The sequence below is a fragment of the Poecilia reticulata genome, chromosome 6 (assembly GCF_904066995.2).
Source record: "Poecilia reticulata chromosome 6, P_reticulata-male-v2, whole genome shotgun sequence".
NCBI classification, from domain to species: domain Eukaryota; kingdom Metazoa; phylum Chordata; class Actinopteri; order Cyprinodontiformes; family Poeciliidae; genus Poecilia; species Poecilia reticulata.
The window spans coordinates 8,996,133-9,120,021 of record NC_088835.1 but is presented as its reverse complement, the minus strand read 5'-3'; the positions used below and the strand labels follow the sequence as shown (position 1 = coordinate 9,120,021).

Genomic DNA, 123,889 nt, shown 5'->3' with positions numbered 1-123,889 from the left:
CTACGTCCTTCCTGGCCTGTCCCCTCATAAGTGAAATTAAAGCTGCAGTATGTAACGAACGGTGGGGAAAACATCACCTAACAGTAAACATGGCTGGCTAAAATTAATTAATAGAATACATACACCAATATAGTAAAATTAGCTGTATTTAACCAGGAAAGTCCCATTGAGTCCCGGCCAAGAGGCAGCAGAGGTTATACAACAATTACTAACAGCCACCGGAGTCAACTCAGAACCAGAGCCATGCGGAGCTGTCAGTGGACAGCTCCGCACCTCTCTTCACCCGAGTGTCCAAGGCACATGGCCACAAATTCAACAAAACAATGACTAAGTCGATCATCAAACTGCGGCCTAGGGTGTCCACATATGGACACCCTTATGCCTGAACATGGTGTTCGTTACGAACAATTCATAACGAACACAGAAGTCCAACAACAGAACACTGCTCGAGTTCAGATCGAGGGGGCAGTTCCTCCCTACCACGCCCCTCTAGATATCACTGTCATTGCCCACGTGAGCGTTGAAGCCCCCCAGTAGAACAAGGGAGTCCCCAGGAGGGGCACTCTCCAGTACCCCCTCTAAGGACTCCAAGAAAGGTGCGTAATCCAAACTGCTGTTTGGCGCATAAGCACAAACAACAGTCAGAACCCGTCTCCCCACCCATAAGTGGAGGGAGGCTACCCTCTCATTCACCAAGTAAACCCCAACGTACAGGCACCGAGACGGGGGGCAACAAGTATGCCCACTCTGGCTCAGCACCTCTCACCGTGGGCAACTAGAGAGTGGAAGTACAGCCAGCCCCTCTCAAGGAGACTGGTTCCAGAACCAGAGCCATGCATTGCGGTGAGAGGTATAATAATTATTATTATTATTATACTAACCATTCATTATTAAGCTCACTAAATCCTGAACCTGAGACTACAGAGGCCTTCATGGGACAAGAAAGCCTCCCAGGTGCTACTCTAAGGTACCGAGTGTTGTAAAGTTTCAACCTCCAGGTGACAAATTCTCACATACAGCCACTTCACACACCATCCAAATGGATGAGTATGATTCAAATAGAAGTACTTATTTCCTTGATGTGACCTGTATATTTTAATACCAGATACACTCTTGATTTAATAAAGTCAGACACACAACTTGGATCTCCCTTTTACATAAGAAGCAAAGAAGTCTTCCAGACATCGGTGCTCTCCAAGATGTTTTTTTTTTTTTGTTTCTTTCTTTTTTGGAAATGGTAAGGTTATACACTTGGAGTCCCATAAAAAATAACTACATATCAGAATTTAGCATAGTCATAACCGGCTTGAGGAATAAGGATTGCTATGGAACACTCATTAGACTAAATTTACTGTCTTTCTGTGTAACTACTCCCATCATTTGGCTCATTGTTGATGGCAATGACGTAGGAAGAGGTTTATCTCATCTTGACAACTGAACCCACTTCTCCACAAGGTTGATGTGTTTCTGAAGACTTCCAGGAAACTGTCTCTGGCAATAAAGCAAAGGTCAATTATAATATATATTACTAGAAAAAGAGGAAATTCCAGTGTTGTGTGTGCAGAGCTGTTCCCCTGCTGGTGAATTATACTGCACTTAAATGCAGCGTCACAGTATAAAACAAAAAGGAGCGCCATAAAACAACACTCCTCATTTTTGATGTACAAATTTTAATTGTGGACAGTGACTAATTTTTTTCCCCTGTTCATTTATGCCCAGTCAAAGCAGAGGACCACATATGTAGCAACAGGTATTATTGAGTGATGACAGCTTTCAGGTATAATTAAGGTATGCTGTTGATGTGGTTGAGACAAACTGACACAACTACTAATAGACATTAGTGTTCAATGCATGTCCGATTTAGACTTCATAATTTGGTTTTTGTTTCATAAATTGATTCCTGTTCCCCTCAGAAAATCTAAGAATAAGTTTAAGAACTTCAGGACAGTTAAAGACTTGATGAAATCACATTGAATTTTATGTTTGGGATCAGGTTATCAGTGCTAACCATCTGAACCAAGGTCTGTACATCAGGGATTAGAAATTAATAACTGTGAAAAAAATGTCCTCAAGCGGACAGGTTTCTGCTAAGTGCAAAGTGGAGTAGTTCTAGAGGCTGATGGAGGCGGCCAAGCTCCCAAATTCAACTAATGTTTGAGTAATAGTCAAAGACTTCATCCTAAGTCCTGTATGTTTTTCTTTTTTAACTATTTGGTGGTTTTAACAAGTTAATTCAGTTACAAAAAAATATTTTTAACAGTTTTGCTTGTACCCATTTTTAGAGCACAATAAATGGTTCCTTTTGAAAACTGAAATGATAGGAATCCCAGATTTTGTGTCATTGTGAAGTGATACAAAATTTAATATGAAAAGAGGCAGCATTTTATAGAATAATTTTTTTTTAGCTTTTTATTTTACATCATGTTAATGTTATTCCCTCGTCAAAAGCATACCTGGAGTGTTTCTTTGATTCTTTCATGCATGCTTGAGAAAGCCTTTAATCTCCTATGGCAACCATTCAGCTGTACAAAACACCTGGGTGGACCAAGCCCAGCCTTCAAGATGAAGCTCCTCCTCGGAGTTGCATTTCCCAAGCTACCAAACTTCTGCCTCACTGAGAATGCCTCCCCAGCGACTCATCCGCTCAGCTCCTTCAGACTAGCCAGCAGCAATTAGCAAACACTTATTGGAACAGCACATCAGCTGAGCTCATTATATGAGCTACTTCTCATTGAAAAGCTGGTAAAAACGCCGTTAACGGACTGATAGAGGAGTCATGTCGTGAAGACGTCCTGAAGACAGAGTTTCAGAAAGAGCAGGAGTTTTTAAAAACACAGAGGCCCAATTTCAACGCACTAAATTAAAAAGTAAAATTCCTTTTAAGTCATATATATATATATATATATATATATATATATATATATATATATATATATATATATATATATATATATAGCATTTTTATAACAACTGAAGGTAACATAGTTACTTGATTGTGCTATAAAATGGCACTATGTGCCTAAAAAACACAATATTGCCCCTTTAAAGACAACAAGCTGTTACTTATTTCCTTTTCAGAAATACTACAGAGTATTCAATTTTATCTTGTTGGGTAATTACATACTGTCAGCTGTACTAAAGGTAGCCTGTACTAATTGCCCATTAACTTGCTCACACAATCATGAGATTCTGCAACATAGCATAACAAGTGGGGACATCAGCACTAATGAACATTTGGCTTGCACTGCCGTCCTGGCATCTGAAGCAGCAACCTCATCCTATCATTAAAGGTTATGGTGAGTTTCCACATGCTGGCTTGTCTGCAGGTCCTCCACAAATGAGCAGCATACATAAGAGCACCAGGAGCTTTAAAGAGTCTAATCTTTACTGGAACAGAGCACACGCCAACTTTAAATCTTGGCATATTAACTTGTTGCGCAGCATTGTCTTTAAATGTCCATGTCATCAGACTGGTCATCAAACATATAACGTTGTAAGTATTTAACCACGGTATAAAGTTTAAGAGCTGTACCAGACAGAGAGAAGTCAGGAAGTACTAAATTCCAGTCTTCCACTATTTCTGGCAATCAAAATGTTTCTTCTTTTTTCTTTTTTTTTGCTTCATAAAGAAAGTCAAACTCTAAACCATATTGAAAGCAGGCCCTCAATAGCTGTTGAAGGCTGCCACTATATGGACAGAGGATCATTAAATTAGCTGTGAAGAATAGAGGAATACTTTACTGCTTTAGTTGCCCACAACAAAATTATTTCTGCCTGCTTGCTCACAAAATGCAGCATGTTACCTAGACAAAATCAACAATTAAATCAATGGTTTAAACAGGCAGTATTATGTGTTTTCCAACCCCCTAGTGCTATTTTGTAGCACAATCAAGTAACTTTGTTACCTTCAGTTGTTATAAAAGTCCTGTACATATCAAATGCGAATTAAAAGAAATCACAATATCGCTCTGATATTAACCCTTTAAGAATATTTTTACCAGCGTTTCACTGATAAGTAGCTTGAATAGTGAGCTCAGCGGATGTGCAGTTCCACTAAGTGTTTCCACTAAGTGCAGTTCCACTAATTGCTGCTGGCTAGTCTGAAGGAGCTGAATGGAGGAGTCATGGAGGAGGTGCAGCTCCAAGGAGGAGCTTTGTCTCAATGGCTGCACTTGGTCCCCCCCCACCCCCCCAGGTGTTTCACACGGCTGAATGGTTGCCACGGGAGATTAAACGATTTCTCAAATACGCATGAAAGAATCCAGGCAACACTCCACATATGTTTTTTGATGAGGGAATAACTTTATGACATCATGTAAAGCTCAAAGAAGCGTGACAATGTTTTCAATCAAAGCATGTTAATGTTTTGGTAAAGTCCAGTAAAGTCCTGATCTGAGAATTTGTGGCAAGAATAAAAAAAAAACAAATAAAAAAAACTGTTTCCAGACATTCTCCATCTAATCTGATGTTTCGGTTATTAGATGCGGTAGAGACGTACCTTAGAAGATCTTCAAGTGTAACGCAAAAAACCCCAGTTTTACACAGAGTTCACACAATCGGGCTAAATTCAGACACATGCCACACTTTTGAGATTTTGAATTAATTAGCAGACTGAGCAGGTCTACAGAAATGTGTAGACCATTCGTTAAAATTAATGTACAAGTGAAGAAGGCAGGGTTAAGACTCCAGGACAAGAAGGGGAACCTCACGGACAAACCGAAGTTCTGCAGGACGGCAGACGGACTGGTGAAACGTTATTTTCTCTGGAGAATATTTCTTTCATTTTGAGAAACGTTGAGAGATAAATCACTGGTCTTGCGTCGCTCTAGCAGTGACGCATTCTAATACAATTTATGAGTGGTTGTCTCTCATGGAGGGGAGTGAGCTTTCTAACAATTCTGCCCATGAACAACACTGCCACGAATAAATAAAGCGGGATCAAACCGTCCTCCGGAGCAACATCTGCCAGCAGAACAGGCACCGTTTGGTGATGATTTGTGGAGATCCCAGTAAATCATGAGGGAGCAGCATGATTTTCAAATGAAAATTAATCAATTTTAGACCTGTGGGCAGAAAACTTTCCAGATTTTAACCTCACTAAGTGCCTGTGGTTAGTTCTCAAGAAGCTAACATGTAGCATCTCAGAGTGTATTGCTGAAGTTAAGGGAAACGCTCAGAGCAGTGGAGTCCTCTGACTTGATAAAAACGAGGTTTTAAACAAAAGTAATATTTGTTGTTTGTGTATGTATCTTCTTACCCTGGTTGCACATTGGAAGTTCATAAAAGTTCAATAATACCTGGAATTATATGTTTATCAGAGAATCATTTTTTCCAGTTTCTGCAACTTCAGAACCTTCTGATTGATCACAGAAATATTAATATTTTATCAAATAATGTCAGCAAGCTAATGTTTTTTAATGATTATCATTATTTTGTTTATAACAAATCTATTGATATTTTGCTGTCCAGGACATACATCAAAACAACACTGTTCCTCTTGGGTCTTGGCTTTAGAATACATGAATCAAATAGGTTTTATATAATACAGCAGCTTAAGGCAGGTGCTTTGTGGAAATATGGTGGCTCTAGTTAAAGTAAAAGTTGAATTTTTATCACTCTAAAACTCCAAATTAGAAACTCTGATAATTTGATAAAACAAATAAATTTTACATCGCAGTTATATAGTAACTGCTTGATGTTTTCCAAAGGGCTTCAAGGAAATTTACTTACCAGAAGTGAGGGCAAAATGGCTCTTTGCTTCAAAATGGTTGCTAACCACTGGAATAAGGAAAGTGTTATATTTATTTACTGATTCATGATTCCTGGTATACCACACAAGTCAGACACCATGATATGAGACAAATCCACCATGCTCTCTGCAGCCTATACAACCAAAATATTATAATCTTCCCTTAAAAAACAATGCAGCACTATTGTGAAGCACCTGAGACACAAAGTAAGATACAGTAACACTGTATGATTTAACAACAATTAAAATTGGTGGGGAAAAAAACAGAAACAAACTTTCTTTACTCAAAAACACATGAAAGTTGACATATTTCTTGACTGAGTTTCATTTTGCAGTTGTAACATCTTGTCCATGTCAGCGTTACACAACTTCTGAATGAACTTCAGAGAGCAGCATTGTTTAAAGAGAGATCCCCGACTTCAATGTGGGAACCAAAACACAGCTTGGACTAGACTAAACAGTTTGAATCACTAGTAAAACACCACATGTCCTGCTGCAACACAACTTAAACTAATTTTATGTGTGTTTTATTATTTTATGAAAGAATAGCTTTTGTAGATATTTCTATAGGTAATGACACTGCAGATACCGAGTGGAATGGATAAATCTCAGCGTTCAAAAAAAAAAAAGAAAGGCAAAACTGAGAGTATCATAGTGGCTGCTTTGATATTTAAAGTAACTTGTGTTAAATTTAAGAGAAATGTGAAAACCAAAACCACCATCAGAGATAATATCTGCAATATTTACAAGTAATTCCAAAAATTCTCAATAAAATCCAAAATAATTTAGAATAGAACAGAATAGAAGAGACTTTATTGATCCCAAAGGGGAAATTGCTTATTTGTTGAAAGCTACTCCATCTTATGTAATAAATACAAAGTTTGTAAAATACATATAACTAAGAATGATCAGTTCAAAATGACTAGATATAAACAATCTAGACAATAACAAGCAATCACATGCAATATATTAATCAATAAGTAACCTATAAATGAGCACAGAAAAAAATTTAATCAATTAGCACAGACTTGGGCATTTTCCCGTTTTCTCACACAAAGTCATATTAATGTTGGGGCTTGTAATAATTTAACTGAACTGTTATTTTTACACAGTTGAAATAACATTAGATACATAACCTCAACTATTTTCATGAACAGCAGTCGGGTGCTAGTTTGTATTTATAGTGAATTTTCTCTAATGAACACAAGATTAAAATTATGTGCAGCACAAACCAGATATTAATGACTTTCACTGCATAAAACAAAACATTACCCTTTATTTCTCCTGATCTGTCATTGAAGTGCAAAATGACAGATCAACTATCTTCCCTACTCTGAGTTGTTAACTCTTAACCAGCTCTACTCTTCTCTGGCTACAAGTGGCAAAGACAAGCATCAAAAAATCTGCTCATGTTTGGCTAAATACATTTAAAAATAAACTCTAAGAGTTCCTGAGCCTCATAGTTAGCTGTTGAGCTTTTGACAAAGATAAGTAGGCCCTATTATATCTTAACAGTGAGAAATGCTGGTATTCCTAAGGAGCAGCTTGCTATAATGTGGATTACCCCATGGACGAATAGGTTTTACCAATAAATCTTTCAGCCTTGAAAGTAGAAGCAAACGCGCCCCCTCGCGGTTAGGGTTTGCCATTACTGTATTACAATCCAGGGTGGTGCTGGAGTCTAAGCACATAAACAATCTACACATTTCTGTCTGACACAAATGTTAAGTGCAATCCACTATATATTATAATAAAATTAATTATAAAAACGATGGACATTCTACATCCGTGTGAAATTCATGACAGTTTGATTTTCTTGGACAAAATTGATTGAAAAGGTTTGGACTACCTTTTTTTTGTCTTGCGCACGAAGGTTGGTGGCTTCGTCCTGGCTAGAACATTTCCAGGTAAAAGAAGACCAAGTGCAGGCAAGGCAGCAGCTTTTTGGCTGTGGAGGCTCAGGTGAGTCCGGAACTTTGCTCTGACACCTGTCCTCTTTCAGCAAAACCATTCATTTCTTACTGTACATCACTGTCCGAGTAGCGACAACAAACCCATCAAGGAAAAGCCCAGAGGATTTTAAAATTGACGGCCTCGTTTCGCACGCGCCCATTGGCACGATGACAACGTCAAAATATAAATACACAAAGAGAAACTAGGTTTTAGCTAGCTAAAATCTGAATATCTCAAGTTTCCTGCATCTGTTTTTATGGTTCTGTCAAGATACACAAACTAGTTCTTTTTTAAATTATTGTTACAGACGTAAACTTAGACTGCCTAAACTGTAAAATAAAATAAACAACTGTGTTCAGTAGTCGCTGGGTGGTGCTAGAAAACATGTGCTAAATGACCAAAACTGCTTTTAATGCGAACAATAAGTCAGTAAATAGCGAGTGGTCTTAACCTGGTATCTTGTATGAAAAGCGGTTTTAATTATCGCTACAAGGTGTTTAATTAGCCTGGTGGTGTTACACTTTTCTTTTTGAACAACAGATGGCGCCTATTGAACTTTCTGTATTTATTTTCTTAGCCGTGAAATGACGCTAACTCAACGCCGGATGGTGTTAACTCAGCTCTCTAAAACTGGGAAGGAGCAAGATAGTATAATTTTATTCTCACCGGCCTGGCTTTGGAGTTCTTGCAACCCGTTCTTATCTCATATTCCGGACAAGAACTGTTCAACAAACACTGTGTGGTTAGAAATTGAAAGTGAGCATAGCTACCTGACTGACTAATACTGCAGTAGGAGATACCAATGAGAACTTCCCTGAAGTTTGAAATGTCCTGGTCAGAGAAAAACATGTTCTTGCCACCTCAAGCAAAAATAAATGTGTAAGCATGAAGCCAAGGTTTTTTTTATTTTTATGTAAATATAAAAACCTGGTGTCGTGACAAAAGTGATGTATCCCATCCTTACACAGTTGGACACTGATTTCTTCACCCTTCTTTCATTCCACCATTTAAAACAGCAGTTTAACAAAATACATTGCAAGGTAGAAAACAATGTGATAGCAGCCTTTGTGTAAAATTTCATTCCAACTCAACAAAACTGTTTGTACATTTGTTTGGAGACTGACACTGTTAGATGTCTAATTCACAGTCAAGACTATATCCAGTGTAATGTTCTGCACCCATTCAAAGAAGTCATTTTTCACATTCAACCCCCAAGCATCCAAGATAAAAAAAAAAAAAAAAAGACAGACTCAGTTAGAGGTCACTCACTTCATGCTTGGTTGATAATTTATCAACCAGGTTCAACGTTCACGGCCACGCTTTGTTATCTTTTATGTAGGAAAGCTCAGTCAATTATAGCTCAGTTGGGTACACATTTCTGCACTGATGAATCTTTCTGCAGAGAGCCACAGCATTCCTCTGAGCGATGGCAACCAAATCCCACTTCTGGGATTGGGAACCTACGGAGACCCTCGAAAGGTAAGCAGAAAAAGAAAAGCCTTCTGCTTCTTTGAAACTGTGTTTATTAGAAAAAGCACGCATGTTTGGATAATCTGTAATTGTAACTTGAAACACGTTTGCATTTCATAGACACCGAAAGGCACGACAGTTGAGTGTGTGAAGCTGGCCATAGACGTCGGCTACAGGCACTTTGATGGGGCGCTGGTGTATTACAATGAGCATGAGGTGGGCCAAGCCATCAACGAGAAGATCGCTGATGGCACTGTTAGAAGGGAGGACATATTTTACTGCGGCAAGGTAACGCCTAGATTTGTCTGCTGTTGTCAACTCTAAGTAGCTTTTGTAAATGATTTCTGAAGAATATTTGTCACCATGTACTATGCTACTTAATTTTATGATTCATGTCTATTCTAAGTTTCTGTTATTGTGCTATAACAAGCATTGTGCCGCCATCTCCAGCTCTGGAATACCTTCCATCCTCCTGAGCTGGTGAGACCTGCTTTGGAAAGGACACTGCAAACACTAAAAATGGACTACGTGGATCTCTACATCGTGGAGCTTCCCTTGGCCTTCAAGGTGCCAAAAGATTACACATTATGCTCTCTTATCTTAGCAGGATGATAACGTGTGTGCAAGGCTACATCCTTGTTGAGATGTACAGTGGTCAGATTGTGTCAGCATAGAGTGGATAAGGTTTAGAATCAACTATTTATGCAAAAAAAAAAAGATAAACCGTGCTTTGCATTTCAGCCTGGCAAGGAATTTTATCCTAGAGACGAGAATGGGAAATATATCTACCACCACACTGATCTCTGTGCAACATGGGAAGTGAGTTATCTTTGTTTTACTGTGTTATCTCATGACACTTCAATCAAAAATCAAATGTGTGTCTTAATAACTGTAAACACTGGTGTAATGAGGTCTAACAAATGTATTTAGGTCAGTGAGACACATTTGACACAACTAGAACTCGGAACTAACAATCACGCATGTTAAAGATTTATCGATTAACTTCAGAGGTTAATCCAAATCACTTGTACCGGTAGGTGAAATTTGTCGTAAATATTGTGAGAACTCTACATTTTCTTTCAAGTGTCACCAATATTCAACTTTAGTTAGACTTGGCATGGGCTGGTTTTAACTGAAAACATTAGTTTCACAGTACTGTTGGTATTTACACAACAGTTTAGATAGAAACAGCATATCACATGATCAGATTCTTACCTTTAAGGTTTATTTGCTACATTGACGCTATAAAGAGAAACAAAAATGCAGCACAGTCGTCCTGTAACGTAGAAAGTTGATTACAAGTAAAAGTTTCAACTTATTGTATGAGTATAATACCCCTCACAAAAAGACTTTAGCTTCTTAATTAGACAGGTTATTTTGTCATGTAGACATAGTGCATTTAGCTTACAATTAGGGTTTTTTCTGTTAAATTACCATCAATAGGACAAAACTGGGATTCCTTTAGTCACTTCTTGTTATTGAGGGGAAACTGAAGGAGCCTTTCTTCAGCCAGCTGACAGACAGTGTGCGCTGCACTTTTCTCCACGATCTCATCTGAAGGATTTTAAAAATAAGACCTTAAAAGGTTTACCTGGCTCATGTGTAGTCAGTAACTCCCAGGTTTTGGGAGATCAACTAATCCTTTGACAGTGATTGGTATTAGTGTGTGGAAAATTGAGAGTTTCATTTTCTCGGCAGGCTTTGGAGGCTTGCAAAGACGCCGGGCTGGTGAAGTCTCTGGGAGTTTCCAACTTCAACCGCAGACAGCTGGAGCTGCTGCTGAAAAAACCTGGCCTCAAACACAAACCTGTCTCCAACCAGGTCAGCGAGTCTCCTCCACGCTGACGTCTCACACAGTTTAGAGGCCAAGTTTGGTAACCTCCACCAACCCGTTAGCACATTTTCCAGGGGCGTCACTGAATGTTGAAAAAGTGATAAAATTGCACAAATATTATAGCTAAAATAGATTAACTAGAAATAGTAATCCAGCTGTAAAAACTGAGAGTTTGACCAAAAAAAAAGAGCTAATTTGCTTGGTTTGGATTCAGATGTGTTTCTTTTCTCCTACCTCTCAGATTGAATGCCATCCATATTTCACCCAACCGAAGCTCCTGGAGTACTGCCGTCAAAATGACATTGTTGTCGTTGGCTACTGTCCTCTTGGTTCCTCCAGAGATGCTTCTTGGTATGTTGTGTGCACATTTTAAAGCTTAAATTTGTAACTTATTTTGACAAAGATAACTGAGCCACTGGCTTTCTTCGTTGCCGTGTCTCATCAAGGGTAAATCTGACGTGTCCTCCTCTGCTGGAGGACGAGCTGCTGGTGTCTATTGGGAAAAAGTACAACAAGAGCAGCGCTCAGGTGGCGCTGCGCTTCAATGTTCAGAGAGGAGTGGTGGTGATTCCAAAGAGCTTCAGCCCTGAGCGTATCAAGCATAACTTTCAGGTGAAGAAGAAATATTTGCCTTTGAATTATAAAGAGTGTGTCATGTGTGTCATAGAGGAGATGTTCAAATGTAATATTTTCCTGGTCCAAGAGCAACATTTCTTATGCCACTGTTGGATACATGGCGTTTAAGTTGCATAAGACGCTGCATTATTGTAGCTTATGAAATCAAATCATTATCCTTAAGCTTAATTTGCAAGAAAGGTTAGCAATAGAGTACAAGATAAAGAGACATGCAAAATAGTGAGTGATAAATCACTCTCTTTAAGAAGAGAATATGCAAATTTCCACTGGGATTCCGGTCCGTGGTTTATACTGTGCCGTGTTGTTGATGTTGACTATTTTTTACTAAGAAATATTAAAGACATTTTTAGTGCAAGTAAAGTTATCATAGCAGTCAATAGACTTGTAACTCAGTCCTTTACTCAGTTGTCTACCCATATTAACTCACTTTTACCCCTAATAACACCAGACAACTGTTCCTGAAACTAGCGCCTCAAAGCTCGAGTCCAAGACAAGCGCCGAGTTTTTAGATCGAGTCTAAGTCAAGTCTGAAGTGTTATGTAAGATATACGTGCAACTCAAATTCAAGTCACTTAGTTCTTGAAAGTTCTTAGACATATATAATATGTTTTTTTTGTTATTATTATTATTATTATTATTATTATTATTATTATTATTATTATTATTATTATTATTATTATTATTTACAGATATTTGATTTTTCCCTCACGGAGGAAGAGATGAAGGCCATTGAAGCATTGAATAAGAACATCCGCTTCGTTGAGCTGCTCATGTATGTATGCTTTGTTAAAGAAAACAGTCAGCATTGTTATTGTTTTTATAACCATAAACATACAGACCTTAACTCTTCTGCAGGTGGAGCGATCATCCAGAGTACCCCTTCCATGAAGAATACTGAGCTTTTTCAGTCTTCCTTTGCTGTGTATTTTTGTCAAATGGAAAAATTCTTACTAATAAAACGCTAAACGCCTTGACTCTTGGCTCTATCCAGTTATTATTATTATTTTGAATTCACCAGAAAGTTCTGTTGTATTTTCATCCTGACCAGTAGAGGGCTCTGTCTCTCAGTGGATAACAGTGACAGATTTCTTTTGCTCTTCTTTTCAGTCATTTTTTACAAGCTTGTAAAAAACAAGGTTGCTATTTTCAAGCTTGTTGAAAGTAACCCATGGATTTAAGTGACACTATCTCCATGGGTGCGCAGTCCAACTGCACTCAGTGCTGATAAGGAGTTCCTGAAAGGAGAACAAAGAGTGTATTGATGATTTTGATCATGTCAAAATGCAATGCTTGCCACTGCTTTCTCAGCTGTCGACTTTATGTAGTTTTTTTTTATGACTTTATTTTTGTTTTTGTGATGTAAAGCACTTTTTGCTTGATTGACAGAAAGGCTTGGCTCCTGCAGCTTTAGTTGGCATGATCTGTAGAAACATTATCAAACGCAAGTGTTACAACAGCAAAGGCCTCATCATGCAATGCTCTGTTATCTGTTTTTTTTATGTCAGATTGTATCAATGATGCATGACCTCAGTTCAGTTGAACTCTGTTTTCCCTAGAGTGCATTTTGCTGCACAGTCAGCAAACTACACAAATAAATAAAAAGAGAAGGAAAAGAATACAACAGCATCATAAACAACCATCTTTATGCTTAGATTAATGGGGCGGGGTCAAAGAAGTCCTCACATAATGGAATTTGTCGCTCTGTCAGCAGTGACGACACATAAGAGAAAAGGTTGGAATGGACTCAATAAAACATTTTCAGAAAAAAGGACTAACATTAATAGACTGAAGCAATAAATGACTGTCACCTTCCTCACGTAAAACATAATGGCCTAAATAATTTCTTTTGCCAAAAGTGCTTTTTTTGTATTCCTTTTTTTTTTTTTTTTTTTTTTTTTGCAAAAATCATCACCTCTATTTTTGCCAAAAGATGAGATAAGCAACAAAAAACAAAAATCACTTTTGGCAAAAAGGATTTGGGCCATAATTTAAAGAAAGTGACAGTATGCTCGTGTGTGGATTTTATTTTTCTACCAATGACTCTACATGGGGGCTAAAGCTCAATTTAACAAGAACTACTACCAGATATTTATACTGCAGCACCAACTCGACTGTTCATTAGTTACCAGGCTGCGTTGGGAAAGTGACTGGATGACAGAATCATCTTCAAAACTAACAGAGTGTTGCTCGGTGCAACAGCTCTGGTAATCATTTATAAAGAACAAATATAAGAGGGGCGAGGACCCAAATCTGGGATTAAAACGTTTAATCTTCAGGTCACTGAATTGAAACGACCTCAAGGTTTTAACTTCATTTATTATTCACAGAAAGAAGACTTTTAAAGGCGCTCAGAAGAACAGCTAACATACTGATTTATATTTACACTCCTTTTAAATCTTAGCTATATGTGCAGTGTTATTCTCTGTAGAATTGCTTGTCATGTTGTATTGAGTATTCACTGTTTTAAAAACAGCTTTTGTTTTGAAAGGAGCCGCTTGTAGTCCGTTAGCTCCTGCTATCTCTATGGGTGCACAGTCCAAGCCTGCTCAGTGCTGATAAAGAGTCCCTGCACTTTATCCAGAGAGATGTCAGCGCGCCCTAAAAACAGTAAGACCGACGCACAACGTAGGGATTTTACCATCACAAGTTCAGCTAACTTTTTTTTTTCTGCTTTGCTGACGTTAAAGTAATATGCTTAGTTTGTGGAGAACAGGTGGCTATTTGTAAAAATGTAAGAAATTACACCGTCAGTGAGTTTCATCAGGCTCTTATCGACACAGAGACTAATGCAGGTCTTCCTGCGGGTCGTGTATTCAGTCAGACTATGGAGGAAAATATTTGTAGTAAACTGATTTAAAATGGGGGAGAACTTTATTGTTACCAGAAGGTGGCGATATTGGTTATGTTGTTTGAGTATATTTGTTTTAATTGTTTTTTTTGGGGGGGGTGGGGGATTGCAGTTTTTGAGATCCTGCTCCTATTTGGCATTAGAAATTTGTCTTTTGTTCAAGATGTTGGTGTACTGTTACTGCATCTGAGTGATGAGGATTACATTTTATTTAAGAAACTCACTAATCTTCTCCACAGAAAACGGTTGACTGTTGCTGTTTTGCTGCTGCTCCCTCTTGTTCCCAGGTAAATGATAGTTATTAGGAGGATTTTATTGCTACATAGACTCGAAAGGTGTTACTACATGCTCTAAAGGTGTGGATAAATGTCAAACTAAATATTTAGGCAATAATTTGGCAGAGACAAAAAATTTTGTTTACTGTCAAAATGCTCAGCCCCACTGTGCTGACTTGTATGTCCACTTACCAGTTTTAGGGGCATTGTGTTTCATGATACCAGCATGTATACGCATGTTATAAAGTGAGCTGTAAACAATTCTGATCACTTTATTTTTTTAGCAACATTTTGAAACTATAAGCTCCAATAATAAGGCCCAGACTAAGTTAGAGTAATTAAATTTCTAATATTAAAGTAAAATGAAAAATTTTAAAAATCTGAGCTTTGTTTTATTTTATTTTGAGTAAATGTGAGTTGAGTAATGAACTTATCTTAGTTGGTGTAGTAATAGCTTCACAGGACTGTGACTGACTTTAATATAAATATGTATGACATGTTCATTTCAGTTTTCTTTTATCTCGGTTTGGTGAATAGACATCTACACTTTCCCTATGCTAAGTAATTTAGTTTTTCAGTTGTTTTACTCAAGTCCTTCTGGCATGTATATTCTGGTTGAGCAGGACCCAACATCAGGCAGGACTTAACCAGACCTGTGATTAATCAGTGATGCACCAGAAACGAGAATCTAAGAGACGCAAGGATACCTAAAACAGCAAAACTTAAAAGTGAACTGAAGCAATAAAATACTTAACAATTGTTCCATGGATAATGTGAAGTTTTAAATTAGGTTCATAGTGAAATATCTCTGTTATCCACACAGGATTGAAATAAACACGTGTCTACCCCATACTTTTAAAATTTTATTTTATCAATTTGAAACCACACACTCCATCTTTCAGCTTTTAACAAACTTGTGACATAAATGCAGCATAAGATGTTAGTTTGGTTTCCCTGAACACGTGTGGCTTTTGATTGTAATTGTCACAATGATTCCAAAAGTTTAATGTTAGGTTGCTTTATTGTCCACTCTAAAACGGTTTCTTTATGGGTGAAGCGGAAAGATTTTGTTTCATTGTTCCAGTCCCGTTGTGGAAATACTCCACTACCACCAGAAACAGATTCTTAGGATGATGCTTCCAGATGGTACAGCCTTCGTCAGCTTCTGTTTCAAAACAATTATTTGAAGAACCTGTAAAGACCTTTGCCTTGTCTATGCTTTGTAAATTTTAGCCAAATTTTAGCCAATGACCTAAAACTTGCTTTATCGTGGATTAATCTAAGTCTTAGTGTAATGCAGCTCCCGGGGGGATTGCGGCAAATGACAGTCTGACAGTGGGGAAGTGGGTGGGGTTGTCCCATCAGACCGTCAGTTCCTGAAACTGCACACAGAAAAAAAACAATAAAAGTGCACGCAGGGTCATTGTGACCCAACCAGAACGCGCACAGAATAAAATCATAATGTATACTGTATTTGTTTTAATTTAACTGCCTTCTCCTAGTTAGCACTGAGAGAAGGCAGAGGGGCTCAATTTTCCACAGATTATCTGTCTCAGCATAATACATAATTTATAAACTCGCATAGTGCAGCTTTAACACCCATGGTAAGTGTACGCTTTACAACCACCTGCATAGATCTTCATTCTTCTGTCAGTCGATCAAAGAAAAATAAATCCCCACAAGAGACAAAGAAAGGGGAAGTAGCAGTCATCGGTCTCAAAGAACTGTTGTTTTCCATCTTAATCTCAGAGTTAAAAGAATAATTGTGTATTTAAAAGTAACTGATTCACGCTTTGCTGAAACTTGTCGACTGTGGAAAACTACTGGAAAGGTGCACAACTCCGGCCAAAAGTCAAGTGCACACTTGCAGGTGCTTCTAAATTGAAGGTGCAATTCTTAATGTTTACAATCTTGTTACATTTATTTGTTTTGTCTTTTACTATTGCTGATTACACTTGATATTGGTAACTAACCAAATCGTAAAGTTTGAAGTTTAAACTAAATCTGACGTCCACATGAAAAGAAACTTTGCACTTGTGTAAAGTTGAGGGACTCGGCTGAGTGTAAGCGACACAGACAATAGAGTCGGAGCTTTGGCCTGTGGCAGAACAGTTAGAGATCGGTGGAAAGATGCGAGAGGAAACAGGAGACGCAGTTTATACAGTGGCTGTCCTCTTTCCTCTGTCCTTTACAGTATCAAAAATCATGTTTGTCTGCCAACAGAAGTCATAGCAGTAAAGTTTTTTTTTAAAAGATGACACCTTTGCGAACTGGTTTTTCCTGCTCTGCACTCCGAGGGTGATCATCCACATTATTTGCATTTTCTAATCTCACCGTGTTTCCACGCTCCATGTTTGCTGTGGAGTCGAACGCGTCCGACGCTTTCAATCCCTGGAAATTTCCTACGGCCTCGATCGCTTCACGAGCAGACAGTCATGTTGGCACAGTTGTTGCTCAATACTCTGGGATGCAGCGGAACGGATTAATCGTGCCCTTGTAGCAAAACGAAGACGAAGGCCAAAGCAGAGCCATGTTTTATATAAACACAGATCAGCTCAGTGAGTTCTTGGAAAAAAGTTTTCCTGGCATGTGCGTGAATTGCGTATCGGCCGTGAAGGTTGAGCCGACTGCGCTTCGTGCTGAAACCTGCCGAGAGAGATTTTACAATTTGGTGAGCAGCGTGCCGATGTGTCGGGAGCTGGCAGACGCAGGCCGCTCCTCGGGCACGAGTGGATAAAGCGAAAACAAATAATAGGGAATGGAGAGAGAGAAAAAATTACAAATCTGAAACTATGTATAGTGCTGCTGAGGTGGAGGTAAACAACCCGATGCAGGCGTGACGGTTTGAAAATTAGAACCGTGTGTGAAGGGGAGGGGAAGGGGGAAAAAAAACACTTGACGAACGGAAACAAAGCAGGGATCTGATGAGGGAAATACAAGCAAACACAACTTTGGAGAAAGAAACTAAAAGTCAGAGCATCTTCAGCTCAACACATGATGTTCAACTGCAGCATTAAAGAAAGCAGGACGAGACGGAACGACGAGAAAAACGACAAATCAAAAAGTTACAGTTCATGAGGAAGGAATGTATGCTCCTGCTGAAATGTTGAACATGTTTATATTACCCACATAAACTGTGATAGTGCATAGTGTAGTTGATAGTGTTTCAACTTCTTGTTTTCAGCAGATAAAAATCTGAAAAGTGTGGCATGCATTTATTTTCACTCCCCTTTTTACTGTTTTGGTTAGTTCCTCAAAAAAAAAACTCGCTTTGTTGCATGTCTACCGGCTCCTGCGAGGCGACTTTGACCATTTGTTCAACAACTGGATTTATCTCTGAACTACGACCAGGAGATTCTAACAGATGTGCTTTAAACCATTCAAATGTAGCATGTTTAGGTCCGTCCTGCTGAAATGTGAGGCTCCACTTACTTTCAAGTGTTTTGGAGAAAAACATTTGGGGGGCCGGGGGAAGCTAAGTATTGGTCTCATCTGTTTGAAATTTCTCCACAACTTTCTCCCTGACCTGTCACTGAGAGCAAATTACAAGCAGGTCTATTGGGTTGCTGCAGAAAGTTGTCCTCGGTTTTTTAAAAAAATTTTTTAGGGGTGTCAAAGAAAATTGGGTCAAATTTAAATGCACAGTGTTTTACTCCTAAAATAAATGTGTTTTCAGCTCACCCCAAAGCGTTTTTAGAAATGAAAAGTATCTCCTTCCCTGCTCTGCTTCCCAATCCCCAATAAATAAATACTAACAAAAAAAAAAAAACCTGGATTGTGACCATAAAACAAACGCTTCAGTCGAACCAGTCCACTCTCTGGACTCCTGTGGTGGGAAAATGCTCTGAATGGGCAGCTGGGCCTGTGAGGAGCAAATCTGGCTGCGGAGAATAAAGACGGCTTTCCGGGGGCCGAATTAAGGATGTTTGGAAGCAGCAGCAGCTTCACGAAGATGGAGCGACATTTTAATTACCATCCGCGAGACGCAGACGTCTGAAATATTAGCATAACTCTTTGTCAAAATTACTCTGCCTTTTTGTACTTTAAAACAAACAAACAACAACAACAAAATTAGTTGTCAGGCGAGCTTCAGCTGCTAAATAATTTGCATCAGCGAAACACATTTGCATACATATGACACAATCAGACAACTCTTCTTATCCAGCGTGACTTTTTTTTTCTTCTTCTTCTTTCTTATCCCTTGCAGTTTATGCAGAACCCCTGGGAGAACGAGCCTGTCAAAAGGTTACGCAATCAGCCCACCACACTGAGGCAGCACAGACCTCCAGTGTGCCGTAGGGCATGAGTGCGTGTGTGTGTGTGCGTGCGTGCGTGTGTGTGTGTGTTTGAGTGTGAATGGATAAAAGGGGAGTTTCTTCAGCGAGAGGCAAAGCAGAGGGAAAATCTCAATGTAGGCTGCGCCAGAGTTTTGAGTTTCCTCTATCTCCGCCCATCAATGCATGTTATATAGTGAAACCTGAAACGGTGGCCGGCCCGCATACGACAGCCCTGCTCTCTCCTTGAAGGCTGCCAGTCTGTCAACATTATGAAAGGTGAGTGCCACATAACTATTTGCCAATCATGTTTTAGTTTAACAATCATCCGTCTCGTTGCTAGCTGGCTTTGACAAGCAATACATCTATACATCTATAGTTATCTTCAAACTTTTTTGTGTTGGTTTCCAAGCAGCAGAACTCCATACGAATGCTTGGAAGAAAGTGTTTGCCTAACATTCATCCAAAAGCTGAAGAACTGTCAGATAAAGCTTGGGGTTGCAGCTCAACCCGTTAAGCAGTTGTTATCCTGCTATTTTTTTATTATTATTATTTGTCATGTTGACCTGATTAATAATGAGTTGGTACATGTGATGCTTCTCAGTGTGTTTTATATGGATGTCTGTAGAATATTAGTCTTTAACAGGGACTCCGCTGGGAAATCTAGCAAAAGGCAGCCAGATGGAGGCTAATAGATGGAGGCTAATAGCACAATAAATAGCAAGTTTCATTGACATGTCACAAGTTGGACTTTGAAATTTAGGTCCCATCAAAAATACCAATAAATTCTTGAGTATATTGGTATTTTTTTTGTTCTGTGAGCTCAATTTCTTTGAACAAAAATCAACTGATTAGACCAGTGAACAGAGGTTCAATGTGTTGGCAAATGAACAAGAAGAATGTTGAAATCTTTTTTTTTCTTTTTTTTTTTGACAAACTAAAATAGCAAAAATGGTTATGATAAGGAATAAAATAAGATTACTTACAAAAAGATCATGGGGATCTGAGTTGAGATGAAATGGATATATTGGCTGTGAATGACATTTGTGCTACTCTTCCCAAAAAAAAACAAAAAAATATCTGAGATAGTCTGTTTTGCATTAATGTCTGTAATAAAAAGGGAATTAGGGCTGCATTCTTAAAAATCACTATATGAATAAGGTCTAAAATAAGCAGCTGAACAAGTAAAGTTTACATTAATAACTGATGAATATCAATTATTATCCAACAAAAATGAAAAGAGAAAAGAAATGAACTGGAGAGACGAGTGAAAGTGAAAGAAAGCAGGTGCTTACTCATTTCTTGGTGAGAAAATGCGATCAACTAGTCTTGCACTGCAATGCACGGTCTGAACATAACAGTAGATGCTAACTGTTATTATCCCCATCTGTGTTTAGAGTAAATATATATCTGATCCCCGATCTGCACGAAACACCCGATTCCGATCAAGTCTGTGATCAGTTTCCGAAATCCCTATTGGTAACACTGTAAATAAAATATCAGCATTATAGCTGAGCACTGGGAATGTGGCAGTTCATAGAAAAAAACAATTAGCTTGAGAGATATTGATGACGTTAAGACGGTTGAGATCATGCTACTCTCCTGTTCGTGACTCTGTTGAGTAACTAAACCAGTTATATTTCATCCAGCTGAGAGAGCCTCTGGGCACAGGCAATCATGGACGTGTCAGCTTCTGGCATGAGTAAGAGGAACCCCAATAATTGCCTTTACGCAAGAAATGTCTCAAGTCGCTTTAAAGCGACGTGCTTTCTGTTCTCACATAGATCTAAGCAGCCTAATAGTCTCTGACCGCTCAGTTTTATTCTTTCTCCTGTCAATTTGTGAACCGCTATCGGTTATCGGGTCACTCTTTATCGCTTTCCTTTAGATATTAGATGTTGATCGCTTTTAAACCCGAACACAAAACAAACTGAGATTAAAATTTCCTTTCGTTCAACCTTAGCTCTGAGCTTTGCGGGTTGTTTGCTTAATCCTTTAATCGCTAGAAGTTGCTCTGTGGGTTTTCCCACCCTCCGTTCAGTCGGCATGCCGCTACATGCAGAGTGACCTGCCTGCCCTGGAGCGGTCGGGCCGCAGAGTGTGAGCACAGACACCCGCTCATGTTCGGCCTGAGGGCGAGGGTCTAGAAACTGTAGTTTAGAGGAGATTTTTGTTGTGAAATTTTAAAGTTGTTGGCAGCAATCTGAACAACCAGGTTTGCGAAAACAACTGCACTGCAAAAACATAAAATCTTACCGATCTTGTTCTAGTTTCTAGTGGAAATGTCTTTTTACACTTGACATAAGACAAAATTAACATACAAGTGTCTTTTCAGCAAGATATAGGAGCTTGTTTTAAATGAATCATTTCTTGATATTGATGAAAAAGTACAACAAATGAAATAATCTGCTAGTCGAACCAGCACTTCATCAATATTAAGGAATTATTGGCTTAAAACAAGCTGCTGTATCTTGCTGAAAAGTTACTTGTAAGTTAGTTTTGTTTTATTTCAAGTACTAAGATATTTGCACTGGAAAATGGACCAAAAATACTTGGTAAGACTTCATGTTTTTGCAGTGCACATCCACACGGGACCGTTCCCCTGTGCATAAAGCCTCCACAGGAGTTTAACGATAAACACAAGAATATTTTCTATCGTTCATCAGCCTCCTCTTCTCAATAAAATAGTTCGTTGTACAGAGGATTTTTGAAGGTCGATTGTTGAGGTTCTGTGGCAGCTGCAGCACGACTGCAAATATGCAATTGTTGCTGTTATGTATGAGGCGTTTGGGGGTATAGGTCAGGTTAGAGCTTTGGCCAACGTTTCACTGTTTTTATAAAAGAGGCGTTTTTGCCTTCCACACAAATATATACGAGGGCAAAATTTACACTCTGGAAGCCATTAAAAAAAACCACAAAACCGTTTGGGGTTCCCTGAAAGACCGTTTCCACAAATGGTCAAAAACTTTTCTGGTTCAGGAAAAAATGCCGTCGTGTTTACAGGACAAAAAATGTTTTTAAGAATTGGAGGAACAGGAAGGAGCTAGGAAAAAATGCAAACAAGCAAACATTTGTAGTGGTTAGCTTGAATGCTATTTTATATATTTTAGCATGTATATCTGATAAGTCATACTTAACATGCTCCATTTTCAACATATGCTTAATAGACCAGAGATAATTGCAATGTGGTATAAACAATGTGGTTTTCAGAGTAAATTACTAGAGGTGTGACGATACATCCAGTCCTCCAGCTGAGACAATACAGTAAATTAGCTGCATGAGCTCCAAGTGAAATTTTAGCAAATATCTTTGGACAATCACTTAATGCCAAAAGACAAATATAAAACACACGTTTTTCAAAGTATATTAGATTTTGAACTTGAAATAGTCATTTAAACACTAGAGCCTGGTAGGAAGCTTTGAGGCAGATGCTATCGTCAGTAAAGGAAGCTGCTAACCGCTAGCCAGTCGCTGTAGGTCTGTCACTCTGTACCGTGTTGGTATGAGAAGCTTGACGCAGGTGACTTTGCTCTGCACAAACTGGATAAAGGGGTTCACCTGAAACCTGCAACAGTTACAACATCTGGCATGTTTGCTTCATACATTGTTTACATTTGATCTTATCGCTTCCTGCCTCCTCTTGCACAAAATTCTGTCACTCACATGCGACTAGGCATATAGGACCATCTGAAAAACATCATATCTCATTGAGGACTTGATATGAAAGTGGTGCAGATCTGATTTGAAAAACGTCACAGTTGTGCTGTTCAGATTGTCTAAATATCAGATGTAGATCAGCAGATATGGGGGGGAAAATGGCTGTAGGATCAACAGGTAGCACCGGAACTCCTTTCTTTTCTTGCTTATTAAGAAAGCGGTCTCAAACACAAACACAACCCGGTGCCACACTCACCCTCGTTTGTGCGGTTTTAATAATAACATAAACTTACTTCATCAGACGAAGTCACATGCTGACATCAACTTGACAACACTCTCTGAAACTGACTTCATTTAGACAAGATACATTATTTCAATGTTGTGGATGAAATGTTAGATTTCTGTATAAATCAGTAGCATGAAGAACGCTTTGGACAATTTTGAGATTGGTTTTAAAATGGCAGAAACTGGCGTTGCTTTTGGTCCTGCTCTGGCTGGCTACAAACTGGACTGTTCAGTGGAATAAGTTTGGGCATCCATAGATGTTCAAAACTTAATTATAAACATAGCTTTAGCTAAATTGACTACAGTCAAATACTCCAAGGTTACGTTATTATAAATAATGGGTACAGAAACTTGGGGAGTCCAAGCTAATGCCGGTCGTCTGTCGTCTCTCCTCACACATCTGCCAAATCTGAGCCAAAAAAAAAGCTTCAAGTTTTGTTTTTTGCTTTGAATGTTTCTTTCTGTTTTCTCACCTCCTCAAACTGTTCCACAATGGAAAAGAGTTGTCCCATAATTTCAGTAGGTCAGTCTGTCAATCTCTCTCCCTTAACTGCTCAGTCACCCGATGTTGTTTCGAATGGATCTGTTGTCACTCTTTGGTGGGATGAAATCTCACTGTAGACGGTTCTTCTCTAGTGATATTTTTCATACAGTGAACCTAATATGCAGTTGTGTAAAAAGGGATCTTAAAAGTGTCACCCTGCAGGCAACCTCCTTATAAATCACAAACATATCTTTCGATTTGGGAGAAATGGGAAGAAGAGTGAAGGGAAGCAGGGACCTGGCTGTGAGGCCAGTGAGGACTGCCATTTGCCAGCGCAATAAAAGGAGGGATACTCCGCTTTTGTCGCGCTAAGCCTCCATTCTCGCAAAGTGCCCTCCGAAGACAAGGAACTCTATTTTTACCACGGTCACAATTTGGCTCCCGTCGCCGCAGACCTTGGCCCTCAAAGCGGCTCCCATTTCCAAACCCCCCGTGCGCACACCCCGCACAGAGTCACGCTTGTGCTCGACCTCTGCGCTCCGACAGCAGGAGCACATTCCTAAAGGTAGCTTCGCACAAACCAGACGAATAAATGGAATTCCCATCCCATGTGTTGCTTTTTCATTAAAAAAAAAAAAGAAAAGAAAAGCTGCAGCTAGATTGGTCACACATGGCATAATTTGTGTTTATTGGCTTGGAAGTGTGAAAATATGACAGAGGTTAGATGTGTTTGATGGAATCTTGTTGCTGAGTTAGAGTGAGCGTGTTTCCTGCAGACTGATTAGCAGCTTGTTTGAGTTTGGTCAGTAGCTGTGACCACATGGTGGAAGGGAGGAAGGGGCAGCGGAGGGGCCGGTGAGACGTCTGTTAATGCAACCTGACAGGAGTGAGCACAGTCAGTGGGCCGCCTGTTTCCTCCTCTGTGGGACTTTTATTTCAGCAGCACTGGACCCAGAACTGGGTCCGGTTCAGGGATCCACCAGCTCCGAACTCATAACCTGAAGTCAGTGGTGACCTCATCCAAAAAAAAGGGCCCATTCGGACACCAACAAACACATTTGGTGCCATTTGCATGTCATCATTATAACTCTTAAGAACTAGCCATGGTACTGAAAATATGTTTCCCCCTTTGGGGATCTTGATTTTTCTGTTTTGTTTTCTTAACCGGCCTCTCGTCAACCAATCAAAATCCTAAAAATTCAAGGTCACAATAAAAGGAACTGCAATCCATTACAATACCCGTTAAAAAGTCTTAAAGTTCATGGGGGTATTAGCTCCTTAAACATTGCACATACTACTAGCTGTAAACTGCGGACTACTCATTCTTAAATATGGGGATCCAATATGTAGTTTTATACTTTTTTGTTTTCTTTTACCTCACCTTACCTTACATGCATAACAAATACAAAAATATGTTAATGTGTGAATCATATCCAACTTCTTTACCACAATCTGAACTGTCCAATTTTGATCATTTCATACAAATAAATCCAATTTGCGACTCTATGTGGCATTAAATGGTAATTAACTACTTTTACGGCGTTGATGTAAGTGCATGCTTTCTTTCTATTACCTTCCTTCATGTTGTGATTTTGTGACAATATTGTTGACTCCCATTGCTGAATAATTTTTAAAATCAAGCCATACACGCCGGCGTCCATTATGTCCGTAAATGACGGACGTAAATAATGATGTGTGCCGTTTTTCTTCTGCCTCTGCTGGTCTCTTTGGCAAACCGTTCACACAGTAGTTTGATTGTAGTCGTATTTAAGTAGTAGAATGAACAACCAGGCAAAAAATAAATTGGTTTTCAGCAAAAAAACGGAATTGAGCATCAAGACTTGCTATGTGAATGTAGCATTTTTTTTTTTTTTTCCGTGAGCAACCCCATTTTCTCATGCCGCCCTGCGCAACCTGTACAACCCATCAAAATGACGACTGCATATCATCAGAGCTCCTAAGGGTAAATTTAGAGGTTATTGTATTGCATTCTGGCTTTTGCTATAAACTACAGACTTTATCTCCAGGTCTTTGCAAAAGTTTGTGAACCCGATGAACCTTTCGTCATTTAGTCTCAACACAATCACAAACCTGAATACATTTTATTGTAGTTTTATTGGTTGGATCAACTCAAATTAATGCATGCTTCTTAAATGAAATTTAAAAACCAATACATTTAAAAGTTCTTACATTCACAGATATGCTGCATTTGTGTTCAAATTAACAATTTGTGTAAATATTTGAAAATGTCTGCATCTCTCCATAAAATAAGGGAAAACCTTTGTCCGACTCGTCCATTCAAGTCAGTCTCTGTGCTTCGTTTGATGCAGGTGAAAAACGAGATGCAGAAAACACGTCCAAGGTGGAGCCGTCCAACGGTCATGGCAGGCCGCTGGACATCGTCCCCAGCACGGAGGATAAGATGATGGACAGGGGCCAGTGGGGCAACAAGATCGAGTTTGTCCTGTCTGTCGCCGGGGAAATTATTGGCCTGGGCAATGTCTGGCGCTTCCCATACCTCTGCTATAGGAACGGAGGAGGTGAGCTCTAAGAATCGTCATCTTTATGGTTCTTGGTAACCGTCTGATGTCTGAAGGGACCAGGCCCTAATTAAGTTAAAACGGAACAAGGGTGCGGTAACTGGAATGTGAAAAGAAACCGGGACCTCGTTAAAACATGTTTCGATTTGTAGACCAGCTGAACCTGGTGGACTTCCTTTTTACTTGTCATTGTCATGCCCCACAATTGTGGCACTAACACTGTTCATCTGCTATACTCAGTTATTTGCACGTATTTAATATGGAGCAGAAGCCGCATTGAGTTAGTGGTAGGAATAATCGATAGCATTTGCAAGGTCACATCTGAGGATTTTGGACCTCACCGGCAAACAGACATTTTGGACAGAGTTTATGCAAAGATAGCTAGATGTCATTTATGAAAACAAATAAAAGAAACCAATGTTCTGAAGCCACGCTCTGCGTAGAAAAGTGGTTAAATAGTATTATTCTTCCTTTTTAAAGCAGAGCTTTTACAAAATCTGACATGTTACAACCACAAACTTTCATAGATTTTATTATGATTGTATGTGGTAGACCAATGCACAAAATGACTTCATATGCAAAATGCAAAATAGTGCATAATCTGAGATGGAAGGAAAATGATTCCCAGTTGTACAACATACCATTGAGTCCCTTTTTCTCTGGTACCACCACATAAAATCCACTGCAACTGACAGCCTTCAGAAATCACCTAAACAATAAATACAGAGTGTCATTTAAAAAACGCTGTTTACAAAAGTTAACCAGTCGGTCTGACCAAGCTTCTGCCGTTGTGCAGAGAGGAATGGGAACAGTGTGTCGATGTCGAAATCTGGTGGAGACATTGCCCAAAAAGGCTTGTGGTGCTGCAGAATCCAAAGTCATTTGTAGTTTGTGCTTCCAACAAAATGTGGAATGGCTTAAGGGGCATAGATATTTATGCAAGATGCTGTGTTTTTGCTTACACAGCTACAAGTGTTAGACAGTCTTAACGTGCTTATGAACTGTTGCCTAAATGTATACAGGGGCTTTTTTTATTCCATACCTCATCTTCCTGTTTGCTTGTGGCATCCCCGTATTCCTCCTGGAGACTTCTTTGGGACAGTACACCAGTGAGGGCGGCATCACTTGCTGGCGGAAAATTTGCCCATTATTTGAAGGTAATGTGTTTTTTTAATTATTATTATTCTGCCTTGAAACACTTTGAGATTTGTTTTTTTTTTTGCCCTCCATTGTTGTGCGCATGCCCGCAATTTATTTTTTTGTCGTCTTTAGCCCGGCCACAGTCGTACAACAATTCTGGTAACAAAATGAAATCTGGACATGTAGCTATTCTTAACTTAGTGTTTTGTGCCACAACAAAGGGAAAAACAACACAGGAAAACCTTTGAAGAATAACTCAAGACCACTCGTATTCTTTTTCTGCCGCTCAGTGTCGGCTGTGCTTTGTACAGACTCGTTGCCATAGCAACTGACTGACAACGTCATGAATGTATCAGGACTGAACACCAAAAAACACGCCAACATTTCCAACAAAAAGAAGAGAACATTCAATCTGTTAAAGCATCGTGTTTTCACGTTTATGTTTATTTTGTGATTATTATTATTATTATTAGCTAATTTAAACACCTGCTCTGCTGATGATCGGTGAGAAAGTTGGTGTGTGGGTTGCCTTTTATTTTATTTTATTTTTTTAAATGAACCGAAACACCGAAGTCCACAGCACATCTAAGGTTGTCAAAGTCAAGCTAGCTTAAATAACCCACTTCCCTCTTCCTCGCTACTTTTGTTTAAACTTTTTTCTGTTATCTAGTTGTCATAGTGTTGACAATCAGTTGCAAAGCAATAAGATTTCGCGCAATCATAGCTAAAACCTCTGGTCATTGTTGGTGAGCAGTTTTTCGGCCTGCAGCCGGGAGCTGGCGTCACCCTGCTACATGTCTATATATGTCGAAGGTAAATATCGTTTGGTAGGTCAGTGCAGAAATACACAGTAAGCTGCATTCTTATGGACCACATAAGATCCATAAGAAACTCGGGGGCGTCACCGTGGAAAAAAACAAGCAAACATGTCTGTGCAATGCTGTGGCTTGACAGTGGAATTCCAGACATGTAAGTGCAAAAAGTTTGTGGTTGTGAATTATTAGAATAACTGCACATGCCACACTGAAATCTGTTAAATAGATGTGGAAACAATAGGAGGCTATATATTAAGTGTTTTTGTTTGTGTTTTTTAAATGGGAGTGTCTACTAGGGAAACTTGAGGAATGACATCTGGGAAAGACACACGTGCAGAAGCAAAGGTTTAATCCAGAGCTCCGATGTCTGGGAGTCATTAGAAATGTGCAAAGATTACTTCCATGTGAATCTAAAGCTTCAGCTTAGATTGAGTGGAAGAATGCTCAACAAGCTGTTCTCACTTACTTTTGTTTTTTTTTAAGTGACTCCCTTCTCTTTTTTTACATATCAGGAGTGGGTTATGCCACCCAGGTGATTGTCGCTCTCCTGAACATCTACTACATTGTGGTGCTGGCCTGGGCCTTATTCTTTCTCTTCAACTCCTTCACCTGGGATCTGCCCTGGGCGTCTTGCAACAACACGTGGAACACAGGTGAGCCGATCGATGGGACAACAGCACTGTTTTTCATTACCGCAGGCCGTGTCAGTTGTTTCTCAATTTGGACAGTTTGTCTGTGGATTCATGCTGCATTTTATGCATACTCAGAAGGTGAGGTGGAGAAGTTGAGTTCCCAGTTGGAAATGCAACAACAACAACAACAAAATCCCCTGAAGTTCAACATCCATGCTGGCAGGGCAGTGTATTCGGACAGTACTAATGGACGACCTCTACTTCCAAACATGTTAAAATATAATGAGAACGAAAACGTATGCTGTCATCAGTTTCTATTACGACTTGAAAGTTGGATTGTTCAAGTTCCCAGGTGGAAATGCAACAAAGTCACAAATCAGAATAGGAAAGTGAAAGGTCTCCAAACAGCCATTAGTTTGGTATCCATCATGGATGCTGCGTGTGTAAAACACAAAGAATGTTAGCTTAGATTTCCTTAAACCAGAGGAAAACACAGGACGGTACAAAATAATTTTTATTTTTTTCCAAATGAGGTAAATAAAGAGAAGATAAATGCATTGTCCTTGTCTTGTAGATAGATAACAGTAGTTTGCCATACAGTTTGCAGTACTATTTTCTAATTCACGACTCTGATCTCTGACTATTGAGTGCACCAGACGTGCCACAACAATTAGTAACTCCGTTTTTACAATTTGCCTCAGATGTGAGATGCCTAAAATAAATCCTACTTTAAATACAATTTCAAACGCATCATGAGCCCCGGAGGATTAGCCGGTCCTACTTTTATTCGCCTTGTAACGAAAATGGGCTCAACATACTGTATGTGTGACATGATTGTTAGATTTGACTTTCAAGTTCTGAGGCACATTCAGAACGGTAAAAAGCCATTTCCAAGCCCTGGAGCCTGTCAGACTATAGTGGTTTTGAGATTACAGCTTTGTATACATTCTGCTTCTTTGTGTTTCTCTTTTCTTGTAACAATGAAAGAAAGACATTTGTGGACTAATAACTGGGTTATAGTGAACAAAGATAAAATAGATAGGAACATAATTGAGCAGCTGGCTGGGCTTCCACCTTTAAAGACTCAAAATAGAAAGTCTGAATTACTTTTGTTTTGTTTTTTACCTCATCTCAGAAACTTCAAACTACCTGAATATATATATCTGGCTGCTGCTCATGTTTAACATTTAAATACAGAAGAATATTTGTAATTCTATCTAGTATATGACTATCAGCAAAACTTCCTGTTGTTGTCTATTTGTGTAATGAATGAAACCTCGGTAGCACGTTAGCTTTGCCGCTAATAGCTTGCTAGCATGTACCCACACAGCCTCCAAATTCAAGCTTTTTTTGTTTTGTTTGAGGAACCATAATTGAATATCACAACTCTGATGTTTTTCAGTGGTTTCCCTCATCATTTCATTCATTAATACAGCTACTTGTTTTAAGACTGAGTGTTCCACTCCACTTCACTGTTCCCTCTCAGCGGCGGCATTGCTTCTCTCGTCCGAGTGTAACTTGGAAACCTCTGAGAAAGCTTGGATTTCTTCGCGGGAATGAATGTCCTTTTTGTCTGCTCTTCATTCAAGATTCCTGTATGGCATTTCAGAGGGAAAACGGCTCCGTCAATCACCATGAGAACACCACCTCTCCCGTCATTGAGTTTTGGGAGTAAGTTCTGTTTTTCCTCGTCCCTTTGTTTCGCCGGCTCCTCAAGGTAGCTCACCAGATATCCGTCACTTAACAAGAGATCCGAGTCTCTTTCAGACTTGGAATCGCTTCAGATTGTGTTGCTCATTTGTCAAGGGATGTCGGAGTGATCCTGGGATTGCTTGTGTCCTGCAGGCGCAGAGTCCTGAGAATTTCCTCTGGCATTGACCACATTGGCGCGCTGAACTGGGATCTGGTCGCCTGCTTGGCCGTCGCGTGGGTCATCTGCTACTTCTGCATCTGGAAGGGAGTCAAATCAACCGGGAAGGTGAAACCGCCTCTATAGGTTGAGGAATATGAGCGGAAATAATGCAAAGCAAACTGATAGTTTGCTGTGTTTCCTTGCAGGTGGTTTACTTCACGGCTACGTTCCCGTACATCATGCTGCTGGTCCTACTGATCAGAGGAGTCACTTTGCCTGGAGCCTTGGGGGGAATCCACTTCTACCTTTACCCCGATTTGGGACGACTGTCTGACCCCCAGGTAGGTTTAAGACTTGTGCAAGTCTGCAGTTCTCTTCCTGACACGGTGACTGGTTTCTTTCGACTTTTCCATGTTACACGAGGTAAGCAGTGAGTTTCAGGTGTGCCTCCAAAGACATGGCTTCGAATGTCCCAAATTGTTTAAACTTTAAAGGCACAGTAATCTATAGCGTATTTGAACTTTTGACTGAAGAAAGTCATAAAAACTGACTTTAAAAAATTCTCTCTCTCCTTATTTAGCAAATAGAAAAAAAATGGATGCGAAAAGTTTATTCTGATTTCAGGTCAGACAGTTTGAAATAAACTCATGTCTTCTTTTATATAGTTTCTGGTTTCGATTGTATGTTAGAATGGACAGACAGATTAAGTCTTTAGTTTTAAAATAAGTTATGAATTTATGTCAGTAGCTTTCGATTCATCCCACAAATGAACAAATGGTGTAAATTGACTGCAAAGTTCAAAACATCTCACCCAGTAACTTGTGACTTAAGACGCTGTCAACAGCAGGGAAATTAAAATTAGATGAAATTTCATTGGCCAAATCGTAATTGAGCCATGTAAATAATTTTTTTGTCCTGCTGGAGAATTTCTAATATGCAGATTGTTTTGTTCGCTTCTCTATGAGAGCTACAATCTAAAGACCTACCAGTCCAGCATGACAATCCCAGAAACAGCCCTCCCTCCTTTTCCTTTCCTCTCATGTCTCAATGAATGAATAGGAGTCCCGAGAGTTCTAGCCAAGTCAAGCTAGGCTAGTGGAGCCGCTATCTTGGAAGTATCTGTTGTCTGGAACTCCAGTCAGCCAGATTTTCTGTCCTGTATGCAACAGGAAGAAAAGCAAAACCAAATTAGTAAATTACACGAAACCATATAAAGCTCGGCTTAGAAACGGTTTAGTGTCACAATCTAGCTAAATCAGTTTAAAAGATTAATTGGTTTCTTTATGGCGAGCAATCTCTACCGCAGATTTGAAGAAGGAGCACTAGTGTTTTGTAAGTTTCTTGAAATTAAAACTTGTTGAGTTAATGAATCAAGTAGAGTAACAATTCAGCTAAAATTCACAGGAAAAGTCACCAGCAAGTGGTGATTAAAATAATCAATATTTAAAATGGATAATTCGACTAAGACCCAACTACTAAGGATTTAAGTAGGCTAACACACAAACTAGCAAACCTAAAGCTACTAAAGCGTAAATGAAGGAGTCAATTCAATATTTTCCTGAAACTGTGCCACCCTAATTCAAAAGCAGGACTAGAGCTTAATTATTTAAAGTTTTTAAATGTCTTTTATGTGTCTTGGCTTTTGTGCAGAGAAATCCTTTTTGAGCTTTACATATTTTGGTTGACATGGGATGCATAATACGGTTGTTATGACTAGACCAACGATTCGGTGTGGTTATTACGACGGGACTTTAGAGGAGAGCAGATCTTGTAGTTCAAGTATCATGTGTTTGTGTGCGCTACATTTTCATTTCAGAATGTGAGTGCTCAAAGTATTTTGGTCTTTTTGACTCAAAAGGAGTAGCTAGCCGTTTTTAGCACGTTCAATCCAGCGCTCGGTTATGCAGGAAAGTGAAAGCAGAGACAAAATTGACACTTGTGGCCCCTTAGGTCATCGGGCGTGGGAGAGTGGCTGCGTGGCCGCGTGGCAAACCGCAATAGGAACAAAATGTTTAGTCTTCTATCACCTAAAGGAGAGGAGCAAGTTTCAACTGGTGACTGCCAAACTGCACAGCTTTGTTCTCTGAGATGATGAATGGGGTCTCGAGCATGTCTTCACAGATCATCCACCTAAAGGCTTTCAAAGGGCTGGCTGTCTTCTAGTCACGCTTTGAAATTCTGGCTCGATGACTGTACAGCCTTAAAGCATATATCTTAACCATGCACATGTATATTAGTCCCTCTGGACTTTAATAAGTAAATGTTTTCTTTGTGCCAAGGTCTGGATGGATGCTGGAACGCAGATCTTTTTCTCATATGCCATCTGCCTGGGCTGCCTTACAGCCTTAGGAAGCTACAACAAATACAACAACAACTGCTACAGGTAAGGCTAAAAAAAAGTCTGTTTTTCTTTCTACATTATCTTTAATATCACTTGTTTTGCATCATTACGTCGTTATAGCAGTTGGCATTTTGTTATTACAAAACCTCAGTCAAGTCTGTGCTCTAGATCGGTGTCGTGTTTTAAACATTGTGCCTCGTTTCTGCTGTCTCCAGGGACTGCGTGTGTCTCTGTTTCCTGAACAGCGGCACAAGTTTTCTCGCCGGCTTTGCCATCTTCTCCATTTTGGGTTTCATGTCCTTTGAGCAAAACGTGCCAATCTCAGAAGTGGCCGACTCTGGTGTGTGTTTATTCCAACAGAGTCGCTGGAAGCTTAAAGACATTTAAACATTTATTTGTTTTCAACATCCAACAAAGAGGTCATTTTTTTGTGCGTATCCAGGTCCCGGTTTGGCCTTCATAGCATATCCTCGCGCTGTCACCATGATGCCTGTTTCCCCTCTCTGGGCCTGCTGTTTCTTCGTAATGATTGTGTTCCTGGGACTGGACAGTCAGGTACAATCGACAACACAAAAGCTGTTCGATTCATACTGAGTCATGTTTTGATTTGTACTTCTTCCCTGTGTTAGTTCGTGTGCGTGGAGAGCTTGGTGACGGCCATGGTGGACATGTATCCCACCGTCTTCCGCCGCAAAAACCGCAGGGAGCTCTTCATCCTGGCGGTAGCTGTGGTGTCCTTCCTTTTGGGACTCATCATGCTGACAGAGGTACAAACACACTTCAGAGTGTACACAAATGCCAGTGAGCATATGCTGGTGTAACCTTAAACAAGGTTTCCCCCAGAAAACTTGCTAAGCCTCTTGGTTGGTTGCTACAGCAGCCATTCATCCAGCGGCTTGTCTTGTTTTTGAATTCTAAATGTTTAAAGTTGACAGGAAATTTGAAAATATATCACTTGATAATTATGTGTTACTTAAAGATTGGAGGATTAATAACTGAACATCAACTATAAAGTCTTAAAAAATGCAAACATTTGAAAAAGACTTAAAAAAAAAAAATAGCAACACTTAGCCTGGTGGGGGCACAAGTAAAGCCTGGTGGCCCGCCAGGCTTGTAATACACTAGAGGAATCCCTGCTTAAAACTGCAGTATGTAATTTCTACAGAAATATCTAGTTTTTCCTAGAAAGTTTTTTCTAAACTATCTATCGTGACAGTATAATATGAGATGGATAATCTGTGAAACGATCGAGCATACATTAGGGTGATTGACAGTACTAAGACACTCCCCCTGGCTTTCATTGGTTGTTTCTGATCGAGCGGTGTATTTCTGCAGTTGCCACTGGCAGAAGGCAAAGGAACTCTTATTTTTTTCACAAATTATCTGTCTTATACTGTCACAACATGATGATAATTTTAACAAATATGTAAATATATATATATATATATATATATATATATATATATATATATATATATATATATATATATAATTTTTTTTTTTTTTTTTTTTTAATAAAAGTTAAACACTGCAGCTTTAAGAAAGTTCTGGAAAAGCAAGTAACACATCAGAGAAAATAATAAAAATGTCAAGCTGAAATTCATTCTAGCTAATAACTATAAACCATGCAAGGCAAATGTAGATATCTGATTGTATTTAGTTGAATTCTTGCCTGTTTGTGCCTACAGGGAGGCATGTACGTCTTCCAGCTGTTCGACTACTACGCAGCCAGCGGGATGTGCCTTCTTTTCGTGGCTATTTTTGAGACTGTTTGCATTGCCTGGGTTTATGGTGAGTCAACGTATTTAGCTTTGGGGTATCTTTCTTTTCATAAATAAGTCGTTTCAAAGCGCTGACGGAAGTGAAACTGTGTCTTCCCTCAGGTGCTGATCGTTACTATGACAACATAGAGGACATGATCGGGTACCGTCCCGGCCCCATCATTAAGTTCTGCTGGCTCTTCTTCACCCCGGCAACGTGCTTTGTAGGTTTCATGTTTATTTTCAGTGGTCTTTTTACAGCATTCTGCTGAAACAACAGCGACCCCTTCAGGACGATATTAAAATTGCAGTTTATTAATTCTCAAAGCAGCCAACAGCTTTTTCTTCATCTCCGTTTTAATAAAGAAAGTTATGTTGAAATACAAATATCAGTTATTGTGTGAAAGTAATACACATATTAAAGTCTTGCAAGTAGAATAACCAACATGACTTTTTGTTTCCACTTCACAGGGAACCTTTGCCTTTGCCTTGATCAAGTACTCACCACTGAAGTACAACAATGAATACGTGTACCCAGTATGGGGGGACGGGATTGGCTGGGTTCTGGCTCTGTCCTCCATGCTCTGCATCCCTCTTTTTGCGGCAGGGAAACTCTACTTCACTCCAGGAACGCTTAAAGAAGTAAGTTTCATCTCGTTTTTAGATGTACCGAGTTGAGTGCAGGAAAAAACAAATAAAAAAACTAAGAGGATTTGCTGTGTAACTTGCGTGTTAGCGTTTTGAACGCTTGTTTCCTTTCATTAAGAAGGTCCTGGGTTCGAATCCCAACTCTGAAGGTTCCCCAGTTGATTTTCTCTCTGTGATACCTTGTGATGGACTTGGTATCTGCCCAGGGTGTACTTTGTCTTGTTTTTAAATATTAATTTCAAAATATTGGTGACCAAAGTGTCTATTCCTGTCAAAATAGCATTTTTATTAAAATCAAGCATAAAATATATCATATTCAAGATGGTGCTGTTGTCTTCCATACAAGTATGAAGGTGACTTGAACCTCAAAAGGCTCTTTTTGTTTCAGAAAATTATATTTTGAGAGTATTGGCATGCTTTAAGAAGCAATGGAAAGGCTGGTAGTGATTTATCTATTTTCAATGTATTTCAAGAGATAAATAGATAAATAGAGATTAGATATGATAAAATTAAATATTGGCTTATTAAAGGCGCAGGATCATGTAAAATTGACTCTTTTGAGCCCTGCGTGATGTCATAATGTTATTCCCACCTCAAAAACACACCTGGAGTTTTGCCTTTATTCTTTTATGCTTGTTTAAGAAATCCTTCAATCTCCCATGGCAACCATTCTGCTGTGCAAAACGCCTGGAAGGACCTAACTCCACCTTCAAGAATGAAATTACTCCTCACAGTTGCAGTTTCCAAGCTACTAAGTGTCTGTCTCGCAGGGCACCCTCCCTCCTCTTCGTCCTCCTCCCTCCCACTCAGCTCCTTCAGACTAGCCAGTAGTAATTGGCAAACACCTGGTGAAACTGCGCATGTGCTCAGCTCATTGTGCGAGCTCAGTGAAACGCTGTTAAAAACATTTTTAAAACAGTTAATAAATGAGTGAAGTTGAGATGACTTCCCAAAGGCAGAGTTTCAGAAAGAGCAGGAGTTGTTAAAGACACAGAGGCCCAATTTCAAGGCGTGAAATCGGGAAATAAAAATTATTTTGAGTCACAGCATTTTTTTTACAAGAACCGAAGGTAACATAGTTACTGGATTATGTCATAAATCAGACTATGTTCCTAGAAAATACAACTTTAACAGACCAATTTTATCTAGACAGTTACTTGATTTCTTTTTTATTGTGTTTTGATTGGATTTGTGCTACACCCTTTACAGCGCCTCATTCTTCTCACCACTCCTTCCACTGACTTACCAACGACGAAGCAGCAACAAGAGAGGCTGATGGGCGTCCAACCTGGAGACGGCGACAAACCCCAGCAGAAAGCTCCTCCCACCAGGGACGGCTACTTCCCTGTAGATGAAAAGGAGTCTCACTGCTAGAGACTGTTTCTTTCTTTCTCTCTCTCCCACTTTCTCTCTCTCTCTTCCCTTACCTCAGGTGAAGACTTTCAGAGCCACCGCACCTGTAACTGCACTTCTTGCTACTGGATCTTCCTCCCTCGTCCCCCGGTGCCTTGAACAAAACATTCTCCATCCTCTTTGGGAGAGCGTGTCAACATTTCATTTGCCCATGGCAGAGTAATGTGTACATTTGAAAATGTGACCACTATAGGTTCTCAGTGGCAAAGAAATTTGCTTTCTAAGGAAGCCTTTTCACCTGTTATGGACATCTGTAATGTTCAGTTAGTTTGACGCAACGTTTCAGTAACTTTCGTTAATTTTTAACGGCCTGGCCTGCAGCAGACGGAGCACAAGAAGTGTCCCGACACTTAACTGCAGCGTTCATGAAAAGCTAACTTGAATAATATTGTTGACTTTTTAATGGCATTTTTTATTATTATTATTATTATTATTATTATTATTATTATTATTAATGCAACATATACGTATGTTTTGGATACAGTTCGTACGCTATCTTGAAAAAGTTTGAAAAGTCTGGAATTATGGGGAAAAGACAATTCTTTGTCTGAAAATCTGGTTTAAGTTTCCAGACTTCATTTCTTATCATACCTTTTTCTATTAAACGAATAGAAATTTCTATAAGCAACATGATTTTTACACTGTTTTATATTTGAATGATACACTTTATGTTTTATCTGTGATTTTCCACATTTTAAATTCAAGATGTTCCCCATCACCGACTTGCTAAGGAAAAAACAAACAGACATTTCCCTGCTTCTTCACTAAAGGCCAAAAGTGTCACATTTAATGCCACAGTAAGTCTTAAGCAAATATTTGTGTATGTAACCATTTAAATAAATAACAATACAGGACAATACAAAATAAATAAATACATTTCAGTGATAATTGAATGTTTCTGGATTACAGGAATAGACAACTGCATTTGAAAATGTATTCTCTATATTTCAAAAGTGTATGTGCTGAAGTATTCATTTTATTTCCTTATTCAATAGTATTAAATTTGTTTTAGCTGTCAACCTGATCAATCAATAATCGGTGAATTAAATAAATTCACCGATTATTGATTAGGAATTTCAAATATGATGAAAGAAAATATTACAAAAATAATTACAAGATCCGTGTTGTCTTATAAATTCTATTTTTACAATTTTACTTAAATAATGACATGTCTATGTCCGTTCATCTTCTCATTCAAGTCGGTTTTTATGTCAAACATTAAAGAATTGGAGTGGAAAAAATCCTGATTCACAAATAAGCGTTGAGTTTGAAGTAAAACTGATCTACGTTCAGTAGTTGTACCAAAAAAAAAAAAAACAGCAGCCCTATAAAGTGTCAAAACAAAAAAATTGGGAGCCAACATCGATATTGTAGTTTTCTTTTTATGCTTTGTGGAAAAAAAAACACCTGGTTACTGTGCAGGTGTTTTTGAAATGATTGTATTGTACTCCAATGTCCAAAATGTTCTAAATGTAAACATTTGAGCCGAAAAAAGTGGAAACCTGTGTAGGAACCCTTTATTTCAACACTCTGAATAATGCACACTTTTTTTTTCTTTTTCTTTTCTTTTTTTTTACCGAAGTATGCTAATAAGTGCTGCTTGAGAGAACTTGAGATGAGGAATGTAGTTCAAAGGACCAATCAGATAAGCTGTTTTGTTTTTGTGTCCCGTTGTAACACTTTGGGGTTACGATTTAATTTTTCACCTGCTTTACTGAACTTTTGCAGAGTTGCATGGTTATTTTGTTTGTCCTTTTTTTATCGTTTCCTTTTACTTTTGATATTGACACAGTTTTAACTTAGCTGGGGTTGTCTTGTATCTAATATACAGGTTTTTTTATGCCGTTAAAATGCAAAGGTTCTTAAACACAGTGTTGATCTGGGAAAGCTGGTTGATATGTTTCTTTAAAAAAAAAAAAAAGCCTTATTTGACTTCTCTTTCTGGTGCACACAAGAAACCTCAGACTTGGTTCGTTCACGTGTGGGAATGAATGTACGGTAACCGATTACTATACAGAACAATTTATACAACTTTTCTATTGTGAAATATGTTTTTATGACTGATTAATATCTCCTTAATTTTAAAGCAGTGCTTTCAGTTTTGTGGGGTGTAATTCTATCTTACCTGATTTCATATAACTGTCTTGGTATATATAAAAAATAAAGATAATAAAACAATCTGTTGTTGTAGTTGGAATTTTCTTGTTGGAAGCATAACTTTATGTCTGCATGTTATAACACTTGTCACTTTGCATGTGAACTGTCACATTTTAAAACTGTGTCATTTAAAGACCTGCTTTACAAAAGAACTGCCTTTTGAGGGGATAAATATGTTGTGATAACAGCTGAGAGTTATTGCTGAGTCACAGGCTGTGTAAAAGTACCTGCATGGAAAGTAAGCGGAAAAGATATCACTCTGTGTACATATTTGAAGGCGTCTGGCAAGATTTATTGGTATAAACAAGGTTAAGTTTTTGACTATTCTTGTTCCACAGTTTATATTACTACTGATTAATCATCAATAAATTTGATACATTTTTCTGGAAGATGTAGGTGCTCCGATTTTCTGTCTGACAATCAATACACTATAATTTCTATATACAGTAAATCATAAATATGCTTGCCTGCTATTGTAGAACCAAAACGGCACAACCCCAGAAATCATTTTAACTACATACTGATATATGTGGCTGCATAGTATATCCTATCACTACACGAGATATACTAAACAATTTAAACATAATTATTTAGTATAAACATATATTTACTTTACATTTTTACAGTAAAAAATTAAATTAACAATTTTTTTTTACTTAATACACATTAAAATAAAATAAAACTTTATATGTAATTTGTTTAAAGCACTTTTATTTATATCAGATGGTATTTATTTCACATTTCGTTGGCCAAACAATCACGATAGGTCGTCAAATAGATGGTAAAATATGATTGGTTGACCTGCACAGCAACTCAGATGCAGGCCAATCATCTTGCCTTGAACCGTGTTTCACCCGCCCACTGACTTTGACAGAGAACGTTGGCAACTCAATTTCTTTTAATTATTTATTTTGTTTGTTTGCATTTTAACTGTGACTTGGTGGAGCCATTAATTTATTAATATGTTTTTATTATTATTTCCCTACTTATTTTACATTTTGGTTTTTCAAACCTCAAAACCACAAAACCGAGAAGAATTTCTTCCCCTTGGACTTGTCCGGCAGGGGTCGCTGCAGTAATGTTTCTTTGCTCATTACTGTTTACGGAAGTCCTAGTGACGTGTCACTGTCCACCAAAGCATTGTGGGAAGGAAAGCAGAGCTGGCACGGCCGTTGATGGCAGACAGATAAATTTAGTTAATATATTTCGGCTTGCCTGTGCGTCGGAGGAAAAGTCGTAGCGAGGACGACTTCTTCCCGTGGCTAATGCCCGCCTGCTCTGCAGAGGGGGAGCGTATGCGGGTGTCATCGCTGCTGTCCTGCGCACGGGGCGCTCGAAGCGGAGGAGTGGGATCCTGTGTCAATGGACCGCGGCGTTTTTAGTTTCTACAACAAGGGAGGCGAATAAAGCAGCTACGGATTATATCCCTGCCGTGAATGGGTGGGGGGCGACTGCGCTCCGACGCCGCTCGTAAACGTCAACCGTTCCCGTGAGGATTTGTGTCAAAGACGCCGTCAAAGATGTCGACCAGCAGCCCCGAAGCGGTGAAGAAATTGCTGGAGAACATGCAGACGGACCTGCGGTCTCTCTCCATGGAGTGCAAGAAGAAATTCCCCCCTGTCAAAGAGGTTAGTTTGGGTTCGTAGCCGAGTGCTACACCGCGCTAAATGTTGGAAACTTTGTCTCGTATGGGAATATTGTGGCTTTTGGTTTTCTCATGAATGTTTGTTGTCGGTGCCCGTCTCCTCACCAACCATCCGGCCTTGTTGTGCCTGCTGTGGCCGCTGACAGCTGCTCACACGCTTCAGTGCAGTAAAAGTAAAAGTTGCTAATTGTTCCTATGAAAAACTATCACTAAGGTATTAACTAGTTCCTCTCTCAGACACACAACTAGAGCACTTTGAAGTTAGCTTTTGTTGTTTTCGCCCAAACATGGTATTTCTTCCTCGTTTATGTCTGTATTTGTGATGAAAATATTCATTAAGCCTGTGAAAAAAATATTAATGTATTTCAAGAGTTCAGTGAAAACAAGGCTTAAATGTGTAAGAATTCAATTAAATTGAGTATAAATTTTAACAATTTATTCTTTACTTTAACCTAATTGGGGTTTTTTTTCTAGAATTATTCATGTCATGATGGCAGTATGTCGAAGTGGTTCTGTTGGGTTTGGTTTTGTTCTCTTTGTAGCCTTTGGTTTATATTTTATTGGTCGAGGTGATGCATGTTTGGACAGTTATCCCCCCCTTTTTTTGATGCCGTGCAGCTGGACGGATTTTCGCTCTTACTTTTGGACAGTAATGGCAGGAACAAGGTGTTGTTTTTTCAACTTCGTAGCAGTAAGTTCAGACCATGTCTTCTCTCAATCAAAATGGGGAGAGATCATATTCCCCACATCTCTCTGCCCATTTTCCGATCCATACGGCCAGAAAGAAATTTAAACAGGAGTGGCAAAAGCTAATGAGGTGGATTAGCAGTTTACCAACAACTGATGTTGTCATCCAGGACATGTTACCGACATTGTCACTGCTGTAAATTGAGTTGTCATAATGGTGCCATACTGCAACAGTCTTCAGTCAGAGGCCTCTTCAGATTTGCTGCATGACTGACTTCTCCTGAAGTGCCTTACTGCCCACAGCATCACCATCCATAATCATTTTTCAGATATGAGTTACGGCAGATTTTAATTTCCCTTTGGAGTAAATAAAGTTGAATTGAATTATCAAGGTCCCTAAATTGTAAAATCTTCAGCTATGATTTGAAAATGTGACTGTGTTTTCCTTGAATCACTCACCCAAGATGATCGGGTCACTGCTTCTCTTTACTCTATTTATTTGGATGGAAACTGGTATTTTGTCCTCCAGGGTTTTCCGTAGTCACCTTTTCTGACACATTGACTTCATCTAGACATATTTTGAATAGTCTGCTTTAGCTCATGCCATAACACTTCAGTTTAATTCAAATCCAGAGTTTGACTAGGTCTTTACAAAACCTGAATTTTTTTGACTGATTCTGCTGCGCAACCCAAGCGTGCTGAAGCTCAAGGTCGCAAGCCGTCGGATGGATTTTCTCCTTCAGGATCTTCAGGTCAAGAGCAAAATTTGTGACTCAGTCATTCACTGCATGCGTTCCAGGGAATGAGAGCATCCCACTGCAGCCACCGTTTCTGACTCGCCTTCTGATTTTCTTTTTCTGAAATGCTTAGTCTTCATTTTAGATCAGATGTAGCTGGAAACGTTTTTTTTTTTTTTTTTTGCGAGTCGCCAAAAATATTTTCCCATAAGTCTGGATCCTCTGTCGAAAATTTTATTTTTCAGCAACAAGTTCCGGATTTAAAAAAAAAAAAGGAAAACACCTTGAAACAGTTTAGATGGCGAGACACGTCAACAATAGTTTTTTTTAAAGATTAAAACTCTGCTCTTATTTGTAGAACATTTTTATCCATCCTTAACATTTAAAATATCTGCAGTAGCTGTAGAAAAAGCCAGTTAATTCACAGACAAATAGCTTAGAGTTGGGTCGCCTCATTAGGTGCTTTCAAAATGTCTTCCTCGCCGTTTTGGAGTAGATGTGGCATTTTTGTGGACAAACATCAGAGGAAGACAGGAGTCATGATTCACACATGGATCTGACCTCAGCTAGGAAAGTCTGAGATGTCCATTGGGATGGAGCAGAAAGGAGCTGAAGGAAAAAAATAAAGGAAAACTGTGTTTTCAGGAAGAAATATAAATAAAACAACAAAATTATATATTTATGCCTTTACTAAAATTACATGTTTTGAGTAAAACGATCGTTGAAGGAAACGGCCCATATCTGTGGTACGGATGAGTGGAGTAATAACCACAAGTGAGAGAAAACAGTACATTGATTAACAATAATAATCATGAAGCAGGAGCTACTAGAATAAATGCTTTACATCAGTAGTAACCCGGAGTTTTTATGACAGTTACCACCTTGGTAAACGGTAAGTTTTCCCAAGTGCCACCGAACTGACAACCTTTTTTAACACAGCTATACAACAGGTCTTAGTTTTTCAGATTGTATTTTGTTATTAGAAAAAGGGAATGTAGTTTAATTGTGCTCCATTAAAAAGTAAAAAAAAAAAAAAAAAGGGCCGTAAACCTCTTAAAGTCATATTTTTGGAGTGGCGATGTCGGTAACTTGACACCGTCCCAGACTAACTTTCTCACAATAAATTTTGCTGGACGTTAAATTGTCCCTGTAATTATTGTGATAAATATGTGATAAATATATTGCTGTTTTGAGAGCATTTCAAGTAACTTATCGATAAAGGTAAAATAATGTAAGTTCACTCTCTCAAAGACTAACAAACTTTAATTTTGTAAAGAACACGTCACACTAGAACTGGAAGATGATTGAAACGTCCAAAATAAACACAACCAAAAACAATAAATAGAAGGGAACATTTAAAAAACACACAACAGAAACCATAAAGAAAATAGATTATGAAGTCTTTGTAAACAAAATTGCCATTAAAAAAGTGTTAATTGTCAAAATTGAAAACATAATTGAGCTCATTTTAATTTATTAGACTTTAAAATCCAGCATGTTATCATTTCAGCAGTTGTGACACTTTTGCATCAGAGCCTCTTGTCATACGTACTTACTGTGGCTCTTAACAGTTTTTTTTTTTTGGTTAAAGCAAAGATCAGTTTCCTTGGATAATTTATCTCTTTAGCTGAATTGAAGTTAATCTTGAAATAGCTTTGTGTTTATCTTAGAGTTGGGGCCAAAATAACTGTGCAACCCAGATAACGTCCTGGTATTTGTACCGCAGTTTGAGATCCTTGACTTCAGGCGATTCAGTCCTATGTACACTTCTCAGCTCTGTAATGTGTTAACAAGGTAAAACTAGCAACAACAAAAAAAATCATAGTCACCTCCACTTTCACCACATGGGTGTTAATTTAGCTGCTGTTCTTTCAGTCGAACCATCTCCATGTTGCTGTACAAAATGATGTTGCCTGAAGCTGTCAGCTGCACCATTCTGTCAAACTTAATGGTCTCTCCTGAATGTGGAGGCGTTTATTATTATCCACTAATACAGCAGTGTAGAAGTGGACCAAATTTATTCACTTTTCTACAAACTTACTGGATCATAAACTCTTTTTTTTCTCCCCATAAGCAGAGGGACCTTTTCTGATCATGTTATCTGCAGAGCTACACTTGCAGATAACCCGACTTGTTAGGCATCTCAAACAAACTCAAAATGTTTCTCTATAAAGAACCATAAGCACCGTAGGCTCGGTTAGATTGGGGACCAAAATTGAAACATTTGTTTCATTTTCAGCTGATGGGATTCATTTCACACTGAACGGTGTTGCAAACCAAATGCTCTGAGCTGCCTGTTCTCCCTCCTCACCTGTGGTGGCGCTAGACCAAGAAACACTAAAGGAAACGCTTCCTTTTTCACTAAATGTGAACAACAATTAGTTTGCGGCAGATTTCAGCGGTTGTAAGATTTTTTTTTTTCTTGTTTTTGGTGAAAGACCACAAATAATTTTTTCCCTCTAGCATTAGCCTTTCATGTTTGTTTAGGTTGAATTTACCCAGAATACTGTGCGCTATAGTCTGCTTCCTGTTTTGGGAGCGATCTCAGGCCCGCTTGCATCCACATATGCTTTCGGACCAAGTTCAATCGAACCAGTACCTAGGTTCTTTTTGGAGTTTGCTTTTTTGGTCCGCATGAGAGTTTGATTGCGCATTCAGACCTTCACAAACCAACTGGACTTTCTAGACAAACAAACGAGAGTTTGATTAAAGCGAACTAAACAGGACTGGCGTCAGTGCACCCTTAAAAACTTCTACCTTCAGAGTCTTTATAACCCTACTGTTGGCTTTTATTTGCTTCTAATCCACAAATAATTGTTCAATAATACACAAAACATGTTCTATTGGTGTGCAAAGTATTGGGAAAGGAAGCGCCCTCTGTCCATTTTTAGCTTCGATTTGAATATTTTCCGACTGCGCAGACCAGATCTGCTGTTTCTCTGGAGTATAATCAGTCGCTTGCTGAACTGATCGAATTCAAATGACGTCGTCCTACTCTGTTATTTTAGTTTAACTGCATGCAATTAATTGCGTGACAGTGATCAGACAGGTTGTTCCGCGAAGGGCAGACGGGAAAGTGTTTGTCTATCGGCTCAGTTCGTCTGTTTGTCCTTTTCTCCGGTCGCTTAACCTTGGAGAAAGATAACATTCAAATGAGATAGGGAAGGCATTTCTCCGGCTGTGTGTTCAGTGCCTGAACATTAGAGATTGATATGTTAATAGGGATTGCTCCTGCGGTCAAGCCGGACCACAAACAAGCGTCTGATTTTACATCTCCTGTTGGCTCTGTGGCCTTGCCTCAGGTCGTTATCAAGCTACTGCCTCAGATATCGACTTGTTTTTAATCCTCGGCGTTTTCTGGTCCTTACAAGCTTCCTTTCCCCCACGTGTAAAAGCCAGCAATCCGGAGATCGTCTTTGGTTTTCTCTTAAACCTGTCCTCACATACATTATTCATTTCAAATAATTGAAGTGTTGTGCAACAAGCAGAGAAGCTGTCTCAGCACCACACGGTTGTGGTGGGTATGTAGCAAATGAATTGCAATTTTCCAAAAATGGTACCGCGTCGTTTGTCTGAGCCATTTAAAGCTTTAACTTTACTTCATTCCTCATGTTCTTGAAAGTACTAAATTTCCGATTATCAACAAAGTTAAAGCTTATATTACACCCAAAGCAATGTAATTGGGAAGTAGGAGGGAAAATATATATATAAACTCTGCCACGGATTCTGTTCAATTTATATCTGATCTTTGACTGGGCCGTTCTGTATGTGCTTTGGATGTGACTTTGGTACAGAAGTGATTAGATGCCAGAACTTAGAAATAAATCCAGTAACAGCGTCTCGTTCTAACGAAGTGCAAAAGTTGTTAAAACAAGACATTTTGTCATTACAGTAGTACGAGTTTAATCACTTTCTCATGAGAAATCTTCTCGGTAAAACTAGAAATCTTCTCATTCTGACGACGTGCAAAGCCAGAGTTTCTTGTTTTAATGAGATATAAAAATACTCTCCTGACGGATTACGTGTTAAAAAAGCATGAAGAAGTTTATGGGTTTTTCAATCACCGTGAAAACATATAAAAACCCATCATAGTCAACAGTTCTGAAAACCACTAACTAATCACAAGAAACTTTGATTTATCGTGACGTTAAATTCCAATTAATGACGTTTAAAAACCCTGAGCGCTATCTGCGTTGTCAGAATTAATATTTTTCCTATTCGCCTCAGTGTTCAGTGCAAATAAATTAGATTATATGATCAAATGAAGTTACCATGTACAGCTTAGTAATACAAATCTCACTTCTTTATGTGACTGGAGTCCTGAGGATGCCTATTTTAGATGTTTTTCTGGAGCAGATTTTGTTTGTGAGGCTGAGATTTTTTATTTTTTCGTCTTCGAGTCATCAGTAGATCTATTCCAGATTTCTCAATCTGTCAGCCACAATTACGTTGCACCACAGTGCAGGAGTTTCCTAAAAGAACAGATTTTTTTTATTTTTTTTATTCTAGCATTATGCCCAGGACCAGAAAGTGAAACAACTTTTGCCTTAGAATTAAAGAACCTATAAAATAACTAAGCTAAATGCATTGCAAGCACTTGAAGAGTTTATCAACGCATTTCAAGCAACTCTTGTAGCAGTTTTGGGATTTGACGGTACGACTCTGAAGGCCTGACATTTGTCACAGCCTGCTAAGTCAGCTCGTGAAAAGCGCTGACCTGTGCAGACGGCGCGGACACATTGCTGCAGAGGACGGCCTCGGCTCGCGCCACCGCCGCTTTTTGTGATGCATCTGGTGTGCAGATGTGGGTCAGTTCCCCTTTAAGGGTCTCCTTTCTAAAAAGGCTCCTTAGGAGAACTGAAAGCATTGCTGCTTCCTGATTTGTTTTCCACGCTGCGCTGCGTCGTCCATCCATCTTAATGTTTCAGGAACTCACTGGAGTTTTTGTGAAAATGTAAATGGGCACCGATAATTGACAAAGAAAATATTTTGAATATGCCGGCAGCATGAGGTTCCAGTTAGGATGTTAGATTTATTTTCTTATTTGTGAAAGCAGCACTGCTGCTAAATTGAACTCAGATGTTTAAAGAAAGTTTACCAAAGCTTTTTCGTACAGGAATGTCTAAAAAAAAAAAAGATAAATTTAAAAGTTCATTTACTTAAGGAAACTCATAAACAATAAGATACTTCAACTCTTCTTATTCCTAATTTTGATAAACATAACTTACAGCTGGTAAAACCCAAACTGTAGCTACTTGGTAAAGAACAATGTCACATTACAACCATTAAAAGTTTCTTCTTTCAGAAATGTGACGTTGCGGTCCAAACCAGGGGTCTCCAGAGTGCGGCAGAGTATGCAGCCCCTCTGAATAATTTTGTGTGGCCACCTGCTGTAACTTTGACTGCACTCGACCTCTCTTCTCTTCAGGCACTTGCCTTAACACTAACAGCTCGTTGCAACACAGCTTAACGAGGAGGAGGAGGAGGAGGCTGGTGAGGAAGGAGTGCAGGATTTCTTCAGAGATTAACTTTCAGCAGGCCCGGCCTCGGTTTGGGTTAAAAGCCCAAGCTGCTGATCAGGCATTGCTTGGTGACAAACACAGCTTGGCAGATTATGAGTAGCTGTTCTCCACAATAACTGGATCTTGCGGTTGTTTAAGTGGTAGGTTGTTGGTGGGATACAGCAGCCATGTTGTCATTTCTGAGTCAAAGTGCAGCGTAACTCTCAACCACTTTGACGTGCCTTCGTTCACTTTGAGCAACATTTGTTTTCTTCTATTATATATTTAAATTGACTTTCAAAAGTATTCATACCTCTTGAACTTTGTATGATGGGATAGACAAACAAGAAGTGGTGCATAACTGTGAAGTGGAAGGAAAATAATAAACAATTTTTTAAAATGTCTAAAACAAAAATCCTAATGTGTTGCATGAAACGGTGGGTTTTTATCGTACTGTTTATCATTTATCGTGAACATTTCTTATCACGATAAGAATTTTCATTTATTTTTATAAGTTATTGATAGTAAATAAAGAATCGAAACTGACTGTAGGATCAGATGTTATTTTTTTATATTTTCTCGGCTGTTTGTTCAATGGGAGCCTCAATAAATATTATGAAAATTAAAAATGTAATTAACTGCAGTTATGGTGTTTGTCTGGATCACATCTGTTTACTTTTTTTGTTTAGTAAGGGGCGTCACAAAGAAGCCAATTTCAAATGGGAATGTTTTTTAAGAGTAATACTTATTTGTGGTGCCATAAAAGCTGTGATTAGTAACCTAAAACATAAGGCAACTTTTTTACCCACGATCTTTATTATCACAATAGTACCACAAAATATCCCAATAAAATTATAAGTCCTTATGTCCAGCAACCTCGTTGACAAACTGACAAAACGTGAACAGCAGGTTACCTGGACATTCTTAAAATGTCTTAAATTCATGTATCTAAAATTAAAGCCTTAAAACGTCTTAAATTTGTTGGAAAATATGTAAGTTGGCCTTAAATACGTTAATAACAGGTGAATAACACGTATCACAGAGATCTTCATTGTGTTCTGTGTCTTGATGTGTTTGAGGCTACAGCTAACTAGCTGCTAACTAGCCCAAGCTAGCTAGCTTTTTTGCATCTCGGTTTGGGTTAAAAGTCCAAGCTGCTGTAAGCGTAACTTATCACCAGTTGGCTGGACAAAGATTTTGTCTTTGCCACTGCCTCACTTGTGTTGCCAACCCAAAAATGCTTGACACTGCTGCATAAAATGTACCATTGTCTTTTGTACTTTTCTGTCATGACATAGGTCTTAAATTGTATTCATAATGGTATTAAAAAGGTCTTAAATTTGAGTGAAACCCTGGAACACTTTAACGTGTAACGGTGAAAGATGAACACCTTAAAAATGACGAGAAGAAGTAGTAATGCTGAAGCTGCTACCTAAAGAAGATACGCAGGTTGGACAAAAACAAACACTGGTCGGTAACTTTGCATTTTGGCTGTTGCATAAAGATAAGGAGATCCTTATTTGAAAGCTGTCAGCACTCTCATTTTTACCGTCGCCTTGCGTCCGTCCTCTTTCTCGACATCCCCTTGTTTTGCGTTCGTAGCTGACAGACATCCCACAGGGGAAATCAGTTCCCAGTCGCACATCTCACTAAAGCCACGGCCTCATCTGGGCGTATTTACCAACACTTTCTGACATCTCACTTTCTGTTTTCCTCTAGGCTGCAGAGTCTGGCATTGTGAAGATTAAAACCATCGCAGCCAGGAAAACGGACATACTGGCAGGTAAGCTGTGTTACATGGAAGGTGATGGCGACATGTTGCATTTTCTAATGTCAAAAACCATTTTTATTGATGATAAGAATTAATCAGTATATTAAACAGTAGCAAACTTAATTTATGAAATAGATGTTACTGAGGAAAAAACTTAATTGCAAAAGGAATTAAAGGTAAACAAAAGCCTGAAAAACACCACTTGGGAGATAAATTTAAGAGAGGCTTAATTTGCAATTAGTAGCTCACACCAGAGCAAAGGTTAAAAGGTCACGTTGTTGTAGTCCAGATTTATGGCCCTCTTAGACTGACGTTGAGTGCAGTGCTGTCTGCTGCAATGATGCATCTAAAACCCAACTAAGAATAATGATACCCTATCGAATTCCTTTTTCTTTTACGAAACAGATTTTCTTGGTACACATCAGGGTAATGGGCACCATCCTACAAGAAGATATTTACTGTTTTATGTGACAACTGAACAGAAATTCCAGCTGTGCTAAATTAAATATTCAGGAGAACAAAACAAAAACAGAAGGGAATTTTTACATCTTTGCACTTGAACAGAAACTCACTTTTGTTGTCAAACGAAGGCAAAATTGTTAAAGTTGTGAGGAGAATCATCCATTCTCCATGCTGAGTTCTTTATGTATGAGGCTAAAGAAGAGTCAGTGAGTTGAATTCATAAATTCCATTTATTTATACCAAAATACACCTGGTCCATTCTGACTTGCTACCTTTCAGAGCTAACATGCACAAATGGCGAAGAGCAACAGTTGGTAACTTCTTTTGTTAGCCTTTGTCTAAGCTATGCCCCAAAGAGGGCGTTCCCTAGAGTGTCATTTCTTCTAAGCAGAGCTCTCATTTACATTTCCTGTAGGTTTAGCTTAGCAACTAGCTAAAAGAGATGGAAGAAAAACACAGAATGTATTTATTCTCAACAGTTGACATGTTAAACTTCTTTTTAGTGTTTTAGCTTGATTAGTCTGATTGACAATGTTAGCATTACTAGTTGTCATCTATCTCTGTGTACGTTAACCGTAATAGACCCTTACCTCAATTGTGAGATTTGGAAACGTCTCCTAATCTTGCATGTTTTCCTGACAGACAGAAGTGATCCCTTCATAAGGATTAAATATGATCGCCATAGCTGTGGTACCGTCAGGTACGTCAGCTGCTGTCGTCTTGGTGCCGGTTTGAAAGTAGCAACCTGAATGAACAGGCAACATGCCAACATTGAGAAATTTTTTTAAACTGCTTACTTTCTAGAGTAAGTTCATTTTTTAAACATCTCTGATACTGAGAAGAGCTAACTGTCTTCCTCAGTGACTCAGAGAATACAAGCAAAGAGGCTTTGTTAAAGATTCGCAATCCCTTTTTGTTTTTAGCATGATAGCCGCCTCAGGGAAACACACAGACACTGAGTCTGAGTCCTTGCTGAAGGGAGTTGGTATTTAAAATGATGTCTTTCATTTTGGTGATCATACTCTACATCCTTAAAAATCTCAAATGCTTGCAACTGAAATTAAGGCCTTAAAATGTCTTAAATTAATTTTATAAAGAAGTTGGCATGTATTATGTTAATCACAGGTTTTAAGTTTTGTCTTGACAGGACTATTTACTCTTGTGTTGTTTTTTTCTCTTGGGACTTTTTTTCCAGTCAAAACTTTGAGTTGCACTTGGACATCATCATCGTATTTTGGGACTTGAGACAGTTGAGGCTACCACTAACTGCTAGCATACCCAGACTAGCTAACTAACCGTTGGCTAGTGACGCGAGGCTACCGGTAACTCACTGCTCACATGCCCTTGCTAGTTAGCAACCTAGCTTTATTTGGGTCTATCATAGGTAAATGGAAATTTATCGCCAGTTGACTGACCAAAGTTTGTACATTTCTGTACAAATAAGTCTTAAATCTCATTCATCATAATTTTAAAAAGTTTGAGTTGGTGTAACTTGCAGAAACCCTGCTCTATCACTGATCTTTTGTGGCCTTCATTCAAGTCTTCTTAGCTGCCAAACTGCTCTGATTTGCAGCATTTTCATGTCCAGTAAATGAACTGCATTGTGCTTTTCTACATTTACAACCCCCTCAAAGTGCACTGAAGTAATATCCACACATTATTTCTGCAGACCAGAGGGGTTTGGGGTCACGGTGTCACCTAATTGCGAGACAACTCCTCTTCCTCGCAGATCCACGCCCACCCTCCTCATGAGTAGAAAATTGTTTTGGTACATTCCTCGACAAATCCAGCTTCTTCTGATTTCCAGTAGCGAAGCATAGCTGACATTTTCTGAGTGAACAAAGCAGCCCCTCTGTAACTGTACACTGTGCAACAAGTGCTTGTTACAGAGTCTGTGTGAGTTTTTGGATTTGAAACACAGTTACTGTTCTGGTATTTAAGAGAGAGAATCTTTTAGAAAATCTGTTTTTCTATTCTCTGTTCTGCCGTCCTGTTACCTGCTTAAAGTCTTGCTCTCTCTCACTTTCTCGCAGCCTGAATAAACCACAGAGTCTCAACAAATTCAGTTTACTGTTAAATAGCTTCTTCACCAAATCTGAAATTGGGTAACTTGGAGTCTTCACTCAGTACTCGCTTCCTCATTGATGAGTGTTGCTGTCATGGTGATCTGAAATAAGAAAGGATTTCTGAGTTCCTGAACAGCTAAATTACAAATGAAGCTAAAAAAAATTTCTCGTTACCATCCGATTTCCACAAGCGTTTCCTCTTTCAAAATGGGTGCTTCAAAAGTTTGTGTTCTTAGTCCTTTTTATTAATCTATGTTTGTATTTTGATATTTACATTTTGATGCTTTTTACTAGAGTAAATCACACAGCAGTACCCTTCTGCTATAACGTGACATTGCTGATCTCTGGTGTTTTGCTGCAGCACTGAAGGAGAACAGCTCAGAGGTGGTGCAACCTTTTCTGATGGGCTGCGGCACCAAAGAGCCAAAGATCACCCAGCTGTGTCTGGCTGCCATTCAGAGACTCATGTCTCATGAGGTAGTGTCTGAGGTAAGGACAGAGAGCAAACACAAGGACTCAAGCAGCTGACGTCAACAACCAAATGTGCATGTGCATAAACAAATACACTAAGGGGGAAAAAAAGTAGAATTTGATGAACACAGAAAAACCTCTTGTTGCTTCTCATTAGGTTTTGCTCTGATTCATGAGCATCTCATCATGTTTTAGTATTTAAGTTAACCAACCCAGCTAGATAAACAATCAAGATTTTCCTTTCGGTTGCTATTTTAGGAATATACCAAAGTTTGTTTTTAGGATGCACCTACAGATGGTTGGCTTGCAAATGATCACTATGAATCTAAAATATTTCTATCAACATTTATTATTTTGTAACTCTGTTTATTTGTACCTTTCAGTTAAGTTAACTTTAATTTATTGGTCATGTAAATATTATAAGTGCATAAGTTAATAAAAAAAAAAAAAAAATTGTAAATGTATGATGAATATGTGCCTTCTAGACCAAAACAGCCTGTACTAATCCAAGGTGTCCACGCATCCTTAAAAAGTCTTAAATTCATGTATCTAAAATGAAGACCTTAAAATGTCTTAAAGCCTTTAAAACGTAAGTTGGGATTTCAATCTGATTGAATTGTCTTTAAACGAATTCCCTAAGAAGCAACGTTTCAGCACAGCTGCAGTCAGAACAGGAAGGGTGGACTTTGTGGGTTTTTTATGGTTTTAAGGATAGGAACTTAATTTATTTTTGACAATAAATACGTTAAGGATATTTTACTTTGAGGCTTGAGTAGAGACAAAAATACAACACCTGCAACACTTGAATATAGCTTAATTATTAATGACTTCTAAAATGGATGCAGCTTCTCAATAGCGACATGTCTCATGTCACAAAGCAGCTCGCTATTTCTTAATTTCTCAGTGATTTTCTTTTTTCCCCCCTCTGTAGCCGAGGAAACCACTGGCTGAGAAAATGCATGAGCCTCGTTACATGGTGTGGGAGTGCGGGCACAGTTACAAAAACCAGAGGAAATCATGTGGAGTAAGATGGGAGGGGGGAGGGGGATGACTTTAATAAGTTTTTAAATTAATTTGATGTTCAACATAGGCTTATCAGATGGGTGAAGATGGTCTGAATCTTTAAATAGCTGAGCTGCCGGTGTGCTGGTGCCCCGAAGCTTCACATCTGGCTTGTTAATTCACCATAAAAAGCTGCTATTAAAAGCTTCCTGAGGTCTACATTCTGATGTGAGGCTGTGATTTCATTAGTCTGAAACAGTTCCTGAAGCTTTTTGACTGATGTTTAACAAAAAAATCACAGACAGTAGTTTCATCATTTGTTGGCATGGTTTTATATGAACTTAATTTCTTTTTTTTTTTAAGTTCAGACTTCAGTAAAAGTTCAGACAAAATAGTAAAAAAACAAAGCATTTATGAACCTGCTGTTTTAATTCTTATTCAGTAAATTGACGTGTTAATTGGAATATTTTTTTTATTTAACATTAATCTGTTCATCTCTTACCAAAACAACATCTACCAATGTCCCTTGTGAAGTTGTAGTGTTTTTCTTCACATTTTTCTTATAAATGTTTTGCCTACTTTTTCTCTCCAACTACCAAATACTAGACTTATTTTGAAGATTCTGTGTTTTTAGAAAAAAATAACAGTGAGCAAACAAGACCTCCTTATACCAAACAGGCATTTTGTTCTGTTTCTCCACTTAATACATTTCAGTGTTCAGGGCCTCATGGGACAAAGCCAAGCTACATCTCAAGGTGTCACTCAAGAGGTTTTAGTTTTACTTTTGACATTTAGAGACAATGTGGCGGCAGTCTTAAGGGAAGAACTGGAGTCAGGTGAAATTTCTTAACAAAAATGCTATAATTGGGCAGCAGATGCTCTGAATGAGCTCTTAATGGCAACACCTAATAAGGCATCTGGTTGGTACAAGACTGAAGCAGCACTGCCATCGTCGTCAGATTGAGACATCCGCCTTCAGACAGCAAACATGTCTCATCCGGAGAGAAATGAGTATCAGAAAAGCAGGCTGTCACAGTTTGAATGACAAACCCCTGAGGAGCGTGAGGGGGGAACGAAAGGTCAGGCGAGCTGCAAAATGTAAAAGCTGGAAGTTTTCCACTGAAAATAAACACATAGCTATTGTAAGTAGGGATGCACCGATCCACCTGTCTCACTTCCAATACCGATATCTGAATTTTAGTATCGGTCGATACCGATCCGATAGAAACAGAGCGGAATTGATTTAAATATTTTATATATAGACATAATTCTGCAAGCTTGGTCAAACATGTAAAACAACACAACTTTAATTTGTTCAGTCAGTGCCATTAGGAGTATAACAACTAATGTGAAATAAATATTAAGGAAACAGAAATGGACAAAAACAAAAGGTTGACTACCTTGGTCAAACATTTAAAATAAACATCAAATCTTCTTTCAAATGGTGCATAAAGTGCATTTAGGAATGCTAAATATAAAGTAAAATAAATAATCAAGCATGACATGAAATCAGAGAATTAGACAGAATAGATCTACCCTAATAGATTGGCCACATTGCAACGACTCCTGATCTAGAATCGTTTTCAATATCTGATTAAAGATTTGCCAAATTATCTGGAAGCTGATGTTTTCATAGTAGAGATGCTTCAGGTTCTTTGTTAGAATATAAGTTTTCATTCCTCTCAGAACAAACAAAAAAAATCTTGATCTGATATTTATTGATCTAAATACATAGATTAAACTTGAGGAAACTTTTTACAGAGAATGCTTCAAAAGGAGAAAAAAAATCTATCTGGTTTTTCTTTGTTTCCCATTTGGGTTTTGAGGTCGATCATTTAATTGGATCTCACAATATTTTCCGTAGGCTTTTAAAAAAACTGCGTGTCAAATAAAAGGACATGCAGTGTCACTTGGTGTCAGCATCAGCCTTTACAGACGGCTAAATCTGGTGTCTGATGTTTGGTTGCTGGCGTCTGGAAGCAGCTGCTCCCACTGTTGTGTCTCTGCTGAACGTGGCGGGTTCTGCATAAAGCGTAGAACCTGTGTGCCGATGTGCGGACATGTTTGCGCCAACATTTAACGTTTGCTCTGGTTCTTTTTGTGCGTGCGCCAGGCGGCTGCAGGGAACATCATCAACATGTTGTGGCAGCTGATGGAGAACGGTTTGGAGGAGCTGAAGCTCTTGCAGACGGTGCTGGTCCTGCTGACCACCAACACGGTTGTTCACGACGAAGTCCTCTCAAAGGTAAAAGGTCAACACAATCATGACGTAATCGTCCTTCTTTTACTCTCCCCTGATGCAAAGGTGGCGTACCTTAACTTGAATTGTTTCTGATGTGAATAATTTTCACTTTCATTCTCAACTTAGTCAAGACTATTTTGATGATTAATTGAATAAATCTGAGTTTTTGGTGTCTGCCCCTTTAAGTACTGAATCCCATTTAGGGTTTAAATCTAAGCATGAAGTTTAAATTCACAGAGCTGGCTACAAGTATTAGCTACCATGATAAAGATAGCCATCCATCCATTGTCCATCTTTTCTTTTATGTAGCCATCTGTCCATCCATTCATCCGTCTTCATTTCGTCCATCTTTTTGACATTTCTCAATTCGATGCGCAGTGCCACAAATGCTGCTTTTACTTTTCCTGGAAATGCTAAAGTGGTGCAGCTCTGACTAGGTGTACGCATTCATGTACATATTCCACGTCTCTGAAGAGTCTCCCGCGTCGTTTTCAGGCCATCGTGTTGTGCTTCCGTCTCCACTTCACCAAGGACAACATCACCAACAATACGGCGGCCGCCACCGTCAGACAAGTCGTCACTGTCGTCTTTGAGAGGATGGTCGCCGAAGACGAGCGATTCAAAGGTCTGCATGATAAAAAAAAAATCAGTCGGAACAAAGATGCAGTTTCTGATTTGCTGTTGTTACTTTAAAGAGACGTAGATCTGAATTTTAACAGTTTGTTTTTCCTGCTTGGATCTAAAAGCTGTGGTGGCTTAAATGTTGTAACAATGTTGTGTTTCTGGACGAAAGGCATCGCAGAGCAGCCTCCTCCCGTCCAGGGAAACACCAACCGGCGCTCTGTCAGTACCCTGAGGCCCAGCGCCAAGGACGCATACATGCTGTTTCAGGTTAGTCCACCAGGAGGCAGCAGTCCTCCACCCACCTGTCCATCATGAGTGTTTGAGATCATCTGTAATCTAAAGAAAGAAGTCAAAATGTCTAATTTTATCATCATAATTATGTGGATCTTAAAGCTGTTACTCTTGTCAGAATTTCCTCAATAGCTCCTTGTTTTCTTACGCTCTGCCTGGTGTTGCTTACCCACAAAGCCTCTCTGTGTGCGAGGGTCTTTATTCTCCCACCAGAGCCAAGTCAGTGCACTGTTTCTGCAAGTTGGATACAACTCTCTATTGTACCGGATGCTTCTGCCCGCAGGACCTGTGCCAGTTGGTGAACGCTGACGCCCCCTACTGGCTGGTGGGAATGACAGAAATGACCCGAACGTTTGGCCTGGAGCTGCTGGAGTCGGTTCTGAACGATTTCCCCGCTGTTTTCTTACAGGTACGCCCTCGCTCTTATAAATAAAGGTAAAGGTAAATAAAGATGTTATTTCTGTGTCTCTATATTAATTTTGCTCGATGTCTCCCAAAGCACCAGGAGTTCAGCTTCCTGCTGAAAGAGAGGGTGTGCCCTCTTGTCATCAAGCTCTTCTCACCCAACATAAAGTTCCGGCAGGGCACCGGCGCCGCTGCTCCACCGGCCCCCGTGGAGAAACCCTACTTTCCCATTTGCATGAGGCTGCTGCGAGTGGTTTCAGTCCTCATTAAACACTTCTACAGCTTACTGGTGAGGACTCAATTTACCAAACCTGATCCCGGATGGATTGTTTCTGTGCAAATCATGAGCCTTATTCACTCATGTCTTTGAGTTTCGATACAAAGTACAACATTAGCTATTTCAAAAAAGCTGGAATTTGGACCTGTTAATTTAAAAGTTCTAAATGCGGTCAGCATCCGTTTGTTCCTTCAGTTTCTGTGTTATACATCTGTCCACCTTGATAAGGAACAGAAGCCCAAACTGAATACAACAATGGAGGATGAATGAATGGTTGCGCACAGTGAATACTGGTGATCTGAATACTGGGATGAATTGATGTGTTTTAATTCCTCTAAAACCAGTGACTTTGTGTGAAATGTTCCTGTTTGTTTCTGTCTGTTTCACAGGTGACTGAATGTGAGATCTTCCTGTCTCTGCTGGTGAAGTTTCTTGACGGGGAAAAGCCTCAGTGGCTCCGAGCCGTAGCTGTAGAATCAGTCCATAGGCTGTGTGTGCAGCCGCATTTACTATGGTAAACACGCGTTCATCTATACGCATTCGTTTATTTCATTTAAATTGATCCTGTTCCTCATCTTTCTGACCTGAGGATCAGTGGCGATCAGTAGGGGGTCCAAAGGGTGCCGTGGCCCCATCTTGAATTTCTTCAATCAAAACATTAATGTAAAACACAATAAATGAATAAATAAATGTATGAATTTAAAAATAACAGAAGAAACATATTAATATACATATATGGAAAATATATATATTATTTATTTTTACTTGACTGGTCTGGACATCCTTACTGAAATTCTCTGGGGACGCCTCCGCACTGAGACGTTTGCAATTTTCTTTTTTTTTTCTTCTTGTTTTCATTTCCTCGAGTGTTCACATTTTGCTGGTTCCTTGTTTTGTGTGTGTTTCTAACAAAGCGTTTTGTTTCTTTTCCCCCTCTCCAGCTCTTTCTGTCAGTCTTACGACATGAAGCAACACTCCACCAAGGTGTTCAGAGATATCGTTAACGCTCTGGGATCCTTCATTCAGTCCCTTTTTATTGTCCCAAATGCTGGCAACGCTGCTGCTGTCAGTGCACCTGCTGGTTAGTTACCTTCATGGTTGAGTTGGTGCTGAATATTTAAGAAAAAACGTATGTTAAAAGGCCTTTGAAATTTGATCTTACAAAATAAATGTAGGTGCATTTTAAATGTAAAATCTGTTAGAAATTGTCTTTTTGAAACAATGAAACTTTAAATAAAACTGCTTTTGTAGGAAGTACACATGTTTTTTTTTTTTATGTTTTTCTATTTTCGTCACTCTTCCTCTCTAGGTGGGTCAGGGTCAGGGGTCCAGGGCACGGCTCAGGGTGTTCCAGGTACAGGAGGGGGCGGCGGCACCTTGACCACACAGGCTGCGTTCGAATACCGCGGCACCTGGATCCCCCTCATGACTGTTAGCGTCCAGGGCAGCGCCAAGGCCACCTAGTAAGGGTTTCCTTTCATGTTTATTACACTTTTGAAACTGACAACATATGTTCTGTACACATATTATTAATGGCTGTAGTGAAACTCCACTAGTAGTGTAGCGGATAATTGAATATTTCAGCAGAATTTTCACATGCAGATACAAGAACCTAACTAGCTGCAGATGTTCCCAGCAGCTTGCTGGTTTGAAAAAACAAATGTTAGCCACCGAAAAATTCAAAATGGCTTCCATGGTCATCAAGGAAAATTTATTGTTGCACTAAAACTGGCGACATTTATCACAGTTGAATGCTTTTTGTGTCAAATCATACATAATTGTACCCGTAGAAATCACATTTATAGAAGCTTTTTTATTTTTCATAATGGTCACCATGGATGTCAAGAAAAATACATTTTTGCTCTAAAATTACTGTTTGCATTTTGAACCATAGAAGTAATATATTTTTCTGCAATATCCTGTTTCTCTTTTTCTTGTGGACAATTTTCAAAATGGTTGTACTGGAGAATATATGTTTGCACTAAAATCAGCAGCAGTTGTTACCAGTTGTGGTCACGGCTAACCAAACAGTTTGGTTCGCCAAATGGGTAACATTTTATGGCAATAAATTGTTTAAAAGCCTTGTAAATGGCAGCCATCTTGAAAAATTGCCATCATCTTACAATTTAAGTAGCTAATGTTAGCTAATCTTAAAACCATCTGACCTGAGGGGTGACTATAAAAATTTTTATGCTTGATTTTTTTTATTTTATTCCCCAGTATTATTTTGCATTAAACTGTTATAATTACTAATTAACCACAATAGATCAACAGATTTGCAATAATCAAATCAAACCCATATCTGCTTTATGCTGGAGTGAAGCTGAATGTTTTCACATCTGATTCGGTCTTGATGGTCTCCCCCACCCAGCTTAGAGATGCTGGACAAGGTGGAGCCTCCGTCCATCCCAGAGGGCTACGCCATGTCGGTGGCCTTCAGCGCCCTGCTGGACCTGGTGAGGGGCATCACCTCCATGATCGAAAGAGAGCTGACCACGGAGGAGGAGGCCGCTGCAGAGTTCAGGGAGACTCACCCTGAGCAGGAATGGAAACCAGAGCCAGGTGGGAATAGCCACTGGGAAATGAAGCTTCCTCTGATATTTGTTAAATGTGACGACTAAATGTGGACAGGTAGAGTTTTGGCTAAACGGTTTCAACAAAAGGTTCTGTAACCTTAGATTGTCAGTAACATGCTTGTACGAGTGACATATGAAATAGAAATACAGACATTTCTTAATTTCCCAAAGCAATTTAAAGTCCAGTTAGCATCTCGTTTTTCTTTTCAGGGGCCCATTTGGTTTGGGAGGAGATGGTCAACGCCAGCTGGTGTGGTCTCCTGGCTGCCCTGTCTCTGCTGCTAGATGCAAGGTAAGAAAAAAATATTAGTTATTCAAACAGAAAATCATCCTAACATTTATTACCAAGCTATACTTACATAGCTTGATAAGTATAGCTTGATAATACTTATCTGTCAAATAATTATGTCAGACCTTCACCAAAAATGAAATAAAATGACCTGAAGTTAGTAGTTGTGACACAAAATGTGGAAAAGTTAGCATTAGTTTAGGATTACCGTATTTTCTGGACTATAAGTCAAGTTTTTTCTCATAGTTTGCTAGTCCATAGTGACTTATACATGTCTTTTTCCTCTGCGTGATGTTTTTTTTTTTTTTTTTTTGGGGGGGGGGTTGGGCTTTTATGTGCTATATGATAACCACGTACATCAAGTGTAGTAAATGTTTGTGCTTCCAGCACCGACGAGGCGGCGACGGAGAACATCCTGAAGGCGGAGATGACCATGGCGTCGCTGTGCGGCCGCCTGGGCCTGGTGACGCCTCGCGACGCCTTCATCACAGCCATCTGCAAGGCCTCTCTGCCGCCCCACTATGCTCTCACCGTCCTGAGCAGCAACACCTCCAACCTCTCCAGCAAAGGTTCCCACAGACAGTGTTTACGCACACAAAAAGACGATCTCAAGCCGACTGCTGTTTGTTCACAACAAATCCACTGAATTAAGTTATTTTCAGTGGATCCCAGCTTTCCAAATAAACATTGGAGTCTTGTTTTGGAAAGTTTTCCTTAAAGCCTGTTTGTGCGTTTTGCAGAGCGTCGCTGAAGTCTTGGCTGCTGTCTGTGTGCTTGTGTTCTCCACAGCTTACTCCATCCAGGGCCAGAGCGTGCAGATCATCAGCCCCTCCAGTGAGTCTCATCAACAGGTGGTGGCCGTCGGGCAGCCGCTCACCGCTCAGCCGCAAGGCACCGTCGTGGTGAGGACGCACTTACACAATTGATACTTTAAATATACGCAGAAGGCTTTTTTATTATTGTTTTGAATCAAAGCAAATTTTGCCACCTGATCTCTAAGAAAATTTTCCAAAAGTTCGGATGTTACTGTTAATAATGGAGAATTTCTCTCCAAAACTAATGAGCAAAACTGGTCGAGTCCAGTTCTCTGCGACTTAAATAAAATTTAATAAAAGTTCAAAAAAAGGTAGAATCGCTCATCTACATAACTAATGTAAAAAACAAAGAAGAAAAAAACCCTAAACTGACTTAAAGCAAAGTTTACAAACTTAAAAGTTTTCTAAAAAGAAAATGAAAGCACTTAGTTTTGTTGATGGCTGCCACTAATACGTTTCTTTTTTTTTGTTTTTTTTAATTAACCAATTAACTAATTTTTCAGTTCAACAATTATCCTTTTTCTTCAATTTCATATATTTATTTATCTTTCACAGAAAATGCTTTTAACTTTTCCATTTCACAAAATCAAACGCAACACCAACATAAAGTTCCTGAAAGTTGCTCAACTTTATTCTTTTAAGTTTTCAATCTCAGCGTGTCGTTCTGGACAAAGAAATGTTGGCAGCCTTTTGGAAATCTAAGTTAACGAAGCTTTCTGCTCTTTTCAGTAATACTAGACATATAAAATGGTAAAAATGGCAACTAAAAATGATTTTGTTTAATATTAAAGGTTTATTTACGACACCTAATGTTTCAAAATTTAAATAATTATTTGCCTTTAACAGCAGGAAGGCAATTGGCTCAATAATTTTCTTTTTCATGATTAACAATTTTGAAGAGCAATTTTGTTTACAGAAACATAATCAATTCTTTTTAATGGTTTCACATGTTTGTGATTTTTTTTTTCTTTTCCCATTTTTATTTATTGTTTTTGGTTGTTGTGTTTTATTTTGGGGTATTTAAAATGTCTTCCAGTTCCAGTGCCAAGTGATCTTTACAAAATGAAACTTTATTCGTCTTTGAGAGGGCGAACTTGCATTATTTTTCCCATTTATCAATAATTTACCCGAAAAAGTTCCCAAAACAACAATATTATCGTTGATCGCAATTTATCATCCAGCAAAAATGTTTTGTCAAGTCTAACGGTAGCAGTGAAAAGGGAGCATGTGCCGTTTTCACTGCACATGCTCTGTCATTCATTCAGATTTTTAGTTTTAGGTGTCTGCTAAACGTGTCACCATGGAAATAATCATCTCTCGCTTTTATTTCAGCTGACTGCCAAAAACATCCAGTGCATGAGGACGCTGCTGAACCTGGCTCACTGCCACGGCGCCGTGCTGGGGACGTCGTGGCAGCTGGTGCTGGCGACCCTCCAGGTACGACACACGCCTCGTCACTCACACTCATGTAATTTGATTAGGGAGTTGAGCTCTTTACATACCTTATACTTGTACAAATAAAACGATAGAGACATACATCTCCATTGTTTTACTTTATGAATCCGTTTTGTGATGGATGGTGTCGGATCAACTTTGACAGCTTTTTCTTGCTCTCCCAGCATCTAGTTTGGATTCTGGGGCTAAAGCCAGCAGTGGGCGGAGCCCTGAAACCGGGGCGAGCGGTGGAGGGACCGAGTACGGTAAGTTTTGTTTCTTTCTTTTTCACATAGGAAAATTATTCTCTCCTCATCTACTACTTTATCTGGGGCCACAACTGTGTGTGGCATAGATGCTAACATCAGGAGCAGTCAACAGAAATGACCGAAAAATTGGAAATGCGGCCTAGAAGATAAAAATATCCTGGGGAAATTCATATCTTGGCAATAAATCGTTAAGGATTTCATAGTCAATATGCGTCTCTGTTCATCCCAGAAAACTATCCTTGCTCCTGGATAAAGTTCTGGCCCCAGACGTTTTGTTTACATGTGTCGTAATCTTTGCTTCCACCTTTTACGTTGAGCTAACTGACTGAATGTGAACAGGTGCTGACCACAGCAGTCATGACGGATCTGCCCGTCATCTCCAACATCCTGTCCCGACTCTTTGAAAGCTCACAGTAAGAATTTTTCAATCTTCAATGCTGTCAAATTTAGTATTGATTTTAGTATAAGTTTAATATGTTTTTCAGCTTATCAGCATCACATTTAGGCGATATGGACTTAAAGTTTTAGCACAATATTTAGTGGTACTATTGTGGTAACAATGAAGGTGACTATAAGAACCATTTCTTTTTAGGTAACTGTGTGGTTGTGGCTGTGTGTTACAGCAATTCTAGCCCCACAAACACAAATACTGCTGTTGAAAAACGTTCCCATTTGCTTCTTTAGGATACCAGTAACACAAAGAAATGTGATTTATATCAACTAGATGAATATTGTAACGGCTTTTAGTCAGATTTTAAAATTTATTGGCATTTACTGAACAAACAGTGTGAAAGACAGTTTTCGGGGATTTTAAACAATTAATTGGAATTTATTGACAACAATAAATCAAAATTCTTATCATAATTCATTTATCACGATAAATGATAAACGATGCAATAAATGCCCACCCCTACTCACATTTATAGTTACAGTTTACCTTTTACTATTAAAGTAAAACAATTTTAAAATATGTATTTTTTTTAAAAGGTACCTGGATGACGTATCTTTGCATCACTTAATCAACGCGCTCTGTTCCCTCTCTCTGGAGGCCATGGAAATGGCTTATGGAAATAATAAGGTAAGAAAAGTTTTCCAACTCACCAATATTTTCTCTTTTTGAGTTTCCACTGGTTAAAATCCAAACTCACATCTGCATTGCCTCACATCTCGTTTCACGCTACGTCCGATACTATTATACGTCTTGTTTTCTGGCCGTTGTTCAGGAGCCGTCTCTGTTCGCCGTCGCTAAGCTGCTGGAGACTGGCCTCGTCAACATGGACCGCATCGAGATCCTGTGGAGACCCCTGACAGGACACCTGTTAGAGGTAACCTTTACCCGCATTAAACCCGCCCACTAATGACGGCTAAAAATAGGCCGAAACACTTAGTGGGAACAGTTGTTGGAAACATTTCATTATAAGCCTGTGCAATAGATTTAGTACAGCAGGAATGTATTTCCCCCCACAAATATGCCAGCTGAAACAAAATTATCTTATAGTATGTTTGCACAAACAGAAAGCTCAATTACTGTTTACTTAAAATGCCCTCTGTTTACATTGACAAGACTGGAAGGCTGCTAGGACGATTATCAGACGATTATCAAACGATTTTAGTCATTTTTTTGACTAAAATCAAAAAAATGATTTTTTTTTAACAGAATAAATGTCTGTTATTAATGGGCAGACATTAATAACCATTGTTTCTGCCTACTTTTTGACATCAGAGATTGAGGTAATTTCGGGGTTGTTTTTCTGTGGCTGTGTGATAATGAGGCAGAATTATTGACATTTTAGCAACGTCAGCAGTGTGGTGTTTTTGTTTTAATTGAAATATAATTTAAATATACATGATACATAAAATATTGGATATCGTCCATAACCGCTACATTAATATCAGATATCGGTATTGGCCCAAATTTTCAGATCCCTACTTGCATGTCAATAAATCTTTACATTTTTTTCTAATATTTTCAAACCAAATGTAAACCCATAATACTCTATATGTTTTGCCTTGTGAAATAATGCAGGAAGTGTCAATAAAAAGTGAAAAAGTTTTCATACTCATTGAATTTTTCCACACTGTGTCACGATTGAGATTTGATGCTAAAGACAAAGTAGAGTGTACCTGTGAAGTGGAACAAGGTGATATTTGGTTTTAAAATAGCTTTTTGTTTTTATGCTTGAAGAAAGCACAGTTAACATACACATATCAATAAACTGCATTAAAGTTTATAGTTGTACTGTGACAAAATATGCAATAGCTCAGAAGTGTTGAGTAACATTTCTACATTTGGACATCTGTCTCAGTGTTGAAAGGCTTCTTTACATCTTCCTTATCTCCCCCTCTCTTTTGCGCACGTTTGTTTTGCAGAAGGTAAGCTATGATTTTTTTGAAACACTTCTTTTTCTCATTTATTTTTTCCCCTCATCTCTCTCTTTTTCTCTCTCTCGCTGTCCGACATAAACATGTTGGATCCGAGACGGCGCTGAATGTCGGAATGTGTCCGCAGTTTGTTTGCCGCGTTAATCTGATTCATCACACAGAAAGAATCTAAATGTGCACCTTCAAGTCTGCCTACCTTAAATCTTTCCCTGCGCTCTTATTCAAATTCCTTCATAGTTTGAAGAAACTATGCTACGATTCATACTTTTACCATGTTTTTTTTTAATTTTTATTATTATTATTATTTTCCAAATGCAGAATGTGATTAAAATGTTGAGCTTTACGTGGACACAAAATGATACACATGGATCATCTGGATTCTGAATTTGTCATTTCATTTCTAAAATGTCTACCTGTTTACAATTACAGAGGTAGATCCAGCAGTGTATTTGTTCTGCTGCTCATCCAGGCCTCTCCATGTGTATCCACACTCCCAACGTTGCCTCGTCTGTAACAACCCAATCTGCAGCTGCAGGTTGATCTTTTATGCGTCTGGTGTGTTCGTGTCTCTTGTAGGTCTGCCAGCACCCAAACTCCAGAATGAGAGAGTGGGGGGCAGAGGCCCTGACGGCGCTAATCAAAGCCGGGCTCTCCTATAAACACGACCCTCCGCTCGCCCAAAATCAGGTGGGCTTGATCACACACTCAAAAGATGCTCTCTTTTTCTTCTTTTTTTGTTTTTACGCTAAATAATGTCAAACTTTGTGGGGAAATGTAAAAAAATAATAATAATTCCTATGCTGTGCAAATGCACTTTTTTTCTGCTTTTGTCCTTCAAATTGGCTGTTTGTGATGCTGACATTTAGAAAGTCTCTGCTGTCACGTAGTAACCATGACGAGCACGCGTCTGCCAACTGCTAGAAAACAAGATAAGAAATGTCACCGTCATCTTGTGCTGTGAGACTTTGTGACCTTTACCTCGCTGAAGCAGATACAGGCGATACCATCAAGGCAGGACACAAATGCGCAAAAGAATAAATCTGCAAAACTCAGAGGAAAACATATCAATATTAGTAGTCGATGTGCATGGGTGCATTTCACCATCGCAGCTATACATTGCATTTATATTTTAGGCTGATTCTGTAAGATGTTTATGCCCATTTTTGTGGATTTTTCATAATTTGTGGAGATTTATTCCGTAAATTTAATATGTCAACCCTCCTTAGTGTCTGTAATTAACAATATTTTGACAAAAATAAGCAAGATTTTCAATTGAAAAACTCTTTTTGCTTCACAGTTATTGAAAAGATAACAAAGATTTTTATGTTTTTAATTTGTTATTTTCATTAGTTTGGTTATTAGTTTAGCTTTCCAGGGTTCAGGAACCTCTGATCATTCATGTAACTTCTGTCACATTCCTCAGGCCGGCCGTTCAGATGTATTCATTACTTTGAATGAACCTAATCCTCAATGTTATTATTGGCATCATCATCTTCTAATACCTGTATATCTTATTTCAGAGGGACATGGGAAAACCATTTTGTGGCATTGCTATGACCGCACCTGTCAGCTTTTAAATTGCAGATTTGCAAATCAAGAATCATTTTTCATGTGCAGGGCTGCAAATAACGATTATTTTAGTAATTGATTATTCTACAGATTGTTTTGACGATTAATTGGATAAGAAAAATTGGCTTATTCTATAGATTTCCCATAGCAAATGGCTTTTTTGAGTATTAAGCGATTACTAAATTAGTTAATGATTATTTGAATAATGAATAAATCACGATTGATCCGGTTAATCGTTTCAGCCCTAGTCATGTTCTTCCTCTCCCCAAAGCGGCTGCAGCTGCTGCTGCTGAACCCCCTGAAGGAGTTGTCCAACGTGTTACACGCCGACATTCGGCAGAAACAGCTGGAGTGCGTCCTTCAGATCCTGCAGAGTCAGGGCGACAGCCTCGGCCCCGGCTGGCCCCTCGTGTTGGGCGTCATCGGAGCCATCCGCAACGATCAAGGGTAAGAGCGAGGGATGCGGCGGTGGCGGCGGTCGGCTGCCGGCGTTTTGCTGACACGGACCTTTGATTCCTGTTGTTTTCTCAGCGAATCGTTGATCCGAACAGCCTTCCAGTGCCTGCAGTTGGTGGTGACCGACTTCCTCCCCACAATGCCTTGCACGTGCCTCCAGATTGTGGTGGATGTGGCCGGCAGCTTCGGCCTTCAGAACCAGGAGCTCAACATCAGCCTTACTTCCATTGGCCTGCTGGTGAACTTTCACTCGTCATTTCCCACAGTCATGTTCAGTGAACGATGCAGTAACTCGCGTCGTGACGAGGAGATAAATCCCCCTTTTTGTCCTCCGTTCTATTTTCATCCACAGTGGAACATTTCCGACTACTTCTTCCAAAGAGGGGAGGCCATCACCCAGGAGCTGGAGAGAGAGGAGGAGGCTCTGCAGAAGCAGGCGCTGGAGAAGGGCGAGACGCTGAACAGGCCGTTCCACCCCGCCCCTCCCTTCGACTGCCTGTGGTTGTGTTTGTACGCCAAACTGGGCGAGCTGTGCGTCGACCCGCGGCCCGCCGTACGCAAAAGCGCAGGCCAGACGTTGTTCTCCACCATCGCCGCCCACGGGACCCTGCTGCAGCAGCCGACGTGGCACATCGTGGTCTGGAAGGTAGCATGCCGCAGGGTTTCCCCCAGTGTATTATAAGCCTTTGTGTGTTTTTGTTTTTATTAAAAAACATCTCTGCACCGAGAACAGAACAACTCGTCCTATGAAGCTCGGGCAACCAAAGCAGTTTCTGTGGCGCTTATTAAAAACTCAATAGGCACGAAATGAAAGAGCTACTAAAGCCTCATAAATTGAATGTATCTATGCTGAAACAATTAGATCAAATTTAAGAGCATTGATATTCTTAGTTCATTTATACCTTGAAGAAGTATTTGACCTTGAATTTGAAGCAAACAGTTGCATTTTTTTCCTTTAATTGCCTCTTTGGCATCTTTCTTTGGTACTTTAGGTTTTGTTCCAGCTACTGGACTGTGTGAGGACGTCGTCCACCACAGCGGACAAGGAGAAGATCGAGTCTGGGGGCGGGAACATCCTCATCCACCACTCTCGTGACACTGCCGAAAAGCAGTGGGCAGAGACCTGGGTGCTGACGCTGGCCGGTGTGGCTCGCATTTTCAACACGAGGCGGTATCTCCTCCAGCAACTAGGTGAGCCTGCAACAGATGCTACACGTTTCGCAAAAGCTTCATATGAAAGCGTTAATAATCTTCAGAGGTGTCTTGAAGCAACTTTTTCACTTCTAATACGATACTGATATTGACCCGATACGATGTCAACACAAATCAGACATTTTTTGTTACTTATTTTGTAGTGTGGAACATTAGAAATCTAGTGATGTTACTTAAACAGAGAACAATAGTTTTAGAACAAGTGACTTATTTATTGTTAGCCAATAGGTCTGGATAGAAATGCTGGGGCGAACTAAATGCTTTTAGATTTTAGATGCAGGACGATGTAACTTTTCTTATGGCTGATGTCGGATCGGGACACCCCTAGTAATCACAGACACTTCCTGTTGGTTCTGACCGTCTCGCCATGTTTCTACAGGGGATTTCTTTGAGGCTTGGGAGGTTCTGTTGAACCACATCCAGTCGGCCGCCCTCAGTAAAAACAACGAGGTCTCGCTAGCCGCTCTCAAGAGCTTCCAAGAAATCCTGCAGATCGTCACCCCAGTCAAAGACTCTGACAAAGCCGGGGACGCGCTCGCCGCCATGGGCGTGCCCCCCGTCCTGATCGACCCGCTCTCCGCCTCTGGCCCCGGCAGACCCTTGGTGCGCTCAGACTCACTGGTCGAGAGGCTGACGAGGTACAACGGCGCAGAGCTGCAGGCGCCGCCGCCGGGGGAGGAGTCCGCGCTGGAGGACTCGACGCTGTGGTGGTCCGCGTGGAACACGTGGTACCGAGCCGGAACGGAGAGCACGAGGCCCCCCAGCGGCCCGGCCGAGAAGCTGGCCTTCATCCCGAGCCAGCCCTTCCTCACGGCACTGATCCAGATTTTCCCGGCGCTCTACCAGCACATCAAAGCGAACTTCAGCATGGATGACCTGAAGAAGCTGGGAGTGATTCTCCACGGCGCCGTGTCTGTGCCTATAAGCAGCGATGCCTCCCCCTTCATCCTGCCTTCCTACACAGAGGCCACGCTCACTAGCCTGCAGGAAGCCGTGCTCACCGCTCTGGATGTGTTGCAAAAGGTAGGGCAGCGTGCAGCTGGGACGCTGCGGAATATCGTGATGAAGGGGTTAATTGTGGGAAATCTGAATTTTCTTGAATCTTTTTTGTTCTTTCATAAAAATGTCCCCGCGACGCTTTGCATCTCTGCTGCTAAACATCAGTGGTGGAGAATATGCATTTATAATTTTATCATGATATTTTATGGTTCTATTGTGAAAACACTAGAGATTGTGATTAAAAAATAAAAACCTACTTATTACATATTTTGTAGAGAACTGGATGGTTGTGACTGCAGACACAGCATTCATAGCGTTACAAACACAAGTACAATTCCTGAAAATTATTCCGCTTTACAGAGGCATTTACTTAAAAAAGTCTGATTTATAAATACTGCACACAATAAGCGCATTAAGTCATGATTTTGATGCTTTTGTGGAACAAACGGTGGAGAAAATCATAAAAATAACATTTCCGACAGGAACTGAAGTTGATAATGATAAATCAAAATTCAAAGAAATTTTTTACAATAAATGATAAACAATACAGTAAATGCCCACCCTCTACTAAACATGTACATCTGGTTTGGACGTGTAGGGAATTCAACATGTATTAAAAACACCAAAAATACTCAGAGCATGCAGAATTTGTAAATAAAATGTATAATTTTGCTTATTTATTTTGTTGTACATTTATGTCTTCATGGAAAAAGATAACTCAGTATGGCTACTATTTTTTATGAGGGAGCCATGGCCCCCCCTCAACCCCCAATTGTGGTCGCCACTGGGGTCGACAACGTTGTTTTTGTTTGGACATCCAGTCAGCGATTCAATGATTTTGGGGGTGTTTAACTGAATTAGAGGGGCAATATAAACTGTGTAGTTGTGTTTTTTTTGTTTTGTTTCAAGTTGGTTACACAATTATTGATCATAGTATAAATATCAGTTATCAACTATAACAGCAATGTTAGTATTGGATAGTGATATTCGCTCAAAATGTTCCCATCAGTGCATCCCTAATTGAATCCAAGCAGGCCATTGTTACTGCAACACTGCAAATTGTGCAACCCTAATTATGGGTTATTATATGATTTATTTTACCTCATATGTCAAGAATAAAAAAAGCAATAGCTAAAGGCTCTTTGAGTCAAAAAAGTAATGCTATAAGTGGTTTCAGCAGGACAGGTTTTCAGAGCTGCTTCGGGAGAAGATTGTTTGTTTGCATCATCTAATATGCAGTCCTGCGGTGAATGTCAGCGGTGTTTGTTCCTCTCCTCCCTCCCCGCTGCAGGCCATCTGTGTGGGCCCTGAGAACCTGCAGGTCATGTACCCGGCCATCTTTGAGCAGCTGCTGCTTTTTGTGGAGTTTTCCTGCAAGCCTCCTCAGTACGGCCGGGTGGAAACCAAACACGTGGCCAACGCTAAATACAACCAGGTACGACCTCCGACTCACCATGCCACCTCCACACAGGTGTTCTGGATGTTTTGTTTGTTTATTACATCAAAGGAGGCTGAATATAATCCAACCTCCTATCCAATCAAACTATTCCTCACATGCTTATGGAGTTGTTTTAGAAGCTGCAAGCTATTTCTTTCTGAAAATTCCTCCCTCCTGCATAGATTTGGCTCCTAACATGCACATAGTTTAGCTTGTGTTGCCACTTTTCTTTAGTCTTTGAATTATTGTGAGGGAGATTGCAGTAGTTACAAAACATCTAACTACAGCATCTTTGTTGCACACTGGGAAACAACAATTTCTTCAGTCAACAAGTTTTCAGACCTGAGGGACGCCGCGCGTTATCTGCACAGAATGATGCCAACCGCTGTGATTTAAAACCCAAACAAAATGTCGAGAAAAATACTCGCAGAAAATAATGTGCTGTGTGTTATCCACCGGATTCACGACCGACTTCAGAAGAATAAGGGCTTCCGGGTTGGAGCCAATTTTGGTGCCCAGTCCCCCCCCAAAAAATAAATGAATACAATCTTTTACTCGTGTAAAGCTACACACTAGGATGTATGAATTGATAGATGGCTGATTTGAAACTTCATGAAAGATATGCTATGATGTCATCATTTTTTATATATTTCAGTGGTGTTAAAAAATTTTTTATCCAACAATACTCAAAAAACACCACACGTGAAAGGAGGCAGAGAGTTTAATTACGTGCAGAATACCAAAAAAAAGCTTCTTTTTTTTTTTTTGTGGGCTGCCCCAAAATTTGGGGCCCTGGGCAACTGCCAGTTTCTAAATTCTAATCCGGATGTTGATGAGAGATGTTCAGATATCTAACTCCACAGACAACCTTATGTTCTGCAAAAGTATTCTTGTCACCGTTATCTTTTCGACATTTTGTCCTACTAAGATCAAATCCTTCATAGATTCTGTGTGATTAAGTAACACAAAGCAGTGCATGATGTGGTTTTCACATTTTTACACACAAAGCAAACAAACAAGCAGGCAGAGCTGCAATGAATGGTTTAGATTATAGGTGTCAAACTGAGGCACATAGGCCAAATTTGGCCCACTGGTTTAATAAATTCTACCAGCCAGCCACCAGATGGCAGAAGTGTTTGCTAATACTACAAGTCCCAGAATGCTCTGCTGTTGCCACAGATTTGACTTTTGGTTCCATTTGTGCGTGTAAAGTATCAAACTTTGCTTGCTCCAGCATCCATGTGTAAGCAAACTGAAGGATTTCTTTATTTATTTTTTATGTTTACACTTTTGACAGTTGTGGTTATATCTGAAGAGAAGGGAAAACTTATGCACAGTGAGGTCGTCCATACCAGCTTACCCTTGCAGGGTTGCGTGATGCCTGGTGCTTAATGTTATTTATTTTGACCCTGAGATATAAATTAAGGGTTTCAAACAAAAAGAGACAAAGTCTAGACTGAAATGTTTTTGCTTTCACATAAAATTCCAACTAAATAACTTTGACGGTTTTGGTTGTAAAGCAGCAAAGTTTTGAAAAGACAGTGGACGTTATTTGTGATTCCTCACATCTGATTGGCTCAAATATCCCTGACTTATTCTGCCCCCACCGAGAGAAAAAAATAAATAAAAATCACTACAGTTAATTTTCTGCAAAGTCAACTCCTCTGCTTCAAAGCAGCCGGTTAATCTCAGTCTTTTTCTCATTCTGTTTCTCGGACCCGCTCACCAATTTTAGATCCAGCTGTTTGCACCGGTGAGTTTTGTTATCTGCCTCAAGCCCCGCCCCCTCCACCCCCCTCCACCCTGCCCCCTCCCTCATCTATAGTGGCACTAAGCTGATCGGTGATGAGCTCCCCTCTGCGGCAGACGAGGAATCGGTCCGCTCGGTGTTTTCTCTCGTGTCTCATCTGCGTCTCACACTCACTCCATGCTGCCCCTCCTCCTCCACCCTTCCACCCCTCTCTGCCTGCCACTAACTGGTGGTCGCGCCTCTGTGTGCACCGTCCGTGTGGAGTTCATTTTTCAGTTGACTTTGTGATTTTTGGTGACATTTTATTTATTTGTTTTATTTTTTACACGAGTGTGGCTCTCTTTGTTTCTTAAAGGCACACTTTGATGATTTGACTCTAACATCATGGGGCAAAACTAATAGCAGCAGTAAAAGTTTCTTCCTTCCTGCTTTAAAGTGTGCCTTTAAATCACGCTTTCAGTGTTGCCAGATTTTGAAGAGGGAATGTTTTCTTTCTGATTTTTATATGTTCAGGTTCATGTAAAATGTTTTTTCTTTTCTTTGCCTCCACAGGCAGAGTGGGTTGCCTTAAACTACGTGCCCTTTGCTGAGCGCTCCTTGGAGGTGGTGGTGGACCTTTACCATAAAACGGCGTGCCACAAAGCTGTCATCAACGAGAAGGTTCTGCAGAATATCATCAAGGTATTTATGCTAAATAAATCTGAGCTAAAATGTGAATTTTAAGAAGCATAGTCAAAGAAATTCATTCATAAAACCCATGGAGAGTTTTGCAAGTTCTGACTTCTGACAGGAACAATAACAAAGCCGTTTTCATCATGTTTGCCTATGATAAATGCTACTATTTAGCGTCAGTGTACATTTCTTTTAAGATTATTATGCAGAATATTTTCAGTAAGGAGGACATTTAGTTTTGTACCATGTCTGATGCTGTTAAGTCGTCTTTGCTCGTGATTCTTTCTAGTTTTACGTTTGTCATCTCTGTGGGATTACAGTAACTTACCAGTTTGTGCAGACATAAAGTTTCAAAAAGAACTGATTTGTTATTAAGCCACACATTCAACACAACGTCTTCAGGCAGAATCTGGACTTTAATGTTGAGGTATCCAACCTTTGAAAAGTGCCTAATTGTTTTCTTGGTTCTGATTTGCAAAGATTAAAATCTATTTTTCTCTTCAGAACTCGCTGCTGTTCTGCTGCAAACCAAAGAAACACATTAAAGTTTAAACTAGTTCTCCAATGTCTCAGGAAACATTTTTCTGCCTTAATCAAATCTAATTTAAAGGGGGGAAAAAAAGGAAAGAAAAACAAAATGACACTTTTTAAAATTATTTTCAACATGTTTTTTTTTTTATCAAAATAAGGAAACCGTCTAGCTACACTTTGCTAAGACAATGAAAAGTTGGTAGCTCCATTGTCCTTTCCTTACTTACTCAAAAATGAAATCAGTAATGTCTTTTAAAAACCCTAAAAGTCATTTGTGCATAAAATAGTTTTTCCACAGGCAGTTTCATCCGCTGCCATTCTGTCCGTCATTTTCTTACAGTATGGTGGTTTAATGAAGTCACTAAGTCCGTTTTTTTTTTCCTTGTCATTTTTGTTGATTTTGCAAAAAATGTTGCATACAAAACTAAACATGGATGAGTAAATAAATAATTTGATAAATGGTCCTTGTTTTCACATCCTACATGCTTTTGAGATGCTAATCAGCTGCTCCCAGTTGTAAAAAAAAATAAATAAAAAATACCTTGTCGCCACGGTTACGCATCATAACCAACTATCTGCAAGTAAAAACATAAGAGCAAAAATACTGCCAGTTGCACGGCATCCAAAAACCATAAAAGCAACCAAAGAAAAGACCAACATCAGAACAAATGCAGCAGAAATGCTCTAAGATTTCCACGGATAAGGAAGTTTTATACATTTCCTTATAATCGCTCTTCAAACAATGTTCATAAGATTAAAATTGCGCTTTTTTTTTTTTTTCCCTTTTCAAGACTTTAAGAATGCCGCTGGGTTTGAAGTACGCCTGTCCGTCGGAGAGCACCTGGAAGCTCGCCGTGTCGTCTCTGCTCAAGGTGCTGTCCATCGGGTTGCCTGTTGCGCGCCAGCATGCCTCGTCTGGGAAGTTCGACACTATGTGGCCGGAGTTGGCCAACGCCTTTGAAGACTTTCTTTTCACCAAAAGGTACGTTTTCCCCCAAACCTCTCGACTCGTGTGGCCGGTTTCAGAATGCTAACCTTTTGTTTTTTCCTTCAGCTCTCCCCCTGATAATCTGTCCATTCAGGAGTTTCAGCAGAACGAATCGATCGATGTTGAGGTATTTTATCCGTTCGAGCGTCCAGTAACGTATCTCAGAAATGTTTTTGCTTCTTTTCTTTCCCCTTACGTCACGATGGTCTCCTTTTGTTCAGGTGGTCCAGTTGATCAGCACAGAGATTTTACCATTTGCCAATTTCATCCCCAAAGACTTTGTTGGTCAGATCATGACTATGCTCAACAAGGGCTCCATTCACTCCCAAGCTCCCTCGTTCACAGGTAAAATTGAGGCTGTCTTCACACCTGGTAGTCTGGTAGACTCGGTTTGTTTGGGGACCAAAAGTGCAACATTTATTACATTTTCAGCTGTGATTCGCTTTCATGCTGCACTGTGTAAAATGAACCAAGCACTTTCAAAAACTTGAGGCATCAAGAGGTACTGAAGGAAACGACACAAAGAAAAATGAAGTGTCGTCAGATTTTAGCGGGTGTAGCATTTCTCTTTTGTATTTGATGAGACCACAAGGCATTTCTCTCGCTAGCGCTAAGCTTGCGTATTGGATTGGTTGTATTTACCCAGAATGACCTGCACTGTAGTCCACGTAATGTTTTTGGAGTGGACTGCGGTCCGCTAGGTGTTCAGATATGCTTTTTACGTGGACTAGCGTTTGCTTTTTTAGCCTCCATTAGAGTTTGATCGCGCGTTCACATCTCCCCAAACAAACCGGACTTTCCAGACAAATAAACTAGTCGAATGAAAGTGGCAGCAGCAACCACTGAAGTGTCGACTTAACTCTATAGATACCAATGTGGTTTTTCTTCCCGCAGAGGCTGAGATAGATGTACGGATGCGGGAAGAGTTTTCGAAGGTGTGCTTCGAGACGCTGCTCCAGTTTTCCTTCAGCAACAAGGTGTCCACCCCTCAGGAGGGCTACATCTCTCGAATGGCGCTCTCCGTGCTCCTCAAGAGGGCCCAGGACGTCCTCCGACGCTACGTGGAAGACGAGCGGTTGAGCGGACGCTGTCCGTTACCGAGGTATGTCCATACGCTTTGTCACAGCCGCCACGTTTCCATCGATCATAAAATTGCGCAAATCGGAAGTACAGAAATAAATTTGCTTAATGGAGACGCACCCATTTTAAAAAAAAACATTTAGCCAATCACAAACTTTGGGGTATTTTATTTGGATTTATCAACTGGACCAGCAGTAACTTTTTCCACACTCGCATGAAAACGGCATCAACAAAAGAATACCATAAATTTACTTTGCTGTCTTACTCTTTTTTTTTTTCCTCTTTCTTATGATTTTCAGGCAGCAAGTGACGGAGATTATCTTCGTTTTGAAAGCTATAAGCACTTTGATGGACTCTCTTAAAAAGACTCTGCCAGAAAACGGTATTTTCCTCACCGTGCCTGAAGACATCCCTCCACTTTCTGCCTATTAATCTTTCTTCTTCTTTTTCCCTTCATGCAGTGGATGGCAACACGTGGGCTCAGGTGATCGCTCTGTACCCCACACTAGTAGAGTGCATCACCTGCTCCTCATCCGAGGTGAGCGCAGCCCTGAAGGAGGCCCTGGGGCCCTTTAAAGACTTTATGCAGCCACCTGTCTCCAACGTCCAGAACGGAGAGTCCTGACCGGACTTACTCTCACACTCCCTGTTTTTATAATAATGAAGAAATCTTGAATCTGGATTCTTATCCCGGGGTGCTTCACAAGTGCTTGGACATTGAACTCCATTTACGACGACGCGAAGCAGCCCCCCCGCAGAGAAGGCCGGACGACTCCAGACTTAACATGCATCATTGTGTGCTTTTCATATGAGCTAATGACACTTAAACCCCTCCGCCTCCATTCACCTTCAGGCTGGCTGCAGTTGCCTGTCGACTACAAAAATAAAAGAGAAAGTTGCAGTGTTGCTCTTGGGTTTGGTTTGTTTTATTCTTCCGAAGACGCCGCATTGATGTACAGCGATTATGTTCTGAAGGAAAAGAAAGGCAGAAGCTGATCGTACAAATGAAAAACCCAGATTTCTTTTTGGGTTTTTTTCACCATTTCCAGCAATGAAGTTCCTGCAAAATTTTATGCAAATAAAAAGAAAAAAAAAACAAACTTCCCCAAATCTTTTAACATTCCATGTCACCTTCAGCCAGCCGTGTGAAAAGGGATGTACATGACTGTGTAAAATAAACGGGACATTTCTCCAATCAGCTGTCTGCTTCATTACAAGGCATGCTCAGGGGAAACACTTCATCTGTTTGCTACACATTTCTTCTTATATATTTTTTAGTATGATGTGTACAGGAAGGATGAATATACAGTAATTGACAAAGTATTTTCCCCCTTACAAATTTAGATGGATAGAAAATTTTTGAAAAATTGCCATGATAGACATCTGTGTCTATCATGGGGGTGAATACATATCCCATCCTGGGTGGGAGTGTGAATAAAATTTTTGTGGCATAGGGGCACGTAGGGAACTGAATATTTTGTTTTCTGAGGGTGTGTATACTTTTTCTGAGGATACAAGTACTTTTTTTTTGAGGGAGTGGGTGCGAATACTTTTTGCAGGGTAGCTAATACTTTATGGAAGTGCGAATACTTTGTATTTAAGACTACAAGTATTTTGTGGTGCAAATACTTTTTGGGGTGTGAATACTTTTTGTTTAGCTGCTCAGGCCTAAAAAAGAACCTTGATCGGGTATCTCATGCTTGATGTGATGTCATCGGGAGCATGTGGGTATGAAAGTTTTTTTCTTTTATGGTGATTTAAATTAAGGGAAACAAGGCATCCAAACCAACATGGTACTATGTGAAAACATAACTTAGATTACAAATTAGCTTTGGTGTAACCACATTTTTTATGAGGAGTTGCAGAATCATGGAACCACTTGAATACAAACCTGTCAGACATGAACATGAAATAGGCTAAAAGATTTTAAAACCAAACGCGCTAATCTAAAGATTTTCAAGAACAGATGTGGATCGTCAATTGACAACTAATGGTTTGTCATTAAGCAGCCAGCATATTTAGGGTTCAGGTAAGTATGACAAGATAGACTGCATTCATCCTTTTAGGTGTTTAATTTAAACTAATACACTGAATATCAATGGGTGTGGTGATTCCCCTTTTCGCCACACAAGCAATGGGGGGGATTAACATACATTTTGAAGAGAAAGCACGTTTGCAGCTTCATGGCCTCCTCTGAACTCTGGCAGCCGAAGCTCGGTCTCCCATCGACAGGTCACATGAGGGGAAGTGAGCACGAGGAGGAGGATGAGGGCAGGTCTGCTTGGGCGGGGTTTCCCTCCCAGTTCAAGTGTGCGGCTCAGTAGAGGACAGAAGCAGGAGTGCACGGACATCTTCGACTGCAAGGGATTTTCGAGACCGCTCGACTTTTTTTTTTTTTTTCTTCTTGCATTTTTTTTTTTTTACGGCGTCCTGCTTTTCGTCCGCCTTTAGGCCACGTTACTGGCTGAGGTAGTAGTTTGTGCTGTTGGTTGGGTTGAGACACTGCCCGCTATGGAGATGACTGCGCAAGCTACTGCCTTGCCAGTGCTGGTGCCTCCGCTTCAGCCGAAGGACGAACAGAAAGTCCCCGTATCTTGTAACGCGGTCAGCGGCTCTCCCAGGTAACACACCCCGCTGAAACTCACAGGGGTTTTAATTCATGTAAAAATAAGGAATGTAACTGTTTTTGTAGTGTGTTTTTTTTCTCTAGACAATCTCAGAACTGTGTCGTGTTTCTCACTGTGTCACGTGTTTATTAATAATAATAAAAAAAAAGTACGAAAAAAAAAAAAACCGCAAGAGCTCTGTCTTATGTAGTTTTTCATATTTCCTCGTGTAAATTCAGGTATTTTTTTCTAAATGTATTATGGTGGGAGCATTTGTTCTGGTTTGCAGCCCCACGCGCGGCGGCTGGACCGTGTGGGAATGAGGCATGTAGGTCAGCAGTGCTGTTGCTATGTGGAGAGCAGTGACGTGGCTCGCGCTTCCCACTGAGGTGTCCCACAATACATCTGCTCTCCCCGGGTGTCCTTTGTTGTCAGCGCCTCTGCATACCATCACCATCAGGGCAGAGTGAGAGGCGCTCATTCACTAAATCCACTCCGACTCCCATAATAGCCCGCTCGGATCTGAACGCGCCTTGCCTCGGTGGATCTCCCTTAATCCCCACCAGCCCAAAAAGAAAAAGCCCAAACCTCTCCAGGAAAGTGACCTGACCCCACCTATTCCCCCTCAGTTGAGCAGGAAGCAGCTCCGCTGTTAACCTCTGGGACCCTCCCTTTGCTGCCCAGCAGCATCCAGCCGCTCATTGGTCCGCTGACGGGGGTGGGGAGCGGGACGTGTGATGAGCTTTGATTGGCTGGAAGCCTGGGTCGATGATTCCTGGAAAGGGGGGCCCCCTGCTTTCTTGAGTAAAAGAACCCTCCAGAGGAAGAATGATTCCTGCTTTGACCTTCCAAGAGGAGCAACTGTGAAATATTTATGAGTTCACACTTGATATGATGGTTGTGTTCGTCCGGGGGCGGGGGCTCCGCTCACACAATAAAGTCCTACAGTAAGAAGCTCATGCTTGCTGCAATCTGTAGCTACGTTTTCTGCTTTTTTTGTTTTTTTTTTTGTTTATGATTGCAGCTCCCCGGTTTAAGAACAAGACTGGATGTCATTAGTGATGTTGCGTAAAACTCCAACAGGTTTCTCTCATGTGAGTAATGCTGGCGCTCTGGGGGTGGGTGTCATATTCCAGCTGGTGGACCATTTTCCCCAGATGGGACCACCACCAGCCCACTCCCATCATGTCCAGGGCCGGACGTAGAAGGATGTGGGCCCCAGGGCCGGAGACGGTTTTGGTGCCCCGTCCACCAAAAACGTTTTTAACACATACAAATTACAGAAAGGTCAAAGTCAGTGTGTATGAATCAATGCGTTATGCTATATGGTGGACTAGGAATTTATAATCTTCCAATACTATTGATTTAATATGTTAATAAAATCCAACAATTTTAAAACATCTAACTTCATATGGGTTTGTGAGTTTTCTATGAGTTTGCTTGCAAAGTATGAACTCGTTAAAAAAAAACAAAAAAAAAACTGACCTCCCAAAATCCTTGGCATCCTGGGCTACTGCCCCTGCCATGTGCGCTCACACACAGGGGGCTGCAGATTCCCTTAAGTTTTAGTCTGGGGCAAAAAACAAATTGAATCCTGGGGTGAAAAACGTGAGAAAAAAAAAAAAAGACACGGTGAGGTAATGCTTTGCTTCTCCACGTAAAATCGATTAGCGTCTCACTCTAGGGAGTGAGACTATCCCTCACTCTCCATCTCACTTCAGATGCGTCCATGGGTGGGGTGGGAGTGCTGTGACCTTGGAAAAAACAAGCCACCCACAGCAGTGACTGTGTCATCGCTGCCGTCATCCAATCTGGACCACACACACACACACACACACACGTTGAGAGTAGGAGTAGAGTGCCAGATCAGTGCTGGTCTGACTGCAGGCGGATGTGGCGCTGGTTCTGACGGGACCAGATGGTCCTCGGAGATCCTGCAGAGAAGCCGGGAACGTGTGAGAGTTAAGTGAGGCGGGCCGAACACGAACACAAACCCAAACGACAACAGAACCAGACGAGCTCCTGTCCACCAGCAACTCATCTGTTTTTGTTACAGGTGCGTCCTCACTTTATTTGTTTTTCTCTATTTTACTTTTGCACCACTTTATTTGTTCAAATCCACACGAAACGTGACAAAACATTTGTGGTTTTAAAGTTACAAAATGTGGGGAGGTGGGACTCAAGGATCACAAACTCTTGTGTGGTAACCGATGGCTAGGAAAGACTACTGTGTGGTTTCTAATATATTTTTGCTCTTCCTTGTATATCTTATTTATGTTTTTCTGAGGCTGACAGCGTGAAACCTTTAACCGACCTTTCATGGCCTCCTGTATCCTGATCCGCCTTCATTCACACTCTTAACCGGCCTATCGGAGCAACTGCAGACTCATTTTTTGTCTTTCTTGCACATCTGCTGAAGCAAAGGAAGGCATTTAATATTTTATTTGTAATATTTTCTGTAATCAGAACTGTTTAAATCACACCAAAGTTGCAGTTTAATCCGCACCAACTCAACATGTTGTCCCTTAAAGCTAAGTGCTTAAAGAGACAGCGGTTAGCTTAACCCTAAAACACAAAGAAACCATTTAACCAATCTTTTTAAGAATGACATTCTTTATCATTTTTTTAAATTTTTTTTTTACAAAAATCTATGGTTGAGACTAAAAAAAAAACGAGATTAAACTAAATGCTGGGCACGTGAAGGGAAACAAATGTAACATTTTACCATGAAAACAGCAAATAACCAGAACAATTTTATTTTATTGATTTTTTTTTTAAACTATCCTCAGATTTAAAAAATCTTACAAACTGCATGTTTCGGTTCCTCAACAGAACAGACAGGAGTTTTTATTTACATTTCAATGAATCAACTCCATTTCCGTGTTTTACAACAATGTACACAGCGGCTAACACCAAGACGAGATCTAAATACAAAACAATAAAATAAAAAATATGGAGGAAAAAAAAAACACTGGTGCTCCACAGTACTATTCACACCCTTTGAACCTTTTATTTTAATTTTATTTTTTTTACATTTGGTCACATTTCAAACACAAACTTAATATATCAAACGTGTTTTTCGACATGTTTTACTCCCCATAAGCCAAAATAAAACTTAAGCAGCCACCGACTAGCTTCAGAAGCAATTTGCTGTCGGCGTCAATAAATAAAAAATATTCAACATGCTCAACAATGGCAAAATGTACACGCACAGCTTAAGACTTGAGACTGGAGCTAGCACGGCCTAGTCAAAGTCCAGACATAAACATTAGTGGGAATACGTAGCAAGAGATAAAAATTTATGTTCACATATACTCCGATATGTGATGATTTAGCACACACATACAAAAAAAAAAAAAAAAAAAAATCACCATTAAACACAGTGAAGTTTGTGTCACTAACATTTCAAGAAGGTTCAAGGGGTGTGAATACTTTTGCAAGGCACTTTAGTTGAAGTTCCTCTGTACTGTGTTGCACTCACAAGACTCAACCTGGACAAAAACACAGAGAAACCACCGGATCTAACGACAACATAGTGATTGTAGAGACATGGAAGGTGATTGTCCACTCAGCTGTCAGCGTCATGTAGAAGTACTTTATGAAAAACAAAAACATTTGATCAATTCGTGTCAGAGGCACCTGTTAGTCAAAGGAATGAGGAAGAGGAAGACAGAAAGTTCTCAAAGTGCAACAGAAAGAGGCCTTTTGTTCTTTCTTTTTTGATTAGAGTCGAACCCGGGCTGGGAATTGTAGTCCTGCTAAGTCTAGTTCACCAAAACGCTAACTGAGGCCTGGCTGACAGAGTCCGTATCAGTTGACATTTTACTTTTCTCCATTTCAGTGCCAAAACCTTTTTTTTTTTTTTTTTTCCTCGTGCATCATACAAATATTCCACAAATCCCACTTTTGTCAAACGCTGTGCTGGTATTTACAAGCATCACATTGATAAATATTGTGCATCGTGAAGTAACAGCGGTCCTGAGACGCACGTCACCGCACCGTCCGCCACAGAGTCCAAGTTAAAGATGGCTTCCTCAAGACTTAAAAAAGAAAAAAGAAAAAAAAAATCAAGTCATCAGCAGTTCCATTCATTGTCTGGTTTCTCGTTTTCTTCTTTACAACAAAGAGGAATCCAAGTTCGGAGAAGAAGAAACGACTCGGATCCTTCCGGAAATCCGCACGTCTTTACAACAACAACAAAACAAAGACAAAAAAAGAGGAAAACTTTTGGGTTGCAGCTCTTGTGCCTCTGCTAGTTCTGCTTGTTCCCGTACATGAGGGGGATGATGTAGACGGTGATGTCGTCTCCGGAGCCCAGCCTGTCGTTGGTTATCCTCCAGCCACGGTCCTTCAGCTCCCCACGCGCCCTCATGACCAGGTCCTGAGCGGCCATTGTGTACCTGTCAAAGCAGACGTGGTTAGTGAAGCGCTGCGTAGTCACGCCGTGAGGCAGGTATGTCAAACTCACGGCCCGAGGGCCAACATCCGGCCCGCCATAGCGTCTGACGTGGCCCTCCAGACTCCAGAGGGACGCGTGGATGGAACCTTCCAGATAACATGTGAGCTTAAATATGATCTTATCAATCAAATCAATGTGGTTTTTATCCGTTTACTGCCAAATTTCATCAATCTGACTCTGTTTTTTGCGATTCTGTGACGGCAGAAATTCACTCAGAATCGACAGATCCTCGCACTGTTTCACGCCAATGGATGATTGCGAGTTTATCGCAGATTGTACACAAAAGCGGTGTGTGTCTGTGTCTGATGAAGTTTTAGTTAAAACAAGCTTGTTCTTTATTTGGTGGAGTTTCTCACAATCCAGACATTTTACTCAAATAGGAGTAGCGTTATCTTGTAATTAAATTACTCAAGTAAAAATAAAAAGCACTCTTAAGCTACTCCTGAAAGAGCTATTTTGCCAAAATGTTACTGGAGTAAATGTAACCAAGCTAATGCCAAACTCTGCATACTCCCACCTGCAGTGGCAGTATTTCTTACTTCTACTAGTCTGCTGTCTCGGCCTTATTCAATCGATACGGCGTGATTGCATTAGCGCAGTCACTACCCAAAAATTAGTGACTGATTGTAGAAAATATCGCAAAAAACAGTCAGAAAATCTTACAGGAACCAAAAAACAAATTTTATTTTGTAAAATTTTGTTTTACAAAATAAATAAATATAAAATCACATTGAAGACTAAAAAAATAAGTTAAAAGGGTGAAGCTAAGCTTAGAGTAGTAGTCTAAAAAGACAGTAGAGAAATGGCCCCCCGCCCCCAAATACTGAATCTAAATATTTTGAAAATTTTGAATAATCTGAGCCTGATAAACTCTGTCAGGAGAGACGGGGGTGAGCAGGAGTTCAGGCCTGACTGTCTGCAGCTGCGCTCGCGTCAGGTCGGGCCGGGACAGGACAGGACGGGACGGGGCGGGGAGGCGAGGGGAGGGGTGGAAGAACGTGCCTGTGCTGGTCGTCTGGGTCGCAGTTCGCCAGGAAACCGGTGACCGCTTCAGCCACTTCCTGGTTAGAGAGGACGTCCCACAGGCCGTCGGTTCCCAGAATCAGAACGTCATCTGCTCCGTGCTCGAACTGCGATAAGGGGTAAACTCTGACCTGGAGGCAGACGAGGGGGGGAAAGGCAAGAGTGGAGATTGAGCAGTTTTATAATAAAACTCAATAGAAATACAGTAAACAAGCTCAAGATTATGTTATTTCTCGTAGTAATAACATAATCTGAGTGGATTTCCTTCCCGTATTAAGTCCGGTGGAGATATTGTCTTAAATTTGGCTCAAACCACCAAACAATGCATGTTTCTAATGCATGTTTAAGTCATGAAAAATGATTTACAGGTCAGGTTGTCTTCAGAAACAGCAACTGTTTCTGTCTTCAGGTTGCTTTTGAGAAGAAAAAAAAAACAGTAAAAAAAAAATAAATACATTTAAAATTAAAAAGAAATCACTGTTTGTGCTCCAGTCTACTAACAGATTAAGTGAAAAATATTTTTGCGTTTTTCAATTTTAAAAGAGTTTAATTTGTCAGTGAAAATTTCCAAAGCCCCCACAAAAAAATAAATAAATAAATTAAAAAAGTGAAATAATTTCCTAAATTGCAGAAGGCTGCACAAAATCCTTCCAAGGTCTGCAAAAGAGCCCACGAGCCACACTTTGCACATCCCTGGTAAAAGGTTTAAAGTGTCAATGTTTTTCAATTTTAAAGTGATAAAAACTCTGTCTGGGTTACACAGTAAACCTCATGACTTCAGTCAGGCTTCCCAGAACAAAACACAGATGACCCAACAATTCCTGGATTTCTCAATACGGCAGCAGACTCCTCCAGCCCTCTGGAGGAGTCACATTGAATTTTACACTCAATTTTTTTTTTTAAAAAATGAACAATTTAAGGTCAACCTGAACACTTTATGCTGACTGTTTTTCAGTGCCAATTAAAACGTTATTCTGATTCTTCAGAACGACGTCCCTCACTAAAAGCGTCTCGACTCGTCTCGGATGAACTAGGCTTGACCTGCGCCTGAACCCGGCAACGGCGCAGCGAGGATGGAGAGAGTTCACGACGTTGGTGACTAATGCAGCCATGTGCAGTCGTTGCTACGAGGGGAGAGGACTGAGGACTGTGGGGAGGGTTAGAGTGCGTCTTCCCAGAGTGCACTCTTCAACACAAACGGGCCTTTTTAATTGGTACCTATGGAGCTAAATTGGGGCCACAGATTTCGTAAAAAAAAAAATAATAATGTTGAAAGTGAATAAAGATTTAAAATTTAGAAATATTTTTAAAACAAAAAACATTTTAACTGAAACCAAAGTTCCAAAAATACTTTTCAGATTCAAGTTTTGGTTCTTTTTTTTTTTTTAAACCAATTTTCTGGTCTCAATTTAGCTCCGTAGTTACCCTGGGTATTTTGTTTCATCAAATGAGTGCACATCCTGTCAGTACAGTACTGTTTTTCAAAAATCTGAGAAATGGGTTGAATTTGATAACAGACACTCAGAGAACAGCTAAAGCTCCAAAACATGAAGCAACAAGGATTCATGACACACAGTACTCATGTTATTATGCAAGTTAATATTATCATAATAAAAAAAATCAGTTTTCATTATGAGACTGGTTACAATTTTACCATGACACAAGTTTCATTTTTAAAAGATTTAGAGGATTGGGGCTACAAAAAAAAAAAGAGAAAATTCTGATTTTAATTTGTCACACACAACAGAAACATAGAAAACAAGAAATCCAACATGTTCCTCCAGTAAGTTGGTTTTGTTCACAGTCACAGCGGTAGTTACAAACTGATGAGGCGATTCATCGACCTGATTCTACAGGTTGCTGACGTCTTCTAAATGATAAGAGACGCGGAAATAATCGGCATACCTCTGGGCAGCAGGACAGGAAGGGCTTGATGTAAATGTTGGAGTCGTGAACTCTCAGGTTGTGATCCCCGAAGCCTCTCGTGACCCCGATGGTCGCCAACACTCGAGCCTGCAAAAGGATCAGAGGCGTAAGTTACTCGGCCACGTTCCGGGATTAGTTTCTTTAATCTCCTCGTTTTACGGCCTCTTTCTGAGGGGAAAAAATGTAAAACTTAAAACACCTCAGAGCCTTCTCTACTGTCAGAGAAAGGCTCGGCCTTCCAGGAAACCTTTTACTCGTGAACTGATTATCAGAGCTTTGGATCTGGTTTTTGACGGTCAGGATAAATTACGCAAAAAAATAACAGACCACAAAATTAGGAACTAAGTCACCATTGGTCGTTTATTATTTAGGAATGACATTTTAAACAAATTCTTTGAGAATACGAATGTAAACTTATTATATGCCATTTAGCTATCTTTTGTGGTCTTTCAAAGCAGCAGTTAAAGCAGCAGATTCACATTTGTCTCGTCTGGCTTTGACCTTTTCAACGCATCTCAAACATGACGCTGCACTGTACTCAACGTCACTGCCTGAAGGGAAAACCAATGGGAAATGAACAATGTGATGATAACATGACTGTTTTTTTAATCTCTGTGCCAAAGTACCGATAAAATTGCTCAATACTTTCGTTATTTAAGGTTTGCGCTCTAGTAGCGCTGCAACAAAAATCTTCTTAGGGGTGACAAGTAAAAATCTTAGGCTCACACAAGTAAGAAAAATAAATAAATTAATATACTTATAAGTGAAATAAACTGCTGGTGGAAGTAGTACCTTTCCATCAATACTAAGGGATTATTTTTAAATATATTTGTGTATATTTTGTTTTATATATTGGGTTTTATATTGATGTCTTCATTGATCAACATGACTCGTGTAATAGAAAATTTCGTTTTCAGTCTTATTTCATTCCTGAAGGAACTGATGATACTTTTTACCATTTATTTACTGATAATATCTGCTTTGTTTTTGTATTTCTGCAAGATGTGTTTGTCCATTAAATAAGTTTTGCAAATAATGTTAAGATGTTTCTACAGCTGTGATAGCAGAAGAGACCTGAAGACGTCTTGGGTAAAATGCTTGATCTAATGATTGTCTTAAAGGACTGATGTGTGGAATGTAGTTTGTACCCTGTTTGAGCTGAACCCATGAACTGACAAAGAAGTGTTAGAAGTTCCTCCTGAAATCCTTATCAACTGTCTTTCCTGCCATAAAATCATCTCCTCCAAGAGGTGAGAGATAGTTCATGAGGCGGGGGTCAGGGTGTCTCTGTGGCCATCTGGCAGTAGAGATAACATCAGACTTTGGGAGGGTCTTTGTCTTGCTGTGACTATATAACGATGTGATGTGTGTTGCTCAGGGCTCTTCTACTGACTGCGCTCAGTGAGAAGGGTCTTCGAACGCTTTTGCCTTCGAATAAAGAAACTTAAAGACAAAGATTAATCTTTCTCTTATTATTGAAACAGATTCTCATTCCTTGATAATGAAATTTCCATAACAATCTGGTGTCAGAAGTGGGATCCAGCGTGTCAGGAGATCGTGGCCGACGTGAGACCGGATGTATTGGCCAACCTGAGGAGTTTGTCTTCAGTCCACCTCCAATGAGGGGAATCTGAGGTCTCGTCTCCACGGCTGCTGACCGCCTGGATCCGTAAAGGACCTTAGTGATCTCCATTGGGTGAGAACTGTTTCATGATTATTACTGGGTTTGACTCAGACGACTGTGATCCTGTGAGAAACTCCAAAGGGGAGTTAGGTTCAACTCAAAAAGAGTTTGGAAATTTTTTTATCACAAAGCGTGATAAAAAGGGTGGTTCTTAGCACTTCTACACCTTAAGGAATGAAGGCCAGAGGAGAGACGTCTCCCTGAAAGGTTAAAATGGGATCTAGATCCTCAACAGGTTTACAGCAGTCTGACTCATTACCAAGCATGACAATAAGAAATATGGGGAAGGATGTTTGAGTGTGAAGGCCAGTTGGGACGAGTGAAGGAGAAGTTTGAAATGAAGTGGGAGAAAGAGGAAAAGAAAAGCAGGTTAAGATGAAAAATGTTGGAAAGAAAGGATGATAAATGTATGAGTTTGTGGATGGAAGAAGCAAGATGTAGAGAAAAGAAAAAGATAAGTCCTGGTATGCAAGGGGAAACATTTAAGAGGAACAGTAACAGGATGCAAAGAAAATAATAAATGATATTGTGTTCCCTTGAGTGGACATCTGGGGAGGTCGACAAGCAGTGTTAAGGTACCGACCTGGACATTATCCAGCCTCATACCTCACTTAGGCTTTAATGAGAAGAGGGCTGCTTGTTGGGTTCCACGGCTCCAGCACTGGGATTATTGTTATCTGGTGAGATAACTAAGACTAATGGGATAACTTAAAACATAAATTGTGAAATCTAACATGGCAAAGGATCCAATGAACCCTTCTCCCTGAGGAAAAGAGATTGGCTTTTAAACCTTAGGGTTTCTTTTGGAACCAGGTTATGGAAGAAATTAGTTTAAATGGTTCCAGGGAATCAACTCCTCCTCAGGGTGAAATGTTTGAGTTTATGAAAGACGTTACAGGCCATAATATGTTTTATGTTTATGTGTTTGAATAAGTAAATTATTTATGAGTTCTTAAATTTTTGGAGGAAAAATAGGTGGCTGAAAAACTATACAAGAAAAAACAAACCTAATGGACTTTCATTTGTTTTTCCTTTTCCCCCTCTGTCTGAGCCTCGCTGCAGTGCATCTGACCTCTGACCTCAACTCCTCAAGTTTGTCCTCCTATGGACTAGATGATGTCCCTCTCACACTACCAGCTGATAAAAGTGATCAACAAGATCCACAGAATCAAGAAAATCTACATCCCCTCCAGGCACTGAAGTGTCTGCTGACATCTGGGAACTGATGACTGATGGAACCTTCTCGTGCAGGAGACTACTGTGAGAAAACTCATGAGGTCTCTTGCTGGACATTCGGATAGGAACTGGTGCTCTACAGCATATGGATGATGGTGGCAACCTACTGACCCATGGCTACATCTGCTCTGGGTGAAGTCTGACAGAAGCCAGAGACTCTGACCATCACAAGCAGGCAAGACAAGTGAATGTTTTAGCCAAGGACACAACAGAGGCGGACGGAGCAGGAATTGAATCAACAATCCAGGCTGGGGGACAAAACCCTTTCAGCATTGCAAGCATCATCCCACCATCATGGAAAGGAAAAGATTTTATTCAGAGACATGAGGAGAAGACGACACCACATTGAACTGTTTGAAGCTTGTTTCATTTGTGGACAATATGGACATTGGCTGAGGGACAGTGTGGACAACCCAAAGATCAAACACCAGAACCAGTTGGACTGACAGGAAGCTGGAGGAGGAGAGAAGGGGAGGATTATGCTGCAGCGACGCCAGCAGCAGGAGGGCGAGTGAGAGAGACGAGACATTCAAGATAAGTTATATGCACACACTGCCACTGCAATGAAGAATGCTTGCTTACTAACCTGTTCACATATAGGAATTATCCAGACAGCAAAAATGTCTCAATAGATGTCTTAATGCTCAATATTAGAGAAGTTCTCTAAGCTTGTACTGGTTACCTCTGAGTCCTGAACAATATCAGTAGATTAGGAAACTGTTAAGTGAAACTGCAAACATTTAAGTTCTGCAATGAGCTAATTAATTATGCCATGGAATTCCACAAAAAAAACATAACTGAATTATGGGTTGTAGAGATATAATATGGGATGTTTAGGAAAATAGTCAACTTGATAGTTCAGATTTTGTTGAAATGTATTATTCTGTTTGTTTTGTTTGTTTCCTATTAAGAGAAAAAGGGCAATTATCTTTAAAAAAACTAGTAATGGAAAATAAAAATGTTATCAATGGGAATTTGGTTGAAATCAACATATTTAAGTGTTGAAGATTATTCACATAGCATAAAACGTGTGTTCACCTTTGAGTGGAACAGTTAAATTAGATTTTAACATTATAATAGCAAATGGAGTTTATTAAAATTGGTGAAATGTTCCAGCAACAGAAAATTGATTAGTTTGTTCCGGAATCAAAAAAAAATATGTTGAGATATCTCTTTTGAATGTGCACATATCTTTAAATATGATTCGCAAGATTAGAGACCAAACGAATCATTAAAAATATATATTGTTAAAGGAAAATTTGAAAATTTATGAAACTGCAGTAAAATTGATGTTTAAAATTTGAGGAAAAAAACAAATTGAGGACTGACTGAAAATTTCTGACTGTGATGAAGTTTTGACTGACTGCAAATCTGACCAGTTTGTGTCTTTTGTGTTTGTTTCCATGTTGAAGTGAATGAGAGTGTGATTGTGCGTTTCAAAGTGATTTTTTTTAAGTAAAAGTTTGACACTGTTTGACAACTTTTGGGTTTTTGAGGGAATGTTTTTTTGAAGGAATGTCACATTAGAGGATTTGAGATTTTAGTTGTCTTCAGGATGGTAATTTTTATGTGGGAAGGTTTGATATTTTGAAGGCTTTCCTTTCCTCTTTAACGAATATAAAGGATTTTTTTTAACTTATAATACATTTTTTGGACTCTTGGGGCAGAGCGAGCCTTCTGTGATCTTAAAAGGTCTCTTTCTTGGGTGCCAGTTCTTGCATTTCTAGGCCTTGAAAATTGTTTGTTCACAGGGTAGAAAAAAAAAAGAATATCTTAATAACCTTGGACTAAGTGAAGATTCGGTTTTCCAGCAGTATGTAAATGACTCCTTGATCTGCAGGACTAATAAGGGACAATGTAGGGAGGACACTTTTAAAACTGCTTTTTAAGGGTCATAAGGCTTCTCGTTGAAGCTGCAGTGTGTAAAGGTACAGGTGACTTTACTAGGTGATGTCATCTTAAAAAGAATCAGTCACTATCTTTTCAGCAAGCTGAGCTGCTCCCAGACCACAGACCCAGGGCAAATGATACCACTCTTAGGAACCAATTTTAATTAGGACTTTTCCTTCTAACTACTTAAATATTGAGGCTCCACTTTCTTCTCTAATCAATGGGTGTGGTCTCACAGCTTACAGTGCTATTGCCTGACTACTGAACGTGGGGGAAGAGTTGAGGTGTTGAAAAGAGCGCAACTTAGTGTTCCTGCTTTGGTTCTGCTTGACCCTGATAAGTCTGTGTGAAAATGGTGGAAGTGGAAAGAGGGGGTTCATGTAATCTGCTGCGATCTCATAGTGACAAATTTTGTTACTCTTCTAAACTTGGTCCAGGCGCAGCAGGGCTTCCCTGATTTCCTTGGACCTGTGAATGCAGCTGGAAAGTTGCTCTGGCCTCGCAGAGCATTGTGAATTGCAGCACCTTGTTTGTTATGTGCTGCAGTCTGTAACTATCATCCTGCTTGAACATGAAATATCATTCCCTTTTGCAGCATGCTGACTTTGTTTCTCATCTCATTGATGTTATTGGACATGCTAAACAGTACAGGTAAACATTGAACTGTGTTGAATCCAGCCATGCTGCTGCCAACAGAGGAGGATGGGAGCCACATGACTGCTCCTCTGTTTTAGACATTGTCTGAACACCACGACCTGACTTAACAGACATGCCTCTTGCTAACCCTGACTTTGTTTTCTTTGTGGATGGTTTCTCCTTCAGATCAGATACCGGGATAAATCATGTGGGCTATGCTGTGTGTACTGAATTTGAAATTCTTTCTTCTGGGCAGCTTCCGCCACACTTTTCAGCACAGACAGCTGAGCTTGTGGCACTAACAGAAGCATGTAAATTGGCAAAAGGCAAGCGTTTAACAGTTTATACAGATTCAAGATATGCATTTGGAATAGTTCATGATTATGGAACAATTTGGAAACATCGTTCCTTTTTGAAATCAGATGGGAAATTTATCTTAAATGCCACCCAGGTAGCAGAGTTATTAGGTGCTATTCTGCTTCCCAAAGAAATAGCTGTTGTGAAATGCTCTGCCCACACAGGCCTCTCTGACTTTGTTTCTAGAGGGAATGCAGCTGCAGATGCTGCTGCAAAGGCCGGTGCATTAAAACCATTACATGTCTGCTCCACTAACCTTTGCCTACCCTCACCTTCAGAGGTCACATTGCATGAAATGCAGTCCTTTTCAACTGATGCTGAGAAGCGTATCTGGAGGAAAGATGGTTGTGTTTACACAGATGATGGGGGATGGTGTAGGTTGGATGGAAGACCATGCCTACCAAAATATTTCTTTCCCTGGTTTCCTAAGTGGGAACATGGTTTAGATCATGTGTTCAAAACTGGAATGCTTGCGGCAGTAAAGCAAAGATGATATACAAAAGGTTTTTCTGTGACAGCAGAAAGTTTTTTGTAAGAAATGTCATATCTGTGTAGCTCACAATTCAACTAGAACTTTAGTGACCCCACAAGCAGCACATTCACCTCCAAATTGGCCATTTCAGCATTTGATGATGGATTTTACTGAACTAACACCTTCTGAAGGGAAAAGGTATTGCTTAGTGGTGGTAGATATGTTTTCTAAGTATGTTGAGGTTTTCCCTACAAAAAACGCAGACAGCAGCACTGTAGCAAAAGCTTTGGCAGAAATTATTCCTCGATGGGGAATACCTGTCCTTATTTCAAGTGATAATGGAACACATTTTTTAAACCAGGCGTTAAAAGACATAAGCACATTGTTTGGGTTTAAATTAAAGATAAACTGTGCATATCATCCACAGTCAGGTGGAGTTGTGGAACGTGAGAATGGCATGCTTAAAAACAAATTGGGAAAATGTTGTGAAGAAACAGGATTGTCTTGGCCAAAACCTTTACACTTGGTTTTGATGTACATGAGAATGAGGACTAGAGCGAGAGGTAATCTAAGCCCTTTTGAAATTTTGTTTAGCCGACCTGCAACAACTGGAGGAGAAACCAGCAAAAATATATACATACTAACTACTCATACCATGGAAAATAGTACGTTAGAATATTGTAAGTCTCTGTCACAGTCTCTCTGTCCCACCAGGCTGTGAAAGCTGCCCTTCCTCCGGTGGCTGATAAACTTCTACACCCTTTTAAACCTGGCCAGTGGGTTTTGGTGAAGGACACATGCAGACAGCACTGGAAATCCAGATGGTGGTTGGGGCCTTATATCGTCCTGCTGACTGACGAGCTGCCTGGATTCACGCCAGCCAGTGTAAACTGCTCACCGCAGGACCACCTACATCTGAAGGTCCAGATGAAGACGACAGAACCCCCTCCTAAGGAGGGGTTTCCAACGACTGCTCACCTGTCTTAGTAACAGGGCAGCGTGAAGCGCAGAGCCACCCAGGAAGGGGCAGCAGGATTCCAGGATTTGTTTTTGTTTTTGTGGTGTTAAGAAAGAAGAAACACCTAACAAGTAAGATGCAGTTACATGGGAAATGGAAAATGTTGTGGATACTGATTGGATTAGGGTTTCCCTATTAGTAACCATTCCCATTTCAATTTGGGAAGCTGCATCCTGACGGCAAGCAGAAAATGAAACTTCTGTTGCCACAACATCGCCTTTGGTTAGAATGAAGAGGAAAGCTAAACACGACATTGATCATCAAGAGCCAGAAGAAAACACATGGTTAGCAATTGTGAAGACAATGACAAGGAGAGTTACCAATTCCAGCTGTGTGTTTGTTCTATAATTCTGCTTTCTATTCCAATCAATCTGCTGTTGTTACTGGTCCCTACAACATGGATTAGGATTGTGGCAGTAATTGTAATTATTATGAAGAATGTTTATTTGGTTGAAAATGTGTGTTCCTTGACATCAGGTGTGAGGTCCCATATGGAAATCGGGACATTTTCCAACTCAAACTAATGATATATTTGTAAAATCTGGGATGATTCATCAATTTCGGGGACAAGATCATCCTTATCTAACTCCAGACATATGTATTTTCCGACCATATGACATGGATGTTCCTTTGGGAATTTCCAAAGGCTGTAAGAGTTGTTTTGAAAGTTTCCTGTTCAGGTATAAGGCCTTGTGATGACTTAAAGACGTATGCAGCACGGGATGATCCTGGTATCAATAACATGGTTTTATTGAATTGTACTGCTTTTCCCAATGGTTCTAGGTTTACTGTAAATATTTCTGGTAAGATGTTAACAAATGTTTGGGTTTCTCTACCTAGCATGAAGGTAGAAACATTCTGGTTCCTTCTAGAGTATGTGAGATTGTTTGGTTCAGGGGGTTGGATAGTGTGAGTGAGTTTTTTTTTTTTGGAGTGATTCTTATTATAAAACATGATGTTTAACACTCTTGTATGGATTAATGAGCGATGCGCAGCATTGCGGGATGTGGAACCACTGTGATGTGTTACCATGAGTGTGGTGCACGAATACAGTTTTATGAAGACTATTTCTATTTATGATTTTTCCTTAAAACCTTTGAGGTGAAAATATAGGTGGATTGGGAGGACATTTGGATTTTTTTTATATGGAAATTTTCTTGGGAGTAAGTGATTATTTGGTAATCAAAAGGGTGGAATGTAATAGAAAATTTCGTTTTCAGTCTTATTTCATTCCTGAAGGAACTGATGATACTTTTTACCATTTATTTACTGATAATATCTGCTTTGTTTTTGTATTTCTGCAAGATGTGTTTGTCCATTAAATAAGTTTTGCAAATAATGTTAAGATGTTTCTACAGCTGTGATAGCAGAAGAGACCTGAAGACGTCTTGGGTAAAATGCTTGATCTAATGATTGTCTTAAAGGACTGATGTGTGGAATGTAGTTTGTACCCTGTTTGAGCTGAACCCATGAACTGACAAAGAAGTGTTAGAAGTTCCTCCTGAAATCCTTATCAACTGTCTTTCCTGCCATAAAATCATCTCCTCCAAGAGGTGAGAGATAGTTCATGAGGCGGGGGTCAGGGTGTCTCTGTGGCCATCTGGCAGTAGAGATAACATCAGACTTTGGGAGGGTCTTTGTCTTGCTGTGACTATATAACGATGTGATGTGTGTTGCTCAGGGCTCTTCTACTGACTGCGCTCAGTGAGAAGGGTCTTCGAACGCTTTTGCCTTCGAATAAAGAAACTTAAAGACAAAGATTAATCTTTCTCTTATTATTGAAACAGATTCTCATTCCTTGATAATGAAATTTCCATAACACTCGCAATGCCTCTGAATGAACTTAACATGGCCAGTGAGGTAGGCAGCTTTTTTTCCAGTGGGGCTATGGCCCCCTTTTACCCACCTTTTGGGGACACCACTGTTATATTCCAATAAACCTAAAATCCCTGGGCCATTCTGTTGACCAAGATTTCCTAAAAAAAAACTGTCCTTCCAAAACTTTTTATAGTAAGATTAGATTAAACACAGGCTAACAACATTTACTAATTAAATCTCTTCAAAAATGAAGTAGTTGGAGTTTATTTAGATGCTTCAGAACAAAGTGGTGGTTCTGCAAATCATCGACAAAGCAGGACTGAACACAAGATTTGAGATTTTGAAAAAAAAAAAAAAAAAAAAGGTATTCTTTTCTTTAACTTCCGAATTATGGCATACAATCTGAAAAAGAATTGATTAAAGTTTTCGGCTGTGATTTGACAAAAAGTTAAAATGGCCTAAATGCATGTATAAACCCACATAGGTGAAACATAAATCACATTTCATTGGTTTTTCTCTGCAATATACATGAAAGTCCTCTCATTCTGGCTCTCTTCAAATTACATTATTCCCAAGTAAATACACATTGTCCTGTCAGGCGGCAACTGATGTTGGTAAACCAGGTCCACAAATGAGTCCTGCTGCCCCGTACGGTGGCAGGATGGGGGCTGACTGAGAGGTTTGATTACAGACGAGGCTTTCACGGCCGCGGAAGTAACTGTCAGCGAGTGGCTGCCGAGCAACGCTTACCTTCTTCCCCTCGCCGTAGATCAGAGGGAACTTCAGGTCATCGTCCTCTATGGTTTTATACGCCCTGAACAGGAGAAAGACGACACGTTAATGGCTTTCTTATGGTTTACGGCAGGCGGCGTGCTTATAGGCTGAGGACGCGCTGATTCCACCTCTAGAACCACGACTCTGCCAAGGTGGATGCAGGATTAAGAAACTACCATAACCACCTTTTCTTCTTTACAATAAATGTTAATGCTAGCTAACACGCTATTGTTAGGTAACACAAGGAAGTTACTTCATCTACTTATACTAACAACTGGCTAAAATGTAGCATGTCAAAATGTACAACAATACTAACATGGGCTAAAACACTAACATTAGCTAAAATAATAACATTAGCATGTCGGCTAACTGCTTAAGCTAGGGCCTGTCACCTGAAAGAACCTGACTAGTGGTTGACTTAGCTTTAGGTTAGCTTTGACATTAAGCGCATTGTTGTGTTCTCGTTTCTAAGTCACTTTGGATAAAAGCATCTGCTAAATCAGTGTTTTTCAACCACTGTTCCGCAGTGATCGTCAGGTGTGCCGTGGAAATTATTCAATTTCACTATGGTACCGTATTTTCCGGACTAAAAGCTGCTACTTTTTTCCTTTACTTTGAACCATGCGGATTGTAGCCCGCTGTGGCTTTTCTGTGTATTTTTCTTCAACCACCAGGGGGCTCTCTAGCAGGAAGTGAATCATTAGAAGTCAAAATTGTAAATCAAAGAAGAACGTGCTAATTTTCATTTAGAACAAGCACATGCTAGCAGCAGGCACGACGGAGAAATGTTTTCAAACTCTTATCATGCAGCTTTTAAGTTGAGGGCTGTCGATCTGGCACTACAGGAGGGAAACAGAGCCGCTACACTTATAAGCTCGGTGTGAACGAAACCATGGTTCGGCTTTGGAGACGGAGTGCTGCGTCCAGCAGATTTATTAGGACGAGGCATTCTGCTGGGTCCTAATGGAAAACCTAGAGCAACTTCCAGTTTTTATTTTATTTTTTTATTAAAGGTGCTAGTATGGTGCGCTCTATAGTCCGAAAAATACGGTAATTGGTTTTAAAAGATTTTTTGAAAATGAATTGTCTGCAAATAATGCCATCTACGAGAATCTGCTGTAGTAGTTGCAGCGGCGTAATCATGTAATATTCTTACCACTAGATGGCAGTAGGTACGGAGCATTTTAGATTAAAACGAGAATTTGTGATGCACGAATGTTACAGGTAGCGGTGAGAGCACTGGGTCTAGAAAGACTGATGACAGTGATGGAAAAGACAGTGAAGCTCAGCAGTAGTTGGAAAGAACATGGGTCCATTTCCCACAACATGTCTGTGTGAAGTGAGCTTCTCAAGCCTGGCTACTATAAAAACTAAAACCAGAGAGACAGAGCTGTGGAGGAAGAGCTTTGACTTTCTTCAATTTCTGCCAAGAAATCAGCTGTTTTCATCCAAACATGCACAGGTTTCACACCAGGTGGGTAAAATATACAGATATTGACATTTTGTACTTGCAACTCTTCATATTGTAACAGTGAATATGAAGTGAAATGTTTCCCAAATATTATTGCTTCTTTCAGAATAAGAATTATTTTCTGTATTCTGGCTATAAGAATGCTTGTGGATTAGTTTGTAAAACACTGACGTTTTCTACAACTTCTTTAAATTTAACACCACATTGTTGTGGCTGTTCAGGTGTATTTTTGAAGTGGATATGTTAAGTGCAATTTGAAATAAGAAATGTAAAATGTGATAAAAATACATTTTTGTGTTTATTTGATTCCTATTCAAGAGACTTTGATAAGAATGACTATATATAGACTATATATTAGACTATATACCCTACAGAGTATCTTTATTTTAGTTGGTGGTGTGCCTCGGAATTTTTTCAATTAAAACAGTGTACCTTGACTCAAAAATGGTTGAAAAACATCTGCTAAATGCATAAACAACATAAAGATAATCAGCAACACAAGCCAGTAAAAACGTATACTTTCCATTTCACGTATTAAATGCAAAAGGAACATGTTGAAATGTGAGTGAGTAAGAATCATTTGTTTGGGAACACTGTGGATTCTCAAAAAGCTAGAGTGGATCACTGTGGCTCAATTGCTTAGCAACCAGAGCAACCCACGTTTTTTTTCTTTTCTTTTCTGAAAAATGAGCATAATGCGACCAAAAACTTGAAGAGGGATGTTGAGAAAACTGTAAAAGATCTGAAAAATCTGAATCATGCAGGAGTAGCCAAAGGGCACGACTACATTAAAAACTTTGAATGCTGTTTCTAATTTAAAGTATGTGAAAGCAGCTCAGCTGTAAAAGAGCACAAAGCTCTGGCAGAATTTATGAGATGTACCATTTATTTCTAAATGATGACAGAAAGCTTAATATTTCATAGAATCAATACCAAAAGTCAGAGCCAGATTTTTCTGAACTAGCAGGACGTTTCAGAAATGTAAAAAACGGTAAAAGTAAAAAAAAAAAAAATAGCAACCAGAAAATCGGATGCCTCACAGCATTCACATAATAAAAGCAACATGTCGATGATAATCGAGTCGTCGTCGTACCAGTTTTTTAACCGACTCGGCAAAAATGCATTTACACTTGAGCAACACTCTGGGTCGTTCCTATTTTTTTGGGTCAATAGAAGCTGGAAAGTTTGGGCCTCGCTGTTATAAATAAACTATATCGTGCCGTAGCCTCGTCCCTCCCCATACCGAATGCATTTCAGCTGCTCTGAAACACAAGAGCGGGATGGTTTTCACATCACTGCTGGTTTCACTCAGAGAGGCCATATGTTTCCACCTCAGGCGAGCGCTAAAAACGCTGCACTCAGCAGTTCTTGGAGCGGCGCAGGGGCTATCAAGGCGAACACAGCAGACTGAGACTGCTCCGAGCAAAAAAAAAAAAAAAGTATACGTTACGTAAGGCTGACATTATCTACTTTAAAAGGACCGAATTTTTCCACCTAAACGTGTCAGTTTCATGCAGACTCCCACAAAGAGGAGCTTCCCCGTTTGAGACGCGCGTCCTGCGAGGTGAAGCCCGACAATCCCTTCACCGAGCGCAAAGCCAGCAGCACAAGTTGCTGAGCAGCTGGGGAGTCGGTCCGACCACAACACCGAGCGTTTTCACACCCCACGGCTGTTTGGCAGCCCGGGCCACAGCAGCGCGTGACTAACCAAGAGGTGGGCTGAGTGGGGAGGAGGGCTGACCGTCTGCTCAGTGGGCGACTTCAGGCCGGAGGGAGAGAGGAACGGTGATTACATCTAGATCAAATCTACTCCGTTATAATTACTGCACCATCTTACAGTGCCTTGTCTGTGCGACGTTTTCACTTCAGAAGCACAAACTCGACGCACAGCTGCCATGTTTGCGGCAGAATACGACACAAAGCGTTCAAAGACGGTCTCTACCATCGGGAGATTAGATCAGTTTAGCTATTGACTGATTAATCTATCGATTATTGTGGTGATTAATTGGATTTTTAAAAATTGGATTGGATTTTTCATCTAAACCTTTTTATGCAATATTAGAAATGAGTAAAAAAAAAAAAGTGCAAATAATGAAATAATTCAATTACTTGTTTTTATATGAAAGAAACGTTTTTGCCTAAAATGCAGTGAAGTAGCGTTCGTTTACACTTGATCATTTGTAACTTTAACGTTCTAACATCAACATATATAAAAATAAATAAATAAATCAGCTTTTCCTGCTTGACTTGATATCAATACAGTCCAGAATTGATCTGGTTAATTTATGGATAATATATTGACCCATAATAATCCACCTTTTACCATTTAATTACTACCAATAATGTTTTTCTTTCAGCAAATTGTGTTTTTTGCGTTAACGAGTTAATCAATTACTAAATTAGTTGATGATTATTTCAATAATCGACTCAACCCGATTAATCCGATTCATCATTTCGGCCCTGCTAGAGGTACAAACTTTCTGCCTACACTGTAAAATGGCTCCGGCTCTTCTCAGGTAGATGGTGAGCAACGTTCAAATCTGACCGCCATGTCTTGGTCGGTTTGCAGTCAGAAGTTGTTCAGTACCGTCAGGAACGAGGACCGAGCAACATTTCATGAGATGTTCAAAGCTAGTCGAATAAATTGTTTGTTTTTTAACCTGATTTAATCTTCTCAACTTTCTCCATGATCCGTTTGCTGTGTTTTTTTTGGTCTTCATGAAGCTCTCTAATGTTCTCCAAACGCACAACACCTGTATCATCCCGCGTATCTGTCAAGTCTCTCGTTTGGGCCGGGAACATTAAGTCCCACCATGCACCATGCTCCTGTATCCTTATTTTCCCGTAAATATTTTTGGAATCCACTTGTGAGTTTGACTGTGATCTGACAGATGAGACATTTATATGCTACTGGGGTAATTTTGACAGCCCATGAACGTATCAAAATTCTTGGACTCAAGTTTTTAGAGTAAATTTGAGTCCGAATTGCTCTACACGTGACTTTTTGTTGACCTTTCCAGACTGATCAACATCAGCAAGGTCATTTCTCATCAGTTCCTGAATTTGTTTGATCAGGACGTTTTGCATTTTGAGCAGTTTTAGCCTCCGTCATGTTGTCAGAGCGGTTACATTTGAATGATTTCTTGATTTTACAAATCTGTCAGTAATCAGATTTGAGTGAAATTGAGTATAAAAATATTCTTTATACTTTATATATGAATTAGCAAAGGGCATATTTTTTTCTCCCACAAAGTCAGGTTGGCTTGGATTGCTTCTTTCTCCCTTTATGAATGAAAGGATCATTTAAAAACTGAGGAAACTCAAAAATGGAAGAGATCTTTCATCAATCACTTGCGTTTCCGGTTATTTTTTTCCAGGGACCCCTTTTAAAGTCAAATCAAGTTTACTCGTAAAGCGCGTTTCAGCAACCAGGAAGTTCAAAGCGCTTCACGTGATGAAATCATAAGACAGTCACCAATCACGAAACAAGCAACACGCAAGAATAATTGTCATCGGATTTGCTGTGTAATGTTATAGTTTTTAATAATCCACATTTAAACAGGTCTTGGCTTAAAAGAAGTCGGCGTTTCGGCAGTCCTGTAGTTTTCTGGAAGTTTGTTCCAGATTTGTGGCGCGTAAAAACCGAACAGAACCTCTCCATGTTCTGGTTCTGGAGTCTTGAACCAGAAGCTCACCTAACTCCACCTGAGCCATCATTCTGCTGACATTTCTTTACTCCTCCTCCTTTTCTGTGGCCTCCCCGGTCTCACTCAGACTCCAGACTAATCCCGCCAACGATCTCAGACTCTCCTTCCTCTGAGCGCCTTGATCTCCAGCTTTACGATTGCCCGTCTTTGGAGATTGATTCAACCCACTCACTTCTTTGCGTTTTGGTTTCCTTCGCTCTCTCCTCCCTGTCTTTTCTTTCCACCTGACGCCTCGCTTCGCCCGACCGGTCAACGTCCATCGTTCTGTGCAAACGAAACCGCCCGGTTCCCGTGCCAACAACAACAGCTAAAAGTCTCCACCGCCAGATTTTTACCCCTCTGGCCCGACTGGCAGAGATGGAGGAGGCGTAGAGAGTGAGCGAGGACGTCTGCAGGTCAGCGAGGTTTCGTTAAAAGTGGAGATCTGACCGTCGGGGCGTTAGAGGAGAGCAGCGCACATCCAGAGACAAAAAGCTTCACAGTCATTATTAAGAACTGAGCCTGCGGGGGATAAACAGCGAAGTCTCTTACACATCAAAGCAATCAGCCCCGCTAGCTTACGGGGTTTTTAAAAGTCAAAGCCCAGACCGAGTCTGGGCGAAGCCGCAGCAGAACTGGGTTGAGGGAAGAGCCTGATTAAAAATACATCACAAAACGTCTGCGCTGCGGAGACGTCGAGCAGGTGGAGAGCTCTGGGCCCGGCAACGCTGACCTACATGAGGCGAAGCCGAGCCACCGAACGGGAGCAGGGAAGAGGAGGCGCCGGAAATAATCCCGCTCATCTCCCCTGTTCTGCCGCGGTGTGTGTTCCTGCAGGGGGAACACACACTGCGGCCTTTGTTTCTCTGCATTTTCACATCTGTGTCTCACTTTTTACAGATGGTACTCCTCTTTTTTTGTTTAATCACTCCGCCAGAAAAGCGAGCGAAGATGAAGGAAGTTTTTTCTTCCTGATGTCCTCACCTTGAAAACACCGTATATTATGTAAGCATTTTTACTGCATCTAACTACACAATTCTAGTGAAGATAAAAGGTCTTGTTAGGATGTATCACAAGTGGAAAAGAAGCCGGCCCACAGCATCACAAGTCCTCCGCTGTACTTAACGGAGTAGAAAATGTTTGTATCCGCATATTCATCTTTTGCTTTGCACAATATCTGAAAAGTTTAATCACAGTTTCATCTGACAAAACATGTTTTGCAATCGATCTACGAGCAGTCAGAGTTCCTACACTCACTCTGACCTTTCCAGAATCTGAATCACTCGGTTCAGTTGCTCAAAGTATCAAAGTTCACAGAGAATTTGCTGGAGATATCTCTGCCGAGGTCAAGATGTTAGAGAAAAGGGGACGAGCAAAAAGAAATGACCAAGGAAGAAAAACAGGAGTAAAAAAAGAAATGTGGAGGGAAAGTAAAGATGGAAAGATGGAAGGAATGGAATAAAGAAGAACAGGAGGGAAGAGAAGGAAGGAAAAAGAGAAAAAAAGCAGGGAAGGAAGGACGGAAATAGAAAACGAAGAAAAGAAATGAAGGATAACGGGGGCAATAGGAGGTGAAAAGGAGAGAAGAAAAGTACAAAGGGAAGATAGAAAAAATGAATGAAGAAAAAGAATCACTGAAGGAATGACAAAAAAGGAAATAAAAGAAAAAAGGAAAGACCTGGCAGAAAAGAAGGGCAGAATGGAAGGAAGTATTGCTGAAAAAAAGGAAGAAAATCTAGAAATAAAAAAATCTCAAACTTATCCAGATCCTGGAAATTATTCCAATTCTAGGTTTTTCATGCATGCGTTAAGAAGAGATTAGGCTCCTCATGTCCATCTCTGTGGCTTTTTCCTCCCAAAAAAACAAAAAACAGATGGCACGGCATAAAAATAGCATCTAATATCTATTATGGAAACCCCAGGATGCCTTCAGTGCCTCGTCCTCCTGCCTGGACGGAGGCCAGACGAACGAGCGTCTGCGCCGTGCTCCGTCCTTTTCAGAAAATTATTATTTGAAGCGACTTTTTCTTGTCTTTCTTATTTTGAAGTGCGGCTTAGAAAACTTTGCCCACTTCTAATTTTATATACGAAGTAACGGATCCTTAAGTGGTCCGAGAAAAATGAACCGACTTGAGAAAAATAAAAGCAGGAATTGAAACTAATTCGAATTCATCTCACATTTGAATAAATGTACTCAAATTCTGCACGTCCTCGTCGAAGTGTAAGCTAGCTGTGGAGGTTGCTCTTCTGAGGAACAATCATTAAACAGACGAGCCTTTAAGCAAACCCACCATCCCGACATGGTGAAGTCCCGGTACAGCATCCTCTTCCCCACCTCCTTCCTCTGCACCCGCCGTGGGAACTCCAGGTGTGTGAACTCGTTCCCCAGCAAGTGTGGCTGCATGTACGCCTTCGAAACGAGAGGAGAGAAAAGCTTTAGAGAGCAGAAGACGCACCGGGGACAGGAAGAACTTTTAGAGTCTCCTTGAAGATGATTCAGCGAATGAGGACGCGTAGGACGAGACTGCAAAACCTGATTTGTTTGAACTGATTCAGTTGAGCTTTCAGAGACGGTAGCTTCATCTAAACCTTCAGCCTGTATGCTGTAGCCGATTGATGCCTCTGATTAGATCTCAGACGTAAATAATAAATGTACATTTAGATTCCTGCGTTACTTGTGGAGTACCACAGGGTTCAGTGCTTGGTCCGTTTCCTTTTCCTGACCCTTCTATATTCTCCTACTACTATCTAATTTTTTGATACAGTTTGTTTTCTTTTTGCTGTTATTTCAGGGTGCGGATCAAAAAAGCATGAGCTGGACTATAGCTAAGGGGATTCTGGGTAAATACAACTAAAATAATCGTGAGAGCCCAGTGCTGGCGAGAGGAATGGCTTCAAAGACAAAAAAGACAAAGACAAAGTTTTATAATTATCAGATACATTTGATGTTGTTATTATTATTACAAAGACAAAAAAAGAAATCCAACATCCGTTAAAATCTGCCACTTCTGTATTTTCGTTTACATTTTGAGAAAAAGGAAGTTGAGATCATGTCTTCTTCAGAGGCTTTTATGTCCTTTCTCTCAGTGGCTCTTGGAGCAGCGCCACCACAGGCGAGGAGGTGAACAGGTGAAGGGTTTGGTTTGGTTGACACAGTGAGGTGGGAACGCGAACCGCACCAGCTGAAAATGTAACAAACGTTGCAATTTTTTGTCTCCAGTCTAGCAGGTGTGAAAACACTCTCAGATTTTAACTTTTTGTTTTGAACTCTTCGTAGAACAAACATCCCTTTACTTGCAACACCTTCCTGAAGGGGGGAGATTAGCCAACGCGGTGTTGCCAACAACTCCTTCCACAGATGACACTCTGCCCCGTCTTTCAGTGTTTAACCCTCCTCTATCCTAGGCAAAGCTATTGGCCGAGCCTTTACTGCGACTAACTATATATGCTATTTCATCCTGCTGCTTTTAAAACCAGCTCAGAGCTTTTTCTGTTTAGCTGTGCTGCTCAGCTACATGAAGCCACTAATGGAGCTGACTGTTGGATTAATGCGTCTGCGTGTGTGTGTGTATGTGTGCGCGCGCCCTCCTTATACTCAAATCCCCAGTCGGTTGTAGCTGACGGCCACAACACAATGCAAATGATTCTCTCTTGACGCTAACACGCTCGTCAAGGAGGAGTGAAAGCCGAACAAGGCATCAATCGGCTACAGCATACAGGCTGAAGGTTTAGATGAAGCTACCGTCTCTGAAAGCTCAACTGAATCGGTTCAAACAAATCCGGTTTTGCAGTCTCGTCCGATGCGTCCTCATTCGCTGAAACATCTTCAAGGAGACTCTAAAAGTTGCTAGAAAGTAGCTTGGGTTGGTTCCTTCTTACCAGAAACTGCAGCCGCTGTCTCTCCGACTCCGGCGTGAACTCTGAGGACATGGGAATGACTTCCCCGGCTCGCACAATGATCGCTCTGAGGGAGAGAGGCAGACAAAGTTCTGTTCAGCCGGACGGACGGAGACATGGCTGGGCGAAGTGCAAGCAAACATGAGCGCTCGTGGTGGTTTGTCGGAGGGTGTGAGTCGCACCTGCTGTCCCCTGCGTTGCCGACGTACAGCTTCCCCTGCAGACAGGCGACCATTAGAGCGGTGCAGCCTCCTGAGATGTTGAAGGACGCCTTCTCCTTCTCGATCTGCACATCCTGACACACCATCAAATACACAATGTGAGCTCATCATTTGGACAAGTTTCCCTGCTTTATGCTAAACATTCATTTTTCAGACAAAGAGAGTGAAGAATTAAAACTGAACAATCAATAAACATTCTGTGTGTCAGCATTTCTACAGTTTCTGTCAAAACTCCATGATGGACAGACGGATGGACAGACGAAGTCCAACCTCTCCTAGACTGTGCAGGAACCCAGTTGTTGTAATATTAAAACTACCTCTACATGTTTATCATGTAATTAATAAATTTATTTATTTGTTCGTTCATTCATCCATTTATTTATCAGTCTCAGTCAAGCAGCAACAGAATAAAGGGAATCCAGAGACTGAGAGTTTACATAAAGTGCTGCTTATTCCAGCAGCTAATTAGTCTTTATCAATATGATGCTAATTAACCCCAAAATAATTTTAAAAACACACATACGATCAGTCCATTAATTAGATCTATAATTGCCCTGCCATTGGTCTAATCAAAGCACTGGCACATATCTGAGCCACAGCTACCTCGTCAGCCCTCACTGACACCTAAATCATTCCCAAACAGAAGCAGGGAGACGTCCCAGGAATATAATTGGGCCCCTGGGGCGTTTCTGTCCCGTCTCTCTGTCACGATCAGCAGTTTGAGAGGGACTGAAAATGCTCTGGAGCGCATGTGACGGCACTGCCATGTTTCTCCCACAACACAGTTAGAGCGAACCGCCCTCTGAACCTCTGGTAGACGAGGAGTGTGTCACGGCACATTAACGTTCCCCCGGAAACGGAGGCCGTCTGTGTGTTTTGGTTCCACCGTACTGACAAAAAGGTGGTGGTGGGTTGGTGAACGAGTGTGTCCTTCAGTCCGGGTGAATTATGAATCCATGGTGAGCCATACATATTTATCTTCGCTGTATCCCAGCACCAGCACCTCTTGCTGCAGGCGAGGCTTTCATAATGGAAACGGCTGCACAGACATCCACACCTTTATCCTCGCAAGTTCAGCCAGGAACAATCTGACAGCGGAGACAAATAACCAAGAGGGACAGCTCCCACACACACACTGCAAGCCCACTGTTGTAGATGTCATTATGTCTAAAGACAAAAATAGCACGTAAAATACTGCTGCAAATTACTGAGAACAAAACAAGAATCCAAGAAAACAGAATCTTTGAAGAAAGAAAATGTCAAATCGGCTTAGTAGGGCTGAAACGATTAAGTGAATTAATCGTGATGAATCGATTATTCAAAAAAAATCATCAATTGATTTAGCAATCAATCAATCAATCTATAAAAGGTGTACAGAGGCCCTAAAAAAAGGTAAAAAGGTAATACATAAAATTTGCATTCAATATGGAAAAAACATTTCTGCCTGTAAATTTGTCAAACCTAGAACTCCTCTAGTGGCATATTTTAGCTTTACCTGGTTTAAATTCTGTAAAACAAAATCTCTTTTCGAGGACCTTTTGCTGTCCAATTTTTAATCAGTTAATGCAAAAAGTAAATGACAGATCATCACTACAAGGTATTGATGTTTAGCTGAGCAGAAAGGGCCGAGCTTTTAACATGTTGATGTTAGAAGTATTTTTTAGCATCCTTTGCTAAAAATGATCAAGCGTTCACTAAAAGAATCACTGTGTTGCATTTTAGGCAACAAAATGTGCATTTATTTTCTTATGTAAAAAAAAAAAAGAATTGAAGATATTTATTTGCATGTTTTGAAGTATTTCTAATAAGAAAAAGCTTAAGTGGTTGAATGAAAAATCTTCAAAATGTGGCAAATCTTTAAAACTGATTAACCGATTAATTGATTAGAGGACAGGGTCTGATGGTAAAGTCAGGCTTTACAAATATTCAACCTGCTTCAAGTGTTAAGTTGTTCCTGTGAAAAATAAACTGGGCATAACAGGATTTATTATCTGCATTTATTATGCTGTTCTCAATCGCACTATACAAAAATAGTCTGCAAACTGCAATATTACAGATCACAAGTCATGTGGCAAACATGCAACAGAAGCACATCACTCTGAACACAGCATCCCCACTGCTAAACACGGTGGTGGCAACATCATACTGTGGAGATGCTTTTTCTTCAGTCTCCCTGTGGCATTGTAAACAACTGGATCCTTGTGGGAGGTACGAAGAGTTGCACTTCCCCAGATCCTGATGTGAGAGGCCCCCTAGTGGCCAAAGAAGCTCACTGAGCTTTAAGAAGGCAGGAGTCCACGGATCATGAAGTACTCCCAAAAAACTCCACTTTTGAAACATCGAGAAAAAGAACATCCCAGCTTTCAGAGAGAAAAAAAGACCCTGAACTTGAGGAGCATACCAAAAGCTGTGCAAAAGCATTTAGGATTATGAACTGAATTAATGATTTCCACCAATTAGTTAGCCAAATTTTCTCTATTGATTTCTTTTTCTCCTGCTCATTAAATGCAAAAAGTTTTCCAAATCGGTATCAGGAGGCAAAATCCTGATCGGTGCATTTATACGTTAAATGGAACATTTTTATAGTAATTCAATCATAAGCTGATCTTATATTTCATAGTTTGTCGATTCTACATTAAGGTGGGATTTTGTGCCCTCAAAGCAACGTTTAAGCCACTTTCTTTCTGTCTGTAGCTTTGATAGAAACCCAAAAGCTGCGAGCCCCAAAAGCAGGAAATGGAAATAAATAAATCACGGAACGCTGAGAAACGGCTTTCAGTAAATGATGGAAAACCCAGGCGACAGACAGAGTGGCAGGTAATTAACTGAATTAATCATTTTTTCACTAATTAGTCAAAGCTGAGACATAGCACAGGCAAGACAGACGGCCCTGAGGAAAGTCTGGTGGAAAACTGGAAAACGCCAGATTATTAAAAGCTGCTAAAATAACACAGACATCAGATCCGACCTGAGGGTCTGAATGTAGCCAAACCATTGAATTAACACGTTTGCTTGTTTGGTCAGCTTTCCAAGTTTGCACAATTTTTTAGTGGTTTTATTTGTGAAAAAAAAAAAAAAATTAGGGCTCTTTATCATTCTCCCTCCACTTTGCAATTATGAAATATTTTTTTTCGGTCCATCACATAAACTCTAAATAAAACACCGATTGGTATAAAGGCCAGAAATCATCTTCATTCTGCTTTTTAGGTTTACTTTTCTCAGTGCTTATCAAATCAAATTACATAGATTTAAGTATGAGTTTGAGGTGAATCTTGCACAGAAAATTGAGAGCTGTGGAGAAAACCCCAAACTGTGCTGATACATTCCATTGCACTTATTGTATGTTTTAAATACTGAAGTTAAAATGCTTTGTTTCCAGCCAAAATAACTTAAATTTAGCCTGAAACTGCCTGGAATTCTGAAACTAAAATGTAAAACCTAATATGGGCGAGGGGAGAATTAATGTCTCCTGACATGGAGAACACAGGAAGCAAAACGACAGAAACTGAAAGAAAGACAGCATGCTAAATGCCTATTTATTTGACTGTACTTCTTTAAATTCTGACATTACTGAAATATAGATTAATATATTTTGAGCTAATTATATCAAAATCATAGTCACAAACGCAAACAAACCCATCATCCCAGGTTTTAGCTCTCATTTTCAACAAACACGAAGAATTAATTCGTCATCTTCGTCAATCTTGTTCTGACCCACCGGTTCGGTAAAACGTTACTGTGCACTGCCATCTAGTGGCCAAAACAAAGAAGCACATCTTTCTGCTCCTGGAGGCCAGGAGAACTTGATCAGCTGCTGTAGGGGTTTATAAGTGCAGCTGGAATATTGAAATGTAGTATTTGCCTTTTGAGTCAGCGCACCTCAAAACATATTTATTAATACTTTTAAATCCATAGGCAACAAAATATCACCTGAAAGTTACACTGTATCGGAAATTCATCCGAAAGCCAGGTGTTGAGACTTCAGCCTGCAACACTAGAAATATGTAATTACTTAAACCTTGTGTTTACAAATTGGATCCATCTGACCCCACACCTGTATCACTTGCATCATTTGCCTCAGTCCTCGCACAAGAGTTAAGCAGAAAAATCAGACAAACATCTATTGTTTAAGTGGTCGCAGCTGCAGATGTGCACATGAAAGACGTTTGAAATGGTTTTGCAAAATTAGCTGGCAAAAGATATTGACAGGCAGAATCTCACTGCAACAAAAATAAGCAACTCTGCAGTAAATATTCTATATTCCTGGGGGAATCCACACGTTATTATTTTTCTACTTTAAACACTATCGTGTCTTCAATCACAGTACGTTCAAACCCCCAGAAACTAATCAGAAAACAGTTAGTGGAAGTGCACAGTCGGACTTTTATCGCCTGAAAACCGAAACTCATCACTGTAAACTGTGCCCTGATTCATCAATTCAGTACAACAAACACTGCTGCTTCCTTGATACAGGCAATAAAACCCAGACTCACCTTTTGTTTGGGTTTTATTGTTCCATACCGGAAAAACAATTCTGCTTTTTCAATATCTGACCTGCAGATCATCAGAGTGGCTCAAACTAACTTGTCATTTCCAATCATATTGATTGGGACATCACTCATTCCTTTAAAGTAATCAGTAAATTAAATACCTGGCTTCCTACTCACGACGAGGAACTCCACCGGCAGGACCACAACATGTATTTGTCATCAACCTGTAAACTCACCATGTCTTTGAAGGCGTTCTCTATGGCTCCGATAACCAGGCTTTCTTGCGAAACTTTCTTCTCGGTGAAGAAGCGCGTTGGTGGCGGGGCGCTGGGCGAACCCGGGGCGCCCGCGGCTCCTCGTAGCGACGCGGCCCTGGACAGGGCACGGTTGGACGTTGCGGACAGGAGGTGATTGACGGGCTCCTCGTCCAGGCAAGTGGGCGGCTGCAGGTTGGGTGTGCACAGAATCTCCATCACCTCTTGAAGGTGCAGCGCGATGTGGTGATGGAGAAGACGAGACGCCATGACGGCAGCTCCAGAACCAGCGTGGCCGTCGAACAGCGCCCAGTAGTGAAAGGTAAGATCCTCTGAGCCATCCTGGATGCAAGGAAGAACAATGATCGTCACATAAGTGATAATTTTGCATTTAAATCTTGTAATCGTCAATCTTTCATTCCACAGACCTACTGGAGAGATCTGGAGGTTTTGGAGATCAGGATTTTGTAAAAGCTTGGTAAAATACGTGAAGAGTAGACAATCGAGTCAAGAGAATCCTCAAAACTCAGATAGCTGAAGACATTAAAAGCCGATTGTGGCAAAAAGGTGTCAGAATAAACACAGCCTCTCACTGGTTTTGTGTATGTAAAGGTATAAGTACCAAGCACTTAGGGTTGTAATTTTATGCTGCATGAATGTAAATTAAAGAAAATAGTGGAAAAATACAGTACAGAAGACAAGAAAACAGAAAAAGCAGAAAGAAAAGTGCAAGATCTTTATATTTTGTTTGTCTGCACAAATGACTATTAGTCGGTGTCTATGCATACAGTCTGTCCATCATTGTAAGAACCTTGTGTGCTCTGTCTGTTCTACCCCTTTGCTTTAGTTCCTCTCTTGCATTTTGCAGGATTGAACAAGTCCAGGATGATGCAACCCATGTGCGCATCCTGTGCTCTTTGTTGATTTTCAAAGACTCTGCCTCCCACATAAGGTTTAAACAGTCTCCTGTGCGATGCGGCTCACTCACGTTACCCTTTGAGTCGGCCATCTTCACAGAACACAGTAAATCTAAGATCTTCTGACACAAACTCTTCTGTTTCCACATCAGTTCTGGTACAGACCAGCCACTGAAATGAAGTCGCCTGGCGCTACACAGCCCTCAAAGACAGAACATGACTTTGCACCGCAGAGTGCTCTAGCCGTAGTTTGAGTTTTATGCTCTGTGTTTATCCACAGAGCAAAAAGCAGGGTTTTCTAAATATAGCACAGGCAGATTCTACAGCATGATTCCAGGAGGCAAAGAGAGGCTCTACAGTTCTAATATCGGTCCACATGCACTGCAGGGGTGAGTCATGAGAGGCTCTTGCATGCATTTGCTGTTGGCTTCTGGTGATCTCGTGTGAAGAAAGGACAAACAGAGAAAATGTAACGCAGGGCTATTTTTCTGTTGCTACAAAACCAGACAAACTGAAGAACAGAGACAGCGTCAACTCAAGTCAATGAATATCTGTCAAAGCTGCATCACAAAAACAAACAGCGGGGACTGTCTAGTGCAGGATGATACACATCTGTTTGGAGGACTGTCCACAATGCACCTCTGACTGCAACAAGATCAGACTTCAGGGCTGATTCGCATGCAAGAGCTGCTGACCGCCGATGGGATGTGGAAAGGACGAGTCGGTCTACGCTCCAATGAACTGTGTGTTGGACCGATTGAGGGGACAGTCGGGTCTGCAGACTGGTTTCACTTTCACTGATATATGGATGACATGTCAGCCACTTCTTTTATGTACTTCCTGTAGTTTTCAACCCTCTCACACTCACATTGCAATAGCCAGAATCGACTTGCTATGCGTCTGATCCAAGTCAAATTGCTACAGATTTTTGGGACATGTTACGAGATTCTGTGGCATGTGCGTCACGACTCGGAGATATTTACACCACTGCGTTGAAAGGAATGTAACTGCTATCCAGTTGCTGCAGTAACGACCAAAAAATAACATGTTTTAGGGTTTTTTCACACCCAGTAATCTGGTAACCTTTGTTTGACTGCGGACCAAAATTGCAACATTTGTTACATTTTCAGCTGGTGCGGTTCACTTCCACACTGCACTGAGGCAAAGGATTCAAACACTTTGTAAAACAAACTCTGAACCAAGAACCACTGAAGGAAACGACATTAAAACCTCAGAAGAAGACATGAACACAACTTCCTTGTTTGAAAAATGTGAACAAAAATGGAGTAGCATCAAATTTGACCAGTTTTGTCTGCAGCAAAAGACCATGGTCTTTTTCACCCACAAACGCAATGTTCTTGCATTTACCCAGAATTCTCTACGCTACATTCCACTTCCTGCTTTTGGAGCGGCCTCCTGACCGCTTGGCGTTCACATATGCATTAGAATCATGCCAGTTTACTTCGAACCAAGCTGAACCGAGACCGAGGTTTTTAGTTGGACCAGTTCGCTTTTTTGGTCCGCGTCAGAGCCCAGTTATGATTTCATACCTCACCCAATCGAACCAGACTTTGTACACAAGCAAACTAGAGCTTTATTGAAGCAGATTAAAAAAGACTGATATTAATGCACCCTTAATCTCATTCTACACTATGCAGACGCTCTATCTGCGCTCACGAAGACTCACTCGCCTCAGCATGCTAAAAGAAGGAAGGGTATTATTTTCATTGGCTGATGAGGCACTGGGTCCAGATTTATTCACACATTAACTTAACCCCAAACTGTTTGACCACTTGAGGCCTTTCACAGACTACAGAACTCTGAACTTTTATCTTGAGACTTTGTGTGACATATTAGATCTCTGTCCGTCTCACTCACGCTGCCGTCCCGGAGGCCGAGGCCCTCTCCATTGGGCAGGGAAGACCTCCGACGGGCTGCGGGGTTTCGGTTTGGCCCTGAGCTCTCCAGAGGCCTCCGTTTGAGCATGAGCACCTCGCAGCAGGCCTGGTCTTCGTTTAAGGTGCTCTTCCCAGCATTGATCACCCTACATGGAGACAGAAGAAGGAAGGGAAGGCAGTGCTTTAGGACACCAGTGCAACACAATGATACTCAAACACACATGAACAATAAAAACTCAGCAGAAATGAGGATGGAAAACTTTGTAAGAATGTATGTGATGAAACTCCTTTAAATAAAATGTTTACTCTTTTAGAATTGTTTAGCACTAGCCAGAACAAAACCTATCAATAAATACATTCATAAAATGTAATTATATTTTAAATGATACATTTGGAAAACATATAGTCAGACTTTTTGCTTTCCATGATACCCAACAGCCAAATCTGCAGGTAGCGAAGCATTGTTATACATTAAATCGTTTCATTGTACCAATCAAACAATTCACACAATTGTGCTCCCCCCCCTCCCCAAGATCAACATTGACAGAAAAAGGGTTATGCAAATTTTTAACGACCAAATATGGCTTCAATTGTTATTTCCATATTTTAATTTTTCTTTAGATAGAAATGCTATTTTCTGTCTAAGGGGGCCTCTTGTCATGTCCTGCAACCCACAAAACTCACCCAAACATAATCCGAGCCTTTATTATTGTTCTTTGCACACAAGAAGCGACACAATCTTACAAAAGTTCCCTTACAAAACATTCCCACTCATGCAGGGCAAAGGGAACAGAAACCTCAAACACTGCAGACTGAACAGCTGGGATCTGCTGCTGCAGCCATGGAAAAGCACTGGGTCACAGTAACTCTGCATTCCTGCTGGATCTGTAAATATGCTGTAGCGGCTTTTCAAACCTGGTCCACCAGGTGCTGAAAGAACAAAACTTTACGAATCAGTATCTGCTTTCATTTTCTTAAATTTAGCTCAACTCCAGATAATCGGTCTTTATCTTTGGGACTATATTAAATTATTGTGATAAGAAATAGCAACCATGCACTGCAAAAACACAAACTCTTACCAAGTATTTTCTGTCTAGTTTCTGGTGCAAATACCTTGGCGCGCTTGGAATGAGACAAAACTAACTTGCAAGTAACTTTTCAGCAAGATACGGGGCATTAATATTGACTAAAAAGTACAATTTCCATTGGCAGATTATCTCACTTATAATAAGACATTTTTCCGATGTTATCAGTGAAATAATCTGCCTCTGGAAACCCAAAATTTTGTAAGATTTTCAGGTGTTTTTTTCTCTTTTTTGCAGTGTATGGATATGTGATCAAAGGAAAAAAGTCAAATGTTGTCGTGGCAACAGAAATGTTAAGCATTGTTTGCACAAATCTAATTTAAGCATTCATTAGCGGCCATAAGGATAAGATCCAATGAGTGGACATTCTCCGTCTGCAGCTGAGAAAACACTCCGGATCATTAACCTGACGGAAAAATTGCTGCGCTGCTCTTCCCGTCAGTAAAACTGATTTTAATTGATGTCAGAGTCATGGCAACTTAGAAATGCTTCACTTCCCTCTGTTGTAACAACTATAACAGTTTACATAACACCTGAAAAAACAACTTATGATGCACATTTATTGTGTTTTGTCTAATAGTAACCTATGTTTCTTTAAGATAATCTCAGCTTTTCGCCTCAGTGCAGAATGAAGACCAGGATGAACTCCTGACAGCCTTTTACAAACAAATTATAAATTCAGAACTATTCCTGGAAAGCATGCAGTTATAAAACAATAGGAAACGCGAAACTGAGTCGTAGCCAGTAAAAACGGCAGAACCCCGTGGCTCTGCGCCACGTTTTGCGGGTTGCATAAGAGCGAACCTCCGCAGGGAGCGACGCTCAGCTGACCCCGCGAGGTCACGAGATCAGCGCTGGCCTTTCATCTCCACCGTGAGAAGACGAGCCGGTCGCATTGGGTTACCCCGCTTCCTCGACTCGGCCCCGATTACGTCCTCAGCGGTCCGATCTTCAACACTCATGCAGTTGATGCTGCAGGGGAAGTTTTTGTCCTCCAGATGCGTTTTATTTTGCTCTTCCGATCAATGTATACCAAGTACGAACATCAACTAGAGAACTACTTCTGTTTTTACATCAGCATCAATAGAGTTTAAACTTTTTCACATTTTGCAAAATCAACATTCAAATATTACTAGGAATGCACGATGTATCGGAGCTAAGGAAAGAGATGGGAGATACGAGCAGAGATGGAAATTTAACTTAAAACAATGATGTTTAAATATTACTTTAAAAAGTATGTGCATCTCTGTTGCCATGGTTAAGCTGTAAAATAGTTAGCCAGAAGATCTTAACAGTTTAAAAAGGGAATTAAAACGTAGAATGACTGAAAGCCTTAAAGAAATCACATCTTTGGTTGTAACCTGACAAAGTAGCAAAACTTAGAAGGGGTGCAAATACTGCCAAGAATACAACAAGGAACGAGTTGAGCAGCTGAACGTGGGGTAAACACTTTGACATGCAGTGACTTATTTAACGCTGTTTGTCAAATATTAAAACGCCGTGTCTCAGCCGTGTGCGGACTTGCTGCTCATTCTGCCTTCATCCACACAGGTTGATTTTCCTTGAAATTTTCCACTGCTGCTCTGGGAGGCGTTCAGCCCGTAGGAACTACATGGGGGCTTTGTTTGACATCTTGCAGACTGCGAACTTCAAAAACATGGGAGGCGGATCAATTGGCAGCCGATGTTATGAATTACAGGCTGCCCTGGATCACTTTTTTGCTACTTGCTGCACAAACAAAAGCTGGGGTGAACAGCCTGGAGGCTACGAGTGTTGATAATTATAGGTTTTTGGGGTTAGTTATGAAAAAAATAAATAAATCAATCATCCTTGTCTAATTGCTTATAATAGATTTTCAACAGTCATCATTTAATCTTTAATTTAGCCATGCTGAAAACATAAGCCTAAAGCGTTATGTTTTTCAGTTTTAGGTTCCAGGTTGAAATGAAATCGGCCAATCGCTCCTTCCTCCTACCCGTGCCGATGCAGGCGGTGAGCATGTGCCGAGTCTTGTGACTGATGCTGTTCATGTGCCTCCTCTTAGCCCCCTTCTACCATGTTGCTTCTTTTGATAAGAACGTAAAATATGTAGGAGTAAAAAAATGAAAGTAAAAAAAAAAAAAAAAACACACAAAAGCAGAAGGCAAAGAGCCAAGATGGATAGAAACTGCAGTCAGAGCTGAAGGATAAACTCTCTGTGGTGAGCTGGAAACGCTGCTGAAACCAAATGAGAAGGTGGAAAGTTGGCCCTCGTGTTTTTATTGCAGAGAAACCTATTGATTGGTTATTGATCTTACAGCTGCTGAGTTTGTGAATTAACCGTTGTGGATCGGTAGGTAAAAAAATAAAACAAATACAGGAGCAGCAGGAGGACAAAGCTTTGTGACAACTGATCTTTGCTCCATCGATACGACGGCTCTGCTCGAGATGAGGTTTGGACTGTACAGCTGTCTGGGCTAAGGTTAAAGAAGCAGAACGAAAAACAGCTCAACCAGAGTGTTCAAGAAGGAACTCGAAGGCTGCATGTAACCCGTGGTGAGGCCTGGTGGTGGCGCTGTGGAGAGGTTTTTCTTCTTCAGGTGGCACAGGGAGGCTGGACAGCTGGTGGGAAAACGGATGGAGTGAAAATAATGAAAATCAGTCGTTATCAGACTTTTGTATGATAAATTAAATGTTGAATGACTACAAGATGACTTTATAAATACTAAAGGATTGAAGAAACAAACAGTACATGTTTGGACTCCCTAATCTACAGCGATGCTGGATTACAGGCAGAGATACATCGATCCGATATTAATATTTGTATCGGCCCCAATATTGAAAAGAAAAAGAAAATCCAGATTGAGCGTTGGTGGTAATGAACCCGATCTATTCAGTCTAATTCTGTGCTTTGTACTCGTCCATAAATATCAGTAAATTCGAAAATATGGTTGAATACAGTCAATCTGCGCAGATTCAATAACACTTCTTTAAGTAAGTGGCGTCCCAAAGAACAGTTTTTGTGTTTGTGGAACTAACCCTAAGAAAGAAGTAATAATTTTTATTCAATTTTAGCATCATTGCAATAGTACCATAAATGGTCCATTTAAATGCAAGTAATTCTCTTTTCTCTTGTGGAAGCTAAGATAATACTCATTCATTTTTTTTTATCAGCATTTTAAAATTTAAATTTAAACTTTCAAAAAGCAACAGTTTGAGAAATCTGTCAAAGTCTTAGCTGGTCCCGTCAATGAGCTGATTATTTTCACATCGGCTCGGATCTGTGAAGCAATCAGTGAAGCAGAGATTTCTAAAACCGCGACGGATCGTTTCCACTGACCGCCGTTTTATAGATCTGCTTTAGCGCCGACTTGTGTAACCAGAACCAGAACCTCCTGCTGTTGAACTGAGCTGATGTTTCAGGTGTGTTGCCCTGTTCTGTTTGCATAAACCCAACTCCCCTCTCCGCTCTGCAAACAAAAACCCCCCCCCAAAAAAACAGCAGTAGAGGTCGATGTTCTCAGTGGAAAAACAACTGCGGGGGTAGAGGAGATGCAGAAGAAGCAAACACTCTGCAAAAGTTGGGAGCGGGGCTTGTATGCACACTTGAGACAAGAGTGAGCAATAACCACTGGTCCATCTGAATGATCCTGCTCACTGGTCCAGATCCTCAAACAGGCATCAGAATCATCCTGATAACAGCAGAGCTGCTCTTCCTGCGTCTCCAGGGACTGACGCAGGAATAACCTCACTAAAGGAATAAACTTCACTAAAGAAGAAGAAAAACCAACTCTGATTTTAATTCTCGCAGATAAAGACTGATTTGATCCAAATATTTTATTAACAAAAGCTGTTAAAATGTGTACTTGTAAATGCAGAATTAAATGTGCAGAACCATAAAAAATTTATTTTTGTTTTGTTCACAACGGCTTATAAGCAACGTGTCGACTCACGTTGAAGACCAAGTTGGCCACAATGCTTTGGCTCTTTTAAGTCAAAAATGACTTAAAAGAAATTTTACATCCTGATTTCACACCTTGAAATTTGGTTTGTGTCTCTTTAAAAACTCCTGCTTTTTCTGAAACTCCGCCTTCAGGAAGTCATCACAACATGGCTCCTCTATTAGCCGTTTAGCAACGTTTTCACCAGGGTTGCACTAAGGAGTAGCTCGTATAATGAGCTCAACGTGGCTGAATTAAAACAAATCTGTAAAGAAGAGTTGGACTCTGGTTGGACTCAGTTATCACAAACAGCTGATGGCATTTATCAGCACCAACAATGGTTACTTGCTTGTGACTAGACTTCCTTTCTACGAAACAAGAGTCGAGGTGTTTGTTGAAAATAACTAAATTGGCCATTTTGAGTAATTGTTGGCGTTCTCATCTATTTGTACACTCCTAATTGATCATTTAGCTTATTCTACAGCAGAATGTTGTTTCCTGATTAAAAAGTAACAGTCCGTTATTTTCAGTCTTCCAAAGACTTGATGAGGACCACGTTGGTCGTGTGTTAATATTCTTTTACATATTAATTTGTCTGTTTTCTCACAGTAGACGTTCATAAAACCTCCATTTAAAGCTGTGCAAGCAAGAATATCAAATTACCTCTGCGTCCGTCTGAACTGAGAGGATTAGAAATTTGGGCTTTTTAGTTAGGAAACGAACAAGCTACAACATGCAACCCTGTGACTTTGGAAACCGTTTCCATGTCCGATGCTCAGCACTTAAACAGGAAAGCATCCAAAAGATTCACTGAAGATGTCAAGTTGGAACCTTAAGGTTATTTTGCACTTCTTTTTTTTTTTGACATTGTTCCGCTGCTGTCTTTCTGATGACATTCATCTCAAACAGACCTCACACCTGGATGGCTCAACTTAAAAAGATTAGCCAGAGAAAGACTGGGGGGATTTCTGCAGACGCTGCTTTTACCAAAAAAGAAACAACTATGAAACAAAGAGAGGGAAGGAAACGCACTCGCTGCGATCATAGCAGCCTTTGAAGAAAACATCAGTGTGGGAAAGTAAAGGGTCAAATGTCATACTGAGCTGGTATCTCTCTGTAATGAGGTAGGAGCTCGGACCCGATGCGGGATGTCGGCCAATGGACGATCACTCGTCTTCATCAGCCACTAAAGTTAGAATCACACCTCTGAAACCTCTGACAATCAAACCCCAAAATGATTTACATTTATGAGGTGAACTTAAAAAAAAGAACTAAAACTCTGCCAGCTAATGAAAAACAGCCAAAGTGAAACTCATCAGACATTTGCTACAGATAACGCAGAAATCCAGAATTCACATAAAATGAGGTCTCAAAAATGATGGATGGATGGATGTAAATAAACAGCTAGATACAAAAACCTTAATAAAATGCCAGATGTTTCCCCCCTGATCTTTAAAAAAGTACAAGCTCCATCAGTGAAGCACAAGCTGCATATTTTAGAGAGTTAAAAACAAAAAAATAAACTTGCTCCTCTAGATTTGGAAACATTTCCGCTTCATTTTGTGCCTCCCACAGGCAAAGTAAACACATCAGACATTATTACCCCGCAGGCACAAAGATGGAATATATCAAATATCAGTAACAGAAAAATATGAACAATGAAGTCTGGATTCATTTTTGTTTGTTTGTTTGTTTGTTTAAGAACCAAGCGGATGACGTGAAATAAGTAGGTTATTAGGTCAAGTGCTGATGATCATGAAATGATTTTTTTTTTTTGTAACTGAAGCATGGAGAGAGAGAAAAGATAACCCCGCATCTTTCGTTGCATGTCCTTAAATTTTATATTCAACGCAATCATTTTTAATGTTACATCTTGATCGAAATGGATTATGAAAGAGCCGCCGCTCTTTATCTGCACATCTAAGTGCATACACACACACACACACACACACACGCACGCATACATACAGCAGGCCGATGATAAAAGCGTGCTGGTGTTTGTGTTTACACCCGCCCGAGTGATCTCACTTTCCAAAGGATGCAAGAAAAGATGGACGCGCAGGGTTACTCACTCCGCGTAGCCGGTGGCCCACGGCAGCCGCTTGGTCTCCTTCAGGATCAGGATCGGTCGCGCTATGTGATCCGCCGAGCACTCGACCTCGTCGGCAGACAGACCCAGAAACTCCGGTCTGCTGTACGGAAATTTGAGCGGCAGTTCCGGGCCGCCGGGATGGTCTCCGTTAGATCCTCCGGCCATCACGCCTCCCATCAGGCTGGCCACGGCCGTCTTCACCCGCGTGAGCATGGCTGCTGCGGACGGCGGAGCGATGCGGGTGGGCGACGATGCCCGCACGGGGACGCGGTTTCTCTGCGTCAGGCGGCAGACACAGAGCTGCTGCTGCTGCTGCTGCTGCTGCTGCGGTGTTGGTAGAGACTCATTCAGTCGGTGTGGGTGAACGCGGAAATAGGAGCCAAACACGCACAGGCAGACTGGGCTTCACGCTGGTGGTCATGTGACAAACCGGTCGCTGCTTTTGTGTGTGTGTGTGTGTGTGTGTGTGTGTGTGTGTGTGTGTGTGTGTGTGTGTGTGTGTGTGTGTGTGTGTGTGCGTGCGCGCGCGCGCGTGCCTCAGTGAGCCGCTTACTGCTGGAGGTCAAAGGTGCTTAAATCACCTCGAGGCTGTGTAACTAGTGCAGCAATCTGATAAATACTGCAGGCGTGCTGTTTCCCACATTGACTTCACTGAACACAACAAGCCTGTTGGAGGTCATAGTTCTCTATTTTAAACTTCTGCACTCCCCAGGGACTTTTCTATGACTTCCTTTGAGGGTCATTTGCGCAACCGCAAATGAGCTCTAGAGTTTATTAAGGACATGCACTGCCATGCAATAATATCCACACATTTTGAATACTGTATTCAGAGTTTTCACCTCACACGAGTCAATGGTTTGGTTATGTCTCGACTAATTTTACACGTCAGCATCAACTATCAAGCTTTTTAAGGATCTTAAACCAGGTCTGCCATGTGTTTGGCTTCATCAGTTTCCTCATAATTTATGAACGGTTTCCGTCTCCGCGCTGGCAAAAATGGTTCCCCCATATCATGACGCCTCCGCTGCCACCTCCATGTTTCGAGACTGGGAATACATCATTGGATGAACATATCTGTCCAGAATACATTAGATTTTTATCAGACAGCTTGTATTTAAAAAAAAAAAAGAAGAAAAAAATCACTCTGAAATCACGTGTTGGAACGTCAAAGTCCCATAGCGATGATCGTGTTGCCCTTTGCCTCCTCTTGTTTTATAGTTTAATATTTCTTGTCACTCGTTTCAGAAAGTGAAACTCATATATACTGCTCAAAAAATAAAGGGAACACTTCAGTGTTCACTTAAATGTTAAAGTGTTCCCTTTATTTTTTTGAGCAGTGTATAATATTGTGTCATTACACACAGAGGGAAATATTTCAAGCCTTTATTTTTTTGTCATTTTGATGATTATGGTAGCTACGTCTCCGTTACAAATTTGCACAAAAATATGCGCAATTGCAGCATTTCCATTAAATTAGAAACGCAATTAAAGTCATGAGATGTCATTAAAAAACATGGCACACCATCGTCCTCATGCTAAGTCCTGTTGTCTTCGTCTTTCCCGGCAGCAGTGACATGCGGTTGTTGATCGCATTAAAAATATTTAGATATATTTCCACTGCAGTTTTGTTTTGATGCAGCTTATGAACCACCTCATTCCAAAGTTTCCTATAAAAAAAAACTATAAAATGACGAGTTTCCATTGAGCAAATTTATATTTTGAGATTTCATTGACAGTTAAATGAATGATTGAATGAAAACTCAGCTACATAGAAATGAACACAGTTTTTAGAACTTTGACATATTATCCTTAAACTGATATTGTTTCTTTGAGCTACAGTCGTATTTTTGAAGGAGACACACAAAAGACATTGGGAAGCAGTAACTGATAAAAGCACGAATCCTCTGTCAGGAAGAGAAAAAGACGCAACAAAAACGGAAGCAAAACTCAAAGAGTTTCTCTCCGCGTGGTTTCTAAGCGTGCTGCGCTCGAAACGTCTTCCTCAAAGCAAGCCGACAAATTCAACTTGTGAGGATCCAGTGTGGCAACCTTCATTGGCCTCGGCCAGCAGAGTGACGGCCCCAGAACTGCGGCAACGCTTCAGTCAAATCAAATCACGTGGCCGTTGGTATCCCTATTGTTGCTTATCAGAGCCACATTTTTCCAGTTCCAACTGGATTTTGGAGAAGTGTGCCTCGATTTGTTATACAATGCACAGTCAGCAGTCGAGCCGAACCGCACAAAGAGCCTCGAGGCTGCTTTCTATTCGCGGAGCTGAAGTGCAAGGCACTCTTTCGGATTTGAGGAAAAGAATCCAAAACGTTATTTTGTTGTTTTCAGGCCTGGAAACACGATGATTCAAATCCAACTCAAAGTTTTGCTGCTTGAAAACATTCAGTGAGAATCTCGTTTCTATTTTTGACCAGATTAGCCTGTAACTCACGGCGCTTTGATGCTGACATTAGTCGATGTGAGCATCAACAATCCAGTGATGTCAAAGAGTGATTTGATTTGACCTGAATATAACTGGGACTTTGTAAACGTGACACAAACTGCAAACGTGTCGCTGTGTAGCAGGGGATGAGAGAGGGCTCCGAATTCACAGTCAGTGGCTGAGTTCTTGGACTTTGGCTGGACCATTCAAACATTTGGAGACACAAAAAAAAAAACCTTTTCGCATTTTAGAAAATGAAAAGTGATTTATACTGTTTGATTAAAATCATATGCTGCTTCTGATACTTTTCAGCTACAGGGGGATGTGGAGGGTGATCAATAGAGTTGATTTTCACAAGGAAATATGATTTAATAAAAAATAGACTCTGTGTTTTTGCTTGGCAAACGACAAAAATGTGACTTCTGATAGTTTTCCTTTCAACAATCATTTCCTGCCACTCTTGTACCAAGGCCAGGTTTGATGGGTGGAGGATGAGGAGGGTCATCGCCCTTCCAACAGATTTTCCAGGGTTTGCATAGTAGCCAGCAGTTATTTACTTTTTGTGAAATAAAGTATTTTTAGGAGAATTTTTACAACGCGGTACTTTTACTTGAGGAATTTTATTATGAAGTAACACTACTCTTACTTGTGTAAAGTGTCTGAATACTATAGCCACTGCAAGTAACTTCACAGAATGAAGAACAAACTCATTTTAACCAAAAATTCACCAGACACAGACACACACCTACAGTTTTCATGAGTTTTATATAGAAAAAAAACTCATTTGGATTTTTTAATTTTTTTTTTTGCCTGATTTTGTTATTTTTTAATTATGTTACAAAATAAATTATTTTCATTTTGGTTCTTAAAATACAAAAAAAAAAAAAAAAAAAAATCCACATAACTACATAAAAACATGATTTTTTAAATCTGAAATGATTGTGTGATAGAGTAGCCTTTTTATACAAACACATTTTTACTCTTACTCAAGTCATTTCTTGGACGGCTATACTTTTTACTTTTACTTGAGTAAAAATATGCTGAAGTAGTGCTACTCTGATTGAGTCGGATCTTTTGGTTGCTCTACTCAGTCGACCTCTGCTCCGGAGCCACCACAGCGGATGATGATCGTTCTCTAATGATCTTCCTAATGATCGTTGGACGAGCTTCTTGTTTGCGTTCAATAACAACGATCATCTTCGCTCTTCACAAGGCAGCACGGCCATTAAATCAGAGAGTGCACTCATTAAACCGAGGCTTTCCAGTGACGGCGAGTGGTCTGATGATGGACTGCTGGCAGACTACAGCTGATCAATAATTTAAAGTTTGTCTGCGCAGACTTCCACTGACCCGATTACGCCCACGGCGCTGACACGGCGCGCAGAGACGAGGTTGATAAATACGTAGCAGGACTCCTTAGCGCTGCTCCGTAACAAATGAATCTGTGTGATATCAAAACTGAGACAGATTGGTGGTTGCTTTTCAGCTTCCGGAGCAACTGTAATGAAGAGTTTTCAGCAAAATCAGACCCTGGTCCGCTCGGTTCGGTCGTCAACAACATCCAGACTAATTCAGTTTGATGGAGTTTAAGTGTTTGACCTGTGCTGTCCGGCAGAGGCGCAAAAAGTGGGTATGCAGGGTATGCAACGCATAGGGGCGCAGCACCAGAGGGGGCGCCAAAACCCCGTCTGGAGGGGGCGGCGCGCCGATGATGTTTTCCCGTACATTGCGCGCCTTACGCTCCTTCACCTCGCGCACATAACGAGGTAAATGTAGCGAGTTTTACCCTTCACGTATCTTCGCCTCGGGGGGGGGGGGTGCGGCTGAGTGAGCGTCGCTCCTTCACCCTGACGTTCCTTCCCTCTGTCGGGGGAAGGGGGGGCGCCGATCTATGTTTTCGCATCCACCTGAATAATGTGTAGTTGCGCCACTGCTGTCCGGTCCGGTTGGCCTGATTTCACTTCATGCTCAGCTCAGAAGCAGGGGCATCATTATCACTGACCCCCCCACGAAGAGTCGCGCAGTGACTCTGAGCTTTCCGGGGCGGACGGAAACGGTGTAAGGTTTAGATGCGACTCTGGCGATGACGTTCACACTTCCAAAAGTTCAAACTTATGAGACCTGAAAGGTTAGCAGAGCCTGGTGTCTCTGCAAACTGAAACTTTGTGTCGGCTTGTCGCATACCAGTCTACTTGGTCTCTACGGAGACACGGTGGTCTGT

At 40.2% G+C, this 123,889-nt stretch overlaps 4 protein-coding genes across 7 annotated transcripts; 3 read left to right on the top strand and 1 right to left on the bottom strand.

Annotated features, from left to right (window-relative positions):
- The first annotated feature begins 8,017 nt into the window (after positions 1–8,017).
- Positions 8,018–12,616, top strand: LOC103465917 (aldo-keto reductase family 1 member D1-like). Its single transcript, XM_008411137.3, has 9 exons — positions 8,018–9,181; positions 9,293–9,460; positions 9,623–9,739; positions 9,914–9,991; positions 10,871–10,993; positions 11,248–11,357; positions 11,453–11,618; positions 12,332–12,414; positions 12,498–12,616. Exons 1-9 carry the CDS (start codon positions 9,089–9,091, stop codon positions 12,538–12,540), a joined length of 981 nt encoding a protein of 326 aa, XP_008409359.1. The 5' UTR covers positions 8,018–9,088; the 3' UTR covers positions 12,541–12,616.
- Positions 12,617–13,983: 1,367 nt separating this feature from the next.
- On the top strand, positions 13,984–38,784 carry slc6a13 (solute carrier family 6 member 13). 3 transcript variants are annotated; one of them, XM_008411138.3, is made up of 17 exons: positions 13,984–14,249; positions 14,730–14,777; positions 18,973–19,318; positions 25,796–26,005; positions 27,028–27,162; positions 28,473–28,613; positions 30,182–30,263; positions 30,438–30,570; positions 30,651–30,785; positions 32,724–32,827; positions 33,001–33,125; positions 33,228–33,340; positions 33,415–33,552; positions 34,474–34,576; positions 34,669–34,769; positions 35,017–35,187; positions 36,403–38,784. In XM_008411138.3, exons 3-17 carry the CDS (start codon positions 19,312–19,314, stop codon positions 36,565–36,567), a joined length of 1,863 nt encoding a protein of 620 aa, XP_008409360.1. In that variant the 5' UTR covers positions 13,984–14,249; positions 14,730–14,777; positions 18,973–19,311; the 3' UTR covers positions 36,568–38,784. The 3 variants fall into 3 exon arrangements, with proteins under 3 accessions (XP_008409360.1, XP_008409361.1, XP_008409362.1); XM_008411139.3 differs by lacking the exons at positions 13,984–14,249; positions 14,730–14,777; positions 18,973–19,318 and having other exon boundaries at positions 25,853–26,005; positions 27,093–27,162; XM_008411140.3 differs by lacking the exons at positions 13,984–14,249; positions 14,730–14,777; positions 18,973–19,318; positions 25,796–26,005; positions 27,028–27,162 and adding an exon at positions 27,227–27,958.
- Positions 38,785–39,881: 1,097 nt separating this feature from the next.
- Positions 39,882–76,599, top strand: mon2 (MON2 homolog, regulator of endosome-to-Golgi trafficking). Of its 2 annotated transcripts, XM_008411142.3 has the most exons (35): positions 39,882–40,391; positions 49,053–49,116; positions 51,994–52,121; positions 55,219–55,350; positions 55,843–55,972; positions 56,141–56,238; positions 56,546–56,671; positions 56,762–56,956; positions 57,334–57,458; positions 57,886–58,025; positions 58,254–58,407; positions 59,316–59,506; positions 59,731–59,812; positions 60,197–60,378; positions 60,599–60,711; positions 61,957–62,061; positions 62,244–62,324; positions 62,667–62,740; positions 63,315–63,405; positions 63,551–63,652; positions 65,286–65,396; positions 66,550–66,725; positions 66,810–66,972; positions 67,087–67,380; positions 67,727–67,925; positions 68,326–68,969; positions 70,237–70,380; positions 72,119–72,136; positions 72,686–72,814; positions 74,128–74,318; positions 74,391–74,451; positions 74,546–74,669; positions 75,219–75,426; positions 75,704–75,786; positions 75,866–76,599. In XM_008411142.3, the coding sequence occupies exons 1-35, from the start codon at positions 40,284–40,286 to the stop codon at positions 76,027–76,029; spliced, it is 5,130 nt and encodes a 1,709-aa protein (XP_008409364.2). In that variant the 5' UTR covers positions 39,882–40,283; the 3' UTR covers positions 76,030–76,599. The 2 variants fall into 2 exon arrangements, with proteins under 2 accessions (XP_008409364.2, XP_008409366.2); XM_008411144.3 differs by lacking the exon at positions 72,119–72,136.
- Positions 76,600–80,825: 4,226 nt separating this feature from the next.
- Positions 80,826–119,688, bottom strand: ppm1h (protein phosphatase, Mg2+/Mn2+ dependent, 1H). The gene is made up of 10 exons (XM_081607832.1): positions 119,215–119,688; positions 112,118–112,283; positions 109,305–109,664; positions 104,540–104,652; positions 104,340–104,424; positions 102,752–102,870; positions 95,280–95,343; positions 85,398–85,505; positions 83,472–83,623; positions 80,826–82,410 (listed from the first exon to the last, which is right to left on the bottom strand). Exons 1-10 carry the CDS (start codon positions 119,445–119,447, stop codon positions 82,263–82,265), a joined length of 1,548 nt encoding a protein of 515 aa, XP_081463958.1. The 5' UTR covers positions 119,448–119,688; the 3' UTR covers positions 80,826–82,262.
- Positions 119,689–123,889: the final 4,201 nt, after the last annotated feature.

Bases quoted from the DNA above. Each gene is read 5' to 3' on its own strand.
- slc6a13 (XM_008411138.3), top strand. The intron at 27,163-28,472 runs GTAATGTGTTTT...TTTACATATCAG, and splicing joins AATTTGCCCATTATTTGAAG to GAGTGGGTTATGCCACCCAG. The intron at 35,188-36,402 runs GTAAGTTTCATC...CACCCTTTACAG, and splicing joins CTCCAGGAACGCTTAAAGAA to CGCCTCATTCTTCTCACCAC.
- ppm1h (XM_081607832.1), bottom strand. From the start codon at position 119,447: ATGCTCACGCGGGTGAAGACGGCCGTGGCCAGCCTGATGGGAGGCGTG. The intron at 109,665-112,117 runs GTGAGTGAGACG...CCTTGCATCCAG, and splicing joins TCGGCCTCCGGGACGGCAGC to GATGGCTCAGAGGATCTTAC. The intron at 104,425-104,539 runs GTGCGACTCACA...TCTCTCCCTCAG, and splicing joins GGCAACGCAGGGGACAGCAG to AGCGATCATTGTGCGAGCCG.
- mon2 (XM_008411142.3), top strand. From the start codon at position 40,284: ATGTCGACCAGCAGCCCCGAAGCGGTGAAGAAATTGCTGGAGAACATG. The intron at 74,452-74,545 runs GTATTTTATCCG...CCTTTTGTTCAG, and splicing joins ACGAATCGATCGATGTTGAG to GTGGTCCAGTTGATCAGCAC. The intron at 74,670-75,218 runs GTAAAATTGAGG...TTCTTCCCGCAG, and splicing joins CCAAGCTCCCTCGTTCACAG to AGGCTGAGATAGATGTACGG.
- LOC103465917 (XM_008411137.3), top strand. From the start codon at position 9,089: ATGAATCTTTCTGCAGAGAGCCACAGCATTCCTCTGAGCGATGGCAAC. The intron at 11,358-11,452 runs GTATGTTGTGTG...TGTCTCATCAAG, and splicing joins TCCTCCAGAGATGCTTCTTG to GGTAAATCTGACGTGTCCTC. The intron at 12,415-12,497 runs GTATGTATGCTT...ACTCTTCTGCAG, and splicing joins CGCTTCGTTGAGCTGCTCAT to GTGGAGCGATCATCCAGAGT.